Source organism: Oncorhynchus kisutch, linkage group LG17 (assembly GCF_002021735.2).
Source record: "Oncorhynchus kisutch isolate 150728-3 linkage group LG17, Okis_V2, whole genome shotgun sequence".
Classification (NCBI taxonomy): Eukaryota; Metazoa; Chordata; class Actinopteri; order Salmoniformes; family Salmonidae; genus Oncorhynchus; species Oncorhynchus kisutch.
Window position 1 is genome coordinate 72981246 of NC_034190.2, and position 138086 is coordinate 73119331.

Here is a 138086-nt window from a genome sequence, read left to right on the forward strand (position 1 = left end):
GTCTCCGCTTGCGACAGGGGATACACGTGACTCCTGGAAGCGCAGCATCTGCCAGGAGATGTATCGCACAATCCCCCCGTCGATGAGGTGTTAATTGAGTCGCCATCTTTTTACAGAAGGTGAGAGCCAAATCAGCATATTCTGGGGGGGATGTGCACGACAGAGACCTGGTCTGGACTTTCCACTGTGGTAGCACCAACGGCAACCCCTACACACCTCCCTGAGCACTCTCGCGACCACCCCGTGAGAGCCCTCTGTTGCCAGGAAATAGTGGGATTATGCAGAGCCAACCAAGGAAGGCCTAGTACCACAGGAAACACAGGAGAGTCAATGAGGAAGAGGCTGATTCTCTCCTCATGATCCCCCTGCATAACCATGGCTAAGGAGATGGTGGCCTCCCTGATTAGCCCGAACCCTAATGGTCGACTATCCAGAGCGTGTACCGGGAAGGTTCTAACTACAGGAAAGATGGGGATCCCTAAACTAATGGCTAACGCTCTGTCAATATATTTCCCAGCTGCACCTGAATCGACGAGCGCCGTATGCTGGGAATGTGGAGAAAACTCAGGGAAACAAACAGGCACAAACAGTTGATCATCAGAGGACTCTGGATGAGTGTGGTGCGAACTCACCTGGGGTGACGCCAGAGTGCCCTGCCTGTTGCCTCGACTCCCAGAGGAACCAACACAGCACCGACCGGCAGTGTGTCCTCTGTGGCCACAGATGGGGCACATGATGGCTCCTCCTCCAGTCTCCCTATGAGCAGCCCCTCCTACCTCCATGCGCACCGGAGCTGGGGTGCTGGAAGATGGCACCAACAGAGCCCCCTCTGGACATCCACGGGTGACCAGCAGGTTATCCAACCCGATGGACAAATCCACCAGTTGGTCAAAGGAGATGGTAGAATCCCTACAGGTCAGCTCACGTCGGACATCCTCTCGTAGGCTGCATCGATAGTGGTCAATGAGGGCCCTGTCTTTCCAGCCTGCTCCGGTCGGCCAAGGTCCGGAATTCCAGGGCGAATTCCTGGGCGCTCCTCATCCCCTGCCTCAAATGGAAGAGCCTTTCTCCGCCACTCTACCTTCGGGTGGATGGTCGAAGACAGCCCGGAAGCGACGAGTGAACTCCTCGAAGTGGTCCAACGCCGTATCTCCCTCTTGCCACACGGTGTTTGCCCACTCCAGCGCTCCTCCCGTGAGACAGGAGACGAGGGCAGCCACTCTCTCCCTTCCCGAGGGAGCTGGGTGCACAGTGGCCAGTTAGAGGTCCAGTTGTAACAGGAATCCCTGGCACTGTGCTGCCATCCCATCATACTCCCTGAGAAGGGAGAGACACATCCCACTGGAATTCTCTCCGGACGGGACAGGTGGAGGCAACCCTGGTTGTGCTGGTCGAGGCGTCTCCCCGTCTCACCCAGCGGTCCATGGTTTGAACAACGCAATCTATCATGGCACCAAGTTGACTTAACATTGCCGAATGTTCCTGGACACGCTCCTTGACTCCTCTAACCCGGGTACCTGCTCCTGCTGACTCCATAGTTCGGTGTGTAATTCTGTCATGGGTGTGTACGGGAGGCGAAGTCCGGTGCAGGAGCGCAGAGTGTAGTGAAAAGGTGCACTTTAATTCCGTACTACAAAATACAGCACATAAAAACAATAACGTGCCAAAAACACGGAACATGGCAAAAGTAATGCACCCGACAATAATCCACAACACAAACAAACAATTACACACAAAGACATGATGGGCTAAATACATATACATTGATTAGGGAATGAAAACCAGGTGTGTATGGGACAAGACAAAACAAATGGACATGAAAAAATGGAGTGGCAATGGCTAGAAAGCTGGTGACAGTGATCAAGGAGAGGAGCCGACTTCAGCGGGAGTCATGACAACCAAGCCATGAAGTCGAAAGAATTGTCTGTAGAGCTCAGAGACAGGATTGTGTTGGGGCACAGATCTGGGGAAGGGTACCAAAAAATGTCTGCAGCATTGAAGGTCCCCAAGAACACAGTGGCCTCCATCATTCTTAAATGGAAGAAGTTTAGAATCACCAAAACTCTTCCTAGAGCTGGCCGCCTGGTCAGACTGAGCAATCGGGGGAGAAGGGCCTTTGTTAGGGAGATGACCAAGATCCCCATGGTAACTCTGACAAAGTTCCAGAGTTCCTCTGTGGAGATGGGAGAACCTTCCAGAAGGACAACTATCTCTGCAGCACTCCACCAATCAGGCCAGATGGAAGCCTCATGACAGCCTACATGGAGTTTGCCAAAAGGCACCTAAATGACTCTCAGACTATGAGAAACAAGATTCTCTGGTCTGATGAAACCAATATTGAACTCTTTGGCCTGAATGCCATGCAACATGTCTGGAGGAAACCTGGCACCATCCATATGGTGAAACACGGTGGTGGCAGCATCATGCTTTGGGGATGTTTTCAGCGGCAGGGACTGGGAGACTAGTCAGGATCGAGGGAAAGATTAACGGAGCAAGGTACAGAGAGATCCTTGATGAAAACATGCTCCAGAGCGCTCAAGGCATCAGACTGGGGCGAAGGTTCACCTTCCAACAGGACAGCGACCCTAAGCACACAGCCAAGACAACGCAGGAGTGGCTTCAGAACAAGTCTCTGAATGTCCTTGAGTGGCCCAGCCAGAGCCTGGACTTGAACCGGATGAAACATATTTGGAGAGACTTGAGACAGTGCAGCGGCGAGACTGTGCAGCGGCGCTCCCCATCCAACCTGACAGAACTTGAGAGGATCTGCAGAGAAGAATGGGAGAAACTCCCCAAATACAGGTGTGCCACGCTTGTAACATCATACCCAGATGACTGGAGGCTGTAATCGCTGCCAAGGGTGTTTCAACAAAGTACTGAGTAAAGGGTCGGAATACTTATGTAAATGTAATATTTCAGTTTAATTTATTTTATACATTTGCAATAAAAAAATTGTTTTAACTGTTTTGTCGTTATAGGGTATGCTATGCAAAATGTAATCCATTTTAGAATAAGGCTGGAATGTGCAAAAAGTAAACGGGTCTGATACTTTCCAAATGCACTGTACTACACTATATATACACAAATATCTGGACACCTCTTCAAATTAGTGGATTTTACTATTTCAGCCACACCCGACAGGTGTATAAAATCGAGCACACAGCCATGCAATCTCCATAGACAAACATTGGCAGTAGAATGGCCTTACTGAAGAGCTCAGGGTGCCACCTTTCCAACAAGTCAATTCATCATATTTCTGTAACTGTATGTGCTGTTACTGTGAAGTGGAAACATCTACGAGCAACAACGGCTCAGCGGTGAAGTGGTAGGCCACACAAGCTCAAAGAATGGGACCACCGAGTGCTGAAGCATGTAGCACGTAAAAATTGTCTCTCCTCTGTTGCAACACTCACTACCGAGTTCCAAACTGCCTCTGGAAGCAGCATCAGCACAATAACTGTTCGTTGGGAGATTCATGAAATGGGTTTCCATGGTCGAGCAGCCACACACAAGTCTAAGATCACCATGCACAATGGCAAGCATTGGCAGGAGTGGTGTAAAGCTCGCCGCTATTGGATCTTGAAGCAGTGGAAACTCGTAATCTGGAGTGATGAATCATGTTTCACCATCTGGCAGTCCGACGTACAAATGTAGGTTCCGCGAATACCAGGAGAACTCTACCTACCCCAATGCATAATGCCAACTGTAAAGTTTGGTGGAGGAGGAATCATCAGCTAGAGATGTGTTTCATGATTCAGGCTAGGTCTCTTTGTTCCAGTGAAGGGAAATCTTAACGCTACAACATACAATGACAATCTAGATGATTCTGTGCTTCCACAGATTTTGGGAAGGACCTTTCCTGTTTCAGCAGTTTGGGGGAGGCCCTTTCCTGTTTCAGCATGACAATGCGAGGTCTATACAGAAATGGTTTGTTGAGATTGGTGTGGACGAACTTGACGACCTGCTCAGAGCCCTGACCTCAACCCCATTGAACACCACTGGGATGAATTGTTATCAGTCACGCTGTGGTGGTGTTGAAAGTCCTGTGTGGGTCAGTTGGTAGAGAATGTTGCTTGCTACACCAGGATTGTGGGTTTGATTGGATTGGCAGGGTCTTCTAAGCGTCTATCTGGGGAGTTCTAAGGGCATGAAGGAGGACAAGGAGGGTACACTAAGATAAATGGAGAAAATTATGATTGTTCCCATTGATGGCCTAACATTTTCTGAGACTGGGAACTGTATTTAACCAGGTAGGCTAGTTGACAACAAGTTCTCATTTGCAACTGCGACCTGGCAAAGATAAAGCAAAGCAGTTCGACAAATACAACAACACAGAGTTACACATGGAATTAACAAGCATACAATCAATAATACAGTAAAAAAAATCTATATACAGCATGTGCAAATGAGGTAGGATAAGAGAGGTAAGGCAATAAATAGGCCATGGTGGCAAAGTAATTACAATAAAGCAATTAAACACTGGAATGGTAGGATGTGCAGAAGATGAATGTGCAAGTATAGATATTGGGGTGCAAAGGAGCAAGATAAATAAATACAGTATGGGGATGAGGTAGATTGGATGGGCTATTTACAGATGAGCTATGTACAGGTGCAGTGATCTGTGAGCTGCTCTGACAGCTGGTGCTTAAAGCTAGTGAGGGAGGTAAGTGTCTCCAGCTTCAGAGATTTTTGCAGTTCTTTCCAGTCATTGGCAGCAGAAGGAGAGGCAGCCAAAGGAAGAATTGGCTTTGGGGGTGACCAGTGAGATATACCTGCTGGAGCGTGTGCTACGGGTGGGTGCTGCTATGGTGACCAGTGAGCTGAGATAAGGCGGGGCTTTACCTAGCAGAGACTTGTAGATAACCTGGAGCCAGTGGGTTTGGCGATGAGTATGAAGCGAGGGATAGCCAACGAGAGCATACAGGTCGCAGTGGTGGGTAGTATATGGGGCTTTGGTGACAAAACGGATGGCACTGTGATAGACTGCATCCAATTTTGGTGAGTAGAGTGTTGGAGGCTAATTTGTAAATGACATCACCGAAGTCGAGGATCTTTGGGATGGTCAGTTTTACGAGGGTATGTTTAGCAGCATGAGTGAAGGATTAAAAATATTGCATGAAGGGTTTTCATCAAAGTAAGAGTCACAGGAGAGATAAAATGGTTTTCGTTAACATTTCATAATCATAAAATAAAATATTTGGTCAAATTATACATTTTGTGTATGGTTCCCTAGAAAGACGGGTGGCTCATCTTACCCCTTTGGCTCAACTTACCCCACTCTCTCCTTATACATTATACTGTACGAACAATGTAAAGTAGTAGTATTGTGTGGATTAAAGTAAATGACGTTTGGATATGGTGGACAATGTTGAAGGCTAGCAAAGCAATTATAGCCCTGGAGATATTTATTGTGCCAATGTATTCAGAATTTATTAAATCCACCCACTTGCATCATAGAAGGGCCTTTTTTCGATTCCGCAATTCATAAGCATAAGGTTTGCTCCAGGCGTTGATTCTTGCCTGCATAAAAAAAGTGATTTGAAAAGAGAGGAGAGAGAGAGAGACATAGCGAGAAAGAGAGAGAGAGCAAGTGAGCCAGAGAGAGGGGAAGAGAGAGTGAGTGACAGACAGACAGAGCTCAGTATCTCTGTGGTCAAAAATCCATTTCACATAACGTGTGGAGAAACAGAGAAAATGGTCTATAGAGAAACCAGTCTATAGTAGAGTTTGAAAAAAAATCTCTCTGCTCATACCAAGTAGACAGGATTATTAAATAATGACAGAGAATACAAAACTAATCAAAGTAACCAACAGTATGATAAATAAGATATATGATTTGCTTAATTCAACCTCGGTGTGAGTTTTATATTTAACAGACCGAGATTCTGTTTTAAATGCCAAATATTTCATTAATAAGAGATTGGAAAAATTTAGACTCAGTTTCGGTCATTTGATCTAAACTGAACATGAATGTGTCTAGCTTAAAAATAATTTAAGACAATGTATTTAGGGTCCTCCTGAGTGGCGCAGCGGTCTAAGGCACTGCATTACAGTGCTAGAGGCATTAATACAGGGTCCATTCGCGGGTCCGTAATACAATTGGCCCAGCATCGTCCCACTTAAGGGAGGGTTTGGCCGGAGGGGCTTTATTTGGCTCATCGTGCTCTAGTGACTCCTTGTGGCGGGCCGGGTGCCTGCGGGCTGACCCCGGTTGCCAGTTGAACAGTGTTTCCTCCTACACATTGGTGCAGCTGGCTTCCAGGTTAAGCTGCCGGGTGTTAAGGCGGGTCATGTTTCGGAGGACGCATGACTCCACCTTTGCCTCTCCCAAGCCCGTTGGGGAGTTGCAGCGATGAGACAAGATTGAACTTGGGGAGAAAAAGGGGGTCAAATATTAAATAAAAAATGTATGATGCATTTAAGCTTCGTATAGTTAATAAACTATAATGTACTTGTGTTTACACAGACTTCTCTGAAACCTTTTACTCATTACCAAACCAATGACCTCTGAAAGCTAACAGAAACGTCAATGTTGATTCAAAGTGTGACCAGAAAATGTCACCAAATAAGGATCACTTAGGATCAACTTCATATTTGTCACATTACGATGGCCTGAATGGCACAATTCCAGGATCTCAGTAATAGCCTTCATTAGACACATGAAGTATGTTGCTCACTATATTTCACAAGCAATTTCAGTCACATTCTCAAGGTACTGTTGGAAATCTGCTTCATTCGTGTTGCATTTCAAAGCCACAGTCAATCCTATATTTCTCAGACCCTTGAAATGTTCTGGTAGTGCTTTCCAAAGACAGTTTGAGTCAGTTTCTCGAGGCACAGTTGGAAATGCATGAGCACTGCAGACAGAGGGAATCACAGCCCAGGCCAGTGACTCACAAGCAATCTGGAGAGAACATGCCCTGTGGCAAAGCTGCGATAGATAGCATGGCATAGCGCCTGCACAGAGAGGCACATCGAGAGAGGGCCAGACCTCACCCGATCTGGTGGAAAGAGAAAAATGTATCTGGCTCTGTGTTGTTTCATCTCTTTCTCCGAGATCCCTGGGAAATACAAATCTCCCTTAAGGAGGTGTTTAAAGGCACAGCAGAGTTCTAAAACACAACAACTACAAGGGTTCTCCTGTGACTGGAGACACCTGTTACTACTGGCCCTAGAGAGTAAACAAAACTGGAGAATATAAGGGTTTTGTCTATCGTATCTTTGCCATCCATGTCTTTGGGCTAAGAAGAGGAGAGGATTTTTTAAGATAATTTATTTGAGAATTTTGACCGTTGGAGCATGAAGAATAAATAACTAATTGTTCTGCAATTTAGAGTGGAACACATGTTTACTGTCTTTGGGCAAAGAAGAGGAGAGGATTTGAAGAATGCCTCAATAACTTATATTCTTGATTTTTATCAGTATAATATCCTTGGAGCATCAATAAATTAGTAATTTTCATGAAAGATTTACTGGATATTTAGGATTTTAGAAGCAGATGGGATATGGTTTGTTGAAACTAAAATAGTCTATTTCTTATACTTTTGTGGTATTCCATAAAGACATAGAATGCTCTTGGGAGTCACTGCAGTGTTATAGAGCTTACCAGCTTGTCATCCTAAAAACCAGGAATGAGTTCGTTCAATCATTCCTATGGGGAAATTAATGGAGTTTTGGGATAAATGCAGAAAATAAGGTCTGAGGTTAACACAGGCTAAGGAGATCGTATACGTTTTGTTCTATGAGATATCAGTCAGTTAACATGGACTTTATGAATTATGAGGTCTTTATGTTCTTTATGTGCTCATTGTGATTACATAAATGCTTAAAAATTCACAAAAAGTGATGTTAATCTTCATCAGCTATCTCACAGAACAAAACCTATAAGATATCCTAAGCATGTGTTTACCACAGGACATATTTTCAGCGTTTATTAGGAAATTAAAAATAAAAACATTCTAAGCTTTGTCCACGAACCATGGCGGAGTTAGTGCCTACAAAAAGATGCTATTACTATTGCTCTCTATTGACCATCACAACAGTGGCCTTGTTCAAGCTGGTTTTGTTCAAGCTGTTGAGTCGATTCAAGATGCTGATCATTGTGACCTAAGTGTCTCTCCTCATCTTACACATATCCTTCTATGAGTAATGCTGGTTCCCTCTGTTCTTTAGAAACAACTAGTGGCAAACCAAACACAGATTCCTCCAATTGGATACCAAGCAGGCTAAATGTTACAGTGATGCTTTGCCAGAGAGGAATAGGCAAATGTCAATGTACTCCATAATCTTTGGCTTCGCTTGGGGTGGTTCACTCTAATGTGACAGGCGGGAAACAGAGAGAAGGCCAACAGTAACTGTAATCATTGGCTCAGAGGAACTGACAGTGCAGGTGCCTAATAACTATTCACTGACCGTGACGCACTCCGATCCATCCATTTTTAGAACCCCTAGGATCCTTCCTCACCCAGTGATTGGTGGCTGAAGACGCCTGCGCTCTGACATTAATTTGTCACAATTTGCGACTTGCTAACCTGCCTCTCCTTAATCACAATCATTTATTTAATTAGTTTGGACATAAGCCACAAGGCCCTCAGAGCCACTGATGAAGTTAATAGTTTTAATGTGTGGTTGGTCTTATGGCTGCACACTGAAACTTCTAAAAATTGAAATCCAATTTTGTTTTCTTAGTGGTATTTTGGTTGTTATGGCGTTGCCAAGGAAAGTCTGTCAGGAATCAGAGAAATACTATTAGAATATTTATTGTAATCATTATAATCATAGGCATAAGAAAACATTCAAACTGGAGATTTTTTGTCATGTTTTTTTTTTTACAGCTACAAAATGTATTGTGTTGTGGGATTGGTAGTTACGGTATTTCACACATGACGGAAATTGAAGTGTTACAAAAGGCAAATTTATATAAAAACGTCCCCTTTTCAGGACCCTGTCTTTCAAAGATAATTCGTAAAATCCAAATAACTTCACAGACCTTCATTGTAAAGGGTTTAAACACTGTTTCCCATGCTTGTTCAATGAACCATAAAAACATTATGAACATGCACCTGTGGACGGTTGATAAGACACTAACAGCTTACACATGGTAGGCAATTAAGGTCACAGTTATGTAAACTGAGGACACTAAAGAGGCCTTTCTACTGACTCTGAAAAACACAAAAAGTAAGATGCCCAGGGTACCTGCTCATCTGTGTGAACGTGCCTTAAGCATGCTGCAAGGAGGCATGAGAACTGCAGATGTGGCCATGGCAATAAATTGCAATGACTGTAAATTGCAATGTCCGAACTGTGAGACACCTAAGACAGCACTACAGGGAGACAGGACAGACAGACAGGAATGTTAGTGTTCTGCCATGGCCATGGTCGGATCTCAATCTCATTGAGCACGTCTTGGACCTGTTGGTTCGGAGGGCAAGGGCTATTCCCCCCAGAAATGTCCGGGAACTTGCAGGTGCCTTGGTGGGAGAGTGGGGTAACATCTCACAGCAAGAACTGGCAAATCTGGTGCAGTCCATGAGGAGGAGATGCACTTCAGTACTTAATCCAGCTGGTGGCCACACCAGATGCTGACTGTTACTTTTGATTTTGACCCCCCCTTTGTTCAGGGACACATTATTCCATTTCTGTTAGTCACATGTTTTTTTAATGTTTTTATTTCACCTTTATTTAACCAGGTAGGCTAGTTGAGAACACCTTTATTTAACCAGGTAGGCTAGTTGAGAACACCTTTATTTAACCAGGTAGGCTAGTTGAGAACACCTTTATTTAACCAGGTAGGCTAGTTGAGAACACCTTTATTTAACCAGGTAGGCTAGTTGAGAACACCTTTATTTAACCAGGTAGGCTAGTTGAGAACACCTTTATTTAACCAGGTAGGCTAGTTGAGAACACCTTTATTTAACCAGGTAGGCTAGTTGAGAACACCTTTATTTAACCAGGTAGGCCAGTTGAGAACACCTTTATTTAACCAGGTAGGCTAGTTGAGAACACCTTTATTTAACCAGGTAGGCTAGTTGAGAACACCTTTATTTAACCAGGTAGGCTAGTTGAGAACACCTTTATTTAACCAGGTAGGCTAGTTGAGAACAAGTTCTCATTTGCAACTGTGACCTGGCAAAGATAAAGCAAAGCAGTTCGACACATACAACAACACAGAGTTACACATGGAACCAACAAACATACAATCAATAATACAGTAGAAAACTATATACAGCATGTGCAAATGAGGTAGGATAAGAGAGGTAAGGCAATAAATAGGCCATGGTGGCGAAGTAATTACAATATAACAATTAAACATGGGAATGGTAGGATGTGCAGAAGATGAATGTGCAAGTATAGATACTGGGGTACAAATGTCTGTGGAACATGTTCAGTTTATGTCTCAGTTGCTGAGTTTAGTTGTAGAAAGTGTAGCTGTATAAAGCAGAGGTGATTGTACTGTTAAAAAGTGTTCAGTACATACATAGTTTTGGCCTTAGATACCACATGCAATCAATCCAGCCCTAAATTATCTCGCTAACATATAGTCTGGAAAAATAAAAACAACTTCGGAAAAACAAAAAGCAACATATTGTTCTCAGTTTGAGCAACTGTTACACAACGGATATTTGCTGTCAGAACATGGCTAGATTATTATCAATTAATCTAGACAAGTAATCTTGTTTAAAGATGTGTAAACTGCATCTTCATGTAACAGGGGTCAACAGTGTGGGTGTCGTGCTGCACCATTCTATTGTAATAATCCATTTGCTGTGACCAACCCGGGGAGAGGGGGTAACAGGGTGGGGGTTACCTCTGTTCTACTTCCTCGACAGCTTAAAGGCCAGCCATCAAGAACAACAATGCAGTCAGAACCATTGTGGCAGGAATGTCCATATTAGGAAGAGTCGATAGTAACAGTCTTGGCAGATAAGAAATCCATTTTTGTAAGCAGGAAGTCACCCCGCTGTGTATGATGATGTCATATTGCTATCTGCGTTTGTGTATCTGTGTGTGTGTGTGTGTCTATTGTCTATAAGTGTTGTTATGCAAAGCTCCTGAAATAGAAGCAGTTTTCTAGAAGATCTTGATTCCCATCACAACAGAACCACCTCACCTTTGGCTCTGAATGTGTATTCACTTGTGTTTTGGTTCCAAGTAAATATTTCATTTCAACCCAGTGTTTTTCATGGCTACATGACTCCACTACATGATACATGGTTCCCCTCTGGCTGAATTGAACAAAGTGTGTGTGTGGTGACACGTAACAACAATTATTCACATTGACATACTTCACAATGACACCCCCTACATAATCAGAAGCCAGGATCATTTCAGCTTTTGTCAATCAAGCATCAACATCACAGTGAAATCATGTTGTTGCCTAAAATCCTGAGTCAGAACTTTTGATGCGCAAAACCCAAGACATTTTATATGTTGATTAGACAAAGCTTTTATGTGCATTAATGGGAAATCAGCCACAATCAGTAACTGTTTCAAACATCCTGAATCGACCACTAAATGCAATAGTTTTTTTTGTTTTTGAGGCTTTTGCTCTGCTGTGACAATAATCTCTCCATTAGGGGCATAATGAGAAAGGACAGTAGGCTAAATCAATGATTTATTCATGTTTGTAGTGTTCGATGTTTCCCATAATTGTCACAACACCCTGTACATTTGGTGCCATGTATGTTGTGGTATAGTGATATACATTATGTCCACTTATACCGTGGGATTTTTGAAATCTTGTTTCCGATGGGCTTGAAGGGCATTCTAGAGCATGCATGATTTCCCTATAATGCCCAGCAATATTCAAAGGCTATGAAGTTCATTTTTACATGTTCTATGTTTAAGCTGATTTTGAAAGTAGAATTGAAAACATTATTGGCATTGTTGAATTTAATTTTCATAACAGCAAGCTACTGTAGGAGAATTGATGGTTTGGTTCGCTAAGCTAGCAAGTCTGTTTGATTACCAAGGCTGTAGCTATCTGATACATTTCCTAGCTACTGCAGTGGATGGTGAACACATTTTTACCGGGAAATTAACACATTTCTAGTGGCAAATGTGTTAAATTATAGCCGTAGTATAAGCGGGATAATCAACTCAGGGTTCTATGCGTTCTTTGGAAAATAATGCAACTCCATGGAAGCTTGGTGCCACTCCGCTTAGGCTATGGTGCCACTCCGCTTAGGCTATGCATTGTGACTAACAACTTCCACAACGTACTTTATTTTCCTTAGAACGCATAGCTCCTCATTGATTATCCCTTACATGATTGTAAAATAATGCTTTTAAAAGTAACAAAAATATATTACAGCTATGAAATTAACTCATCACTTCTTTGAATGAACTTATAAGTTAAATTGCAGGATACATATAGAATGTCAATTAGAAATCCTAACTATCAAGTACAATTTTCCCCCAATAAATAGCCCCATATGTCTAGTCTATATAACTTTAGCCAGTTAGCAATCACTAATCATAGGTCAGGGTGCCTTGTAAGAATCAGAATATTAGCCTCCCGGGTGGCGCAGTGGTTAAGGGTGCTGTACTGCAGCACCAGCTGTGCCACCAGAAGCCTGGGTTCGTGCCCATGCTCTGTCATAACCGGCCACGACCGGGAGGTCCGTGGGGCTGACACACAATTTGCCTAGTGTTTTCCGGGTTAGGGAGGGTTTGGCCGGTAGGGATATCCTTGTCTCATCGCGCACCAGCGACTCCTGTGGCGGGCCAGGCGCACTGCGCGCTAACCAAGGTTGCCAGGTGCACAATGTTTCCTCTGACACATTGGTGTGGCTGGCTTCCAGGTTGGATGCACTGTGTTAAGAAGCTTGGTTGGGTTGTGTATCCGAGGACGCATGACATTCAACCTTTGTCTCTCCCGAGCCCGTATGGGAGTTGTAGCGATGAGACAAGATAGTAGCTACTAAACAATTGGATACCACGAAATTGGGGAGAAAAAGGGGGTAAAATTAAAAAAAAAGAAAAAAAAAGAATAATCAGAATATTGGGTTTTGCCTGAGTATCTCATGGTAAGCTGTAGACCACACTATTTACCAAGAGAGTTTTCAGTATTAAAGCTGATCCAGCTCCTAAATATAAATATACTGTATATACACATATTTGTTTACCAAAAAAATACCGTTTTCATCTATATTGTTCGTAGCTGTCTATTTAAAACCAAAAACCAATGATGGCACTAAGACTGCACTGAAGGAGCTGAAAAGGCCATAAGCAAACAAGAAAATGCTCATCCAGAGGCGGCGCTCCTTGTGGCAGGGGACTTTAATTCAGGGAAACTTAAATCTGCTTTACCTCATTTCTACCATCATGTTACATGTGCAACAAGTGGGAAAAAAACTCTAGACCACCTTTACTCCAGACCAATAGACACATACAAAGCTCCCCCTTGCCCTCCATGGCAAATCTGAACATAACTCTATCCTCCTGATTCCTGCTTATAAGCAAAAACTAAAGCAGGAAGTACCAGTGACTCGCTCAAGATGGAAGTGGTCAGATGATGAATTACTAAGCTACAGGACTGTTTTGGTAGCACAGACTGGAATATGTTCTGGGATTCTTCCGATGGCATTGAGGAGTACACCACATCAGTCACTGGCTTCAAAAATTAGTGCATCGATGACGTGGTCCACATAGTGAAAGTACGTACAGTGGGGAGAACAAGTATTTGATACACTGCCGATTTTGCAGGTTTTCCTACTTACAAAGCATGTAGAGGTCTGTAATTTTTATCGTAGGTACACTTCAACAGTGAGAGACGGAATCTAAAACAAAAATCCAGAAAATCACATTGTATGATTTTTAAGTAATTAATTAGATTTTATTGCATAACATAAATATTTGATACATCAGAAAAGCTGAACTTAATATTTGGTACAGAAATCTTTGTTTGCAATTACAGAGATCATACGTTTCCTGTAGTTCTTGACCAGGTTTGCACACACTACAGCAGGGATTTTGGCCCACTCCTCCATACAGACCTTCTCCAGATCCTTCAGGTTTCGGGGCTGTCGCTGGGCAATACGGACTTTCAGCTCCCTCCAAAGATTTTCTATTGGGTTCAGGTCTGGAGACTGGCTAGGCCACTCCAGGACCTTGAGATGCTTCTTACGGAGCCACTCCTTAGTTGCCCTGGCTGTGTGTTTCGGCTCGTTGTCATGCTGGAAGACCCAGCCACGACCCATCTTCAATGCTCTTACTGAGGGAAGGAGGTTGTTGGCCAAGATCTCGCGATACATGGCCCCATCCATCCTCCCCTCAATACGGTGCAGTCGTCCTGTCCCATTTGCAGAAAAGCATCCCCAAAGAATGAGGTTTCCACCTCCATGCTTCACGGTTGGGATGGTGTTCTTGGGGTTGTACTCATCCTTCTTCTTCCTCCAAACATGGCGAGTGGTTTAGACCAAAAAGCTCTATTTTTCTCTCATCAGACCACATGACCTTCTCCCATTCCTCCTCTGGATCATCCAGATGGTCATTGGCAAACTTCAGACAGGCCTGGACATGCGCTGGCTTGAGCAGGGGGACCTTGCGTGCGCTGCAGGATTTTAATCCATGACGGTGTAGTGTGTTACTAATGGTTTTCTTTGAGACTGTGGTCCCAGCTCTCTTCAGGTCATTGACCAGGTCCTGCCGTGTAGTTCTGGGCTGATCCCTCACCTTCCTCATGATCATTGATGCCCCACGAGGTGAGAACTTGCATGGAGCCCCAGACCGAGGGTGATTGACCGTCATCTTGAACTACTTCCATTTTCGAATAATTGCGCCAACAGTTGTTGCCTTCTCACCAAGCTGCTTGCCTATTGTCCTGTAGCCCATCCCAGCCTTGTGCAGGTCTACAATTTTATCATTGATGTCCTTACACAGCGCTCTGGTCTTGGCCATTGTGGAGAGGTTGGAGTCTGTTTGATTGAGTGTGTGGACAGGTGTCTTTTATACAGGTATCGAGTTCAAACAGGTGCAGTTAAGACAGGTAATGAATGGAGAACAGGAGGGCTTCTTAAAGAAAATCTAACAGGTCTGTGAGAGCCGGAATTCTTACTGGTTGGTAGGTGATCAAATGCTTATGTCATGCAATAAAATGAAAATTAATTACTTAAAAATCATACCATGTGATTTTCTGGATATTTGTTTTAGATTCCGTCTCTCACAGTTGAAGTGTACCTATGATAAAAATTACAGACCCCTACATGCTTTGTAAGTAGGAAAATCTGCAAAATCGGCAGTGTATTAAATACTTGTTCTCCCCACTGTACATACTCCAACCAGAAGCCATGGATTAGAGACAACATTCGCACTGAGCTAAAGGGTAGAGCTGCCACTTTTGAAGGAGCTTATAATAAATCCTGCTATGCCCTCCGATCAACCATCAAACAGGCAAAGCGTCAATACAGGACTAAGATTGAATCCTACTACACCGGCTCTGACACTCGTTGGATGTGGCAGGGCTTGCAAACTATTACGATTACAAAGGGAAGCACAGCCACGAGCTGCCCAGTGACATGACCCTACCAAATGAGCTAAATTACTTCTATGCAGACTTCCAGTCAAGCGACACTGAAGCACGCATGAGAGCACCAGCTGTTCCCGGACAACTGTGTGATCACGCTCTCCATAGACGATGTGAGTAAGACCTTTAAACAGGTCAACATTCACAAGGCCGCAGGGCCAGACGGATTACCAGGACATGTACTCCGAGCATGCGCTTGCCCAACTGGCAAGTGTCTTCACTGACATTTTCAACCTGTTTCTGACCGAGTCTGTAATACCAACATGTTTAAAGCAGACCACCATTGTCCCTGTGCCCAAGAACACCAAGGTAACCTGTCTAAATTACTTCTGACCTGTAGCTCTCACATCTGTAGTCATGAAGTGCTTTAAAAGGCCGGTCGTGGCTCACATCAACACCATTATCCGAGAAACCCTAGACCCACTCCAATTTGCATACTGCCCCAACAGATCTAAGGATGACGCAATCTCTATTGCACTCCACACTGCCCTTTCCCATCTGGACAAAAAGGAACACCTACGTGAGAATGCTATTCATTGACTACAGCTCAGCGTTCAACACCATAGTGCCCTCAAAGCTCATCACTAAGCTAAGGACCCTGGGACTAAACACCTCCTTCTGCAACTGGATCCTGGACTTCCTGAAGGGCGACTCCTAGGTGGTAAGGGGAGGTAACAACACATCTGCCACGCTGATCCTCAACACGGGGCCCCTCAGGGGTGCATGCTCAGTCCCATCCCGTACTCTCTGTTCACCCATGACTGCATGGTCAAGAACAACTCCAACACCATCAGTAAGTTTGCCAACAACACAACAGTGACTGATCACCGACAACGATGAGACAGCTTAATGGGAGGAGGTCAGAGACCTGGCAGTGTGATGCTAGGATAACAGCCTCTCCCTCAAAATGATCAAGACAAAGGAGATTATTGTGAACTACAGGAAAAGGAGGGCCAAGCATGCCCCCAATCTCATCGATGTGGCTGTTGTGGAGTAGGTTGAGAGCTTCAATTTGCTTGGACTCTACATCACCAACGAACTGTTATGGTCTAAACACACAAAAACAGTCAGGTAGAGGGCACAACAACACCTATTCCCCCTATGGAGACTGAAAAGATTTGGCATGGTTCCTCAGAGCCTCAAAATGTTCTCACCGCCTGGTATGGCAACAGCTCGGGCCTCCGACCGTAAGGCACTACAGAGGGTAATGCGTACTGCCCAGTACATCACTGGGGCCAAGCTTCCTGCCATCCAGGACCTCTATAACTGGCGGTATCAAAGGAAGGCCCTAAAAATTGTCAAAGATTCCAGCCACCCTAGTCATAGACTGTTCTCTCTGCTACCACATGACAAGCGGTACAAAGCACAAAGTCCAGGTCCAAAAGGCTTATAACAGCTTCTACCCCAAAGCCATAAGACTCCTGAACAGCGAACCAAATGGCTAACCCCACTTTTTACACTGCTGCTACTCTCTGTTTATTATCTATGCATAGTCACTTTACCTATACCTACATGTACATATTACTTCAAATACCTTGACTAACCTGTGCTCCGGCACATTGAATCTGTACCGGTAGCCCCTGTATATAGCCTCGCTATTTTTATTTTATTGTTGTTCTTGTAACCGCCGTTAAAAGAACTGGGCCAATGTGCAGCGTGGTAAGAGTACATTTTCTCTTTTATTCGAAATGACGCCGACAAAACAATAAACAATACAAAATAAACTGTGAAGCTTAAGGCTATGTGCCATCAAACCAAGTGAATTAATTAAATTAATTACAGCGGTTTTTGGACTCATTCAGCAGTTTTTACCTGATTAAGGACAATACCAATACAATACAAGCCCTCTCCTGTACTCCCTGTTCACCCACGACTGGGTGGCAGAAGTAATGTTAGGAAAAAGTAACTCCCCTAAAGTTTCAATTCCGTCATCCCAGGCACGTGTTCTTCAGACAGAGGTTGAGGTTCAACTTCAGGTGATATTATCTCAGAAAAAGTGGCACGATAACTTGTGGGGGAGGGGTGGAGGAGGACGTGGAGAAAATGTCCTAAGTTTGATGTACTGTATGACATTAAGCTTCAAGCAAATACAAAAGACAGACTACTGCATTTGGGGCCCCGGGCCACTGACGAAAGAGGCTAACTATGCCAAAAGAATGTTGGGGGCTTATACTCTTAAAGGGATAGTTCAAATAACAAAATGACATATTGGTTTCCTTACCATGTAAGCAGTCTGTTGATAATGTATGACAACAATCCATGCTTTGGTTAAGTTTACCTGGCAGTGGCTGGCAAGTCATAGAACCGATGTTAGCATTTTTCGTGCATCATATTCAAATGATCTATAAGTGACTTTGTTGAGCTTAACAATACATTTTAGATTCTTTAGAACAATTTGGACATGATGCTCAAAAAATGCTTATGTCAGTTCCATGACTTGAATGGGATTTGTGCCACAAAATGGGATGGGATTTATCATATGGAAACCGTGCCAGGTAAACTAAACCAAAGCATGCATTATTGTCATACCATGTCCATAAACTGGTTACATGGTAAGGAAGCTAATGTAATTTTGTCATTTGTGTGAACTATCCCTTTAATGCAAGGGTCAAGAAATGTTTACATTCTAAAAGGCCATATTTCCCTCAAGAACCATAGGTTCTAACAAGGTTCTAACAACCTTTTAAGAGTATTTTTAAGAGTGTATAGTACATGATTTTTTGTGTTTGTCCTTTCCCTCCCGAAGGTAAAGGCGTGTCCGTGAGAGGTTGACCACAGGAATGTGAGCTGCGGTGGGAGTGCACATGGAGGTTCTGTGCCTGTATAGGTAAAGATGACTCTGCTGGCAGGCGACGGCTCAGACTACGACTACAGCGCTCTGAGCTGTGCCTCCGATGCCTCCCTCCTCCTCCCTCAACCCCCGCCCCTGTCAGAGCAAGAGGCCCTCAAGGGGGCCTACTACAAACGGGCCCAACTCCTACCTGAGGACCCAGACCACCACCTCACCAACTCCACCTCGCTCTCCGCTGCCCGTAAACTCCATGCCATTATCAATGTCGGCGGGCTGCGTTATCAATTACCCTGGACCACCTTGGAGGACTTCCCCCTGTCCCGACTGGGCCAGCTGCGCCTCTGCAGCAGCTTTGACGAGATCATGTGCGTCTGCGACGATTATGACATTGCCAGCAACGAGTACTTCTTTGATCGTTCGCCCTGCGCCTTCCGCACCATCCTGACCTTCCTGCGGGCCGGGAAGCTGCGATCCCTCAGGGAGATGTGTGCCCTCTCCTTCAGGGAGGAGCTGCTCTACTGGGGGGTCCCTGAGGAGAACCTAGAGTGGTGTTGCCGTCGCCGCCTCATCCAGCGGGTGGAGGAGTGTGACGAGCTGGAGCGGGCAGCCCAGGAGGATGAGGAGGAGGAGCTGATGATGGACACCGAAAGCGGGCACCGCAGAGGCAGCGCCGCCCGGGCTACGGAGACCCGGATGGGACATTATATGAACAAGCTGAGAGACATGGTGGAGAGGCCTCACTCAGGCCTGCCAGGGAAGATCTTTGCCTGTTTGTCGGTGTTGTTTGTCACCATCACGGCTGTCAACCTGTCCATCAGCACCATGCCGGCCATGAGAGAGGAGGAGGAGCAGGTAGGTGGACATCATGAGGACTAGGAAGCGTCAGCACAGGGCAACAGGACATACACTCTCACCATGGATATTACATAGTTATTACATATGGACATAATAATTACACCATACGTATTACATAATTACTAACATAGCCATTACATCAACACAGAATTATATTCCCCGACCCTTGATAACAAAGCCTGCACTTTGAAATTGTAAATAACTTTTTTTATATCAAAGCTCAAAGAGCATTTGGCAAGTAAAATGAATAATTGATTATGTGTGTGGGCATCAGACCACTCTTCTAATTTGCAAAGAAAACATTTGGAAAAGTCTCGTTCTAATCTAATTTAGGTGCTCATTATCATGGCTGACTTCAATCACTGCGGTAATTAACTTTTTCTGGCCTCAGTAGCCAGATAAAAAGAAAATAAATAGAAAATTGGAGTCACACACACACACATACACACACCCGCACACACACACTGCACTTCACTGGTTTCAAGCAATTAATTTGTCTTCAGCCTCAGTTACCTGTATGTAACCATTATGGAACATATTTTTGTACCCAGAAGGTAATTCATTACCCCAGAGGGGAATTACTTTATATGGGGCTCCAAAGGCTGGTACATGAGCAGTGCATTCCAAAATTGTATCCCTGATATATTATATTGTTACACAGTTAGAATTAATTGAAGAGGAGAATGTTGTTTTCTAAAAGCTGTTCTTTCTGAAAAAAAGCTTATTGTACATACTGTGTAGATATCATACACTGGTATAAGTCATTTCCGACTGTGTGGGAGTGTTTCATAATAATACTGTGTGCTTTCTTCTGAAATAGAATCAACTCAAAGGCCATTTTATATTATATTGTATGTGTTTTGAATTGGTTAACAATTGAATATCAATTGAAACATCTTCACGAAAACAATTTATTAGAAACAACCTCCCAAATAATTCTTAACCATCGGGCTTGGAGAGGATTTTCTGGTGCTAACTACATTCAGGAGTTTTATCAGGTTTTTGGTTCAGTACATTGCATTCTCATCTTTTATGTAGCTTAATAAAGCAACACCTACACTCACAACACCTCACTCTGAACAGAACCATCTGAGCAGTGAACAGAGAAGGTGCAATCTTGGAGTTTAACATGAAAAGATTGGCAACAAGCTGTGACTAGAAAATAAATGGTCTGCTATAAATAGAGTCTGTTTTTGATGCCCTGCAGTCTACAATTTGACATTTGAGGAATACAAATTGGTATACCACAATAATGTCCCTTAGATTTTAGGCAGCATAATAGCTCCCTCTAGTGTCTAACTACATCATTGTAACAACAAAAGGTCCAAAATGAGTTCAGAACAAAAGCCTACACACCCTGTGGACTTATAGGACAAATGGTGAAGAATACTGTTGTATATGCTAAATGCATAATATTAGATGTATGTACAGGTGCTAACCAGTGTCTCCTGTGCCTCTTAGGGCAAGTGCTCCCAGATGTGCTACAACATCTTCATAGTGGAGACGGTGTGTGTGGGCTGGTTCTCCCTTGAGTTCACCCTGCGCTTCATCCAGGACCGGGACAAACTTGCCTTCCTGAGACGCCCTCTGAACCTCATAGACGTGGTGGCAATCCTGCCCTACTACATCACCCTAGTAGTGGACAGCTACCAGGGGGAGAAGAAGCTGGGCTCGGGCAGCAGTTACCTTGACAAGGTGGGTCTGGTGCTCCGGATCCTCCGTGCCCTGAGGATTCTGTACGTGATGCGGCTGGCCCGCCACTCATTGGGCCTGCAGACTCTGGGGCTTACTGCACGGCGCTGCACGCGGGAGTTCGGATTACTCCTCCTCTTCCTCTGCGTGGCCATTGCCCTCTTCTCCCCGCTGCTCTACCTCATTGAGAACGAGATGGCTACGACCCACGAGTTCAGCAGTATCCCCGCCACCTACTGGTGGGCCGTCATTACCATGACGACAGTGGGCTACGGGGACATGGTTCCGAGGAGCATCCCGGGTCAGGTGGTGGCTCTGAGCAGTATCCTGAGCGGGATTCTTCTCATGGCGTTCCCAGTCACCTCCATCTTCCATACATTCTCCCGGTCCTATGTGGAGCTGAAGCAGGAGCAGCAGAGGCTACTGCAAAGACGGACACACTTCCTGTTACGCAGGAGGATAGGCGGGCTGGGAAGTAACATGTCGCTGGAGAGTGACTACCCCAGCTGTGGTTCCTCTGGGGCCAGGGACAACTGAGTAGGAGGAGGAGGAGGAGGAGGAGGAGGAGGAGGAGGAGGAGGGATGATTAAAGGGCACAGCACACAAAGAAAATGAGAGAAAATAGGTGTTAGAACTTGGCAACTTCATCTGTGAACAGGGAACCAAATGACTGAGGAGGATGAGAGAAGAGATCAAGGACGCAAAGCACAGACTATAGACAAAGAGACTATTGACAGAGAGACAAACTGAGAGTGATAATATAAGGGTTAAGTAAGATTACCTGGCAATGCTCTGCTTCCATTTTTTGAGTTTATTATTCTTCAATGGATGACGTCATCTCTGCCTACAGCATTATGATTTAACAGATGCCAGAAATGTTCCCAGAAATCAGAAGATCTGTACAATAGCAGAAAGAAGATTATAATAATCCATTTTAGATGATTGACATAACAGTACATCATATTCCATAAAGTAATTTATCAAAAATAACATGGACGTACAGTATAGGCTACATATAATATGTGATCGATTTCTTATTCATTTTTGTGTCTCAATTGTAAAGTGTGAGTCCATAACCATATTTCTTAAGAGTTACATGTGTTGGAGGTGTATTGGTGCTCAGCACTGGGTTGCAATTTTATGTATAAAACAATGAAGGAATATGTATCTGTACGTAGTTATTATGTGCTCCGTCTCTCACAAATGTATTTCTAAAACATAGTAATTGTGTGTAAAAAAAATGATACGTTTGTTTTATTTTTTGCTATTGATTGTTAAATGTATTGAACTTATTTTTCTCTTTAAAGTTTATCTGAACTTAATCTGATCTGCCTCATGATTGCTTGGACTTATTTGTAATTTACTGACTTTTCTGCTATTTCCTAACCATTTATATGTCTATTTTCAAAACACAGCGAATTAAATCAAATCAAATCTAATTTGTCACATGTGCTTAATACAACAGCTGTAGACTTTACCATGAAATGCTTACCTACGAGCCCTTTAAGAACAATGCATTATTAAAAATTAAGAAACATTTTCTTAATGAAAAAATAAAATAGTAACACAATAAAATAACAATAACGAGGCTTTATAAAAGGAGTACTGGGTCAATGTTCAGGGGGTATGAGGTCGTTGAGGAAATTGAGATCATATGTACGTGTAGGTAACAGTTAAAGTGTCTAGGCAATCAGAATAGATAATAATAGGTAGCAGCAGCGTATATGTAGAGGGTGAAAGTGTGTCTATGTGTGTGTATGTGTATGTGTGTGTTGGTGTGTCAGTGTAGTATGTGTTAGTGTGTCGGTAGGGTCCAGTGAGTATGCATAGAGCCAATGCAAGAGAGGAAGTGCAAAACAAAGGGAATCAATGCAAATACACCGGGTAGCCACTTGATTAACTGTTCAGAAGTCGCATGGCTTGGGGGTAGAAGCTGTTCAGGAGCCATTTGATCTCAGACTTTGCGTTCTGGTACTGCTTGCAGTGTGGTAGCAGACAGAACAGTCTATGACTTTGGTAGCTGGAGTATTTGGCAATTTTTTGGGGCCTTCCTCTGACACCGCCTGGTATAGAGGTCCTGGATGGCAGGGAGCTCGGCCCCAGTGATGAACTGGCCATACCCACTATCCTCTGTAGCGCCTTATGGTCAGATGCCAAGCAGTTGCCATACCAAGCGGTGATGCAGCCAGTCAAGATGCTCTCAAATGGTGCAGCTGTAGAACTTTTTGAGGATCTGAGGGCCCATGGCAAATCTTTTCACTTCCTTAGGTCCTTAGTGATGTGGACACCGAGGACCTTGAAGCTCTCGACCCGCTCCACTATAGCCTTGTCTATGTGAATGGGAGGCATGCTCGGCCCTCAGTTTCCTGTAGTCCACGATCAGCTCCTTTGTCTTGCTGACGTTGAGAGAAAGGTTGTTGTCCTGGCACCACACTGCCAGGTCTCTGACCTACTCCCTATAGGTTGTCTCATCTTCGTCGCTTCCAGACAAACTAAACACCTTCTTTGCCCGCTTTTAGGATAATACAGTGCCACCGTCGTGGCTTGCTAACAAAGACAGCCCCCCCCCCCCCCCCCCTCCTTCACCGTGAGTAAAACATTTGAACTTGTTAACCCTCGCAAAGCTGCTGGCCCAGACGGCATCCCAAGCCGTGTCCTCAGAGCATGCGCAGACCACCTTTGCTGGTGTGTTTACAGACATATTTAACTCCCTATCCCAGTCTGTTGTCCCCACATGCTTCAAGATGGCTACCATTGTTCCTGTACTCAAGAAGGTAAAGATAACTGAACTAAATTACTACCGCCCCGTAGCACTCACTTCTGTTATCATGAAATGCTTTGAGAGGCTAGTCAAGGATCATATCACCACCACCTTATCGGCCACCCTAGACCCACTTCAGTTTGCATACTGCCCCAACAGGTCCACAGACCCTATCCCACCTGGACAAAAATAATACCTATGTAAGAATGCTGTTCATTGACTACAGCTCAGCATTCAACACCATAGTGCCCTCCAAGCTCATCATCAAGCTGCAGGCCCCGGGTCTCAACCCCGCCCTATGCAACTGGGTCCTTTCTAGACTTTCTGACCGGCCACCTCCAGGTGGCGAAGGTAGTAAACAACATCTCTACTTCGCTGACTGTCAACACTGGGGCCCCATAAGGGTGTGTGCTCAGCCCTCTCCTGTAATCCTTGTTCACCCACGACTGTGTGGCCATGCATGCCTCCAACTCAAATCATTAAGTTTGCAGACGACACAACAGTAGTGGGCTTGATCACCAACAATGACAAGATAGCCTACATGGACGAGGTGAGGGCACTCGGAGTGTGGTGTGAGGAAAACAACCTCTCACTCAACATCAACAAAGGAGATGATCATGGACTTCAGGAAACAGCAGAGGGAGAAGGTGTTTTCTCTCAACCCCCTTATCCACATCGAAGGGACAGCAGTGGAGAAGGTGGAAAATGTTAAGTTCCTGGGCGTACACATCACAGACAAACAGAAATGGTCCACCCACACAGACAGTGTGGTGAAGGCGGAACAGCACCTCTTCAACCTCAGGAGGCTGAAGACATGTGGCTTGTCATCCAAAACCCTGACAAACTTTTACAAATGCACAATCGAGAGCATCCTGTCGGGCTGTGTCACAGCTTGGTACGGCAACTGAACCGCCCTCAACCACAAGGCTCTCCAGAGTGTGGTGCGGTCTGCACAACGCATCACCAGGGACAAACTACCTGCCCTCCATGACACCTACAGCACCCAATGTCACAGGAGGCCAAAAAGATCATCAAGGACAACAACCTACAGCACCCAAGGCCAAAAATATAATCAAGGACAACAACCACCCGAGCCACTGCCTGTTCACACCGCTAACATCCAGAAGGCGAGGTCAGTACAGGTGCATCAAAGATTCAACCGAGATTTCAACCGAGAGATTGAAAAACAGCTTCTATTTCAAGGCCATCAGACTACTAAACAGCAATCACTAACTCAAAGAGGTTGCTGCCCACATTGAGCCCCAATCACTGGACACTTTAATAAATTGATCACTAGTCTCTTTAAACAATGGCACTTTAAATAATGACACTTTAATAATGTTTACATATCTTACATTACTCATATCACATGTATATACTGGATTTTATACCATCTATTACACCTTGCCTATGCCGCTCAGCCATCGCTCATCCATATACTTATATGTACATATTCTCATTCACCCCTTTAAATTTGTGTGTATTAGGTAGTTGTTGGGGAATTGTTTGATTACTTGTTAGATATGACTGCACTGTCGGAACTAGAAGAACAAGCATTCCGCTACACTCGCAATAACATCTGCTAACCATGTGTATGTGACCAATAAAAATTGATTTGATTTGAGAAGCACAAGGAATCTGTTGTAGGTGTCTTTTTTGATGTGGTGAAGGCGTATGATATGATGTGGAAGGAGGGATTGTTAATCAAGCTTGATATTATGAGGGTAGGAGGAAGAACAGACAAATGATTTCCTGTTTGGAAGGTGAGGGTGGAGATGTCTCTATCAGGCAGCTACCTGGTGGATAACGATACACCGCAAGGGAATGTGATTAGTCCTCTGTTGTCCATCAATGATTTTTACTCTCAGGTACGGCTGGATATTGGGAGGTCGTTATTTGCAGATGATGGGGCCTTATGGAAGAGGGGAAGAAATGTACCAGACATAGTCAGGAAGATTCAGGAAGCAATTGATGAAGTAGAGAGGTGGGCATTAATGTGGGGATTCAGGTCCTCTATAGTGAAAACTCAGACTGTGCTTACCAGGAGGACGGTGGGAGATGAGGAATGCATGAGGTTATATGGGAGAAATTTGGAGATGGTTGGCCTTCAGGTGCCTTGGGGTATACTTGACACTGACTGACCTGGCCACATCACATTTTTAAGAAAGTGCAAAATGTGATGCGCTGTCTGATAGGGAAGGAGTAGGGGGCTGGGCGTTCCTCATTGAGGAACATGTATGTTGCATTGATTCGATCTGTAATAGACTATGCCAGTATTGCCTATGGTTCAGGCAGCAAGGACCTCATTGGAAAGGCTAGATGTTATACAGGGGCAAGGACTCAGAATATGTACTGTAGCATTTCGGACATCCCCAGTGTCTGCACTACAGGTGGAGATAGGGGATATGCCATTGCAGATAAGGAGACAGCAGCTGGCAATTTTTACCTTTATTTAACCAGGCAAGTCAGTTAAGAACACATTCTTATTTTCAATGACGGCCTGGGAACAGTGGGTTAACTGCCTGTTCAGGGGCAGAACGACAGATTTGTACCTTGTCAGCTCGGGGGTTTGAACTCACAACCTTCCGGTTACTAGTCCAATGCTATAACCACTAGGCAAAGAGCTGGATACTCTCTCTCATAATTAGGGATTCAAATGATTGCCGCAATCAGACTGGTTCCGACTGCTGCCCTGATTCTCAGGCAATCCCCGTCTTGGTCTAGCCCGCCCCTCCGGTTGAATGGGATCCCTCCACATCAGTTCGATTATTGGGTCAACCTACAGGGACATGGGGTGTCTCATCCTGCGAAAGGGATTTTACAGGCGTGCTGGGAACATGAGTTAAAGACAGAACACAAGCTTTGGGTATGTGGGTAATACCCAGAGGAAGGAGATGGGACTGTATGGAATGGAGTTTACTCCAATGGTAGCTATTCCTGTATATGCACCATGGCTACTCCTGCCTCCAGTAGTTGATCTAGAAGTGTTGAAGAGACTACAAAAAGATAGGGAGGGTGTTGATCTATCTAATTTGTTTAAGAGACATCTGAATACGGTCTATCAGAATTTTGTGGCCATTTTCACAGATGGTTCAAAGATCCAAGGACAGGACATAATACTGGGTCAGCATTTATAGTGTAGGAATGTGGGATGGCAGTCAGAAAACGTTACAGATCATCTGGCTGTATATATACAAATGAGCTGATGGCCATACTGTTGGCCTTGCAGTGGATGGAGGAAGTCAAGCCAGACAGAGTAGTTATTTGCTCTGATTCATGTGCAGTGTTGATGAGCCTCCAGTCCTTTAGATCACGTAGCAGACAAGACCTGCTTTATGAGGTGCTACAAACCCATGGCTGGATTAGAAAGATGGGTATACAGATAAGATTTACTTGAATCCCAGCCCATGTGGGGTTGGAGGGGAACGAGGCAGTTGATGTACTGACTAAACAAGCACTTAGTAGTGGGGATGTTGATGTTGTAGTTTCAATGATCAAGTCAGAGGCAAAACGCCTGATATGGACCTGGCATGATGACTCCTTGCCATCCAGTCCACTTGGCTGCTCCAGTTTCAACTGTTCTGCCTACGGCTATGAAATCCTGACCTGTTCACCGGACGTGCTACCTGTCCCAGACCTATTATTGGACCATGCTGGTCATTTATGAACATTTGAACATCTTGGCCATGTTCTGTTATAGTCTCCACCCGGCACAGCCAGAAGAGGACTGGCCACCCCTCATAGCCTGGTTCCTCTCTAGGTTTCTTCCTAGGTTTTGGCCTTTCTAGGGAGTTTTTCCTAGCCAACGTGCTTCAACACCTGCATTGCTTGCTGTTTGGGGTTTTAGGCTGGGTTTCTGTACAGAACTTTGAGATATCAGCTGATGTGCGAAGGGCTATATAAATAAATGTGATTTGATTGGATTTGATATAGTATTTAGAGAGAAGAGGATACTGGAAATTAAAGTATATTGAGAAGTATGGCATTAGATAGTCTCAAATATGTTGTTATCTTTTTTCAAGAGCAACAGGCCTGACAGGTAGGATTTAGTTTCTCCCTGTCTCTGGTCCACACTCCAGTACAGCACAGTAGGTGGCAGTAATTCACCATAACGTTAGATGCCAACCACCGATAATCCCCACAGAAGAAGATGCATAACGTTTGGTAGGGAAAGGAAGTCCAGTTGTGGGAAGTGTGAGAGGTTGAAACTGGGCGGATATAATCTTCTCATCGCAATAAATGTTTCTGTTCCCAAAACTAGAATCTGATATGAACACAGCGCACTAAGTTTTATACACTTAACGCTTTGCCGAAGACCAAAACGTCATAAAATGTCGTCATAATATATGCACTAACTGTTTCGAATGGGAAGCATGCGGACGTCTTTACCCCATCCTCCCCTCCTCCTTTTCACTGTCAATGTTTTGGTCCTGTATTATCTTTGCTTGTGTGTGTGATAGGCCTACTACCCGCAGCAGTGAACGCAGTAGCCTAGATATTTTTGTACCACAAAATAAAGTCAAATCTATCCTTTGATTTCAAGGCAGTTAGCAAATAGCTGGATACTCTCTCTCATAATTAGGGATTCAAATGATTGCCGCAATCAGACTGGTTCCGACTGCTGCCCTGATTCTCAGGCAATCCCCGTCTTGGTCTAGCCCGCCCCTCCGGTTGAATGGGATCCCTCCGCATCAGTTCGACCATCGGTTCTCTGCTGTGAACGTCGTCTGAAATCGGTTATAATTTTGGGGTTTACTTCGATGACGGAGTCTGTGACATTTTGCCGTTTATTCGATGAACTATTGCCCATCTGGTAAATAAACAAGCATCGGCAATACACTGGTTGGTACTCGTCAGGGTAAGTGACTTGTTATTTTTGTATATGATGAAACCAATGATTGAACATAAACAATGTATCCTGGCCGTCAAGTTGCATTGAAATCAAATACGTTCTAAACTCAACATTGCCGCAATGCTTCTAATAAAGCTGATGTGAAATAGCTCGCTGGATCAGGGTGTTCGGGAGCGTCTTTCTAATCCAATAATTAATGTCTTAATGAAAGTAGGCTAATTGTTGCCTAACATTTTACGTAGTTAATTATTAAGTACCTAGTTTTATGATTGGGACAAAGCTATGGAACTCCATTGACCATCACATTATTGGCTCTTCAAGTAGCTACATTCATGCCAAGATATGTCAATCAGCAATACACTAGTGTGTGAGAAAGAAAGAGAGAGAGATGTAATAAAGTGTAGCTATATAGGCCATAGAGCTCTCACCAGCTCTCTGCCGGTGACTATAGCCTACTTCTAAACTATGGGCTGTCATGCTCAGGATTAGTGTTCTCATACTCAAGATGAGTCAACAAGCCAAATATTGACTCTTGCTGAAGCATAACATGTCTCATTTCAGTTGTTGAACATATACGTTTTTTCCTTATTGAGAATGGCTATGACTAAGGACAAAAAAATGGTTTCAGTGTTGACTTTTGGAAGTGGTATACACTTGATGAAGTAATGGGATCGCCTTGCCCCATGGCAATTGTATTTATTCAAAACAGAGTTGCCATAATCCTAAAACATACACATTACACAGTATGCATTCACTTTGTTTCCACCCCCATTGAGTGTTGTCTTGTACCTTTTGATCTATCTGAAGTCTAGATCATGTGTGAACAAACAAAGGAAAAATCTCCACTGGAATTGTCTCTCTGGGAATTCACTGAGTTCATTTTAAAATCACAAAGAATGTAACATTTCCCAAGGAATTATATTTTTGTTTAGAATGTGCCATTGAATTGGCCAGTACATTGTAAACTGTGGATGATTAGATGAATTGAAGGACACATCCTTAATTGAATATGAACTATGTCTCAGTTTCTGTAATGATGATAATATGTATCTGTTTCTGCATTATTTAGGAATTCTGTTGTTCGGCAAGAGCATTCTGAACCTATTAGTCTCTGTATAGGCTAGCCTAGTCACACAATTTCATTTAAATGTGTTTATTTTGTACTAAAACAATGGGAGAATTCCATATGATTTTGCTGCTTTCTTGGCAGCCATCCTCTCTCTCTCTCTGCAGGTCTTTTCAGATGGCCTGTCAGTCATAAGTGTTTCATCAACATGCCTAACTGAATCTTCCCTGGTTGATGTAGGCACCATTGATAAAGGAAATGTCCCTTGGAATCCTTCGAAAGAATGTCCCTCAGTGAAACCTCTGGAACTTTGTTGGCTCCAACGAGATCACTGCAAAGTGGCAGAATGTCCTGTTAGTTGGTGGATTGACCCCTTTGTTCCCCCTATATACTGAAGCATTCTTTTTGACAGAGTAGTACACTACACTGGGCCTGGCGGGAGTCAATGACTCGCTTGTTTCCAAAGCCTGGCGTCCAAGCCTTTGAGAATGATCTGCCTATGCAACAATTGTGACTGGCTCTGTTAAAATGTCTTTGTGCACTTAATGGAAAGGGCATTTCGAGGGGCCTTGAGGAGTGACTATTACTATGAATAAAGTTTTGACCCTTTATTGTTACCTTGAATTTGTGAGTTAACCTTATTTAGCTGTAGGAGGCAAACAAGGCAAATACAATGAAAACCGAACAGGCTAGTTTGCCTGCAAATATAATTTCAACCGAGTTGTCCCGGTTTCCTTCAGGTCAGATGAGGATAAATTAGCGTAAAGTTCTAACAACTTAATTGGCTATAATATCATGAGTCGGGGGCTGGTTCTTGGGCCTGAGGAATAGGATTGTAGTGATGCACAAATGGCGGGATGGTGAAAAGAAAAACCCAGACACAAGCGTAGACACGTGCTGTGTTGGTCCAAGTAGAACAGCACTATGTTCCCTGATGGCTTATTGAGGAGTTCTTAACAAAGAAAACACTTATCTGATGCCAACAATGCCTAGAACATGCTCACTTCAATTTGGCCTTTGGATTTATAATTCAGTTACAGCACTCACTGCGGTTGTATTGGTACTTTGGGCGGCTGACGTGAGGATTGCGACAGCCTCCCACTGAACTCATTGAATTTTTCATGTGACAGACGTACTCACCAAACTTATGTTGCTCTGTCTGGCCCAGTTTTAGTACTAATTAGTGCCCAGTGATTTTCATGGGCAGCCATTTTAATGGTGGGGGGAGGGGGAAATGCCACCTGTTCTCTTTCTCTGTTGAAATGGGCTTTGTTTGGGGTAGTTAATCATAAATGGTGGAAGAGGACTTATTTTTCAAGAGAGCCCTGGCCACGTTCTAACCCATCTTCAGGGCGTGGATGTGTGCATGTAAAAGGGAACCAGACTTATGACCTGAAGTGTACAGTATTACCAAATTTCACTTCCAGGTTACAGTCAGCTGTGAACAGCCTGCAGGACGTCACATGAGTTACGTCAGAAGAATTGCTTAAGGGTAACTCCATATGTAAAAGTCAAACCAATGTTAAATCGATATTTTTTAAGTGTTCAGCTTAGAAACGACTGTATATGATAATAAGCAGTCACTCACCCAGCCCTCTCTGCATGCAGCGATCTGATAGCAGTCACTCACCCAGCACTCTTTGCAAGACACAGTTGATGTTGGAAGTTTACATACACTTATGTTGGAGTCATTAAAACTCGTTTTTCAACCACTCCACAAATTTATTTTTTGGCAAGTCGGTTAGGACATCTATTTTATGCATGACACAAATAATTTCTCCAACAATTGTTTACAGACAGATTATTTCACTTATAATTCACTGTATCACAATTCCAGTGGGTCAGAAGTTTACATACACTAAGTTGACTGTGCCTTTAAACAGCTTGGAAAATTCCAGAAAAGGATGTCATGGCTTTAGAAGATTCTAATAGGCTAATTGACATCATTTGAGTCAATTGGAGGTGTACCTGTGAATGTATTTCAAGGCCTACCTTCAAACTCAGTGCCTCTTTGCTTGACATCATGGGAAAATCAAAAGAAATTGTAGACCTCCACAAGTCTGGTTCATCCTTGGGAGAAATTTCCAAAACGCCTGAAGGTACCACATTCATCTGTACAAACAATAGTACTCAAGTATAAACACCATGGGACCACGCAGCCGTCATACCTCTCATGAAGGAGACGCGTTTTGTCTCCTAGAGATGAACGTACTTTGGTGCGAAAAGTGCAAATCAATCCCAGAACAACAGCAAAGGACCTTGTGAAGATGCTGGAGGAAACCGGTACAAAAGTATCTTTATCCACAGTAAAACGAGTCCTATATCAACATAACCTGAAAGGACACTCAGCAAGGAAGAAGGCACTGCTCCAAAACCGCCATAAAAAAGCCAGACTACGGTTTGCAACTGCACGTGGGGACAAAGATTGTACTTTTTGGAGAAATGTCCTCTGGTCTGATGAAACAAAAATAGAACTGTTTGGCCATAATGACCATTGTTATGTTTGGAAGAAAAAGGGGGAGGTTTGCAAGCCGAAGAACACCCTCCCAACTGTGAAGAATGGGGGTGGCAGCATCATGTTGTGGGTGTGCTTTGCTGCAGGATAGACTGGTGCACTTCACAAAATAGATGCCATCATGAGGTAGGAAAATTATGTGGATATATTGAAGCAACATCTCAAGACTTCTGTCAGGAAGTTAAAGCTTGGTCGCAAATGGGTCTTCCAAATGGACAATGACCCCACACATACTTCCAAAGTTGTGGCAAAATGGCTTAAGGACAACAAAGTCAAGGTATTGGACTGGCTATCACAAAGCCCTAACCTCAATCCTATAGAACATTTGTGGGCAGAACTGAAAAAGCTTGTGCGAGCAAGGAGGCATACAAACCTGACTCAGTTAGCTCTGTCAGGGGGAATGGGCCAAAATTCACCCAACTTATTGTGGGAAGCTTATGCAAGGTTACCCGAAAGGTTTTACCCAAGTTAAACAATTGAAAGGGAATGCTACCACTAATACTAATTGAGTGTATGTAAACTTCTGACCCACTTGTAATGTGATGAAATAAATTAATGCTGAAATCAATCATTCTCTCTACTATTATTCTGACATTTCACATTCATAAAATAAAGTGGTGATCCTAACTGACCTAAAACAGGGAATGTTTACTAGGATTAATTGTCAGGAATTGTGAAAAACTGAGTTTAAATGTATTTGGCTACGGTATGTAAGCCTCTGACTTCAACTGTATCTGAAGCCCTGTGGCTGGAGACATTTGAATGGAGTATCTGATTGTGGTTCATTGAGTGGAACAGAACAGAGGAGGGACTGTCCTCTCATTCCTCCCAGGGTTCCAGGCTACTGATGCTAGTCACTTCCTGTTCTGTCCTAGAGTACTCTGTGAACAGTGTGCCCGGGCCCATACATCTAATCTCAATCCCTCCACTGTTGCTTGGGAGTAGAGACGGGAGGGTTATCAGTCGAAAGGTCTTATTTGGATTTTCTTCTCACTCCCACCAGTTCTCTTCACAAGAAAAGGCTCCTTTTCATTCAGAGAGATGTCTCTCTGTGTCTATGCAGTCACAGCTGGGCCACTAAGTCAAGTTATATGACTGCATGACTGCTTGCTGATTGCTTCCTCAGGGCTAAGGCTGACTTGAAAAAGAGACTCCTATCTCAATGGGACTCGCCTGGTTAAATAAAGGATTAATGAACGTTGATATTTATACTCAACCCTCTTTGAGATGCTGGACCAGCCTTTATCTTTGTTCCTCTCAGGGTCCCCTGCCTGAAAATCACTATATTGAAATGGGTTTTATGTAAATGTTGTATTGACAAAATGACCCCCTCAAGTTGGACTTGCTGGCCTTTTCCCTGCAGATGTAATCTAATTGAAGGCACAACACACACCTGCAGATGTAATCTAATTGAAGGCACAACACACACTTTTTGTGTGTACTGATCTGAAGTACCATGTCATTATGAGTACAAGAGGATGTAGGTAGATTACACGATCTCATATCCTTTCATTTTCAAGGGAATGGAAATTCCCACAATTCACCTTTCTGGATTGAGAGTGTGGCTTTAGTGTCTCTTGGAACAAAAGACAGATGAGGACTGTGATTCCTGTGAGGACTATGAGTTGAGAACAACCACTACAAGGCTACAGCAGGTCAGGGAGAACAAGGTAAATGGGAATTTTGTGTGTAGGAGGTCTAGGAATTTAATCAGTAATGCTTGAAGAGTAGCCTCTTTTTTTAAATGTATTTTTTATTTAACTAGGCAAGTCTGTGAAGAACACATTTGTATTTACAATGATGGCCTGGAACAGTAGGTTAACAACATTTTTTTCCTTGTCAGCTTGGGGATTCGATCTAGCAACCTTTCGGTTACTAGCCCAACGCTCTAACCACCTGCCGCCCCTATCCATCCTAAACTAAAAACCTTTTCTTTTTTTGTTAAGATTATTATTATTTATTTTTTTAAATTTAAATAGGATTTTTTTACCCCTTTTTCTCCCCAATTTCGTGGTGTCCAATTGTTGTAGTAGCTACTATCTCGTCTCATCGCTACAACTCCCGTACGGGCTCGGGAGAGACGAAGGTTGAAAGTCATGCGTCCTCCGATATACAACCCAACCTAGCCGCACTACTTCTTAACACAGTGCGCATCCAACCCGGAAGCCAGCCAATGTGTCGGAGGAAAGACCGTGCACCTGGCAACCTTGGTTAGCGCGCACTGTGCCCAGCCCGCCACAGGAGTCGCTGGTGCGCGATGAGACAAGGACATCCCTACCGACCAAGCCCTCCCTAACCCGGACGACGCTAGGCCAATTGTGCGTCGCCCCATGGACCTCCCGGTTACGACAGAGCCTGGGCGCAAACCCAGAGTCTCTGATGGCACAGCTGGCGCTGCAGTACAGCGCACTTAACCACTGCACCACCCGGGAGGCCTTAAAAACCTTTTCCACTCCTCATAGTCCTCACATGGCGGTCAGGCAGGAGCAGTTTTCCTGAGCGGTGGCCATAGTCCCCCCTGATGCTTATCTGTGTGAGTGTGAGAGACGCTCCCTGGGGTCCTCTTCTTCCTCATCAGTCTTGTCGAGGGTGCAACCTAAGGTGGGTGAAGAAATTCTGCATGCCGCCCTGGGTCCTCTCCAAATACTTCCGCTACACCATCGAGAGCATCACGGCCTGGTACGGGATTTGCTCCATCCACAACCGCAAGGCCTCTCTCATCTTTTTAAGTGGGAGAACTTGCACAATTGGTGGCTGACTAAATACTTTTTTTGCCCCACTGTAAAAATATCTTGGAATTTTAATTGATGACGGCCAATTGGTATTTTTAAAACACTGATGAATGATCTTGAGACTGATTCCCTGACCTGTCAATGTTTTTGATTTTGTTATACTCTTGTGAATTTTGGGGTTTTACTAGATTACTTGTAGTTTTTCATGTTGTTTGTCTGTAACTTTGTAATGACTTAGGGAGCACTATCTTGGCCAGGACGCTCTTGAAAAATAGATTTTAAATCTCAATGAGCCCTTCCTGGTTAAATAAAAATACAATTTCAAACAATTTCAAACATTTTACTGAGTTACAGTTCATATAAGGACATAAATTAATTAGGCCCTAATCTATGGATTTCACATGACTGGGCAGGTGTGCAGCCATGGGTGGGCCTGGGAGGGCATAGGCCAACCCACTTGGCAGCCAGGCCCACCCACTGAGGAGCCAGGCCCAGCAAATCAGAACAAGTTTTACCCCACTAAAGGGCTTTATTACAGACAGAAATAATCCTCAGCACCCCCCCCCCAGACGGTCCCCGAAGTGAAGAGGGAAGAGGCTGGATGTGGCAGTCCTGGAAGTACTGTAAAATTCTCGAAAACAACGTTGGAGGTGGTAGAGACATTAACAATAAATTATCTGGCAATAGCTCTGGTGGACATTCCTGCAAGTCAGGAAAGGGGAATACCTAGTCAGTTGTACACCTGAATGCATTCAACTGAAATGTGTCTTCTCATTTAACCCAAGTTAGCATGCCAATTGCACGCTCCCTCAACTTGAGACATCTGTGGAATTGTGTTCTGTGACAACTGCACATTTTAAAGTGGCCTTTTATTATCCCCAGCACAAGGTGCACCTGTGTGAAGATCATGCTGTTTAATCAGATTCTTGATATGCCACATCTGTCAGGTGGAAGGATTATATTGCAAAGGAGAAATGCTGACTATCAGGGATGAAAACAAATTTGTGCACAACATTTGAGAGAAATAAGCATTTTTGTGCGTATGAAACATTTCTGGGATCTTTTATTTCAGTTCATGAAACATGAGACCAAAACTTTACATGTTGCGTTTACATTTTTGTTCCGTTTATCTTCATATTCTTATCTGTTATTTCTTATTGGATTTTCGAGAAGGAACCTGCAAGGTAATCATTTCGTTGGATCATGCGTATCCTGTACATTCGACTAATAAAACTTGAAATGTAAATTGTGTGAACTGAGCAGCAGCAGCCACGCCCTGTGGACTGGAAGCTATACAGCTACTGCTACAGCTGCATGTTATGTCCTGTGAGGAGGGATCACATGCCTGGGGTGTATTAGTTAGTGCACACTGTAGCAAAACATTTTACAATGAAAAACAACCAAGCGTTTCTTATTGAGTAAGACCAGGTAGTTCCTCCCTGTTTATCTGTTTCCTTCCATTTAGTGCCTAATGAACACAACCCTGCTGTCCTCTAAGCAAATTAAGTTTACTCTGGTCTTCACCTATGAATGGATGAAATCGGTTCATTGATGGGGCCCTCGCCCTAAAATCTGTTATGAAAATGCTAGCCTCAGCCGACTACCCAACAACCGGATGTTCCGGTTTTCAGGGGAAATGAAAAGAGAGCCTGTGACACGACTTCCGCTTTTGGATGTTAACAAAGCCAACACTCTTAACTCCTCCTCCACATTTACTGGATTGGTGCAGAAGAGAACCTACCCAGACAGTTTAAATTATTTTTTCTTCTTGTAAAGACCAGAATTTTTACGCTTGTCACGTTAGGTTATGGAAATACTAACCAAGGCGTGGATGAGACCTGTTATATTTTAATGATCATGCGTGACGATCACATTTGTTTCATGTAGGGAGGGCCTCAGCTGATGTTTTATTGTCACCTTGTTTATCTACCACTGGCTCTGCAGGAGAAGCATTCCAATCTGTTGCAGTTACTGGCAAGAGAATAGGTCAGGGCTCTCCAACCATGTTCCTGGAGAGACTACCTTACCGTCCTGTAGGTTTTGACTCCAAACCTAATCTAGCGCACCTGATTCTAATAATTAGACATGTATAGCTTAATCTTGGTGCAAATCTATAATGAATGTTTGTGCTTTTGTAGAAAGGTAATTTATGTTTTTCTGAGCTTCTATTCTGCTTAAGGATAGTTCTTGTCTCACTGAGGAAGAGCTCTTGGCAGCCTCAAAAAGAAGGAAACTTTTAATATTTTCAGACAAGTGACGAACCACACACTGTCGCCTGATTCAGTCAATTCTAAATCCAAACATCCACTAGCCTGAGGAAATCTGTTGATGAGAACAACAATCAATCTTATTTTGGTTTAGTACTGCTTATTGGTTTCAGGAATGGAAACACTAAAGTTTTTCCTACTCTAAGATGTTGTGAAATGTCCCTGGCTGACTGTGCGGGATGTTAGGATGTTCTGTGATTGATTGTGGCCTGTGGCATCATGAACGTCTATCCACGTCCTGGGTGTAGGGTGCCTCTACCTGCTCTCAGAACATTCCTCGTATGGTGTGTGAGATGGAGTGGTGTCAGGACTTGTCTCATTCTTCACTCTGCATTCCACAGACGTGACTGGGGCTCACACTGATATCACCAACCTGAGTGTACAGACACCTGGGAGTACACATACAGACATGTACATGCAGTGTTCCCCTAGGAGTTTTTCCAAAAGCAGTAGCAAAGTTATGAGCGTGTGTGGGGCGTGGACAATGGGGCCATCTTCTTGGCCACAGAGACAAAATGGTGCTGTTTTAATGCACATGTTCTGCAATTCTACACATTTTGCCATGGGGCTTAGAGAAAATGTGCAATTTTAAAGATAATTTCCTGCAATTCTTCATATCAGTGACAAAATCAATGTGGGACCCATCCCATTCCATTTTTTTTTATTTTTGATTCTGCCTGACTGCCTAGTTTTTATGTTGGTGATTGTTAGTTCTCAAAGATGGTCTTATTTAAAAAAATATATATACTCCATTAATTTTCTATATACTGTATATGATTTTAGATGTTTAAGCTTGCACTGAAAACGTTATTTATTTGTTTATCTTATGGAGTGGTGGCAACGATTTAGCAGGGCAGCCCGCTACTGCTAAAGGAATATAGGGGAAACGTGTGTGTGTGTGTGTGTGTGTGTGTGTGTGTGTGGTGTGTGTGTGTGTGTGTGTGTGTGTGCACACCTCTTTAATACACACACCTGCTTGTCTCATTCCACATACCTGTAATGGAGACTAATATTTGAACTTATGTTTACACACACATGATTATGTTTAGAGTTGCTGTGAACTGCCATTTTACATTCATATGGTTTCCTGCTGGGGCCTCAGATTTCAGAGGAACATGGCGTTTTCTTAAATGGTAACAGTACTAGGCACTTTTGCCTAAATCAGAAGTTAAACAGTCAAAGCCCAGAGTTGGTGAAGCATGCAGCACTCCAGTCTCGGTGGATGCTAGATGCTTAGAAGTTCCCTCTTTTTAAAATAAGATTAAGAAGAAGGGTCATTGAGGGGCTAGGTTATACTTCAAAGCATCTCGGTGCAGGTTTTTACACAGAGATTTTGACTGGTTCTCTTCTTTATTGTCCTAGTTTCTGCCTGTGACCTTTTATGTTGCATAGTGATATCATTTTAATCTGATCTGACCGTGTTCAGAATGTGAACAAACAAAACTATAGGGATGAAAACATGTCGGCTTTCAATTCAATTTTAACCCAGTGAGTCCCACTGGTGTGATTTAGGACTTCAAACACCTTTTTAAACATGGTTTGTTTCAGCTACAGACTTCTGGGTTGTACCATTTCTTCTGTATCCATTGGTACCATTCGTCTGTGTGATTAATGGAGGCTGAGCTAGAGCAGTGTTTTTGAGACAAGGGCAAGATCCCGAAGGGACGGGTCTTTTTTTACACGTATGTAGAGTCAAAGTGTTAGGTGAATAGTTTGTAGCTCAAACCAATGAAAGGCTGAGACTCACAAACACGCACATGTAACATGTTTTTCTCTATGATGCTCACAAGCTACATGAGTCATTTGAAGGTGAGGGGATGTTCTACATACGTGTAGATCATAGGAAATCCCAAGACATAGTGTCTATAATACTGTAATAAGCTCACACAGTTTCTGTCACAAACTCCAAACTCCACACAGTTGGATAATTGGATATTAATTTCCCACTGAGAAAACAATTTGTTTTTTTACAGCATTCATATAAATTCACTTATCAGATTTTTGCTTTGGCTGACCTAATTGTTTTCATTGACATTTGCCAACAAAACTCCTGAAAGCAACTATTTATGTCAAATTGTTTTGTGTTCAGCCCTGGTTGTCCTGAAAAGAAAACGGTAAACCACTTCATTGTGAGACTGGATCAATAAAAGTCAGATAAATTAAAATGAAGAGGATCTGTGTGTTTTCCCAATACTTAGGATTGACTAGTTCAATAACATTTTGGAAACTGGGAAAGAGAGAATGTTTTTTGTCATGTGCCATCATAGGTCGTGGAAGGAATTGGATTATTTTATTTCCATTTGGAAATCTCCTGAATGGATTGGAGAGAGTGACAAGGAATGGGGAAAAGCTAAACCCTTAGAGGATTATATTTTTCTTCTGTCGCTCTTGTTCTCTATCTACTTGTCCCTCAAACACATGACCATATTTAGATGAAGGGAAAGAGCTGGGAAGGAGATGTGATCGTTTGGTGGTAATGGCAGAAGAACATAGGGTACCAAAACACTACACAGACTTCCATTAAGACTTCCAAGTGTAATGACGTTCTTCGTTTGTTGAAAGAGAGGACCGAAATGCAGCGTGGTGGTTACTCATGTCTTTAATGAATGAAATGACGATACATGAAATAACTGAATAAATACAAAAAACAACAAACGGAACGTGAAACTTATTACAGCCTATCTGGTGAACACTACACAGAGACAGGAACAATCACCCACGAAATACAAAGTGAAACTCAGGCTACCTAAATACGGTTCCCAATCAGAGACAACGTGAATCACCTGACTCCTGATTGAGAACCGCCTCAGGCAGCCAAGCCTATACAACACCCCTAATCAGCCGCGATCCCAAATACTACAAACCCCAATACGAAATACAATAACATAAACCCCTGTCACACCCTGGCCTGACCAAAATATATAACGAAAACACAAAACACTATGACCAAGGCGTGACACCAAGATTCAAGTGTGAAGCTATGGCAAAGCAGATTTCAACAATATATCAACCATTGTATTGTTAGTCTAAATATACCACAGTGGAACAATATGGTGCTTCTTATGGTCTCTATAGAACATAATACAGACGCAAAGGTCACTGCAGTGCAGTCACATTGCTGAGGCCCAGATGCTTAAAGAGACAGTTCAGTTATACATTTTGATGAACCATCCCTTTAACCTCTCTATTTCAAAAATACTTTACGGTGAAAGCAAACCATGTGATTATCTGAGAACAGCGCCCAGCAGACAAATCATTACAAACAGTTAGCAGCCAAGAAGAGGAGTAACAAAAGTCAGAAATAGTGATAATGTATCACTTACCTTTTGATGATCTTCATATGGTTGCACTCCGAAGACTCCATGTTACACAATAAATGTTTGTTTTGTTCGATAATGTCCCTGTTTATGTTCAAAAACCTCTTTTGTTGGTGCGTTTTAGTTTAGTAATCCATTGGAACAAAGCGCGGTCACAACAGACAGACGAAAAATCTAAAAAGTACCATAAAAGTTTGTAGAAACATGTCAAACGATGTTTAAAATAAAATCCTCAGGTTGTTTTTGTCATACATAATTGATCATATTTCAACCGGACAATAGCTTCTTCAATAGAAAAGGAGAAACAAAGGCGCGCTCCCGGTCACACGCTGGACTCGTCTGGAAATTTCCACTGTCCTCTCATTGAAAGTGCTGTATCTCACTCATTTTTCAGAGTAAATGCCTGAAGCAATGCCTAAAGACTGGCCACATGTAGGTGAAGCCATATGACCTAGTTCACGAGCCCTAAGTCTTTGTATGATAGGCTTTCAATGGAAAAACAGCCTTTCAAAATAATAGCACTTCCTGGATGGATTTTCCTCGGGTTTTCGCCTGCCATATCAGTTCTGTTATACTCAGACATTATTTTAATAGTTTTGCAAACTTTAGAGTTTTCTATCCAAATCTACCAATTATATGCATATCCTAGCTTCTGGACCTGAGTAGCAGGCAGTTTACTTTCATCCAAAATTCCGAATGCTGCCCCCTACCCTAGTGACGTCCTTTACTTTCAGGCAGGAGAAAGTTCCTTCAGTCTCAGTCTCAGGCTTTCAGTCTTTTATATTTATCTGAAGATATATGGCCAAGATAGCAGCCATGAATCCTGAAGCCAGGAAACCGAACACGCTTTTGTATTAACACGGTTCACAAGATAACTGTAACCTAACCAACTGCTCTTTATATCTGTCATTTCTCATATATAGGAATGGCACAACTGCTCTTATAACGGCTACTTCGAAGCTGTCATTTAACACAACAAGATGATGAACTGCTGTCACACCTGCCCAGTGTCTCCCTTACTGTTAAACAGTAGCCTCTGCAAACTGTAATCTATTTTTAAGGCTTCACTGCTGCTCTGAAGCTGTCCACATAAGTTGTTTTTGTTTGTTACCTTTTTATTAGTTCAGCAGTGATTATCACTTTTGGCACCCTTGGATTTATCTCTTTCATAGTCTAAACAGTTTACGTATAATCAGAAATGGAAAGAGTTATATTTAGCAAATCCACATCTCGAACTTGTGTAAACTAACCAAGTTGAAGCTGAGGAAAGGATCTGAATTCTCCATGTCTGTCTCTTAAGAGCCTCTTATAAGCCACTAGGAATGGGACAGCACAGTCTGGGTTGGGATGGGATAGGTTTAGGCCTATGGCTCAGTCAGTCAAAGTTGCGTGGGAAACGGTGCTGTTTAACATGTGATTTGACATGCCCACTGGGTCTAATCTGTGGATGATTCACACACACTAGAGGTCAACCGATTGTGATTTTTCAATGCCAATACCGATTATTGGAGGACCCCAAAAAAAATTATGACAATTACAACAATATTGAATGAACACTTGTTTTAACTTAATATATTGCCTCAAATAAATAATGAAACCTGTTCAATTTGGTTTAAATAATGCAAAAACAAAGTGTTGGAGAAGAAAGGAAAAGTGCAATATGTGCCATGTAAAAAAGCTAACGTTTAAGTTCCTTGCTCAGAACATGACAACATATGAAAGCTGGTGGTTCCTTTTAACATGAGTCTTCAATATCCCCAGTTAAGCAGTTTTAGGTTGTAGTTATTATAGGAATATAGGACTATTTCTCTCTATACCATTTGTATTTCCTATACCTTTGACTATTGGATGTTCTTATAGGCACTTTAGTATTGCCAGTGTAACAGTATAGCTTCCGTCCCTCTCCTCGCTCCTCCTTGGGCTCGAACCAGCAACACAACGACAATTGGCGTGCGCTAACTAGCTAGCCATTTCACTTCGGTTACACAAGCCTCATCTCGGGAGTTGATAGGCTTGAAGTCATAAACAGCGCAATGCTTGACGCACAACGAAGAGCTGCTGGCAAAACATACAAAAGTGCTGTTTGAATGAATGCGTACGAGCCTGCTGCTGCCTACCATCGCTCAGTCAGACTGCTCTATCAAATATCAAATCATAGACTTAATTATAACACCATAATACACACACAAATACGAGCCTTTGGTCATTAATATGGTCGAATCCGGAAACTATCATTTCGAAAACAAAACGAACCCTTCCATATTTTATCGAACGGGTGGCATCCCTAAGTCTAAATATTGCTGTTACATTGCACAACCTTCAATGTTATGTCATAATTATGTAAAAATCTGGCAAATTAATTACGGTCTTTGTTAGGAAGAAATGCTCTTCACACAGTTTGCAACGAGCCAGGTTGCCCAAACTGCTGCATATACCCTGACTCTGTTGCACAGAACGCAAGAGACGTGACACAATTTCCCTAGATAATATTGCCTGCCAACATTAACTTCTTTTAACGGAATATGCAGGTTTAAAAATATATACTTGTGTATTGATTTTAAGAAAGGCATTGATGTTAATGGTTAAGTACATTGGTGCAACGACAGTGCTTTTTTCGCGAATACACTTGTTAAATCATCACCCATTTTACGAAGTAGCCTGTGATTCGATGATGAATTAACAGGCACTGCATTGATATTTGCAACGCAGGACAAGCTAGTTAAACTAGTAATATCATCAACCATGTGTAGTTAACTAGTGGTTATGTTAAGATTGATTGTTTTTTATAAGATAAGTTTAATGCTAGCTAGCAACTTACCTTGGCTCCTTGCTGTACTCGCGTAACAGGTGGTCAGCCTGCCACGCAGTCTCCTCCTGGAGTGCAATGTAATCGGCCGTAATCGGCATCCAAAAACCGATTATGAAAACTTGAAATCGGCCCTAATTAATCAGCCATGCTGATTAATCGGGCCAACCTCTAGTCCTATAATGGGTAACTTGACTGAGTAATCTGTCTGTGCCCTTGAGCAAGGCACTTAACCCTAAATGCTCCTGTAAATCGCTCTGCATAAGTGTCTGCTAAATGACTAAAATAAAAAAGTAAATTATTAAAGAAAGCAAAAGTAGGGAAAGATGAAAATTGTGAGAAATATCTAACTTTTTTGTTGCTTGATGTGAAGTTAACTTTGAGACTTCAACATTCACTTCTGTTTTGGTTCATTCAGCACTCTCTCCCTCCCTCCCAGACGCTCCTCCCTCCATGACGTCACAGGAACTGTCCTCTAAACAAATCCCCTCCTAATACAAAATGGCCTAGATATTTTTGAGTTGAGCCTCAATTCCAAAAGGATTTCATACGTGTTGCAGTGAGATTCTGCACCGGGCATAACAGGCCTTTAGAAAAACCATGGACCTGGGAACCCTGCCAGACCAGTGGCTCGTTTGTTGATTTTCAAGTCGTAAATATGTAACCTGCCTGTGGAGGGAGAGGGTTTTAAGACCAATTAGCCTCAGCCTTTTTTGAGGGCAGTGTGACTTTTTTATGGTAACACTGAATGGATGTTTTGTTTTGAAAACAGTTAGTAATATGAACTTAGATTGGGTAAAGTAGAAGTATCAGTGCTGCTGACACACACACACACACACACACTTGAACAGTGGAAGGGATCAGGACTCACAGGCTCTGATCCTATTAAGAACCACAGTACAGTAGTCTCTTAAAAGTGAAAATGAAAAAAGGATAAAGGCTGTGTTTTTCTCTTTAGAAGCTTGCTACCGTTTTCTGCACGTTTCTCTGACAAATAAGTGTGAGAGTACAAGTGCATCAGAGCCGTTGCTTGTGGAATGCGAGGAATCATCTCCATGGCAACGGCTGGTGTGTTCTGTGTGGAGAGGTAAATATTGGCTCCACTAACTCCCCATTCTGACCTGGTGTCTCTCAGTGATTGGAGAGCAGAGGAGGGTCTCTTTCTGGGCTGACAGCCCTGCTGTCCTCAGTTCAACACTCACTAGCAGCCAGTGTACTCCTCTCCCTGTTGGTGGAGGTTTACCTTTGGCCCTTCCAAACATGGGAGAGCTATTTGGCTTTGAGTGTTCCTGGTTTGACTTGATACACACACACTATCACATGAAAAGAGTTTGAACACAACAAGCTTGAGAGTGTTAAATGGTGTGTGTGGATGGACTACACAGAAATAATAATTAGCCTATTAATGGTTTACTGGATAGGACGTGTGCATAGTGGAGGTAGGCTAGGTCCTGTTACCGAGGTGTAGGTTGGCTGAATCAAATAGAGGAGGGATGTGTTAAACACTGCGTGACATTTAACCATTTCAAATCAAATAAAAATTGTCACGTGCTTCGTAGAGTAACAGTGCAATGCTTACTTACGGGCCCTTCCCAACAATGCAAAGAGGGGAAAAAATGAGAAATAGTAGAAAAAATCTTAATTTGTGGGGAAAATAAACGAAAAACCCACATTCTGTAACTGAACTTTGTTAAGGGCTATGAACCAGAGCAGCTCTCTGTCTGAGCAGGATAAGCACGACTTAAGTTACTTAATGAATTCTCTGACTGAGTCCAAGCTCTGGAGTCTGTAGGGGAGATTTACTGTCGGGTGCCTGCCCGTATTTAGCACACTGCAGCAGATGGATTTGTCTAGGCAGGATGATATATGTGCTCGGCTGCAGTCGCTGCCTGCAGTGAGTATTCAGACCCCTCAACTTTTTTCCAATTTTGTTAGGTTATTCTAAAATGGATTAAATTGGTATTTTTCCTCATCAATATACACACAATGCCTCATAATGGTTTTGAGAAATGTTTGATACTTAATAAAAAATAGAAATTACATTTACATAAGTATTCAGACCCTTTACTCAATGCTTTGTTGAAGCACCTTTGGCAGTGATTATAGCCTTGTCTTCTTTGGTATGACGCTACAAGCTTGGCACACCTGTATTTGGAGAGTTTCTCCCATTCTTCCCTGCAAATCCTCTCGAGCTCTGTCAGGTTGGATGGGGAGTGCTGCTGCACAGCTATTTTCAGGTCTCCCCAGAGATGTTCGATCGGGGCTGTGTCCGGGCTCTGACTGGGCCACTCAAGGACATTCAGAGACTTGTCCCGAAGCCACTCCTGCATTGTCTTGGCTGTGTGCTTAGGGACGTTCACCCCAGTCTGAGGTCCTGAGTGCGCTGGAGCAGGTTTTCATCAAGGATTTCTCTGTACTTTTCATCTTTGCATCGATGCTTAGTAGTCTCCCAGTCCCTGCCATTGAAAAAAAACATGCTTCACCGTAGGGATGGTTCCAGGTTTCCTCCAGACGTGATGCTTGGCATTCAGGCCAAAGAGTTGAGACTTGGTTTCATCAGACCACAGAATCTTGTTTCTCATAGTCTGAGAGCCTTTAGGTGCCTTTTGGCAAACTCCAAGTGGGCTGTCATTTGCCTTTTTACTGAGGAGTGGCTTCCGCCTGGCCACTCTATCATAAAGGCCTGGTTGGTGGAGTGCTGCAGAGATGGAAGGTTATCCCAGCTCCACAGAGGAGCTCTGTCAGACCATTGGGTTCTTGGTCACCTCCCTGACCAAGGCCCTTCTCCCCTGAATGCTCAGTTTGGCTGGACGTTCAGCTGTGGAAAGAGTCTTGGTGGTTCCAAACTTCTTCCATTTAAGAATGATGGAGGCCACTGTGTTCTTGAGGACCTTCAATGCTGCAGAAATGTTTTGGTACCCTTCCCCAGATCTGTGCCTCAAGACAATCCTGTCTCTGACAATTCCTTCGACCTCATTGCTTGGTTTTTGCTCTGACATGCACTGTCAACTGTGGGACCTTATATAGACAGGTGTGTGTCTTTCCAGATCATCATGTCCAGTCAATTAAAACATCTCAAGGATGATCAATGGAAACGGGATGTACCTCAGCTCACTTTTGGGTCTCATAGCGAAATGTACTTATGTAATTAAGGTATTTCTGTTCTTTATGTTTAATACATTTGCAAAAAAAACTACAATCTGTTTTTACTTTGTCATTATGGGGTATTGTGTGTAGATTGAGTTTTTTATTTATTTATTTAATCCATTTTAGAATAAGACTGAAAAGTAACAAAATGTAGAAAAAGTCAAGGGGTCTGAATCCGGTCCTTTAAATATATTGTAACCAATGTTGTTCAGTTACATCTAGTCCTGACTCCCCAGATGGAACTTCATCACGGTATATCCAAATGCAATTACGGAATTGATGTTGATAATCTGGGGAGAACAAGCGGCTGGATTAGGGCTGCAATCGGTGGGCAGTGACGCAGGGAGGGCCAAGGCCAAAGCCTCCCACTTTTCCTGCTTTCCCTGGAGTAATTACATAGAGAGCATTAAGATGAAGGAATACTTCTAAGGCCTGATTTGAGGGCTGGGTCTGAAAACATCAAATCTGTCACGCCTTGGTCATTGTGTTTTGTGTTTTCGTTATATATTTGGTCAGGCCAGGGTGTGACAGGGGTTTATGTTATTGTATTTCGTATTTGGGTTTGGAGTATTTGGGATCGCGGCTGATTAGGGGTGTTGTATAGGCTTGGCTGCCTGAGGCGGTTCTCAATCAGCAGTCAGGTGATTCTCGTTGCCTCTGATTGGGAACCGTATTTAGGTAGCCTGAGTTTCGCTTTGTCTTTCGTGGGTGATTGTTCCTGTCTCTGTGTAGTGTTCACCAGATAGGCTGTAATTAGGTTTCACGTTCCGTTTGTTGTTTTTGTATTTATTTAGTTATTTCATGTATCGCCGTTTTCTTTATTAAAGATCATGATTAACCACCACGCTGCATTTCGGTCCGACTCTCTCTCAACAAACGAAGAACGCCGTTACAGAATCACCCACCACACACGGACCGAGCGGCGTGGTTACAGGCAGCGACCGCAGGAAAAGCGAAAGGAGGAATGGACATGGGAGGACGTTATGGACAGCAATGGCATGGAGTATACGACGTGGGAAGAAATCGACAGGTGGGCGGCCGACCCAGAGAGAGTGCAGGAGCCCGCATGGGATTCGCTGGAGCAGTGCGAAGAAGGCTATAGGCGAATGGAGTCGAAAAGGAAAACACGGCGGCGCAGAGCGAAACCCGAAAGTCACCCCAAAAAATGTATTGGGGGGGGGGCTCAGAGGGAGAGTGGATGAGTCAGGTGTCAGACCTGAGCCAACTCTCCCTGTTTATCGTGAGGAGCCAAGGAGGAGACCAGAACCAGAGCCGGTGTTAGAGGTGAGCGAAGCAGAGACTGTGAAGGAGTTAATGGGGAAAGTGGAGTGGAGAGTAATGAGGGAGTTGCTAGCTTGGTGCTATAGATATCATATTCGTCCGACGGATCGTGTCGGGGATTTGATGGCACCTGAGTTAGCGCTCCATACTCGTCCTGAGGTGCGTGTTAGTCGGCTGGTGAAGTTGGTGCCAGCCTCACGCACCAGGCCTCCTGTGCACATCCCTAGCCTTGCACATCCTGTGCCACCTCCACACACCAGTCCTCCGGTAGCAGCTCCCCGCACCAGGCTTCCTGTGCGTGTCCTCGCTCCAGTATCACCAGTGCCCGCACCACGCATCAGGCCTACAGTGCGCCTCGCCTCTCCTGCTCTGTCGGAGTCTCCCGCCTGTTCAGCACAGCCAGAGCCTTCCTTCCCTCCTGCGCTGTCGGAGTCTCCCGCCTGTTCAGCGCAGCCAGCATTTTCCTCCTCTCCTGCGCTGTCGGAGTCTCCTGTCTGTTCAGCGCAGCCAGCGTTTTCCTCCTCTCCTGCGCTGTCGGAGTCTCCCGCCTGTTCAGCGCTATCAGAGCCTTTCTTCTCTACAGCGCTGCCGGAGCCTCCTGCCTGTTTGAAGCAGCCTGAGCTGCCAGTCTGCAGGGTGCTGTCAGCCTGCATGGAGCAGTCAGAGCTGTCAGTCTGCATGAAGCAGCCAGAGCTGCCAGTCTGCAAGGAGCTGCCAGTCTGCAAGGAGCTGTCAGTCTGCAAGGAGCTGTCAGCCTGCATGGAGCAGTCAGAGCTGTCAGTCTGCAAGGAGCTGCCAGTCTGCAAGGAGCTGTCAGCCTGCATGGAGCAGTCAGAGCTGTCAGCCTGCATGGAGCAGTCAGAGCTGTCAGTCTGCAAGGAGCTGCCAGTCTGCAAGGAGCTGTCAGCCTGCATGGAGCAGTCAGAGCTGTCAGTCTGCAAGGAGCTGCCAGTCTGCAAGGAGCTGTCAGCCTGCATGGAGCAGTCAGAGCTGTCAGCCTGCATGGAGCAGTCAGAGCTGCCAGTCTGCAAGGAGCTGCCAGTCTGCAAGGAGCTGCCAGTCTGCAAGGAGCTGCCAGTCTGCAGGGAGCTGTCAGTCTGCAGGGAGCTGTCAGTCTGCAAGGAGCTGCCAGTCTGCAAGGAGCTGCCAGTCTGCAAGGAGCTGTCAGCCTGCATGGAGCAGTCAGAGCTGTCAGTCTGCAAGGAGCTGTCAGTCTGCAAGGAGCGGTCAGTCTGCAAGGAGCTGTCAGCCTGCATGGAGCAGTCAGAGCTGTCAGTCTGCAAGGAGCTGTCAGTCTGCAAGGAGCTGTCAGTCTGCAAGGAGCTGTCAGTCTGCAAGGAGCTGTCAGCCTGCATGGAGCAGTCAGAGCTGTCAGTCTGCATAGAGCAGCTAGATCCGCCAGTCAACCAGAATCTTCCAGATCTGCTAGTCAACCTGAATCTTCCAGATCCGCCAGCCAGCCAGGATCTACCGGAGCCTACTACCTACCTGAGCTTCATCTCAGTACTGGGCTTCCTCTCAGTACTGGGCTGCCCCTCAGTTCCGTGCTGCCCCTCAGTCCCGAGCTGCCTCAGTCCCGAGCTGCCCCTCAGTCCCGAGCTGCCCCTCAGTCCCGAGCTGCCCCTCAGTCCCGAGCTGCCCCTCAGTCCCGAGATGCCCCTCAGTCACGAGCTGCTCCTCAGTTCTGTGGGGTTCTGGGTGAGGACTATTAGGCCATGGTCGGCGGCGAGGGTGGATTATCCCAGGACGCGAAGGGGAGGAACTAGGACATTAATGAAGTGGGGTCCACGTCCCGAGCCGGAGCCGCCACCAAGGACAGACGCCCACCCGGACCCTCCCTATGGTTTTGAGGTGCGTCCGGGAGTCCGCACCTTGGGTGGGGGGGGGGGGGGGGGGGGTTCTGTCACGCCTTGGTCATTGTGTTTGGTGTTTTCGTTATATATTTGGTCAGGCCAGGGTGTGACAGGGGTTTATGTTATTGTATTTCGTATTGGGGTTTGGAGTATTTGGGATCGCGGCTGATTAGGGGTGTTGTATAGGCTTGGCTGCCTGAGGCGGTTCTCAATCAGCAGTCAGGTGATTCTCGTTGCCTCTGATTGGGAACCGTATTTAGGTAGCCTGAGTTTCGCTTTGTCTTTCGTGGGTGATTGTTCCTGTCTCTGTGTAGTGTTCACCAGATAGGCTGTAATTAGGTTTCACGTTCCGTTTGTTGTTTTTGTATTTATTTAGTTATTTCATGTATCGCCGTTTTCTTTATTAAAGATCATGATTAACCACCACGCTGCATTTCGGTCCGACTCTCTCTCAACAAACGAAGAACGCCGTTACAAAATCCTTGTTTCCTCTGTCCTTGTTTTCAATTCCTCTCAAAGTGCTTTGGACGAGGTCAATGGTTCCTCCCTCGGACCTCATCCAATTAACTTTGAGCATGCAATGGAGGAAACAAGGACTGGAGAAAGCAAGGATTTTATGGTTAGTAAACTTTTCTGACACAGCCCCACTGGGGTATTCTACGACGCTAGTTAGATTTACTTAGGATTCTATAAAGCTAGCCACTTTCATGTCAACTGTTATCCCGAGTTGAGTTGAACTCAGAGGAGTTAGTTCACCAAAGTTAGCTTGCTATCTCGTGTCATAGTACACCCCTCAGGTTTAATGCAGCCTAGTCTTTGTTCACTTGATGCCCTCCCCCTAAGTTTACGTCATTTAGCAGATGCTCTTATCAAGAGCGACTTACAGGCAAAATTAGGGTTAAGTGCCTTGCTCAAGGGCACATCGGCAAATGTTTCACCTGGTCTGCTCGGGGATTCAAACCAGAAACCTTCTGGTTACTGGCCCAACACTCTTAACCGCTAGTCTACCTGCTCCCCCTCAAATCTTCTTCTCTAGAAGTTGATGTGTACCTTCCGCCTAAATAAGAACATTGAGCAATGACATGAAACCTAACCCTCCTAACCTCAGTTTTTGATGTCTTTCTCTGAATTTGATTCTTTAGCATGCCTGTTGAGTATACCTGTGGCTCAGACTGGTCTCCAGCTGATAACGATAGTAGTAGCCTGGGATGCAGGTCACATGTTATGTAACAGGACAGAGTCATTCTGTATGTTGATTTGTTGTCTAGAACCTGTGTGGTTAGATGTACTATAAGTTGCACGCTAAGAGAAGGAAGAAGCACATCTAGAGTACATGTTTGTGTTTCCTGGCCTGATCCTAAAAGCCTCAGTACAGACTGCAGAGCTGTCCAGGGCTCCGATGCATACAGCATATTAAAACAATGTTTGATGTCTGACTCATGCAAATGCAATATAAATGTGATGGCTATCTCGCCAACCTGTTGTTCTGTCACAGGTGTGATGGGAGGACTCTACTACGGTAGGAAGGCTAGTGGATAGGATGGGGCTTTAATGTCAAACCTCACCACTGATGTCAGACTGACTGTCACAGCAAGGCCACAATGACAGCTTTGGGGGGGGGGGGCTCTCTTTGAAGTTCTGTCTCTATTTTCCCACAGGTGATTCTCCTTTCACTGGAATGAGAGTGCAATACTATGTAAATATTGGCTTAAACATTCTCACTTACTGTCAACAGCCTATCATCATTTTAGTTGGTTATAAGGGTTCAATCTTAGCCTGAACAAATAGAATCAAGTCTGTATGTTGTTTTATTACTTTCATAATATAAGAATATGTCATGCTATTTTCTCCAAAGCGACTTACAAATGTGCATACAAATTCATTTGGGTGTTCCCAGCGAGAATCAAGCCCACAACCCTGGTGTTACACAGGACCACTATTCATGAGTAAATGAAGACTGCTTGATGATCAAAAAGGGGATTCAGGTTTATTTTACAGAAACATTAACTGAATTCATCAGGGAAATGTTGTGTTATTGAATTAATAGGAAATGTTCAGACAAAGAAGTGATTTAATGCACCGTCTTAAATAGATGAATGACACAATAGCCTTTGAATTGTCTGTTTCACTTTCTTATTCAGAGATTAACTTTGTTATCCTTTCAGAAGAAACATAAAAATGAGAGTGGGAAAAAAATGGAATATACAAAAGACAACCTGGCAGCTAAATTAAAAGATGATTCCCCCGTTCAGCCAAAGCCCATGAGACTTGAAGGATTTTGTATCCGTTGCTGGTTTCTTGTGCATAATTAAGCAAATCCATCACCCCCCCCCCCCCCATGCCTTGTTGCCAGAGGGATTTTGCTGGGTTTATTTCTGCCTTGTAGTGGGTGGAGCAGGTGCTGAGTGCTTAGTTACCTCAGGCTTATTAGACCCAATGAGGCACAGACTAGACCTCACTGGTTTATCACACAGAAAGGCAGAATCTGGGTGGTATAGTTCTCCCTCTCTCACCCTTTGTTGTCTCGCTGCCTCTCTCTCTCTCTCTCTCTCTCTCGCTGTGTCTCTCTCACACGCACGCGCACGCTCTCTCTGTGTGTTTCTGCCTCTCGCTCTGTCTCTCTCGCCATCTCTCGCTCTGTGTATGTCTCGCTATCTCTCTCTCGCTCTCTCTCCCTTTTTTTCCTTTTCCCGCCCAAACATGGTGGTCACTTCATGACTTTAATGATCCATTTCCATATTTCCCAGTGGCTGTCATCCGTGGAGAGGCGGTGTGTGAAGAGAAGATTTTGGTCGACCTCGTTCCGTAGCAAGCACAGTGTCTTGCGCATTAGCACAGTGCAGCCTGATTCAAACCATACACTAGGGCCGAGCCAGCACAGTGCAGCCTGATTCAAACCATACAGTATGGCCGAGCCAGCACAGTGCAGCCTGATTCAAACCATACAGTAGGGCCGACCCAGCACAGTGCAGCCTGATTCAAATCATACAGTAGGGCTGACCCAGCACAGTGCAGCCTGATTCAAACCATACAGTAGGGCCGAGCCAGCACAGTGCAGCCTGATTCAAACCATACAGTAGGGACGAGCCAGCACAGTGCAGCCTGATTCAAACCATACAGTAGGGCCGAGCCAGCACAGTGCAGCCTGATTCAAACCATACAGTAGGGCCGACCCAGCACAGTGTGGTTCGGGAAGGATGTATATGATGTGAATCAGGCATGTTTGATTGCAGGGTTTGCTGTGAGTGTGAGCTGACAATAGACTTGTTTGTTTGACCAGTAGTGTAATCGAGGATGGGTGGAATGCCCCAGAGCCAAGACTTAGACTTTACTCAGCTGTCTGAGACATGGGTAGATTTGGTCAGATCTGACAAACAAGCTTTGTTGGAGTTTTGTTTTGGAGTATTGTGATAGAACACCACTGGCTAGATATTAATGGGATGAAATTCTGTTTTATTTTACGGGAAAATAGGGAGAAAAAAATGTCATCACATGGTATTTTAAGCAGCTATTCATATTGGTATAGTCTAAAGCGGATTTGGTATTAAGAAACAACATGGTTTCAGAATATTCACAAGCTGTAATGTATATTTAAGCAATAAGGCACGAGGAGGTGTGGTAATGGCCAATATACCATGGCTAAGGGCTGTTCTTATGCACAATGCAACGCTAGTGCCTGGATACAGCCCTTAGCCGTGGTATATTGGTCATATTCCACAAACCTCTGAGGTGTCTAAATGCTATTATAAACTGGTTACCAACTTAATTAGAACAGTAAAAATATATGTTCTGTCATACCTGTGGTATACGGTCTGATATACCTCAGCTGTCAGACAATCAGGACTCAAACCACCCAGTTTGTAATGCTGAATAAATACCTGCGACATATCGTTCAAATAACAACTCCATCATAAAAGTGCCAGTTGTGTGAAATATGGAGGGTTTATTTGATGGAGTGAGATGGAGAGGAAATGTGTTATTAACTGTGCAACCATTCTAGTGGATGAGACACACAAAAGACCAAGACCAGCTTGCTGTGCCACCCGTCCTCTTTGTGTCTGCCTGAGTGTGCTCTCTAACCTGACCAGACTGTTAGCTACTTTACAGTAGAACTATCCTGTTGTACAGACATACCCTTGGGGGACATATCGACCGCCTCTCTATCCTCTATAACCCCTCTCTCTACCCACCAGCCCCCCTTCTCTCTCAACAACTAGCCCCCGCCCACACCCTGACACCGGCTGGACTAGAAATGTAATGAGCCCCGCTGGTTCAGCTTTTCTCCCTCATAAAGTGTCTGTGTGGGTGTTTGTGTGTGAGAAAGACTGAGGATGGGCTGCTGCTGTAGTGTACATCTGATCCATAGGAATCTCCACAGCTGTTTGATAAGCAGCAAGAGGCTGGGGGCCTCCGTCTCCAATCTCCGGGAGCCTCCATCTCCAATCTCCTGGCTGCTTTCCAGGTGTGTGTGTGTCCACCAACAGACGTGAAGCATGGATGGGTCTCACAAATTGAGAGATGGGTGTTATTCTTTGTGTGCCATACATTTTTCCAGCATGTCTTCAGTACATTGCAACTCTCTGAGAAGCTGTCGCAGCCTTGCTGTCTTACGCTTCGAACACACCAACAGCATCATTGCATTTTGGTACACCAGAATTACATTAATTTCCAATGAAACGCTGCATTTGCCTTGCAGCATTGCATTGCAGATGCAGTGCGTTCTGTATGGTGCATACGTTGGATTTATCGAACGTATGCGTCAAAATGTATGTGTAGACTGCTTGACCGAAATGTTAGCAGAAAGTGAATGTTGAACTTTTGTTGCGTACATATGATGATGCTTCGTACTATTTTGCGCATTGATGCTATCGGTGTGTTCGAAGCGTTAGCCTAGCCTTGTTGTCTCAGCCTTGCTGTCTCAGCCTTGCTGTCGCTGTCTCAGCCTTGCTGTCTCTGTCTCAGCCTTACTGTCACTGTCTCAGCCTTGCTGTCTCTGTCTCAGCCTTGCTTTCTTGCTTTAGCTTAGCAGGCTTCCAGTAAGACATATGTCAGTCTGTTGAATGAGACCAGTACCACACTAACTGACTGACTCCATAGTTAGATCCACAAAATGGTGGCAGGGTGACCTAGTGGTTAGAGCGTTGGACTAGTAACCGGAAGGTTGCAAGTTCAAATCCCCAAGCTGACAAGGTACAAATCTGTCGTTCTGCCCCTGACAGGCAGTTAACCCACTGTTCCTAGTTTGTCATTGAAAATAAGAATTTGTTCTTAACTAACTTGCCTAGATAAATAAAGGTAAAATAAAAAATTTGTGCGGTTTAGTCCGTTTCTGCTGTAAATAAAAAATAAAAAAAGTTTATTACGGTGACCCCCGCGGTCATTTGGCTAACCAATAACCTTCATTTGAAATTCCATGACTCACAGCCCTTGGCTGTAGTCTCATTAGTATGAATAGTACTAGTAATGAATATCACTAGGAGTGGCAGGTAGCCTAGTGGTTAGAGCTTTGGGCCAGGTTGCAAGATTGAATCCCCAAGCTGACAAGGTAAACATCTGTCGTTCGGCCCCTGAACAAGGCAGTTAACCCACTGTTCCTAGGCCGTCATTGTAAATGAATTTGTTCTTAACTGACTTGCCTAGTTAAATAAAGGCCCTGGTAACAGGGCTCATTAGCCCACCTACTGCTACCATAACCATAGAGATGTCTGTTCTAGGTCAAAGAAATAGCTGACCCCCCCCAGACAAGCAAAAGCAACACAAAAAACGCTACCAGTAATTACCTTATTACTAGTCAACATGACACTTTCTAGTTTAGGTGACTACTGCTAGGACTTTGAAAAAAAACATCCCTGGCCCTGCCTCCTCTCCAAATTAGTATCTATCTGTAGCAAACCCCTACTGCTAGGCCTATATCCATCCATGACAGTAGTGGAGGGTTGGGTCCCTAAATGATCCTGGTGTAATGATTTTGTGTGATTAGAGAAGACTGAAATGCTTCATGTGTTTATAACTGGAGTCTCTAAGAATACAGGCAGGACACTGAGGAGGAGTAGAGAGCAAGAGTCTTCAAGTGATCTTAGCACCTTACTTTGGGAAACTTCTGTATTTTGGCAATAACTAACTACTTCCCCAGAGTTAGATGAATTAGTGGATAACATTTTTATGTCTCTGCGTGGAGTTTGAAGGAAGTTGCAAGCAGATACCCAGGGACTTCCAGTCATTGCACTAACGCTAGTTAGTATTAGCTTGAAAAGCTGCCTCTAACTTCCTTCATACTGGATACAGAGACATAAATATGGTATCTACGAGTTCATCTAACTGGGTATTTTTCCCGAAATCCTGATGTATCCCTTTAATTGTGTGTTAAATAGTGTAAACACTCCTCAGTTGTCATTGGTATACTCTTGTCATTGAGAACATCTACTTTATTAATCCAGGTTATTCTCATTGAGAACATCTTTATCTCAAGAGAACTGTTCTGTGTACAGCTGCTACAGTACATATGCGCACTGATTCAGCAACGTGTAAATATTTATGCTCAATTGAACTCTTGCCTTTTATGTTTATGAGCCCATATATAGCCGCATGGCCGGATGGACTTAGTCACCTCGGGCAACATGATCACATCATTCATCTGGAGCAAATAAGCTTGAGCGATGACACGGCACCAGGTCACACTATTCACTGGGTGGTAGGAGGGTGTGAATAAGGGGTTAGGTTGGGTGTCGTACTGTACAACCAGCCCTTTGATCTGACTGGGAGGGAGTCCATTGATCCTGACTCATTAATAAGCTATCGAGGACTGCACCCTGTACCATCGACTAGTGTTGGAGTGCCATTGCAAAACCACGATGGCGGAGAACAATGAGTGCTCTGCCACTGAATACTGAAGGCCACACAGTGGCACAACGCTATGATGACAGCCATGATGGCCTACACAGCCATGTCCATATATACAGTGCCTTGGGAAAGTATTCAGACCCCTTGACTTTTTCCCACGTTTTGTTAGGTTACAGCTTATTCTAAAATGGATTAAATAAAAATAAAAATCCTCAAATCTACATAATGAAAAGAAATACCCCATAATGACAAGAAAAAAAAACGATACCTTATTCAGACCCTTTGCTATGAGACTTGAAATTCATCTCAGGTGCATCCTGCTTTTATTGATCATCCTTGAGATGTTTCTACAACTTGGAGTCCACCTGTGGTAAATTCAAATGATTGGACATAATTTGGAAAGGCGCACACACATGTCTATATATGGTCCCACAGTTGACAGTGCATGTCAGAGCAAAAACCAAGCAATGAGGTCGAAGGAATTGTCCATAGAGCTCAGAGATAGGATTGTGTCGAGGCACAGATCTGGGGTTTGTCAAAAGGCACCTACAGACTCTGACCATTCTCTGGTCTGATGAAACCAAGTCTCAACTCTTTGGCCTGAATGCCAAGCCTCATGTCTGGAGGAAACCTGGCACCATCCCTACAGTGAACCATGGTGGTAGCAGCATCATGCTGTGTGGGCGGGAACGATTTGATCAATTTTAGTATAAGGCTGTAACCTAACAAAATGTGGGAAAAGTCAAGGTCTGAATACTTCCCGAAGGCACTGTACTTTAGTAGCTGAGTTTTTGCTCACCTAGCATGCTCTTGACCATTGTCATTTCTGTAACACCATGTCATTCATTTCATTTTCAATCATATCTCTTTGGGGGGAAGAAACATCTCTGTTTGCTGTGGTGGCAGGGGGTGGATGGTGGGGGTGGAGCGTGGGGACAGGGGGAGGGTGGGGGACAGGTAGATGGTGTGGGACAGGTATATGGAGGATGAGGGTGGGACAGGTATATGGGGGTGGGACAGGACAGGTATATGGAGGATGGGAAGGGGACAGGTGGGTGGAGGTTGGGGGTGGGACAGGTATATGCAGGATGGGACATGTGTATGGACGATTGGGGTGGGACAGGTAAATGGACGATTGGGGTGGGACAGGTAAATGGACGATTGGGGTGGGACAGGTGGTTTGGAGGATGGGGGTGGGACAGGTATATGGAGGATGGGGGTGGGACAGGTGTATGGGGGTGGGACAGGTGTATGGGGGTGGGACAGGTGACTGGAGGATGGGGGTGGGACAGGAGGGTGGAGGATGGGAGTGGGACAGGAGAGTGGAGGATGGGAGTGGGACAGGTATATGGAGGATGGGACATGAGGATGGGGTGGGACAGGTAAATGGAGGATTGGGGTGGGACAGGTAGCTGGGGGTGGGACAGGTATAAGGATGATGGGGGTGAGACAGGAGGGTGGAGGATGGGAGTGGGACAGGAGGGTGGAGGATGGGAGTGGGACAGGAGGGTGGAGGATGGGAGTGGGACAGGAGGGTGGAGGATGGGAGTGGGACTGGAGGGTGGAGGATGGGAGTGGGACAGGAGGGTGGAGGATGGGAGTGGGACAGGAGGGTGGAGGATGGGAGTGGGGCAGGGTCTCAGCCATGGATTCCTATGTGGTAGCTAAGGAGTGGCAGCTACAAGCCCATCCTTAGGGAAGCTTAGGTTTAGCATGTATTATTACTGCACATGATACTGTATTGCTCTGATTAGAACATAGCAACTGTATGACTTCACATGTACTTCAGTTTCCACTCTTGGCCCTGCCCTCGGCTAAGCTGCCTAGGAGGGGAGGCCTAGTGTGAGAGGGTAGTTTGCAAAAAATACTGTAGCTATTCTAAGCCTAGCGAACTGTGTTCTATTTCAATAGACACTTTTAGTATATATTTTTTTATTGACTTGCAGAAGCTCATTCGTCTGTCTGTTTGTCTTATAGGTCTAGGCCATGGGGGGAACCAAAAGCAAGCCCAAAGACGTCAGCTTGGGAGGAGGGGCTGGTAGCCTCAACTTCAGCCCTGCCCAGCACACCCTCACATCCAATCGGAACCCTGCAGTGGACGGGACACGCCAGCCCACTCAGGCCCTGACCAATACCCCGGAGCTGGCCCTGTTTGGGGGTGCAGAGTCCACCAGTAGCGTCACGTCTCCTAACAGAGGGACACTTGCAGGTAAGGCACTAGGGCCCAGATACCCCACTAATAACCTAGTATGGCATAGAAATACATTATTAATTTCATTAAAGGAATGATGATTAAATAAAACGTCTCAAGCTCCATTGGATGCCATATATTTGATGCTACTGACGAGTATATGCAAATCTTATTTAGTACAATTTGAAACACAGTTTACTCTGGGATATCTGAATTGTACATATGGTGTATTTTTAAACATGGTATTGCTATATCACCTAATATTTCATGACCCTCTCTCTTGAGATAAGTGTCTGTCTGCTCTCTCCCCCACAGGAGGAGTGACGACGTTCGTGGCGCTGTATGACTACGAGTCTCGCACTGCCTCTGATCTGTCTTTCAGGAAGGGCGAGCGGCTACAGATAGTAAACAACACGTGAGACAACACACACACTGGGATGAGGATAATGTCACACCTACATGGATAGACTCATATCAAATTGTATTTTTTACATGCGCTGAATACAACAGGTGTAGCCCTTTCCGTAAGATGCTTACATACAAGCCCTTAACCAACAATGCAGTTTAAGAAATAGAGTTATGCCGGTGTTTGGAGGATATATTGGAACCGTGCCAATATATATACTCCAAACACTAGCTTCAAGGGCATTATCACTTTTATACAACAGTTTACCAACATATTCAAATAATGATTGACATATTTTCATTAAAAGTGATAATTTATTCATACTATTTCATCCTTCAACAAGATATAGTCCCGACACATCTAGGGTTGCTACCCCAGTCGGCTGGTTGTTCTTCCTTCCATCCGTTCGGTTGACAGATACGTTAAGTCTTTTTGTTCTGTATCTGGACGCGACCCAGTTGTTTGTTCTAAATGTTCTATTGCCATACTGGCTGGCAACGTTCTTATCCCTTGCTTGCTAGCTAGCCAACTACGGCTAACTTACAGTCACGTCAAACAGTGCTATCAGAATAACAACAGTAGCTGCATTTGCAGCTATTTGTTTAGGCTGTTTTCTAGTGACATTTATTTGGAGACATCCATAACAATGAGCTAATGAGGTGTGATTTCACCTGGCATAGAAAATGTGCTCTCTTGTCAGGACATTGTTGTTGAGAGGAGCTAGCCAACAATACAGCAAACTGAAGCTGGAAAGACTGCAAACTTACTGCACTTCAAAACGCTGCCTGCATGTCTGTCTCATCACGTTCCTTACTATGCGACAGCTGGAGATCAAATTTGAATATTGAAACAATGTTGCAAATGTTGTAGAGACGGACAGCAAGGTTTATACAAGTCTAGGACAAAGAGTGCCAAGTCTAGGACAAAAAGGCTTCTCAACAGTTTTTACCCCCAAGCCATAAGACTCCTGAACAGGTAGTCAAATGGCTACCCGGACTATTTGCATTGTGAGCCCCCAAACCCCTCTTTTTACGCTGCTGCTACTCTCTATTAATCATATATGCATCGTCACTTTAACTATACATTCATGTACATACTACCTCAATTGGGCCAACCAACCAGTGCTCCCGCACATTGGCTAACCGGGCTATCTGCATTGTGTCCCACCACCCGCCAACCCCTCTTTTATGCTACTGCTATTCTCTGTTCATCATATATGCATAGTCACTTTAACCAGATCTACATGTACACACTACCTCAATCAGCCTGACTAACCGGTGTCTGTATGTAGACTCGCTACTTTTATAGCCTCGCTACTGTATATAGGCTGTCTTTTTACTGTTGTTTTATTTCTTATTGTTCACCTAATACCTTTTTTAGACTTGGTTAGAGCCTGTAAGTAAGCATTTCACTGTAAGGTGCACGTGACAAATAAACTTTGATCTGATTTAGTATAAAATAAATATGAGATAATGTCTAGATGCTTTTTATAGTGGAGATCAAGTTTTTAAATGGCCTGGCTGGGCTGATGAGACTGTGGATTGCGCAGTCAGATGGAACAGAGTAAATAGGCATTTTAACTTAATTTTAACGTTATAGATTTAGCAGGTGGTAACTTGTGGAATAGACACCGGCTGGAATGTCCTTTTAACCAATCAACATTCAGGATTCGATCCACCCATTGTATACACACACTGTACTCTGCATGACTGCTCTCTCACTGCGCTGGCTGGCTGTTCTGCCCCCAAACCGCGTGTCAGTCCCCCCTCTGTACAGCCTGTAACCATAGGAACAGACTCTCTTCATAAGGATCTGTTTTGTGTGAGCTGACAGGGTTTTGTTGTAGATGTACTTTTTTCTCATTCACAAAAGCACAGCTGTATGTCTCACTGGTGCTTCTACTTGGAGGCTGATATTTATTTTGTTGCAACTAGCCCCTTTTTTTGTTGTACCTTAGTTGAATGCACTGATTGCTTGATAAGAGTTTCTGCTTAATAACTAAAATGTACTTGTTCAAATTATGAAAATGACTGTTCATTCATTCTGATAATGTAACCCAATCATAGGGAGTCAGTCTGTGATGCGTCTCTGATCAATAGAAGTGCAGTGGACCATATTATTCTAGTGAGCCCCCAATACTGCAGCTATAACAAGTGTTGACCTAGAAGGCCTGAGCTGAGGACAATATAATGATAGTTTTGTTGTTGTTATTATAATAATAACAATAATATTCACCACTGAAGCTGATGCATCTTTACTCTTAGTGTTTTATATTATTTGTCATTTAGCAGACGCTCTTATCTATAGCGACTTACAGTAGTGAGCGCGTGCATTTTAATTCTTTTTCGTACTGGTCCCCTGTGGAAATCGAACAACCTTGGCGTTGTAAGCAACATGCTCTAGCAACTGAGCCACACAGGACCTACAGTGTTACCCAGGTCAAACACATAAAACTAGTGAACCCCCCCCCCCGAGATGATAAAAACATAGATAATGTTTCATTATTATTTCTTATTTATGACCCAAACCCATTGTCTGAAAGGTAACTGAAAGGTCGCTGGTTCGAAATTGGTTGACGTGCCCTTGAGCAAGGCACTTAACGCTAATTGCTCCTTAAAGTCACTCTGGATAAGAGCGTCTGCTAAATGACTAATGTAAAATGTTATGATTTCTGCACTTGATATGCATCATTAGGCTTTCTTGAAATTGATATTAGGTCTACACCACATTTTTGTGCTTCAAATCACCTCTTCTGTTCTCTGTTTTAAATATCGCTGCTTTTAATCTCTTCTGTCTATAAAATCAATGAAAACCCTGCTTTGATGTGAAAGCTTTAGACCAACTTCTGGTTTAATGGTGAGCTAGGCCTATAGCTTCCGTTGTAGTGTTGGGATGAGGGTGTGGTGGATAACTACTGTTGTAATGATTCTTCTGTTCTGTTCACTGTATCTCTACAAATCGACTTTGCTAACACGCTTTCTGTCTCTTTTTTTTTTTAACCCAACCCACCCCCTTCGCATCTCCTCTCTATCTCCCCAAACTATTTCTCCATTACATACCTTCATAATTGTATTTAGGAGAAAGTTGAACAGCAGGTTAGTGATGCTTATGTTGTCTTTGTGTGTCCTTCATGCAAATGTACTGTGTGTGTGTGTGTGTGTGTGTGTCCCGTTGTGAATGTACTATGTGTGTTTGTGTCTCAGTGTGTTCATGTCACTAACGCATCATAGTAGCTGGTTCACATGATGATAACTTCCCTGCATTTGGTTAATTGTGTCGCAGTGCACTTTGGTGTTTGAATCCCTTGTGGATCCATTCCATTAGTATTCCTAGTAGTTGTAGGGCTGATTTCCTAGGACCAGTCCTGGAAACAGCCCTGTAATCTATGGATATTGTAAATAATCTCCTCCTGTTGTTGAGTCTACTCATGAGGAATGTGTGTTCGTTTTTCTTTAGAATCACTCCATGTGAAGTAGAATCCCTCTGTGCAAAGTAGAACATCAGTGATATTCTGTTATCCTTGTCTCCACAGAGAAGGGGACTGGTGGCTGGCTCGATCTCTGACTACGGGAGAAAGTGGTTACATCCCCAGCAATTATGTGGCTCCCTCCGACTCCATCCAGGCAGAAGAGTAAATCTCTCCCTCTCTCTCTCTTATCTATTTATCCTTCCGGCCTTTTCTTCTCTCTCTATGTATTTAATTGAAAATGGAATGCACCTTGAAGGCGTACATACTGTACAAGCTGACATGCATAGACACACATTACAATAACACAAACAAACTGTGTAATGATTCCATTTCTTACCTTTATCCTACCAGTCATCTCAGATTGCCTATGGCTTCCAGGTAAGGGGCAGTAATCAGAATGCAATACTTATTTGATTGGGGCATGCACAGAAGGAGTTTACAAGTCACTTATTTTCAGAAACCAGCACGGGCGGTTCTCTCTCCCTCTATCTCACAAAGACACACCTTTTCCCCTCCTCTCAACCTGGTCCCCGTGTCTCGTGCTCTCTCCCCTCTCTTCCCTAGGTGGTATTTTGGGAAGATCACACGTCGCGATTCGGAGCGGCTCTTGTTGGGTCTGGAGAACAGGAAAGGAACGTTCTTAGTGAGAGAGAGCGAGACCACCAAAGGTGAGTGTCTAAGGCTAGCATCTCCAGTGGAAACACATCACAAAGCGTCTCTACTGACAATTAAGACCACACTGGAATGCCAGCCCATTGGCATTGTCCTTTTTCTTGGGATGAAGTGGTGTAGCTGTGTAAACATGTTCTTTTGAAGTAGCTGTTTGCAGCTTTTTTTATCAATAAAAAACTGATTTGTAAGATCAGAATAGAGATTGGGGAAGCACATCTTAATTTAAAATTGACAAAAATGAAAAAACAGTGCACTGTCTGATAAGACATTGTTCCTCACTGTTCTAGTTCTTGTGCCTTGCTGTGCTGTTTGCTAGACGAATGCTGTTTTAGACAGTGAAGCATTAGGGCAACTGGGGAAAGGTTAGATGTGATGCCTCTGATACTGCACTGCCATGGTAATATTACACACTCTCCATGGTCTGTGTGCGTGCGTGGCCAAGCTCAACCTAGAGAGGGAGGGTAAAAAGGGGAACGGGGGGGATACCCTGCTGGTAGCTGAGTGGGAGCAGTGGGGAGGCCTCTGTGACTGAGTGGGACAGAAGTAGGTCATTGTAGACCCAGGGGCGTGTTCAGCAGGGAAAAACAGAGGGGAACAAGTGTTCAGATAGAAATATGTTATGTAGAACAAACATGCCTCGCGATAACATGTAGAATAAGGAATCATGTTGGCTCTGTTCGAGAACCACAAGCCCTACCGCGTAGTTCAAACAGAGAGGGAAGGAGGGGAGAATTCCCAGGCTTTGAGTTCAATCATCAGGCTGGCTCACTGGGCTGGTGCTGCCCTCTGGTGAGAGACTGGCTACTGCTTAGTTTTTGTGGGACTTGTCACAAGGGAAAGGAACTTATCAACACAAAAGGACCCATTCAAACGACTCTTCCTTTGGAACTCAGGAAGACTAGAAGTCGCCTAAGGCATCAGCTAATGGAATGAAAAATAAAGGAGGAAGCAATATTTCCACTCCAAGGTTATCTTGCTTTCTTTACTGATTTCCTCTCTTATGTTCCCCTCCCCAGGTGCCTACTGTCTGTCAGTCTTGGACTATGACAACACTAAAGGGCTGAACGTGAAACATTACAAGATCAGGAAGCTGGACAGTGGAGGGTTCTACATCACCTCACGCACTCAGTTTAACAACCTACAGCAGCTTGTCGCACACTACCACAGTGAGTTATTCTTTCTAAATAAAAATAGAAAATGGAAACTCTACTGCTGTACATGTGTGAAGAACAACTAACAGTAACACTACCAGAAGATGATATTGAAGCTCACCATGTTTCCTTCCCTTCCTCTCAGAGCATGCAGACGGACTGTGCCACTGTCTGACAGAGGTGTGTCCCGTACTGAAGCCTCAGACCCAGGGCCTAGCACGCGATGCCTGGGAGATCCCCAGGGACTCCCTCCGCCTCGACCTCAAACTGGGACAGGGATGCTTCGGAGAGGTCTGGATGGGTAAGACGGTCTCTCTCCACTATCACTACTGTCTTTGGGATTTAATCAGCTACTGTAGGAATCAGTGTAATTCTCCTGATCTTCAGCCGACTCCCTAAACTGATCTGACAAAGCAGGGGGTATTGCCATGTAGAGGACCTCAAATGTAGAGTGCATTTATAGAGTGCATTTATCATTGCATCAAAATATTTTCCTTGGCAGTTGGCATTATTTAAAAAAACATGATCTGATGACAATTGGAACTTCAACAACATAACTGTGTAACCTTTGTCTGTGAAGGCACGTGGAATGGTACGACGCGGGTAGCAATCAAGACCCTGAAGACGGGTACCATGTCCCCCGAGGCCTTCCTCCAGGAGGCTCAGGTCATGAAGAAGCTGAGACATGAGAAGCTTGTCCAGCTCTATGCTGTGGTGTCTGAAGAACCCATCTATATTGTTACTGAGTACATGGGACAAGGGAGCTTATTGGACTTCCTGAAGGGAGACATGGGAAAGATGCTCCGCCTTCCTCAGCTGGTAGACATGGCCTCACAGGTAAGAGAGTTTAGATATGGAAAATACTGTCTAGTCAAATTATGTACCCCTTCTCTCTCACACACACAGACACACTGTCAATCAAAGCTAAACCTGTCTCCTCTTCAGATTGCCTCAGGGATGGCGTACGTAGAGAGGATGAACTACGTCCACAGAGACCTCAGGGCTGCCAACATCCTAGTGGGAGACAACATGGTGTGTAAAGTGGCTGATTTCGGCCTGGCCCGCCTCATAGAAGACAACGAGTACACCGCCAGGCAGGGTAAGACCACTAGAGGGTGTGGATTACCATCTCTCTCTTTCTATTGTCTCTCTCACCTCACTCTTAATCTTTCAGTTTCCAGACAAATTGGAATGCTGTCCTCAGATATTTCTGAGATGTCTCTAGTTTAATGTGTGTCTCTCTTTCTTGTTGCAGGAGCAAAGTTCCCCATCAAGTGGACAGCCCCTGAAGCTGCGCTGTATGGCCGCTTCACTATCAAGTCTGACGTCTGGTCGTTCGGGGTCTTGCTGACCGAGCTGGCCACTAAAGGCAGAGTACCATATCCAGGTAGCTACCATGACTCTTCTATAATGTCACTTAGTTAACAGATCCCATATTTAATTGAATTGCTTATCCCTCTCAGAGCACATTCCTTGACTTCTTGCCAAAGACGCACAGTGCTGGCAAGCAAGACTTCCTATGTGATGACACTGTTATCCTTTGAAACCATGAAGGTTGACTGAGTATCTTTGGGGTAATCATTCTGTGCCTGCGAGTGGTCCCTGTATATTGATGTTTGTGTTCTCTCTCTCCCTCCACCCTCTCTCTCTGTCTCCAACTCCCTCGCCCAGGCATGGTGAATCGGGAGGTGTTGGACCAGGTGGAGCGTGGTTACAGGATGCCCTGTCCAGCTGAGTGCCCTGAGTCCCTCCACGACCTCATGTTGACCTGCTGGAGGAAGGATGCCGAGGAGCGGCCCACCTTTGAGTACCTGCAGGGCTTCCTGGAAGACTACTTCACCTCCACTGAGCCCCAGTACCAGCCTGGAGAGAACCTGTAGTGCTGTAGCAGGGCTCAGGGTGGAAGAGAGGAACAGTGCTCTGGATACAACCACACTAACCTCTGAAGCTCTGACCTCTGTTGTGCACCTGGAACTGAACTACCAATGGCCACACACACACTCATTACTACCATTAGCATTATTCATTGTGATGATATCATGATTTAGTTATCTTATTGATATCCTTCTGATTTGAACAGGACAGTAGGAATCTACTGGTTAATTTTGAGTTGTGTTCATGCCTGTCAGTTACTGTATGCTCCTATTGACGTTGTGCGGTAACTCCAAACGCATCATCAGACATTTGACATGAGTAGCCACCTACTGTATGCACCACTTCAATGCATCTCTCTATAGCTACACCTTTGGAGGGCTAAATAATCGACTGACTTCTCATATTCCAATTGGTTCCTTTCTATAATGAGGATGTTTTCTTGTTGTGGTATGCTGGGCACTGTCTTCCAATCTATACCCACAGTCTGCTTGAGAAGTAACTCTGAGGGGTACTTTTTTCAGGATATCACTTACTGTATGTTGTGTTTTTGATTAATTTAGTTATCAAACCTGAATAACTGGAATATTTGACAATATTATCAGGTCACAGGCATTTCAGGTGAATATTTCTCCTCTACATTGTAGCCATTCTTGACTAAGCATTTATGGTACTACTGACAGTTTGAGAAGTTGGCCGAGGTGGGCGGCACTTCGACTTCGCAGAGACTTCTAGACATGGAACACCTCTTCAGGCACTCCTAAAGAAGAGGAGATGGGAATGATTTGTTTGTTTATTTGCATTCTCTATTTACAACTTTTCTAGAAGAAGACAAACGGCTACTGATGAACACAGTCTCCTCTCAGGACTGGGACCATGAATCCTGCTGCAATGTTTTTGTGCCAATGATCAAAACAACTATTTTCTACTCTCTTCTATTGTTTAAAGTGTATTTTTATTACTCTTGATTAACTTTTTATATCTACGAAGTTCAATAAGCGTTTTCCTGTAATTATATACTTCAATGATAATCGACTTATTTGTGAATCATGCTCAAACACTTGTGTACTGCATACCTAATAATACCATCCATTTTCCATCCAATATATAAGGAATGCATTTTAAGTCTTTGGTTGTTCAAACATTCAGATTAAAACCCAGTCAATGTTCTGCAATGGTTTTCAGTTATTTTCAGTAAAGGAGTAACTATAAGACCTTTCACAATATATTCTTTGAAAAGTGTTATCAGTGCAGCTGCTGGTCATTTTGGAGGTAATTCATGTGGTTTTGTTTTCATTGAATGATGGAGAGATTATTCTGAAAATATGAGGACTGAGGTTTCCAGTGGCTTGGGAAGCTGAATTGGCATTTTGAATATCCACGGTCATTGGAAAATTGTACATAAATATCCTCATTGCTAATATTTTTGTATATATCCTGTTGGTAATTTATTAATTTTTAAAGATACTTTTGGTTTGTCTTGTCTATTTTCAGCATCATTCTACCACTGGCCATCATGTCTATGGTACATCTTTTGGTGAAGAAAGTGGTGTATTTTCTTTATATAATTACATCCTTATTCGTTCCACTTTTATCTTTATACGTTGTGTTCATATTGTGTCCATCTATCTGTAAATCTAAGCTCTGTGGTACTCTGCAATCAAAAAAATAAACAATGACTCGTATTGAAAACAATCTCTTCATCTGGTCAGAATAAGAGAAGACCTTTTTATATAACCTATAAAGGTGTCTCTGATTATATTTTTGCTATCAAAAACTGTAGTCAAAACTCAATTGCTCAACTGCTATCAAAACTGAATCATACAGTTGGGGCCAAATATATTGGCACCCTTGCACTTTTCTTAACTTATTCCCTATTTCTTCCTAAATAAGTTTAAATTGAAAAAAAGATTCACAACTTGTTATTGGCTTTTCAACATTGCAGAACCCATTTCATTTTTGCTAACTTTTTTAAACAATTTTAATTTAGAAAATAAAGAAAAATGGTATTGACAAAATTGTCACCCAGCTCGTACTTGGTTGCACAGCCATTGCCAACAAAGGCTTCTTGTCATTTGCTTTATCTATCTACGGGCAATTTGGCCCACTCTTCAGCAGCAAACTGCTCTAATTCTTTAATGTTTGATGGGTGCCCTCCACCAACTGATGATTTCAGCTTTTGCAGTAGGTTATGGATGCGATTCAGATTTGGAATCTTGACTAACCACTCCAGGGCAGTCCAGCGTTTCTTCTTGGTGCTTTTTATCTGTGTTTGTTGTGGTTGTCATACTGGATGACCTACATCCCACAACATTTATCAGAGAGACAGTTTTTTGAACATTGCACTCCAAAACACCTTGATTTCATGATGTCTTGCACACTTTCAAGTCCCCCAGTACACAATCCCACAGTATGATTAAACCTTCCCATAAAATTGATATTAGGGATTTTTTTTTCTTTGAATGCTTAACTTGGTCATTGGTAAATATAGAAAGACCCCACTGCTGAAAGAGACAAAAGAAAGCCCTATTGAACTAAATTCACCTAAAAGAGCCTAAATCCTGGGGGAAATGTTCTGTGGACCAATGAAACAAAATCGGAGCTCTTTGGCACTAGAGATTATCCGTTTTTTTTTTCCACGTTCAACCCATTGTCCAAAAACTTGGTCTCCATTGAAAGTTCTGGGTCTTCCCAGCAGGACAATAACCCCAAACACCCACATCACAAAGAATCCAGGAATGGTTAAGAAGGGATGCTGAACTGTTCTGGAGTGGCCAGCGAAGAAGAGTCCATATCTGAAACATCAAAAACCTATGGCAAAATCTGAAAACAGCATTTGTTTGAGGGCACCCCTCAAATATTGAAGAATTACAGCAGTTTGCTGCTGAAAAGTGTGCCAAATTGCCAGTTGAAAGGTGCAGCAAGCTCATTGGTGGCTACAAGAAGTGTTTGTCTGCAGTTATATTGGCCAAAGGCTGTGCAACCAAGTACTAGCTATGGGTGACAATTTAGTCGATGCCATTTGTCTTTATTCAATTAAATTGTAAACTTAAGTTTACAAAAATAGAATTGGTTCTGCAATGTTGAGTTAGTGGTTACTAAATGTTTTATTTTTTTAAAAATGAGAAGAAATTGGGAATTATTTAAGAGAAGTGCAAGGGTGCCAATATATTTGGCCACAACTGTACATTTACATGTCGACATCTCCTATTTCTAAGGACATTGATGGGGAGGCTGGTTTGCGAACTGTTCCTCTGTTATTGTTACAACGAATGACAGTGTTTTTATAGAAGACATCTGATGTACTATGGTACAGCATAGTGTATATCTAACTGTGGATAGAAGACTTACATTATAAATGCAACCTTTTTTATTTAGGTAAGACCAACTCCTGGAGAATGCCAACATTTCATAAACCACTATAAATTCCTACACTGTTTTTCCTCAGACATGAATTATTAATCTTTTATAAGTATGCTATTATTAATATGACTTGTTATTTTATGTCCTGTGAACATATGGAGCAGCAGATTGACTAGGCTGTTGTCTTAATCCTAATGTAATCCCTGTTGTTCCATCATCTTGAAAAACCAAGGACATGTCTCCATTGGGTTCTTTGGGTCTTTCTCCTCAACCTATGCAGTTTTGGGATTTGTGATATTCCTGTGTATATTCTTTTTTACTGCATTCAGTGGAACATTTTAGAATTTCAGGCAATGTTTTTTCTGTTGTCTAAATAATACTGTACATTGTTTAAAATTCAAATGGCAATGTTGGAATAAAATGTTTAAATTGCCAACTGTAATCTGTCACATTGTAATTTGTTGAAAACGCAATAAATTATGGTTCTTATATTGATGGTAACCAGACAGAGAGTCAATTGATGCTTACCCATTGACAGGAAATGGTGTCTAGCTACACATAGAGATAAATAGTAATGGCGTATTTTTGTGGGCCCTAACTCTGCCATGGTTCGTTGGACAAAGCCTATGGGAAAATGAATGGAGTTTTTGGAGGGTTTTTAGATAAACTCAGAAAATAAGGTCTGTGGGAACACAGGCTTATGAGATTTTATACGTTTTGTTCTATGAGATCATTTTTTATCAGTTACCGTCCCTTTTTGTGAATTTGTAAGCATTTATGTAATTTTTAAAAAGCACATAAAGAACATAATACCTAAAGGTCATGATTGATTATCTCATAAAACAAAATATATAAGAGTCTATGTTAACCTCAGACCTTATTTTCATAGTTTATCCCAAAACCCTATTCTTTTCCCCACAGGAATGGCTGAACAAACCAGAGGTAACTCATTCCCAGTTGTTAGGACTACAAGCCGGCGAGCCCTATTCTCGCTATCCATAACAGACTGGATGCCAAATAGAACTTCAGACCTACAACTCGAGCCCATTAGGCTTTCGTTTCATTCTGAAGTGATGGCATCCTTTCAGTGAGCTTATACAGGGTGGAGGTAAAGGTGCAGTGACTGACTCACTGTCATCATATCCAAAACGTACTTTGAGCTAAATTGGTCTAATTGCATATCTTTGAGATACTAACCTGATATCATTTTTAGAGGTTTTGAACATAACATTCCTGATGTCATGTGCTGTAAACATTTTAAACAAATAATGTCAAATACATATTTTATGTTATTGAGTAGCCCAGGCTAGATATTATAGTAGGCTATTGTAGGCCTGTTTGTCACATCTTCATTCAATATACGATATGATAGAAAACAACATAAAAACAATGACGTGAACATTTTAGTGTTATATTACTTTAAGTGAAGCAATGCCCTGACATTGCATAATTGGCAGAAACGCACGGATAAGTTATCATAATGTCTGCTGGGCGCGCGTACAGCCGTAGGTGATCAAATGAACGATTTCGGTTTTTCACTTCCTGATTTCAATGGTATAACCAATGAACTGACAATACACGGACCGATTTCTTTCGGGAATTAACCTCCACTGAACAAAAACGGATTGAGCGAACAGAACACTAACTTCATGATTACGCTCTAGTTATACCTTTACTCGACAAGGTAATGTATTAATCTGTTTTTAAAATGTGTTAACATGTTGTGCTGAAGCATTTTATTCGAAAACTTACTGACTGAATTCAGGGATAGACACAACCGAGTCCAGCAATTTGAGGCGGCAGGTAGCCAAGTGGTTGTGCCAGTAACCGAAAGGTTGCTGGATCGAATCCCCGAGCAGACATGGTACAAATCTGTCGTTCTGCCCCTGAACAAGACAGTTAACCCACTGTTCCCCGGTAGGCCGCCATTGTAAATAATACTTTGTTCTTAACTGATTTGTTTAGTTAAATAAAGGTTCAATTAAACATTTCACAAAAAATTGTAATATTCCAGATACTGGGCCATTTTGAAATCGTAATCAGAATGTTCTGTTGGGGAGGATTGGCACACACCATATTATTCAGCAACACCATTAACTGTTATTTTTAATCTCTCTCTACCCCCCTCCCTGTCTCTCTTTACCCCCTCATCTCTCTCTCCCCTTCCTCTCGCTCTCTACTGCCCCCCCTCCCCTTCCTCTTGCTCTCTACTGCCCCCCCCCCCCTTCCTCTCGCTCTCTACCGCCCCCCCCTTCCTCTCGCTCTCTACCGCCCCCCCCTTCCTCTCGCTCCCTACCTCCCCCCCTTCCTCTCTGTCTTTCCCCCCCTTCCTCTCCCCCTCTTTCCCTTCCTTCTCTTTCCCTCCCTCTCCTTCCCCTTCTCTTTCCCTCCCTCCCTCCATCCCCCTTCTCTTTCCCTCCCTCCATCCCCCTCCCTCTCTTTCTTTCACTATCTCTCTTGAATTTATATTGTGGCTACTGTTCTGCTGTCCTGCCCCTTTACTGGTTCCAACTTTCGGCTGCTCTGTCATGTTACAGAGGCATCCAGCATCCTGACAATATACACAGCATTGGCAGAGCCTTTGTTCTCAGCTGACCTTGTGACAGGGTAAGTCAACAAACATTTTCCACTGTTGTTTTCTCAAAAGTATTGAACTAACTTGATCATTGCTCTGTCAGTCTACTTCATAAGGAAGATTATTCCTCACTCTTCAGGTTTTTTCTCTCTTGGCTATGTTCATATTTGTCATGCCAAGATGTGTTTCAGAAAGAACCTGAAAGTTCATTCCTGACTCTAAATGGTGTGTTTTTACCAGTCAGATTCTCTGTGTTTTACAGTGTAGCATTCTTACCCACATCACCACAATAGTTAAGAACAGGCAAGACCGGTCTGCTTGTTATCTTCCACCACAGTAGCCAACGCTGCATTGAGGATGTCATCCGTCTTTCAACAGTATGAACAAGTATACTACTGCTCTTCTCTCTTAAATGATATAATCCGGATATTGAGTATGAAGAAGAATTACATAGCTTTATCAAATCAAAATCAAGTCAAATTTTATTTGTCACACTGTATTTAGCAGATGTTATTGGGGTGTAGCAGAATGCTTGTGTCCCTGGTGCCAACTGTGCAGTAATATCTGTTAGAAATCTGCTGCGTGACCAATAAGAAGTACCAAAATATGACATCCAATAGAGGCTGAGTAACCAGTCATAAGAGACAGACACATGACTGAGAGAAGATGACATGACGATGAAAAGCTGGGGACAGTAGGATGGGATAGGATTACTGTTACTGTATTTGACACACTTTTGTATTTGTTTCCCTAAGGAGGTCCATTGAGAGAGGGACTTTAACCTAGACTTTTGTGCCCACATGCAAGCTGTTAATCATTGTTAATCAAGGAAGCATTAATTATTGTCTGAACACGACCATTTCCGTTTGTGTGTGTGTGTGCTTCTCTGGTAGTGCCAGCTGTATAGCATGTACCAGTTTGATGTACCAGTCACAACTGTTTTAATGCATGACTCTCCAAAGAGCTTTTTGGTTATGAATTTAATCATGACTGGGTAATGATGTTGGTCATGATTTGATTGTGGTTAGTCATCTCCAGTGCAGCAAGATCCTGAGTAAATAGATAGATGGCATTTCTTTCTGTGTGACTGTTGGTCACAATACTGAAGATGTGGATCTGACAGCTATAGGGTTTCAACTGTAAATTCTGCAGTTATTGCAGTGGAACTAATGGGTCATTTTTTTAATGCAAAATCTGACTTCAAAGTCTTTTGTCTCGACAGACAGCGATTTTTGATTATCCATGATATATTCTGATCAATTGTCTTGTTCTTGTGTCAGGAAATAATACACCTGACCATTACAACCGATCAAAGATTTTGACCAAATTCCTAGTTACTGCGTTTTGCCTTTTGCAGGGCAGTTAATTTACTCTATGCTAGATCAATGGATAACATCAAGCTGTCGACGAGCTGTCCTTTAGGTTTCAAACACGACACACAGCTACACAGCCAGACCAGTTACACATAGGTTGGCAGGAGTGGGACTGTTGTCGGATATATTGGCCAGTTAATTGCAAGTCATCTAAGCTGTGAACAGCAGTAATCATTTGATGGTGTAAAATGAGGCAGGGTTGAGGACAGGCCATGGTAGTTAGATTTAGCTCTATGACAGTGCAACTATATGAGGGGCAAAGAGAAAGCAGGAAAGACATGGTGCCCTGTTTCTAGCACCTAGCCAACAGCATTTTTGGTGTTGTTTCTCACATTATTTACTCAGAATGTTTTTTGCATTATTACCTACAGCCGAAAATAACATTTGGACATTAGATTGGCAGTCAATAGAAATTCTACCAGAAATTAGACTTCTCTGAATTGGATCCTGTGTTTGAGCTCCCTGAGGCAGTTCCATTCATCCCGGGAGCTGCACTAAAACCCTGATTCTGGAGAAGAGGAATAAGGAGCTCCTAGTCAGACTCGGGAGGCGTGCATACCATCCACTTCTGCCCAGCATATTACTCACTAACGTTCAGTCCCTGGACTATAAAGTACACATTCTCCAGGATAGGATCTCCTACCAGAGAGACATCAGGGACTGTAACATACTGTTTTACTGAATCATCTCTCTCCCCAGATATATTGTCTTGTCTATTCAGCCAGTGGGGTTCTTTATCCATTGTGCGGACAGGAAGAATGAACTCTCCTGGTGTATGTTTCATGATTACCTACTCATGGTGTGACTGTGGTAACGTACAGGAATTCAAATCCTTTTGTTCTCCCGATCTGGAATGCCTCACCATTAAATGCCGACCACATTACTTCCCCAGAAAATGTTCTTCGGTCGGCGTCACATCCGTGTATATTCCCGAGGTCTACAGGGGTGTGTACTATAACTATAACTATATATTTTTTTATACGAAGAAAATATTTACCAAATAAACTAAAGTATAAAAAAGAATATATATACACACATACATCCATATATACATCCATATATACATATATACATACAGTGCCTTGCGAAAGTATTCGGCCCCCTTGAACTTTGCGACCTTTTGCCACATTTCAGGCTTCAAACATAAAGATATAAAACTGTATTTTTTTGTGAAGAATCAACAACAAGTGGGACACAATCATGAAGTGGATCAACATTTAGTGGATATTTCAAACTTTTTTAACAAATCAAAAACTGCCCCCTTAAGTTAATACTTTGTAGCGCCACCTTTTGCTGCGATTACAGCTGTAAGTCGCTTGGGGTATGTCTCTATCTGTTTTGCACATCGAGAGACTGAAATTTTTTCCCATTCCTCCTTGCAAAACAGCTCGAGCTCAGTGAGGTTGGATGGAGAGCATTTGTGAACAGCAGTTTTCAGTTCTTTCCACAGATTCTCGATTGGATTCAGGTCTGGACTTTGACTTGGCCATTCTAACACCTGGATATGTTTATTTTTGAACCATTCCATTGTAGATTTTGCTTTATGTTTTGGATCATTGTCTTGTTGGAAGACAAATCTCCGTCCCAGTCTCAGGTCTTTTGCTGACTCCATCAGGTTTTCTTCCAGAATGGTCCTGTATTTGGCTCCATCCATCTTCCCATCAATTTTAACCATCTTCCCTGTCCCCGCTGAAGAAAAGCAGGCCCAAACCATGATGCTGCCACCACCATGTTTGACAGTGGGGATGGGTGATGAGCTGTGTTGCTTTTACGCCAAACATAACGTTTTGCATTGTTGCCAAAAAGTTCAATTTTGGTTGAGAGCACCAGAGCACCTTCTTCCACATGTTTGGTGTGTCTCCCAGGTGGCTTGTGGCAAACTTTAAATGACACTTTTTATGGATATCTTTAAGACATGGCTTTCTTCTTGCCACTCTTCCATAAAGGCCAGATTTGTGCAATATACGACTGATTGTTGTCCTATGGACAGAGTCTCCCACCTCAGCTGTAGATCTCTGCAGTTCATCCAGAGTGATCATGGGCCTCTTGGCTGCATCTCTGATCAGTCTTCTCCTTGTATGAGCTGAAAGTTTAGAGGGACGGCCAGGTCTTGGTAGATTTGCAGTGGTCTGATACTCCTTCCATTTCAATATTATCGCTTGCACAGTGCTCCTTGGGATGTTTAAAGCTTGGGAAATCTTTTTGTATCCAAATCCGGCTTTAAACTTCTTCACAACAGTATCTCGGACCTGCCTGGTGTGTTCCTTGTTCTTCATGATGCTCTCTGCGCTTTTAACGGCCTCTGAGACTATCACAGTGCAGGTGCATTTATACGGAGACTTGATTACACACAGGTGGATTGTATTTATCATCATTAGTCATTTAGGTCAACATTGGATCATTCAGAGATCCTCACTGAACTTCTGGAGAGAGTTTGCTGCACTGAAAGTAAAGGGGCCGAATAATTTTGCATGCCCAATTTTTCAGTTTTTGATTTGTTAAAAAAGTTTGAAATATCCAATAAATGTCGTTCCACTTCATGATTGTGTCCCACTTGTTTTTGATTCTTCACAAAAAAATACAGTTTTATATCTTTATGTTTGAAGCCTGAAATGTGGCAAAAGGTCGCAAAGTTCAAGGGGGCCGAATACTTTCGCAAGGCACTGTACGTACAGTGGGGCAAAAAAGTATTTAGTCAGCCACCAATTGTGCAAGTTCTCCCACTTAAAAAGATGAGAGAGGCCTGTAATTTTCAATTATAGGTACACTTCAACTATGACAGACAAAATTAGAATAAAAAAAATCCAGAAAATCACATTGTAGGATTTTTTATGAATTTATTTGCAAATGATGTTGGAAAATAAGTATTTGGTCAATAACAAAAGTTTATCTAAATACTTTGTTATATACCCTTTGTTGGTAATGACAGAGGTCAAACATTTTCTTTAAGTCTTCACAAGGTTTTCACACACTGTTGCTGGTATTTGGCCCATTCCTCCATGCAGATCTCCTCTAGAGCAGTGATGTTTTGGGTCTGTTGCTGGGCAACACGGACTTTCAACTCCTTCCAAAGATTTTCTATGGGGTTGAGATCTGGAGACTGGCTAGGCCACTCCAGGACCTTGAAATGCTTCTTACGAAGCCACTCCTTCGTTGCCCGGGCATTGTGTTTGGGATCATTGTCATGCTGAAAGACCCAGCCACATTTCATCTTCAATGCCCTTGCTGATGGAAGGAGGTTTTCACTCAAAATCTCACGATACATGGCCCCATTCATTCTTTCCTTTACACGGATCAGTCGTCCTGATCCCTTTGCAGAAAAACAGCCCCAAAGCATGATGTTTCCACCCCCATGCTTCACAGTAGGTATGGTGTTTTTTGGATGCAACTCAGCATTCTTTGTCCTCCAAACACGACGAGTTGAGTTTTTACCAAAAAGTTATATTTTGGTTTCATCTGACCATATGACATTCTCCCAATCTTCTTCTGGAGCATCCAAATGCTCTCTAGCAAACTTCAGACGGGCCTGGACATGTACTGTCTTAAGCAGGGGGACACGTCTGGCACTGCAGGATTTGAGTCCCTGGCGGCGTAGTGTGTTACTGATGGTAGGCTTTGTTACTTTGGTCCCGGCTCTCTGCAGGTCATTCACTAGGTCCCCCCCGTGTGGTTCTGGGATTTTTGCTCACCATTCTTGTGATCATTTTGACCCCACGGGGTGAGATCTTGCGTGGAGCCCCAGATCGAGGGAGATTATCAGTGGTCTTGTATGTCTTCCATTTCCTAATAATTGCTCCCACAGTTGATTTCCTCAAACCAAGCTGCTTACCTATTGCAGATTCAGTCTTCCCAGCCTGGTGCAAGTCTACAATTTTGTTTCTGGTGTCCTTTGACAGCTCTTTAGCTTGGCCATAGTGGAGTTTGGAGTGTGACTGTAAGGTTGTGGACAGGTGTCTTTTATACTGAAAACAAGTTCAAACTGGTGCCATTAATACATATAACGAGTGGAGGACAGAGGAGCCTCTTAAAGAAGAAGTTACAGGTCTGTGAGAGCCAGACATCTTGCTTGTTTGTAGGTGACCAAATACCTATTTTCCACCATAATTTGCAAATAATTTCATTAAAAATCCTACAATGTGATTTTCTGGAAATAAAATTCTCATTTTGTCTGTCATAGTTGAAGTGTACCTATGCTGAAAATTACAGGCCTCTCATCTTTAAGTGGGAGAACTTGCACAATTGGTGGCTGACTAAATACTTTTTTGCCCCACTATATGTATGTGTGTGTATATATATATATATATATATATATATATTCCTATTCCAGTGGGTCAGAAGTTTACATACACTACGTTGATATATCTTTTATATATATACACACACACACAGTGGGGAGAACAAGTATTTGATACACTGCATACACTACATTTGCAGGTTTTCCAACTTACAAAGCACGTAGAGGTCTGTAATCTTTTATCATAGATACACTCCAACTGTGAGAGACGGAATCTAAAACAAAAATCCAGAAAATCACATTGTATGATTTTTTAAAAAGTAATTAATTAGCATTTTATTGCATGACATAAGTATTTGATACATCAGAATAGCAGAACTTAATATTTGGTACAGAAACCTTTGTTTGCAATTACAGAGATCATACGTTTCCTGTAGTTCTTGACCAGGTTTGCACACACTGCAGCAGGGATTTTGGCCCACTCCACCATACAGACCTTCTCCAGCTCCTTCAGGTTGTGGGGCTGTCGCTGGGCAATACGGACTTTCAGCTCCCTCCAAAGATTTTCTATTGGGTTCAGGTTTGGAGACTGGCTAGGCCACTCCAGGACCTTGAGATGCTTCATACTGAGCCACTCCTTAGTTGCCCTGCCTGTGTGTTTCGGCTCGTTGTCATGCTGGAAGACCCAGCCACGACCCATCTTCAATGCTCTTACTGAGGGAAGGAGGTTGTTGGCCAAGATCTCGTGATACATGGCCCCATCCATCCTCCCCTCAATACGGTGCAGTCCTCCTGTCCCATTTGCAGAAAAGCATCCCCAAAGAATGATGTTTCCACCTCCATGCTTCACGGTTGGGATGGTGTTCTTGGGGTTGTACTCATCCTTCTTCTTCCTCCAAACACGGCGAGCGGAGTTTAGACCAAAAGGATCTATTTTTGTCTCATCAGAACATATGACCTTCTCCCATTCCTCCTCTGGATCATCCAGATGGTCATTGGCAAACTTCAGACGGACCTGGACATGCGCTGGCTTGAGCAGGGGGACCTTGCATGCGCTGCAGGATTTTAATCCATGACGGCATAGTGTGTTACTAATGGTTTCCTTTGACACTGTGGTCCCAGCTCTCTTCAGGTCATTGACCAGGTCCTGCCATGTGGTTCTGGGCTGATCCCTCACCTTCCTCATGATCATTGATGCCCCACGAGGTGAGATCTTCCATGGAGCCCCAGACCGAGGGTGATTGACCGTCATCTTGAACTTCTTCCATTTTCTAATAATTGCGCCAACAGTTGTTGCCTTTTCACCAAGCTACTTGCCTATAAGTCTACAATTTTATCCCTGATGTCCTTACACAGCTCCCTCGTCTTGGCCATTGTGGAGAGGTTGTAGTCTGTTTGATTGAGTGTGTGGACAGATGTCTTTTATACAGGTAATGAGTTCAAACAGGTGCAGTTAATACAGGTAATGAGTGGAGAACAGGAAGTTTTTCTTTTAAGAAGCCCAACAGGTCTGTGAGAGCTGGAATTCTTACTGGTTGGTAGGTGATCAAATACTTATGTATGCAAATTAATTACTTAAAAATCATGCAATGTGATTTTTGTTTTTGATTCCGTCTCTCACAGTTGAAGGGTACCTATGATAAAAAATTACAGACCTCTACATGCTTTGTAAGTAGGAAACACTGCCGATTTTTGCAGGTTATCAAATACTTGTTCTCCCCACTGTATATATAAAGTAACACACTAACATAACAATAACCAGGCTATATTCAGGGGGTACCGGTACCGAGTCAGTGTGCGGGGGTACATCTTAGTTGAGGTAATTTGTACATGTACAGTTGAAGTCTGAAGTTTACATACACTTAGGTTGGAGTCATTAAAACTCGTTTTTCAACCACTCCACACATTTCTTGTTAACAAACTATAATTTTAGCAAGTCGGTTAGGACATCTACTTTTGGCATGACACAAGTAATTTTTCCAACCATTGTTTACAGACAGATTATTTCACTTGTAATTCACTGTATCAAAATTCCAGTGGGTCAGAAGTTTACATACACTAAGTTGACTATGCCTTTAAACAGCTTGGAAAATTCCAGAAAATGATGTCATGGCTTAAGAAGCTTTTGATAGGCTAATTGACATCATTTGAGTCAATTGGAGGTATACCTGTGGATGTATTTCAAGACTAACCTTCAAACTCTGCCTCTTTGCTTGACATCATGGGAAAATCAAAATAAATCAGCCAAGACATCGGAAAACAATTGTAGGCCTCCACAAGTTTGGTTCATCCTTGGTAGCAATTTCCAAATGCCTGAAGGTACCACATTCATCTGTACAAATAATAGTACGCAAGTATAAACACCATGGGACCACGCAGCCGTCATACCGCTCAGGAAGGAAACGCGTTCTGTTTCCTAGAGATGAACGTACTTTGGTGCGAAAAGTGCAAATCAATCCCAGAACAACAGCAAAGGACCTTGTGAAGATGCTGGAGGAAACGGGTACAAAAGTATCTATATCCACAGTAAAACAAATCCTATATTGACATAACCTGAACGGCCGCTCAGCAAGGAAGAAGCCACTGCTCCGAAACCGCCATAAAAAAGCCAGACTACAGTTTGCAACTGCACATGGGGACAAAGATCATATTTTTTGGAGAAATGTCCTCTGGTCTGATGAAACAAAAATAGAACTGTTTGGCCATAATGACCATTGTATTGTTTGGAGGAAAAAGGGGGAGGCTTGCAAGCTGAAGAACATAATCCCAATCGTGAAGCACAGAGGTGGCAGCATCATGTTGTGGGGGTGCTTTGCTGCAGGAGGGACTGGTGCACTTCAAAATAGATGGCATCATGAGGCAGGGAAATTATGTGGATATATTGAAGAAACATCTCAAGACATCAGACAGGAAATTGAAACTTGGTCGCAAATGGGTCTTCCAAATGGACAATGACCCCAATCATGCTTCCAAAGTTGTGGCAAAATGGCTTAAGGACAGCAAAGTCAAGGTATTGGAGTGGTCATCACAAAGCCCTGACCTCAATCCTATAGATAATTTGTGGGCAGAACTGAAAAAGGAGGCCTACAAACCTGACTCAGTTACACCAGCTCTGTCAGGAGGAATGTGCCAAAATTCACCCAACTTATTCTGGGAAGCTTGTGGAAGGCCACCTGAAACGTTTGACCCAAGTTAAAAATGTAAGGGCAATGCTACCAAATACTAATTGAATGTATGTAAGGAAATCTGAGGAAAACGCTACCGAAACTCTATCAACACATCTCCTGTGCTACTCGCGCATTGAACACCCTGGGTCATTACTACTCCTTGTCCCGGGTTAGCTCTGAGAATAGTATCGACATACACTATATATACAAAGTATACGGACACCCCTTCAAATTAGTGGATTCGGCTATTTCAGCCACACCCTTTGTTGACAGGTGTATAAAATCGAGCACATAGTCATGCAATCTCCATACGTAAACATTGGCAGTGTAAATCCTTGCTGAGCAGCCACACACAAGCCTAAGATCACCATGCACAATGTCATGTAAATAAGGTTTTTTATTTGTAATAAATTTGCACATTTTCCAAAAAAACTGTTTTCACTTTGTCATTATTGGGTATTGTGTGTAGATTGCTGAGGAAAAAACCTTTTTTAAATCAATTTTAGAACAAGGCTGTGACATTAAAATTGATGAAATAATTTTGGTTATTAGGCCTTAACGAAACAAAATGCAGAAAAAGTCAAGGGGGCTGAATACTTTCCGATTGCACTGTAAATTCTAGACACTGATCATTCTGATGTTTCTCAATTTTTATTTTTTTGGATTTATATTACTGCATTGTTGGAGCTAGAAATACACACATTTCGCTGTACTTGCTACATCTGCAAATATGTGTATGCAACCAATACAATTTGATATGTAAAAGGCTACAGTATAGAGTTAGAGGGAGTTACTGTACAGAGAGGATGAGGATTTTCCACTCATAGAACTACACACATTTAGAGTAGAGCCTGTGATATTACCCCATTCTCTACATCCACAGAATTCACATGGACAATCTCAGTCCATTGAATGAATAGCTCTTGGTTTATGTTTGATTAACAGTAGCCTATATTTCTATCGCATATCTTTTTACAGCTCTCTGTGGTTTTAAAAAGCCCTTCACCCACTCTGACCAATAGGGTTTGTCTGTCTCAGGTGTGTAGCAGATGATGCTGAATGTCATGTCACAACCAGGAAGTTATAGTATGTGTAAATGTTATCTCATTGACATGTCAATGTTTTTACAGTATGTGATACTAAGTAAGAGCTTTTCAAATCTCTTGACATCCCTCTGCACAGAGCAAATGTGTTTTATTTCTAACCAGTTGTTTAAGTAGGGTGGATAGCTTCTGTATTTGTGTGTGTGTGTGGCCAGTGAGGCTGAGTTTATCACACATCTGATCAGTCTGATGTGGCTTTTGTCTCTGATCCCTCTGGCAGAGACACTGGACCACAGATACAGGAAGTGTTTATTTTAGAGGAGTATCCTCACAATTGAGAGAGAACACTTGGCCTGAGGCTGATTGGCACATGTCCTCCATTGTACTGTATATTTGTCCTCAAAGTGAATGTTGTGTTTTGTTCGTGGAGTGAAGAGGTCAGGCAAAACATCTAGAGTTTCAAAAATAAAATCAATTTGTCACATACACGTGGTTAGCAGATGTTACTGTGATTGTTACGAAATGCTTTTTATTCTAGTTCCGACAGTGCAGTAATATCTAACAATAATATCGAACAATTCCCCAACAACTACTTAATACACACAAATCTAAAGGGGTGAATGATAATATGTACATGTAAGAATATAGATGAGTGATGGCGAAGGTGCAATAGATGGTATAAAATACAGTATATACATGTAATGTAAGATATATGTAGACATTATTAAAGTGGCATTATTTAGAGTGCATATATAAAGTGACTAGTGATCAATTTATTGAAGTGGCCAGTTACTGGGTCTCAATGTAGGCAGCAGCCTCTCTGAGTTAGTGATTGCTGTTTAGCAATCTGATGCCCTTGAGATATAAGCAGTTTTTCAGTCTCTCGGTCCCAGTTTTGATGCACCTGTACTGACCTCGCCTTCTGGATGGTAGTGGTGTGAACTGGCAGTGGCTCAGGTGGTTGATGTCCTTTTTGGCCTTCCTGTGACATGGGATGCTGTAGGTGTCACAGAGGGCAGGTAGTTTGTACCCGGTGCAGACCGCACCACCCTCTGGAAAGCCTTGCGGTTGAGGGCGTGCTGTGATACAGCCCGACAGGATGCTCTCAATTGTGCATCTGTAAAGTTTCAGGGTTTTGGGTGAGAAGCCAAATTTCTTCAGCCTCCTGAGGTTGAAGAGGCGCTGTCCCTTCGATGTGAATAGGAGGGTTCTCCCTCTGCTCTTTCCTGAAGTCCACAATCATCTCCTTTGTTTTGTTGACGTTGAGTTCTACTTGTGAGGTTCAATCTCTCTTAGTTGTGTGAAATATATTGTCACTAAGTTCAAACACCCATCGTGGTATCATTCACAACCTTAGGGTGGTGTCATAAAGACCACAAATGTACTGTATACACAGAACACATGGTTGGGGAAGTTAGTGATGACGTGGACTCAGGTAACTTTGAAAACATCTAATTTCAGTGTTATATTTTCAGACAGAGGGAATTGTCACCAGTCGTTGTGTCTGTTATTTAGACCTCAGGACCACCTCCATACAGTGCTTTGCGAAAGTATTCGGCCCCCTTGAACTTTGCGACCTTTTGCCACATTTCAGGCTTCAAACATAAAGATATAAAACTGTATTTTTTTGTGAAGAATCAAAAACAAGTGGGACACAATCATGAAGTGGAACGACATTTATTGGATATTTCAAACTTTTTTAACAAATCAAAAACTGAAAAATTGGGCATGCAAAATTATTCAGCCCCTTTACTTTCAGTGCAGCAAACTCTCTCCAGAAGTTCAGTGAGGATCTCTGAATGATCCAATCTTGACCTAAATGACTAATGATGATAAATACAATCCACCTGTGTGTAATCAAGTCTCCGTATAAATGCACCTGCACTGTGATAGTCTCAGAGGCCGTTAAAAGCGCAGAGAGCATCATGAAGAACAAGGAACACACCAGGCAGGTCCGAGATACTGTTGTGAAGAAGTTTAAAGCCGGATTTGGATACAAAAAGATTTCCCAAGCTTTAAACATCCCAAGGAGCACTGTGCAAGCGATAATATTGAAATGGAAGGAGTATCAGACCACTGCAAATCTACCAAGACCTGGCCGTCCCTCTAAACTTTCAGCTCATACAAGGAGAAGACTGATCAGAGATGCAGCCAAGAGGCCCATGATCACTCTGGATGAACTGCAGAGATCTACAGCTGAGGTGGGAGACTCTGTCCATAGGACAACAATCAGTCGTATATTGCACAAATCTGGCCTTTATGGAAGAGTGGCAAGAAGAAAGCCATGTCTTAAAGATATCCATAAAAAGTGTCATTTAAAGTTTGCCACAAGCCACCTGGGAGACACACCAAACATGTGGAAGAAGGTGCTCTGGTCAGATGAAACCAAAATTGAACTTTTTGGCAACAATGCAAAACGTTATGTTTGGCGTAAAAGCAACACAGCTCATCACCCATCCCCACTGTCAAACATGGTGGTGGCAGCATCATGGTTTGGGCTTGCTTTTCTTCAGCGGGGACAGGGAAGATGGTTAAAATTGATGGGAAGATGGATGGAGCAAAATACAGGACCATTCTGGAAGAAAACCTGATGGAGTCAGCAAAAGACCTGAGACTGGGACGGAGATTTGTCTTCCAACAAGACAATGATCCAAAACATAAAGCAAAATCTACAATGGAATGGTTCAAAAATAAACATATCCAGGTGTTAGAATGGCCAAGTCAAAGTCCAGACCTGAATCCAATCGAGAATCTGTGGAAAGAACTGAAAACTGCTGTTCACAAATGCTCTCCATCCAACCTCACTGAGCTCGAGCTGTTTTGCAAGGAGGAATGGGAAAAAATTTCAGTCTCTCGATGTGCAAAACAGATAGAGACATACCCCAAGCGACTTACAGCTGTAATCGCAGCAAAAGGTGGCGCTACAAAGTATTAACTTAAGGGGGCAGTTTTTGATTTGTTAAAAAAGTTTGAAATATCCAATAAATGTTGTTCCACTTCATGATTGTGTCCCACTTGTTGTTGATTCTTCACAAAAAAATACAGTTTTATATCTTTATGTTTGAAGCCTGAAATGTGGCAAAAGGTCGCAAAGTTCAAGGGGGCCGAATACTTTCGCAAGGCACTGTATGTATATATGTATATATGTATGTATATATGGATGTATGTGTGTATATATATTATTTTTTATACTTTAGTTTATTTGGTAAATATTTTCTTCGTATAAAAAAATATATAGTTATAGTTATAGTACACACCCCTGTAGACCTCGGGAATATACATGGATGTGACGCTGACCGAAGAACATTTTCTGGGGAAGTAATGTGGTCGGCATTTAATGGTGAGGCATTCCAGATCGGGAGAACAAAAGGATTTGAATTCCTGTACGTTACCACAGTCACACCATGAGTAGGTAATCATGAAACATACACCAGGAGAGATTTGTCTTCCAACAAGACAATGATCCAAAACATAAAGCAAAATCTACAATGGAATGGTTCAAAAATAAACATGGCCATTCAAACACCTGGATAAGTCAACGTCCAGACCTGAATCCAATCAAGAATCTGTGGAAAGAACTGAAAACTGCTGTTCACAAATGCTCTCCATCCAACCTCACTGAGCTCGAGCTGTTTTGCAAGGAGGAATGGGAAAAAATGTCAGTCTCTCGATGTGCAAAACGGATAGAGACATACCCCAAGCGACTTACAGCTGAAATCGCAGCAAAAGGTGGCGCTACAAAGTATTAACTTAAGGGGGCTGAATAATTTTGCACACCCAATTTTACAGTTTTTGATTTGTTAAAAAAGTTTGAAATATCCAATAAATGTCGTTCCACTTCATGATTGTGTCCCACTTGTTGTTGATTCTTCACAAAAAAATAGTTTATATCTTTATGTTTGAAGCCTGAAATGTGGCAAAAGGTCGCAAAGTTCAAGGGGGCCGAATACTTTCGCAAGGCACTGTATATAACCTCAATGGCAATATTGCAGGACTAATCTTTCATTATATTAAGTGCTATAACTGAGCTCAGTTATTTTTTCTTCGGAGGACAACTTTATTACTATAACAAATATAATTTGTATAATATATTTGTTTTCACAGAAAATGAAAGATGACTACAATATACAGTATATTGTAGTTTGCTCATGGTGTTGGTATTTGCCTTCTCCACAGTAAACTCCAGAGATTCTGAGCCACGGCACCGGTGCGCCACACCATCTACTACCATGGCCAACCAGGACTCTACCAACCCGTCCCATGACTTGTTTGAGCAGTTTGTCCAAGCCCAGACCTGTAAGGAGGTGCAGCGTATTTTCTCAGAGCTTTGCCACCACCTACAGGTGGACCCCAGGGACTACCAGAGCTTCTACACCAAGCTCAAGGAGAGGCTCAACTACTGGAAGGCCAAGTCCCTCTGGGTCAAACTGGACAAGCGGGCCCAACACCAAGACTACCAGCAAGGCGAAGTCTGTGCCAAAAACAAGGCGTGTATTTATTTATTTATTCTTTTTAAGAGAAGAAGAGATACTCAAGAAGTTCTTTGAAGTAAAATGTTTGTACAAGGACGGTGGCTTCTACATCAGTGTTGTGGATCTACTTTGGCAGAGTACAGTCTGTCCTTTTAATACTATCAAGGTGCATTCATCCCTGCAGAGCTTAGTCTCTCCTTCCTCATTTCTTCCTCCTTTTTTATTTATCTTCTGTCTCTCTCTTCTCTCTCTTCTCTCTCTCTTCTCTCTCTCCTCTCTCCCCTCTCCTCAGTGCCTGGTGCTGGGTGCAGGGCCGTGCGGGCTCAGGACAGCCATAGAGCTGGCTCTGCTGGGGGCTCATGTGGTGGTACTAGAGAAGAGAGACTCTTTCTCCCGGAATAACGTGCTGCACCTGTGGCCCTACACCATCTCTGACCTGCGTGGGCTGGCTGCCAAGAAGTTCTACGGCAAATTCTGCACTGGGGTTCTGGATCACATCAGTATGTCCACCAGTACCATACTAGATCAACCTGATGTCTTGGTGTCATAATGCCAATCATATCTTTATTTATTACGTATGACTAAATCAAACCAGTCTCTTATCAGTTTGCTATGATGCTATTAAGGTTCTTGGACATAGTGTCTGAATATGTATTATCGTACATTGAATTGAAGAGGATTGTTTTAATTCCCTGTGGGACAATATCATACATACTTGTACGCGTCTGTATCTTTCAGGCATCCGTCAGCTCCAGCTGATACTGCTGAAAGTGTGTCTTCTCCTGGGGGTGGAAGTTCAAACAGGGGTGGAATTCAAAGGATTTGTGGAGCCCTCAGGAGCCACAGGTACATCTAGACCCCCCGTTCCCCCCGTGTATTAAACGAATACAATACAACATATTTCTGTGGTAGTAAAACCTTGTAGGGCCATTTTAAATATTTGTCCGGAGTGTCCACTGTGAGTGGAAATATACCTTAACTCTTTGCTCTTCCTGTCTCTCTCCCTCTGTCGTTGTATGTCTCCATCAGGCTGGATGGCAAAGCTGTTTCCTGACAATCACCCTGCTGGGAAGTTCCAGTTTGATGTCTTCATATCTGCAGGAGGAGGAAGCTTTGTCCCGTATGGTGAGGAGAGAGGACACACACTACTGTAGCTCCGATACAATGGATGTATTCAACAGAAACACTCAACTATATGAACCTGATGTCAGGCTGCATGTGCTTCTGTCTTTGTCCCCACTCCCCAGGCTTCAAGAGGAAGGAGCTGCGAGGGAAGCTGGCCATTGGCATCACGTGTAACTTCCTCAACCGTCACACTGCAGCCGAGACCCAGGTGGCAGAGATCAGCGGTGTGGCACGTATCTACAACCAGAAGTTCTTCCAGGACCTGCTCACAGAGACGGGTAGGATTCTATTCTATGCCCCGGGTTTGGGGCTACGAGTGCCAACACTTCTACTGGTGGTTGCTATGGTGTCAGCGACTGGGGATCGGAATAAAGAATACCATAGGGGCTAGGTGGGCATGGTGACAGATAAGGAGTGACAGTGCTGTCTTTTAATTGCTGTCCCTCTTCCTCTTTTTGTAAATTTCCTGTGTAATTTCCTGTGCTCCATTGCTGTTTCACTTGTCCTGTCATTGTCTTGTAACTAGTTTATTTCACTCATTCAGTCCCTCTTTATCCCCCTTCTCTCAATCACTCTCTCTCGGTCTCTCTCGCTCTCTCTCTCTGTGTGTGTGTCTGCTCTGTGTGTGTCTCTCTCTCGCTCTCTCTCTGTCTTTCTCTCTGTGTGTGTGTCTCTCTCTCTCTCTCTCCCTCCAGGTATTGATCTGGAGAACATAGTCTACTATAAAGATGACACCCACTACTTTGTCATGACTGCCAAGAAGAAGAGCCTGTTAAAGATGGGGGTCATTAAACAGGTGAGGAAGAAACGCATCCATTAGTACCAGCAGCAGCAGCTCCATACTAGGCCTCTAGAGGTCAGATAGCTAGCAACAATGACAAGAAGCTGCCATGTGGGGAATCCTAGTTGGCTCGTATCTTGTTATTGATACCGTGTCTTGTTTTGACTGATGTCACATCTATGCAAATATGGCTAGAATTCGCTAGTTAGCTAACCAACAACTGTAACAATGTATTTGAGAGACAACAAATACTCATTGTGCAAATGTATTTTAGACTAATTATAGTTTACATGTTGTCAACAATCTAAGCCAGCTCCGTCTGTTTTGTCCCATAGTTGCGCACGCGTCGGTTTTATTACTAAACCACCAACCCATCTATTTCTCTAGTCTATTATCCATCTCTGGCTCCTCTGACCTTTGCATCACAATATAGTCCCCCCCAGACAGGCTGGGGACCTTTCCTGCTGTAAGGGATTAGATGCTAATAAACACTTGTAATGGAATTGATGTCTGTGCAGCACAGGGTTAGCACTGAGTCTCCCCAGCCATGCTACAGTGTACCCGCTCACTCCCTCTTCTCACACTACAAGTCTGGAAGGACTAAGCTAGATCATTTTGTTTTGTCTTCAATGATTGAGCTCACACTGACTTTCCCCCCAAAAAATATTTCCTCTGTGTCCTCCTGTTCTGCTCAATGTTCTATTTCATGATATGCATATTGACATACCAGTAGAGTAATCATTCTATATACAGTATTTGCATGATTATGGGGGTTGTTTTTTTTGTAGTTCTTGTCACTGTTCCATTTTGTTTAAAAATCATATTGACATACCAGTAATCTATTTTTTCCAATTGATTCACTGTGTACTTCTACTTCACTACATTCCTATAGAAAAGTATGTACTTTTTACTCCATATATTTTCCCTGACACCCAAAAGTACTTGTTACATTTTGAATGCTTAGTAGGAGAGAACATGGTCCAATTCACACACTTATCAAGAGGACATCCCTGGTCATCCCTACTGCCTTTGATCTGGCGGACTCCGTAACACACATGCGTTGTTTGTAAGCAATGTCTGAGTGTTGGAGTGTCCCCCTGGCTATCAGTAAATGTAAAGAAAACGCAAACATTGTGCCTACTGGTTTGCTTAATATAAGCAATTAGAAATGATTCCTACTTTTACTTTTGATACTTAAGTATATTTAAAACCAAATACTTTGAGACTTTTACTCAAGTAGTATTTTACTGTGTGACTTTCTCTTTTACTTGAGTCATTTTCTATTAAGGTATCTTTTATTTCTACTCAAGTATGACAATTGGGTACTTTTTCCACCACTGATGTTGTTCCCTCTGTGACCACCATAGATATGAAACAGTTATATATCTCTACGGTGACCACCTCCAATATGTTCCCTCTGTGACCACCATAGATATGAAACAGTTGTATATCTCTACGGTGACCACCTCCAATGTGTTCCCTCTGTGACCACCATAGATATAAAACAGTTGTATATCTCTACGGTGACCACCTCCAATATGTTCCCTCTGCCTCCAGGACTTTAGTGATGCCGATAAGCTTCTGGCCCAGGTAAATGTGGACCAGGAGGCCTTGTTGCGTTACGCCTACGATGCTGCCCAGTTCTCCACGGGCCACTGCCTGCCCGACATGCAGTTTGCCCAGAACCACGCGGGCCAGCCTGATGTGGCCATGTTCGACTTCACTTGCATGCACCGAGCTGAGAACGCCTCTCTGGTCAGGGAGAGAAAGGGCAAGAAACTACTCATGGGCCTGGTGGGAGACTGCCTGGTAGAGGTGAGAGGTCATGTCAGTGTGTTGGAGGACTTGATTCACTTATGCGTACACATGCTCCGGCGTGTGTGTGTGTGCTTACAGTTGGAGTCGAAGTTTACATACACCTTACCCAAATATATTTAAACCCAGGTTTTCACAATTCTTGACATGTAATCCTAGTAAAACTTTCCTGTCTTAGGTCAGTTAGGATCACCACTTTATTTTAAGAATGGGAAATGTCAGAATAATAGTACAGAGAATGATTTATTTAAGCTTTCCAGTGGGTCAGAAGTATACATGCACTCAATTAGTATTTGGTAGCATTGCCTTTCAATTGTTTAACTTGGGTCAATGTTTCGGGTAGCCTTCCACAAGCTTCCCACAATAAGTTGGGTGAATTTTGGCCCATTCCTCCTTGCTCACACATGCTTTTTCAGTTCTGCCCACAAATGTTATATGAGATTGAGGTCAGGGCTTTGTGATGGCCAATCCAATACCTTGACTTTGTTGTCCTTAAGCCATTTTGCCACAACTTTGAAAGTATGATTGGGGTTATTGTCCATTTGGAAGACCCATTTGCGACCAAGCTTTAACTTCCTGACTGATGTCTTGTGGATATATTGAAGCAACATCTCATCATTTTTCTACCTAGTGATGCCATCTATTTTGTGAAGTGCACCAGTCTCTCCTGCAGCAATGCACCCCCATAACATGATGCTGCCAACCCAGTGTTTCACGGTTGGGATGGTGTTCTTCAGCTTGCAAGCGTTCCCCTTTTTCCTCCAAACAATACAATGGTCATTATGGCCAAACAGTTCTATTTTTGTTTCATCAGACCAGAGGACATTTCTCCAAAAAGTATGATCTTTGTCCCCATGTGCAGTTGCATACCGTAGTCTGGCTTTTTTATGGCGGTTTTGGAGCAGTGGCTTCTTCCTAGCTGAGCGACCTTTCGGGTTATGCTGATATAGGACTTGTTTTACTGTGGATATAGATACTTTTGTACCTGTTTCCTCCAACATCTTCACAAGGTCCTTTGCTGTTCTGGGATAGATTTGCACTTTTCGCACCAAGGTACGTTCATCTCAAGGAGACAGAATGCGACTCCTTCCTGAGCGGTATGACGGCTGCGTGGTCCCATGGTGTTTATACTTGCGTACGATTGTTTGTACAGATGAACGTGGTACCTTCAGGTGTTTAGAAATTGCTCCCAAGGATGATCCAGACGTTCTTTTTCTGAGGTCTTGGCTGATTTCTTTTGATTTTCCCATGATGTCAAGCAAAGAGACACTGAGCTTGAAGGTAGGCCTTAAAATACATCCACAGGTACACCTTAATTTGACAAATGATGTCAATTAGCCTATCAGAAGCTTCTAAAGCCATGACATAATTTTCTGGAAATTTCAAAGCTGTTTAAAACTTCTTAGGGCTGAAATCCCATTAACGGGATAGATATGACAACAGCTAGTGAAAGTGCAGGGCACCAAATTCAAAACATCAAAACATCTCATAATTAAAATTACTCAAACATGCATGTATTTTATACAATTTTAAAAGTTATCTTGTTGTTAATCCCACCATAGTGTCCGATTTCAAATATGCTTTTCAGCAAAAGCACCACAAACAATTGTTAGGTCACCACCAAACGACAATAAACACAGCCATTTTTCCAGCCAAATATAGCAGTCACAAAAAGCACAAAGAGATAAAATGAATCACTAATCTTTGATGATCTTCATCAGATGACACTCCTAGGACTTCATGTTACACAATACATGTATGTTTTGTTCGATAAAGTTCATATTTATCAAAATATGAGTTTACATTGGGTGTTACATTCACTAGTTCCAAAAACAGAGTGATTTTGCATAGCCACATCATTCAACAGAAACATACACATGGAATTATAGATATACCTCTCCTTAATGTAACCGCTGTGTCTGATTTTAAAAATAAAAAACTTTACGGAATAAGCAAACCATGCAATAATCTGAGACGGCACTCAGAAAAATAGTCACAATAGCCACCATGTTGGCGTCAACATAAACAAGAAATTACATGATAAATATTCCCTTACCTTCGATGATCTTCATCAGAAAGCACTCCAGGAATCCCAGGTCCACAATTTATTTATTTTTTGTTCGATAACGTCCGTTATTTTTGTCCAAATACCTTGTTTTGTTAGCGCGTTTGGTATACATATCCATACGCTCATTCTGGTCAGCGTTACGTCGGACAAAAACTTCAAAAAGTTATATTACAGGTCGAAGAAACATTTCAAACTAAGTACAGAATCAATCATTAGGATGTTTTTAACATATAGCTTCAATAAAGTTCCAACCGGAGTATTCCTTTGTGTCTTGATGAGCAATGGAATGCAAGTGGATACCATGAGGAATGTGTGTGATCAGAAAATGGCTGACTGCCAGTCACCTGATAGATTCTGCTCTCATTCAGTCCCACAACACAGTAGAAGTCTCATTCAAATTTCTATAGACGGTTGACATCTAGTGGAAGCCCTAGGAAGTGCAACATCATTAATATCTCAAGGGGATTTCAATGGGAACCTTGGTGAATACATACCAAGCTCAGATTTCTCACTTCCTGTTTTGATTTCTCCTCAGGATTTTGCCTGCCATATGAGTTCTGTTATATTCACAGACATCATTCAAACAGTTTTAGAAACTTTTGAGTGTTTTCTATCCAATACTAATAATAATATGCATATATTAGCAACTGAGACTGAGGAGCAGGCTGTTTACTTTGGGCAACTTATTCATCCAAGCTACTCAATACTGCCCCCCAGCCATAAGAAGTTAAAGGCACAGTCAATGTAGTGTATGTAAACTTCTGACCCACTGGAATTGTGATACAGTGAATTGTAAATTTAAATAATCTGTCTATAAACAATTGTTGGAAAAAATGTTTTGCACAAAGTAGATGTCCTAACCGACTTGGCAAAACTATAGTTTGTTAACAAGAAATTTGTGGAGTGGTTGAAAAATGAGTTTTAATGATTCCAACCTAAGTGTATGTTAACTTCCGACTGTACACTGAGTGTACAAAACATTAAGAACACCGGCTCTTTCCAAGACATAGACTTACCAGGTGAAAGCTATGATCCCTTATTGATGCCACTTATTAAATTCACTTCAATCAGTGTAGATGAAGGGTAGGAGACAGGTTAAAGAAGCCTTGAGACATGGATTGTTTATGTTTGACAAAATATTGAATTGTCTTTGAACGGAGTAGGTCCCGGGCACATCGGTTTGAGTGTGTCAAGAACTGCAACACTCCTGGGATTTTCATGCCCAACAATTTCTTGTGTGCATCAAGAATAGTGTACCACCCAAATTACATTCAGCCAACTTGACACAACTGTGGGAGGCATTGGAGTCAACATGGGCCAGTATTGCTGTGGAACGCTTTTGACACCTTGTAGAGTCCATGCTCCGACGAATTGAGGCTGTTCTGAGGGCAAAAGGGGGTGCAACTCAATATTAGGAAGGTGTTCCTAATGTTTTGTACACTTAGTGTACACCGTGCATTCGGAAAGTTTTCAGACCCTTGACTTTTTCCACATTTTGTTACATTACAGACTTATTCTAAAATGGATTAAATGTTTTTTTTTCCCCTCATCAATCTAATGACAAAGCAAAAATGTTTATTTTTTTTGAAATGTTAGCTTATTTAGAAATAAAAAAAACTGAAATCACAATACTTTGTTGAAGCACCTTTGGCAGCGATTACAGCCTCGAGTCTTCTTGGGTATGACGCTACAAGCTTGGCACACCTGTATTTGGGGAGTTTCTCCCATTCTTCTCTGCAGATCCTCTCAATCAGGTTAGATGGGGTGTGTCGCTGCACAGCTATTTTCAGTTCTCTCCAGAGATGTTCAAGTCCGGGCTCTGGCTGGGCCACTCAAGGGCATTTTAAAGACTTGTCCCGAAGCCACTCCTGCATTGTCTTGGCTGTGTGCTTGGGGTTGTTGTCCTGTTGGAAGGTGAACCATTGCCCCAGTCTGAGGTCCTGAGCGCTCAAGGATCTCTCTGTACTTTGCTCCGTTCATCTTTCCTTCGATGACTAGTCTCCCAAGACCTTCCGATGGAAAAACATCCCCACAGCATGATACTGCCACCACTATGCTTCACCGTGGAATGGTGCCAGGTTTCCTCCAGACGTGACACTTGGCAGACCAGAGAATCTTGTTTCCCATTGTCAGTCCTTTAAGTGCCTCTTGGCAAAATCCAAGCGGGCTGTCATGTGACTTTTACTGAGGAGTGGCTTCTGTCTGGCCACTACTATAAAGGCCTGATTGGTGGAGTGCTGCAGAGATATTTGTCATTCTGGAAGGTCCTCCCATCTCCACAGGCCAACTCTAGAACTCTGTCAGTGACCTTTTAGGTTCTTGGTCACCTCCCTGACCAAGTCCCTTCTCCCCCGATTGCTCTGTTTGGCCCGGCAGCCAGCTCTTGGAAGTGTTTTGGTGGTCCCAAACTTCTTCCATTTAAGAGTGATGGAGGCCACACAAAATATTTTGGTATCCTTCCCCATATCTGTGCCTCGACACAATCCTGTCTCTGAGATTTGCGGACAATTCCTTCCACCTCATGGTTGGTTTTTCACCTCATGGTTGGTCATCTAAGGCACCTTATATAGACAGGTGTGTACCTTTTTTCCTTTTTCATGTCCAATCAATTGAATTTACCGAAGGTGGACTCCAATCAAGTTGTAGAAACATCTCAAGGGATGATAAATGGAAACAGGATGCACCTGAGCTCACTTTCGTGTCTTATAGCAAAGGGTCTTATGTAAATAAGGTACTTTTGTTTTTTGACATTTTTAATAAATTTGCAAACATTTCTAAAAACCTGTTTTTGGTTCATCATTATGGGGCATTGTGTGTAGATTGATGAGGATTTGTATTTATTTAATCCATTTTAGAATAAAGCTGTAACATAACAAAGTGTAAAAGGTCAAGGGGTGTGAATACTGTATGTGTGTATACAGTATATAGACACAGAGCTCTGTTAAGAAACGGGTCACTAAATCAGCTTAATGCAGCAGCTTGTGGGTATTAAATCAGCCCAGAGTGTCATACCTTTATTTCCTTCCTTTTAAATCTGACAAGTTTATCATGTCAATTAATAATTCTAAAGTGTGTGTGTGTGTCTGTGTGTGTCCACAGCCGTTTTGGCCTCTGGGAACAGGTATTGCCCGTGGGTTCCTGGCTGCCTTCGACACAGCATGGATGGTTAGGAGCTGGGGCAAGGGAAGACCCCACATGGAAGTACTTGCTGAGCGGTAAAGAAGAGTTTTCCTATATGATCAATAACACCACCTTTTAAAAGCATGTGACCATCCCTCTTCACTGTATAGAAAGGACTACCCTGGCTGGGCATTTCAGAGAATTCTTCAACTAGTAATGCCACTCTAGCCTTGTAACTATATATCTTTGAACATCCATTAATACACAAGCAGCTGCTTGTAAAAGATCTTACTGTACAAACCCATCGGAATCTTCTGTTCCTTAGTTGCCGCTTCTTCAGTTCCATAGTGAGTTTCTATCTCTTAAAATGTCTTTCCCTCTGACTGAATAGAGAGAGTATCTACCAGCTCCTGTCTCAGACCACGCCAGAGAACACCAGTAAGAAATATAGCGCCTTCAGCATAGACCCGGCTACACGCTACCAGCACGTCAACCTCAACTCCGTCAAGGCCTTCCAGGTCAAAAACATAAATATAATCTATTCCTTCTATTTCTATAGTCAGTGCCGACACAAAGCTACACTCATGCCTGATTCACATTATTGGGCTGACCAGAAATGCACAGTGCTGGCTTGGACATTTCCTTTTTTCAGCGCGGTTCCAGCAACTATAGGGGATGAGTAACCAGGTCAGCTCAGTAAGGTTTGGGTTGGTACGAAAGGGTATGACAGCCTCACTGTATCAACGCTAGTAAAATAAATATACTGTATATTGTGCTGTGTAACATTGTAAACACGTTTTGAAATAGATCAATGCTGCTCCCCCATTTTGGTGGATATTTCCTATAGTATTCATGCATTGTCAGTAAACTGCTGTGTGTTTGTATTTTGTGGTGAGCCGAATGGCACTAGAGGAGTATTGTTCTAAAAGGCTTTAGAGTTTTCAGAAGCTACCAGATCAATTACACTGCATCAAACCAAACTCCAGCTTCTGCCTTTATGAAGCCTGCTGTGTTCTTAGCCTAGTCCCAGATCTGTTTGTGCTGTATAGCCAACTCCTATGCTTGTTGCTTGACAATGACCTTAGAAGTTGGCTTGACAGCACAAATGCATATGCTACCAGGCTACTATGTTCTGGCTTCAGTGTGAAGTTGATCTCAACTCTGTTTCTTGGTATTCCCTCTCTTTGCATGCATTATGAAGGTGAAACGTCTCTATGATGTGGAAGACCACCTTAATCCTGGGCGACCCATCAAGAAGCCGAAAGGCAATTGGTCTCACCTGCGACAAGGTCAGTCTGGCTTCACATTACTAAAGCAATAATGCATGAGGGGCAGGGGTGTGATTCATTTTGGTTTTGGCACGTCTGTGCTGTGCTGAGATCATGGGCACACAGAGACTACAACCCATTAATAAATCCATGTTAAAAAAAAAAAAATGGAAATGATGTATCCCGATCTTAGTTATATCTCTCAAATAGATATAGGTCAGACACTTCAGGACAAACTGCCCTTAGATTTTTTGTGTGTGTGTGGGTGTGTGCGTTTGTATGGGCTAATAGCAGTAAATCAAATAAAATTGTATTTGTCACGTTCTCCGAATACAACAGGTGTACCTCACCGTGAAATGCTTATTTACAAGCCCTTAACCAACAATGTAGTTCAAGAAAAATCAAAGAAAATCTTTACTAAATAAACAAAAGTAAAAATAGTTAAATAAAAAATAACGAGGCTATTTACAGGGGCACTGCAACCTGTCAGGATGCTCTCGATGGTGCAGCTGTATAACTTTTTGAGGATCTGGGGACCCATGCCAAATCTTTTCAGTCTCCCTGAGGGGGAAAATGTGTTGCCGTGCCCTCTTGTCAACTGTCTTGGTGTGTTTGGACCATGATAGTTTGTTGGTGATGTGAACACCAAAGAACTTGAAACTTGACCTACTCCACTTTAGCCCCATCGATGTTAATGGGGGCCTATTCGGCCTGCCTTTTCCTATAGTCCATGATCAGCTCCTTTGTCTTCCTCACATTGAGGGAGAGGTTGTTGTCATGGCACCACATTGCCAGGTCTCTCGTTGGCAGTGATCAGGCCTACCACTGTTGTGTCGTCAGCAAACTTAATGATGGCGTTGGAGTCGTGTTTGGCCACGCAGTCATGGGTGAACAGGGAGGGGACTAAGCACGCACCCCTGAGGGGCCCCAGTATTGAGGATCAGTGTGGCAGATGTGGCCCGTCAGGAAGTCCAGGATACGGTTGCAGAGGGAGGTGTTTAGTCCCATGGTACTTAGCTTAGTGATAACCTTTGTGGGCACTATGGTGTTGAACGCTGAGCTATAGTCAATGAACAACATTCTCACATAGGTGTTCCTTTGGGAAAGGGCAGTGTGGATTGAGATTGTGTCATCTGTTCGGGCGGTATGCAAATTGGAGTGGGTCTAGAGTTTCCGGGATGATGGTGTTGATGTGAGCCATGACCAGCCTTTCAAAGCACTTCATGGCTACCGATGTGAGTGGTACGGGGCAGGAATCATTTAGGCAGGTATCCTTTGCTTCCTTGGGCACAGGGACTATGGTGGTCTGCTTGAAACATGTAGGTATTACAGAGTCCGTCAGGGAGAGGTTGAAAATGTCAGGGAAGACACTTGCCAGTTGGTCCGAGCAGTATTTAAGTACACGCTCAGGTAATCCATCCCTAGCAAACACAGCTGATTAATCAAATTGCATTCTAAACTGAAGATCATGATTATGTGATTTATTTGAGTCAGGCATGTTAGGTGGGGCTTGGGCTAAACTGTGACACCAATCAGGCCCTCGAGGACTGGAATTACCCACCCCTGGCATAGCGGCCAAATAATTTTGTATGTATTTTTTTTGATAATTCAAGGGGTGTTAAAATTCCGAATTAAATAGAAATGGCTGAGACCTTTCTGTTGCATCCTTAGATGCCCAACTTGGAATGTAAACTGTCTGTGTATGAATCACAGAATTATTTCAATGCCTGCCTTGATGCAATGTCACTATGTTCCATCGTCCTAATGCAGTGTTCCTATGTGTGTTCATGGCCCAGATTCGGTTGGAGCGTTTGAGGTGCTTTTGAAGTGGTGCCAGCAGCACACTGCAGGGTACGACAGGGTGAACGTGAAAGATCTGAACCAGTCCTGGAGGTCTGGCCTGGCCCTGTGTGCCCTCATCAACACCTTCAGACCCCGTGTCATGTGAGTCTCTGGGCTTTACAAGGGGGGCAAGTCAACGTATCCACCACCTATGTAGCAAATGCACAAGTAGTACTACAGAAGGAAAAACTTACCCATAAGCCTAGTCAAATTTAATTGGTCTGAAGGACTTTTCCTGTTCAAGTTATTCATGATACGAACTGTCCAATAAGAAAACAAACTTCTGTGTTCTGTTACAAATAGTTTTGCTATTGTATGCCCTCCTGAACATGCCCTTGGTCAACATAGTAGCTATCCCTAATCTCTTCCTCCACAGTGACATGTCCTCTCTGGAGGAGTCTAATGCAGTCTACAATAACCAGCTGGCCTTCAACTTCCTGGAGAGAGAGCTGGGCATCCTTCCCATAATGTCAGCCAGGGAGATGTCTTTCAAGGGACAGATAGACAAGCTCTCCATGGTGCACTACCTCACACAGATCCACGATGCGTTCAATGAAAGGACACCTACTAAAGGTATGCATTAGGACAGTGGTTCCCAAACTTTAGCTGCGTACCCCCTCTAGCACCAGGGTCAGCGCACTCTCAAATGTTGTTTTTTGCCATCATTGTAAACCTGCCACACACACACACTATATGATACACTCATTCTTATGTTTAATAAATGTGAGTTTGTCACAACCCGGCTCGTGGGAAGTGACAAAGAGCTCTTATAGGACCAAGGCACAAATAATAATAATCAATCATTTTGCCCTTTATTTAACTTACATATAAAACCTTATTTGTTAATTGAAAATTGTGAATAACCCACCACAGGTTAATGAGAAGGGTGTGCTTAAAAGGATGCACATAACTCTTCAATGTTGGGTTGTATTGGAGAGAGTCTCAGTCTTAAATCATTCCCACACAGTCTATGCCTGTATTTAGTTTTCATGCTAGTGAGGGCTGAGAATCAACTCTCACATAGGTACGTAGTTGCAAAAGGCATCAGTGTCATAACAGCGCGATTTGCTAAGGCTGGATACTCTGAGCGCAGGCCAATCCAGAAATCTGGTTTTCACAGAAAGTTTTCACAGAGCCGCTTGTTGCAATTTCGATGAGTCTCTCTTGTTCAGATATTGATAAGTGGACTGGAGGCAGGGCATGAAAGATATAACGAATCCAGTTGTTTGTTTAATCTGTTTCGGGAAAGAACCTGCGTAATTGTGCACCCATCTCACTCAGGTGCTTCGCTCTATCACATTTGACATGGTCCGTAAGCTTGAGTTCATTTGCACACACAAAATCATAGAATGATGGAAAGACCTGTGTGTTGTCCTTGTTAATGCAGACAGAAAAGATCTCCAACTTCTTAATCATAGCCTCAAGTCTGTCCTGCACATTGAATATAGTTGTGGAGAGTCCATGTAATCCTAGATTCAGATCATTAAGGTGAGAAAAAACATCATCCAGATAGGCCAGTCGTGTGAAAAACTCATCATCATGCACGCTGTCAGGCGAGTGGAAATTATGGTCAATAAAGGTTAAGCTTGTCTCTTAATTTAAAAAAACGTGTCAATACTTTGCCACCTTGATAACCAGTGCACTTCTATATGTTGTAAAAGCTTTACATGGTCGCTGCCCATATCATTGCATAATGCAGAAAATACACGAGAGTTCAGGGGCCTTGCTTTAACAAAGTTAACCATTTTCACTGTAGTGTCCAAAACGTCTTTCAAGCTGTTAGGCATTCCCTTGGCAGCAAGAGCCTCTCTGTGGGTGCTGCAGTGTCCCCAAGTGGCATCGGGAGCAACTGCTTGCATGCACGTTACCACTCCACTATGTCTCTCTGTCATGGCTTTTGCGCCATCAGTACAGATACCAACATGAGCAGCAGCTGCGTTTGGCTGCATACAGACCGTTAGTGGAATTTCCACGAGAGAGTAACAGTTAATGTGATTGGATGTTCATTATTTGACTAGGCTACCTGTATTTGACATTGTGTTGTTATTTTGCTGAACACTAGATGGTTTAATTACATTTTTGGCAGTGAAATGAGGCTACTCAGGCGAGAGAAAAAAACCTCACCCAAATGTTTAGCCCCATTTGTTTTTTTTATAAAAAAGAAAACATTTTAATCACATTTTTATATTGCGTACCCCTGACGTAATTTGGCATACCCCCGACAATGCCCCAGTTTGGGAATACCTGCATTCGGTCAATGTTTGTCGTACATATTACGTAATAATCATTGTGATTGTTTGCTTGATCACTTGTAGCCTTGACTCCAGGAACAAGAATGTGGTGTTGGTCTGTTTTCACGAGACTACATTATGTATATTTTTATCATTTTCTGTTACTGTGAGATTGTTATCTTGTCATTGAGCATAGTTGTATTCATTACATGAAGATGTTTACTGGCATATTTGTAGTTGGCATTTCTTAAAACGCTGGACCAAGATTAATTGTATCAATAGCGTATTATTAGTGAAAGGAATTGAATCTGGTCCCAAGTCAGTTGTTCAGACAGTACACAGTTTATGTAACACCGTTTGTATAAGGGCTCAGGTGTTTTTCCCTCTGAAATGTGTTTGATGTTGATAAAATGGAGAGTGCTGTCATTGTCACTTTAAGAGCATTACCCAGCGTGCCTCTGGTTAGAGTAGCTGGGGCTGAGCTCATAACCAGCCCTGATTGGCTGCCGGGGTTGTGCCGCTCTCCTGTGCTCGGTGGGTAAGCCAGGCAGCAGCCAAAGCAAACAGCATCAGCCTCTGAGGAAATGGCTTATCAGGCTCGGGTGGGACTAGCCTCAGCCTCAGCCTCACCTAAAAGAGATCTAGCTACTATTCCTGTGAGGAGTACGGATTTTCCCAGGCTGTTTTTGCTGCCGGAGGTATTTCTGGTAAATACTAGCAGAGTGTGTAGGAGAGAGATTTTCAGTGGGGATCCAGCATTTGGAAGCAGGCTTGGAGAGCAGTTGCTCCACTTGGCTTTGTCTTGTCTCTGTGATGCTGGAGGTAGAGAATCACTATGTAAGGGGATCGGCTGGCTGGCTGACACACAGATGAGCATGTTTGTTGTTCCGCTAGAACAGAGCAGGAGGACACTAAAGCTTGTGTGTATTTCTCTCTGCTGCAGAACCTCAGAGCCTTCCCCTGAAGCCATCCAAGACCCTGTCTTTTCGGGCTGCTGTGGTCTTCCTCAACAACCTCAAGCACAACTCTCTGCAGCGACGCAAGGTAAGGTTCAGGCAAGCAGCTGCATGGTGTCACTGAGACCACTGTAGTTGGCTGTTTAGTGTTTATTTAATATCAGGGATCGACTGGATAAGAACATTTGTGCAAAACCAGTTGTCTTTTGGGTGAAAAGAGGAGTAGGCCAACCACGCTCCCTGCAGAGCCGCGAGGTGAGCTAAAACAAGCAGCTGCATGTTGTCGCTGAGACTACTGTAGCTAGATTATTTACTTAATATCAGAGTTTTCTATATGAGAACCTCAAATTCATATGCCCTGTTATTTTAGTTTGTTTCTTGTGATTATACTTTCATTGTACATTCAATTTTCACTAGTTACAGTATTTTTAATGATCATTTGATTGTTTAAGTTCTGTATTATAAATAAGACCATGCTGCATGAGGTTTACAATTTATTTTGTCCTTTTCCAAAATCAACTGTAATGGCAAAGATACTTTTCAAACATGCAAGATAATATCTAAAGCATTGGTCATTTTGAGGTTATTCAGTTACTGTAATTTAAACCATAAACGTGGTCACATGACTGTTTTCTCTTTTACACAGGAGAGACTGGCAAGCAAGAAAGACGGAAAGGGGACGATGGGAGAGGAAAAGGATGTGAGTAGTGTATCCTTATTATCAGAGGCTCACATACAGTACAGAACTAACCTTTCTCTTTTATTGATGGATGTATCTGCAGACTTCAGGACTACTCCAACTGCTATACTATAAATTGTTTCTGTGCTTTGTTCCTCTATTTGATTACTACTGGGATACAGAACCCAGAGACATGTACACAGAGTGAAGAGTTGTTGAGCCCATCAGATTTGTAATTTTGTATTTCTTTGGCCTTCAAAGAAATACTACTCCCTAATGTTGAACCATAAGCACACGTTTTTGTGCTATGTTATTGAACTACTGTAAAAATATTACCGTTGTTCTCAATTTCTTTCCCCCCAGCCTTTAGCTCCTCTCTCAGCCCCTAAGGTGAACCCTGACCCTGTGAACCTTGACCTTGAACCGAGCCTGATGCCAGGCATCAGTAGCAATGAGGAGTGTTACTTCTGTTGCCAGCGGGTCTATGTTCTGGAGAGGATCAGTACTGAGGGAAAGTTATTCCACCGTAGCTGCTTCACCTGCCATCAGTGCGGCACCACCCTTAGACTGGGCGGGTATACCTTCAACCAGCACACTGGTGAGTAGTGAGCACCGCTTGTACCACAGCCTATACTCGGGTACTCTTTTTCAGGGCAATAGGCTAGTGGGTAATCTGCAATTTTAGTAACAAATGTTATTTATAGTGTCCCAATGAGCCTTTTGAATCTTTTAGAAGCAGGATTTTTTACGAGATTCTATAAAATAACATCATGTTACTGTACAGTAGAGCATCATGTTACTGTACAGTAGAACATCATGTTACTGTACAGTAGAACATCATGTTACTGTACAGTAGAACATCATGTTACTGTACACGAGAACAGTAGAACAGCATGTTACTGTAAATTAGAACAATAGAGCATGTTACTGTACACTAGAACAATAGAACATGTTACTGTACAATATATCATGTTACTGTTCACTAGAACAATGTTACTGTACAATAGAACAATGTTACTGTACAATAGAACAATAGAACATCATGTTACTGTACACTAGAACAATAAAACAATGTTACTGTACAGTAGAACAGTAGAACATGTTACTGTAAATTAGAACAATAGAGCATGTTACTGTACACTAGAACAATAGAACATTTTACTGTACAATATATAATGTTACTGTTCACTAGAACAATGTTACTGTACAGTAGAACAATACAACATCAGCATGTTACTGTACAGTAGACCAGCATGTTACTGTACAGTATGACCAGCATGTTACTGTACAGTATGACCAGCATGTTACTGTACAGTATGATCAGCATGTTACTGTACAGTAGAACGTCATGTTACTGTACAATAGAACGTCATGTTACTGTACAGTAGAACGTCATGTTACTGTACAGTAGAACGTCATGTTACTGTACAGTAGAACGTCATGTTACTGTACAGTAGAACGTCATGTTACTGTACAGTAGAGCATGTTACTGTACAGTAGAGCATGTTACTGTACAGTAGAGCATGTTACTGTACAGTAGAACAGTAGAGCATCATGTTACTGTACAGTAGAACAGTAGAGCATCATGTTACTGTACAGTAGAACAGTAGAGCATCATGTTACTGTACAGTAGAACAGTAGAGCATCATGTCACTGTACAGTAGAGCATCATGTCACTGTACAGTAGAGCATCATGTTACTGTACAGTAGAGCATCATGTTACTGTACAGTAGAACATCATGTTACTGTACAGTAGAACAGTAGAGCATCATGTTACTGTACAGTAGAGCATCATGTTACTGTACAGTAGAACAGTAGAGCATCATGTTACTGTACAGTAGAACATCATGTTACTGTACAGTAGAACATCATGATATTGTACAAGTGGGACTTCCATGGTCATTATTTACTCAAGCATGGAAACTATTTTGTGTGAAATGTTATGTTAAATTTTGTCTGTTCGCAAAAAGGCTGCAAATGACTCCCTCTTTTGTCAATACAGAAACAGAATATAGCTATGTCTATTCCAAAAGCTGTAAGTTAAAACTTACATTTTCGGATGATAAATACAGCACAGTTTAATTTATTTATGCACCATATGAAAAATGAATGAAAGACACCCTTTTACATGTTTTATGGTCCATGTGAAAAGGGGAACAGGAGACAGGGTTATTAAGTAGCGTCTCTCTCTAACGTGCCAGATCCAGACTCTCTGAAAGCTGTTGTTTTCCTTCTCATGTGCCCGCAGGGAAGTTCTACTGTGAGCTGCACTCTGAACAACTAGAGATGGAGAACGGGGAACAATGCCCATCCGTTCAGGTGGGTCTCTGTTCTGAGTTTGAGCAGATGGTATGCAACAGAATGGTTTAATTTCCCATGTTGCCAGCTTGTGGCTTACTTGTCTATGCAGTACATTGCTTTTGACTCAAATGACTAGTTAATTTCACAGGACATTGTGCTTTAACCATTAATTTATAGAGGAATGTTTAATCACATAATACAATGCCAATGCTACAGTGCTTCTTCCATTCATTTAATGTTTTCCCTTCCAGGATACAATAGAAGATCACAATGAGAAGGAGAGAGGTGTGAATGGGATCTCCAGTGAAGAGCCCTCACCTTGTCCCTCTGAAGATGATGATGAAGAGTACTCTCTAGACTTGGGTCTTCCTAAACCAATGGCTCCTCAGGGTGAGGAACACCCCAGCAGCAAACAATCTAATCCTGTAGAGGAGCCCCATGTCCCACCAAATCCACCCATAGACGTTTACCTGAAGAAAGGGTTTAAGGCCAGTGAGGTGGAGGAAGAAAAGGAGGGGAAGGAGAGGGTTGAGGATCCCTCCTCATACCCCCCGACCCCTGTCCCAAAACCTCGTCTATCTTGTTCGGAAATCCCCAGCCCTCAGGCCTCCCCTCCTGTACCCAAACCACGCACCGTCCTCCCCACCCCAAAAAGGGACATGTCACCGGCCCATGTAGGGGACAAGGGGTCCCTCGAAGCAGCAGGAGAGAAAGGGACCCCCAAGGCAACCCCAGCCCCTGACTCCAGGGCGAAGCAGTCCCTGCGGAAGCTGCAGCTCACCGACAAGGAGAAGAACCAATTAGTCAATCTGAGCTTCAGCCTGGACTCTGACTCAGAGACACCTGGTTCTTCCTCCTGCTCCTCTTCAACAGTCACAGCAGGGGGTCCCAGCCCACCCAAACCTCCAGGTATTCCTCCTCCCCTTTTATTATTGCATTTGTTTGTTTTGATCTCTTCTACTGTGTTTTAACTGTAAGTGTTAGGGTTTTAAATGGGGAGGATGGAAAATACAGTGCATTCGGAAAGTGTTCAGACCCCTCCACTTTTTCCACATTTTGTTACGTTACAACCTTATTCGAACATGTATTAAATTGTTGTTTTTTTCTAATCAATCTAAACACAATGCACTGTAGTTACAAAGCAAAAACATTTTTTTTAAAACATTTTTGCAAATGTATAGAAAATAAAAATGGATCACATTTAAGTATTCAGACCCTTTTATTCAGTACTTTGTTGAAGCACCTTTGGCAGTGATTACAGCCTTGCGTTTTCACGGGTAAGACACTACAAGCTTGGCACACGCCTGTATTTGGGGAGTTCTTCTCTGCAGATCATCTCAAGCTCTGTTGGGTTGGACTAGCTCAGGTTGACTGCACAGCTATTTTCAGGTCTCTCCAGAGATGTTCAGGTTAAATCGGGTTAAAGTCCGGGCTCTGACTGGGCCAGTCAAGGAAATTCAGAGACTTGTCCCTAAGCCGCTCCTGCGTTGTCTTGGGTATGTGCTTAGGGTCGTTGTCCTATTGGAAGGGGAACATTCGCCTCAGTCTGAGGTCCTGAGCGCTCTGGAGCATGTTTTCATCAAGGATCTCTGTAGATTGCTCAGTCCCTGCTGCTAAAAAACATCCCCACAGCATGATGCTGCTACCTCCATGCTTCACCGTAGGTATGGTATTGGCCAGGTGCAGTGCCATGAGCAGTGCCTGGTTTCCTCCAGACATGTCGCTTGGTATTCAGGCCAAAGTGTTCAATCTTGGTTTCATCAGAACAGAGAATCTTGTTTCTCATGGTCTGAGAATCCTTAAAGTGCCTTTTGGTAAACTCTGAATACTTTCCGAATGCACTGTAACTCCTTTTGAGGTATGATGATAAGTTATGTTCAATATTACCACAGTTGGTAGCTTGAGGGTTAAATCGAGTTTGATTTGAGGTGCAGATTGCCAGGAGGAGGAGGGCTACTGGATTGGGGGCTCGAGGCCGGCGGGACACATCCGGGAGCTCAGGAACCGCCGCTGCTTCAGAAGGAAAGAGGAGCCTGAGGAGGGCCAGGGTCAACACGGCAGGGTCCGCTCCAAATTCTCCCCCTGGAACCTCTCCTCCCCTCGGCCGAGGAGGGACTACCGCTTCAGCGTCCTCAACAGACACCCAGGTAAAGCTCCCTGTAAAGTGGTGTGGTTGGACTGTCTCAGCTTTGCCACAGTATTTATCTATCTATTTAATCAATAGCATGTATTTGTATAGGCTTTGTACAGCAACAGTTGTCACAAAAGTGCTTTCCAGATACCTGACCTGGACCCTGAAAGAGCAACCAGCAGTTGTTGATTCCCATGTTCTTCATATCTGTCCTGAATGAATTTTTAATATCTCTATCTTCACAGAAGTACACTATCACCACAGTGTATCCGAAGATGGTGGTGCTGATGAGGATGATGATTATGATGAGATGGATATGTTTGGAGTAGATGGCATTGATTTATATGATGACAAGGTAAGGACTGGGACTTTTTTAGCTGGTATTTTAATTCCATCTATGGAATTTCATTATATATACAGTACCAGTCAAAAGTTTGGAGATACCTATTCATTCCAGGGTTTTTCTTAATTATTTACTATTTTCGACATTAATAATAGTGAAGACATCAAAACTATGAAATAACACATGGAATAATGTAGTAACCAAAAAGGTGTTAAACAAATCAAAATGTATTTTATATTTGAGATTCTCCAAAGTAGCTACCCTTTGCCTTGACGGCAGCTTTGCACACTTGGCATTCTCTCAACCAGCTTCATGAGGTTGTCACCTGGAATGCATTTCAATTAACAGGTGTGCCTTGTTAAGTTGTGGAATTTCTTTCCTTCTTAATGCATTTGAGACAATAATTTGTGTTGTGACAAGGTAGGGGTGGTATACAGAAGATGGCCCTATTTAGTAAAATAGCAATTTCATATTATGGCAAGAACAGCTCAAATAAGCGAAGAGAAACGACAGTCCACCGTTACTTTAAGACATGAAGGTCAGTAAATCAGAAAAATTTTCAAGAACTTTGAACATTTTTTGCAGTCGCAAAAACCATCAAGTGCTATGATGAAACTGGCTCTCATGTGGACCACCACAGGAAAGGAAGACCCAGCGTTACCCCTGTTGCAGAGGATACGTTAATTAGAGTTAACTGCACCTCAGATTGCAGGCCAAATAAATGCTTCACAGATTTCAAGTAACAGACACATCTCAACATCAACTGTTCAGAGGAGACTGCGTGAATCAAGCCTTTATGGTTGAATTGCTGCAAAGAAACCACTCCTAAAGGACACCAATAAGAAGAAGAGGCTTGCTTGAGCCAAGAAACACAAGCAATGGACATTAGACGAGTGGAAATCTTTCCTTTGGTCTGATGGGTCCACATTTTTTATTTTTTTTGTTCACAAGTGCTCAGCATATGTGGGAACTCCTTCAAGACTGTTGGAAAAGCATTCCAGGTGAAGCTGGTTGAGAGAATTCCAAGAGTGTGCAAAGCTTTTATCAAGGAAAAGGGTGGCTACTTTGAAGAATCTAAAATATATTTTGATTTGTTTAACACTTTTTTTAGTTACTACATGATTCCATATGTGTTATTTCATAGTTTTGATGTCTTCACTATTATTTTACAATGTAGAAAATAGTAAAAAATAAAGAAAAACCATTGAATGAGTAGGTGTGTCCAAACTTTTGACTGGTACTGTATAATCTTCTTCTTCTTCTTCTTCTTCTTCTTCTTCTTCTTCTTCTTCTTCTTCTTCTTCTTCTTCTTCTTCTTCTTCTTCTTCTTCTTCTTCTTCTTCTTCTTCTTCTTCTTCTTCTTCTTCTTCTTCTTCTTCTTCTTCTTCTTCTTCTTCTTCTTCTTCTTCTTCTTCTTCTTCTTCTTCTTCTTCTTCTTCTTCTTCTTCTTCTTCTTCTTCTTCTTCTTCTTCTTCTTCTTCTTCTTCTTCTTCTTCTTCTTCTTCTTCTTCTTCTTCTTCTTCTTCTTCTTCTTCTTCTTCTTCTTCTTCTTCTTCTTCTTCTTCTTCTTCTTCTTCTTCTTCTTCTTCTTCTTCTTCTTCTTCTTCTTCTTCTTCTTCTTCTTCTTCTTCTTCTTCTTCTTCTTCTTCTTCTTCTTCTTCTTCTTCTTCTTCTTCTTCTTCTTCTTCTTCTTCTTCTTCTTCTTCTTCTTCTTCTTCTTCTTCTTCTTCTTCTTCTTCTTCTTCTTCTTCTTCTTCTTCTTCTTCTTCTTCTTCTTCTTCTTCTCTTCTTCTTCTTCTTCTTCTTCTTCTTCTTCATCATAATAATATCTATACACACACACTCACCCTTACTCTACTGTTTCTAGTTCCAGATCGTCCCTTCAGACCCTGTGAAGGCTGAGAAGCTACAGCTGATGAAGATGAGGACTTTGGCACGTCGGGCCAAGACATCTGAGATGCAGCGCTTCCACAAAGCCCAGGTCAGTTCACAGTTCACCAAGTTATCTAATCAGCTCTGCTTTGGAATAGTTAAAGGGATACTGTGAGATTCTGGCAATTATGCCATTTTTCTACTTCGTCCTATGAACTCGTGGTGGATACAGTTTTCATGTCTCTGCGTGCAGCCATTGCGCTAACACTAGTTAGTATTGGCTTGTGAAACTACCTCTAACTTCCTTCATACTGCATGCAGAGACATCAAATGGCTACCCAGACTATTTTCATTGCCCCCCCTCTACGCTACTGCTACCTTTTGTTATTATCTATGCATAGTTTCTTTAATAACTCTACCTACATATTACCTCAACACCGTTGCCCCCGCACATTGACTCTGTACCGGTAACCACTGTATACAGCCTCGCTATTGTTATTTTAATGCTGCTCTTTAATTATTTGTTACTTTTATCTCTTACTTTTTTAGGTATTTTCTTAAAACTGCATTGTTGATTAAGGCTTGAAAGTAAGCATTAAGGTCTACACTTGTTGTATTCTGCACATGTGACAAATACATTTTTATTTGACATACAAATGGTATCCACGAGTTCATCTGACTCTGGGTAATTAAAAAGAAATGGCCAGAATCTCGCAGTATCCCTTTAACACTGGACGCAGTATATTGACGATTGCTGCTTATCCAATATTACCCATCTTCTGCTTGTACTCTCCAGTCTATCCAGAGGCGACTGGAGGAGATCGAGGTGACGTATAAAGAGCTGGAGGATGAAGGTGTGGTGCTGGAGCAGGTACTCAGAGGAGAGGAAGGTGGGAACCCAGACAGATCCATTTGCTTTAACTAACACAATGACCACTAACAATAACTAGGAAAATATTGAACTTAGCTTGCCCTGAACAACAGGGATTTGACTTTTCATCTTTGATCCTTTGATATTCTGATGGATGTAATTACACCGGTATTTGGTTAACTTTACTAAGCCAGCAATGTACAGATGGACTTTTTTAGTCTTTTGCTCTTCAGCAATCATATACAGTGCCTTCGAAAGTATTCAGACCCCTTGATTTTTCCACATTTTCTTACGTTACAGCCTGAAATTAAAATGGATTACATTTAGGTGTCACTGCATGTGTGGGGCACAGAGATGAGGTAGTCATTCAAAAATCATGCTAAACACTTATTGCACACAGTGTAAGTCAATGCAACCTATTATGTGACTTGTTAAGCACATTTGTACTCCTGAATTTATTTAGGCTTGCCATAACAAAGGGGTTTAATACTTGACTCAAGACATTTCAGCGTTTCATTTTTTGTTTATTTGTAAACATAATTCCACAGCAGAAAGGTGTAATACCCCTTAATGTCGAAGTGGAATTACGTTTACAAATTAATTCAAAATAAAACGCTGAAATGTCTTGAGTCAATAAGTATTAAACCCCTTTGTTATGGCAAGCCTAAATAAATTCAGGAGTAAAAATGTGCTTAACAAGTCACATCAGTTGCATGGACTCATTCCGTGTTCAGTAATAGTGGTTAACATGATTTTTCAATAATTACCTTTTCTCTGTACCACACACATACAATTATCTGTAAGGTCCCTCTATCGAGCAGTGAATTTTAAACACAGATTCAACCACAAAGACCAGAGAGGTTTTCCAATGCCTCGTAAAGAAGTGCACCTATTGGTAGATGAGTAAAAATAACAGCATTTCCCTTTGAACATGGTAAAGTTACAGTGCATTCGAAAGTTGTTGTTGTCCTTCTGGAAGCTCCTCCCATCTCCACAGAGGACCTCTGGAGCTCTGTCAGTGACAATCCGTTCTTGGTCACCTCCCTGACCAAGGCCCTTCTCCCCTGATTGCTCGGTTTGTCCGGGCAGCACTGTGTTCATGGGGACATTCAATGCTTCCCCAGATCTGTGCTTCAACACAATCCTGTCTTGGAGCTTTACAGATAATTTCTTCGATCTCATGGTTTGATTTTTGCATCCTCATTCATGCATCCTGTTTACAATAAGGTACTAAAGTAAAACTGCAAAACTGTGGCAAAGAAATGTCCTGAATACAAAGTGTTATGTTTGGGTCAAACACAACATATCTCTGAGTACCACTCTTCATATTTTCAACTATGGTGGTAGCTGCATCATGTTATGGGTATTCTTGTCATCGGCAAGGAATAGCAAGATGGCGCCGACAGAGATGGTCGCTTCGCGTTCTTAGGAATCTATGCAGTATTTAGTTTTTTTATGTATTATTTCTTACATTGTTACCCCAGGAAATCTTAAGTATTATTACATTCTGCCGGGAAGAACTATTGGATATAAGAGCAATGTCAACTTACCAACATTACGACCAGGAATAACCACCACCCAGGACAATGGATCTGATCCCAGTAGCTGACCCAAAACAACGGCGCCACAGAAGGGGCAGACGGAACGGTCTTGTGGTCAGGCTTCATAGACGGGCACATCGCTCACCGCTCCTGAGTATACTACTCGCCAATGTTCAGTCTCTTGATAACAAGGTAGACGAAATTCGAGCAAGGGTTGCCTTCCAGAGAGACATCAGAGGTTGTAACATTCTCTGTTTCACAGAAACATGGCTCACTCGGGATATGTTATCAGAGTCGGTACAGCCACCCGGTTTCTTCATGCATCGTGCCAACAGAAACAAACATCTCTCTGGTAAGAAGGGAGGGTTATATGCCTTGAGATTAACGACTCGTGGTGTAATCATAACAACATGCCGGAACTCAAGTCCTTTAGTTCACCTGACCTAGAATTTCTTACAATCAAATGCCGACCGCATTACCTACCAAGAGAATTCTCTTCGATTATAATCACAGCCGTGTATATCCCCCTCCCAAACAGATACCTCGACTGCCCTGAAATAACTAAATGGACTCTATGTAAACTGGAAACCATATATCCTGAGGCTGCATGTATTGTAGCTGGGGATTTTAACAAAGCTAATCTGAAAACAAGGCTCCCTAAATTCTATCAGCATATCGAATGACTCGAGCTAGCAGCATTATTGGTCATTGCTACTCTAACTTCCGCAACGCGGACCCTGTCCTCCTTTCGGACAAATCTGACCACGACATTTTGTTGTTCCCAGCCTATAGACAAAAACTTAAACAGAAACGCCCGTGTTCAGGTCTGTTCAATGCTGGTCCGACCAATCGGATTCCACGCTTCAAGATTGCTTCGATCACGTGGACTTTGATATGTTCCGGATAGTGAGCGAGTTTATTAGCAAGTGCATCGGTGAGTAAAACATTTAAATGTGTTCACCCTCACAAGGCTGCTGGCCCAGACGGCATCCCTAGCCGCGGCCTCCGAGCATGCGCAGACCAGCTGGCTGGTGTGTTTACGGACATATTCAATCAATCCTTATCCCAGTCTGCTGTGCCCACATGCTTCAAGAGGGTCACCATTGTTCCTGTCCCCCTGAAAGCTAAGGTAGCTGAGCTCAACGACTATCACCCCGTAGCACTCACTTCAGTCGTCATGAAGTGCTTTAAGAGACGAGGCAAGGATCATATCACCTCCACCCTACCTGATACCCTAGACCCACTCCAATTTGCCTCCCGCCCCAATAGGTCCACAGACCACAGACACTGCACACTGCCCTAACCCATCTGGACAAGAGGAATACCTATGTAAGAATGCTGTTCATTGACTACAGCTCAGCATTTAACACCATAGTACCCTCCAAACTCGTCATTAAGCTTGAGACCCTGGGTCTCGACCCTTTTCTGTGCAACTGGGTCCTGGACTTTCTGACGGGCCGCCCCCAGGTGGTAAGGGTAGGAAACAACATCTCCACCCCGCTGATCCTCAACACTGGGGCCCCACAAGGGTGCGTTCTCAGCCCTCTCCTGTACTCCCTGTTCACCCATGACTGCGTGGCCATGCACGCCTCCAACTCAATCATCAAGTTTGCAGACGACACTACAGTGGTAGGCTTGATTACCAACAACGACGAGACAGCCAACAGGGAGGAGGTGAGGGCCCTCGGAGTGTGGTGTCAGAAAAATAACCTCTCACTCAACGTCAACAAAGCAAAGGAGATGATCGTGGACTTCAGGAAACAGTAGAGGGAGCACCCCCCTATCCACATCGATGGGACAGTAGTGGAGGAGGTGGAAAGTTTTTAAGTTCCTTGGCATACACATCACGAACTAATTGAAATGGTCCACCCACACAGACGGCGTGGTGAGTTGCGCCTCTTCAACCTCAGGAGGCTGAAGACATTTGGCTTGTCACCGAAAACACTCACAAACTTTTACAGATGCACAATCGAGAACATCCTGTCGGGCTGTATTTTCTTTTTTTGCCTTTCATTCTAGACAAATGCACCTTTTCAGCAGGACAATAACATAAAACACAAGGCCAAATATACACTGGAGTTGCTTACCAAGACAATGAGTGGCCTAGTTACAGTTTTGACTTAATTCCTAGACAGCCATGTTCAAGTCAATCTATCAACAACCAATTGTTTTTAAGAATAATGTGCAACTATCGTACAATACAGGTGTGCAAATCTCTTAGAGAATTATCCAGGATGACTCACAGCTGTAATCGCTGCCAAACGTTGATTCTAGCATGTATTGGCTCAGGGGTGTGAATACTTATGTAAATGAGATATTTCTGTATTTCTTTTACAATAAATGAGCAAAAATGTCTAAACATGTTTAAAAAAAAAAAAAATACTACTAATAATATTTAATCCATTTTGTATTCAGGCTTAACACAAAAGTCAAAGGATATGAATACTTTCTGAAGACACTGTAATCCTCGTCTGTATTTTCACCAACAAATGGTGGAAAAGACTTTACATTCACCCTCTGTTTCCTCCCCAGACAGCTGTGGTTCTCCTGGGATGATCGACCAGTGGGTCCATCTGGTCCACCAGAAGAACACTCTGGTCTCTGAGGAGTCAGACCTTATGGTGGCGTGAGTATATAGCCCTGTTTTATTTTTTGTTTTTATTCATCACATTTCAATACATATTGAGTAATGCTTTGTTTTCTGTGTAGCACATAAGTTCCCAGCAAGCCAGTTGGGACACAGCAGCAGACGTCCCTCTCTCCACACTGTCACTATTGTTTACGCTGACCCTTATTCAACAGTTACTTCCTTGTTTTGGGGGTTTGATCACAACTTACTTTAAGGTTCCATTGACTGTAAACAGCCGGAAGCAGTCTTCTAGGTTGAGTCACCCTGTTGTTATCCAGCTGGTGTTTCCTTCTCTTGGCCCCTCAGGTCTCGACAGCTAGAGCTGGAGGACAAACAGAGCACGCTAGAGATGGAACTGAGACGATACGAGCTGGATGGTAAGTTACCCTACACAAACAGTTTATTTTCTTTATATTCATGATGTTCACTGTATTTCAATGTGAAACACAGACCGAAACGTTGCATTTGTGTCACTAACCATGTTTCCATCCAGCTTTTATGCGATTTAAAGTCATACAATATAAAATAAATCACAAGAGCTGTGATGGAAACATGAAATTTTATAAATGCAGACAGATAATTAGTTAATTCAACATGGTGGGATCTTTTTAGTGTAAAATGTGCTATGCGAGAAATGGCAGTGTAAACGCCTTTATGCGCAAATATTTATATAATAACCATTATATCGAAGTAAACTTGGAGTCACACGATGACATGGTGTGTGGTCCTCACACTATGACTCGGAAAACCATGCAGTTTAAATTAGGCTACAGATGAAATAATTGATGAAGAACTTCACAGTGGCTCCCGTGTGGCGCTGTGGTCTAAGGCACTGCATCTCACCAAGGTTGTATCACATCCGGCTGTGATTGGGAGTCCCATAGGGCGGCGCACAATAGGCCCAGCGTCATCCGGGTTTGTTCAGGGTAGGCCGTCATTGTAAATAAGATTTTGTTCTTAACTGACTTGCCTAGTTAAATAAAATAAAAAATAGTGGTGAAACTGCATGGTATGAGCTTGATGCCACTTTCCAATAAGTGTTAAGGGTCTTATTTTGGTGACATGATGATCGATGCTTGACTGCTGTTTTGACAGTCATAGTCCATAATCTCATCATGTCGTTTCCATATGTTTGATACCGTTCCATATATTCCATTCCAGCCATTACAATAAGCCTGTACTCCTATAGCTCCTCCCACCAGCCTCCACTGCCGCAGAGCCTACCTGCACTATCTGCCAGCTGTTGGCTAGAGCACATGTGCCATGACCAGAGTAGGCACATTTGCTATTTAACACACTGCTAGAGTAGAAAATATGATAGAAACACATTGAACTTTTGATTTTTATTCACTACATGAAAATGTACATTTTGTGTGCGCTACATCATCATGCACTGATTTTTATCTGTAACTAGTCAGGTTTTTTTAAATACACCACTAGTGGGAAAATGCACGTATTTTCTTTATGCGGATTTGAGAATATTTGCATGAAAGTCTGTCGCCAATTGGATGGAAACCTAGCTACTGAAAGCATTGTTGAAAGATCAATTATCGGGAGCAGCAAACAGTGTGCGGATAGACTTCTTTCTGTTCAGCTCCAGTTCAAAGTTTGTCATTTTCGTCCTGTCCGTGTCCACCCCAGATTCTGAGAAGTCTGTGGAGCAGCAGGCAGAAGAGGAGCGTGTGCTGCAGGATATGCTGGAGGTGGTGGACATGAGGAACTCTCTGGTGGCCTTCCTAGACGAGAAGAGACTACCAGAGACGGAGACTGATGAGCAACAGTCCACCTCGCTGCTAGAGGTCAAGAGACACCCTACAGCCTCAGCTGGGGCACAGGTGTACTGGGCGTGAGGGTGACTTGGACTGGGCGTGAGGGTGACACATACAGGTACACCCACTGTCACACACACACACGCATACACACACGAATACATGTGCAGTTACATACACACTTAAATATATTAGTAGAGACTTGCTGCTTACAGACACACCCATAATGTTGCATTTGCGAAGCCAAAGATGTATTGGTGAAGGTATTTCTCCACAAGTGTTGTGCTCAGTGTTGAGGTACAGTATACTGACCAGAGGCAATGACACAGACCCTGGCCTGGATAACTGGCTGTCCTTCCTGGCCTGTCCCCATGGGCAGTCCATCCGCAGTCAAGGCAGTCCTGCTCCAGCAGCAGCCCCAGGATAGAGAGACCACCACAGCCAGCTGAACTCACACCAACCTCACTGAGGACCTGCTGACAATACAAAGGACCCAAAGTCGCATGTTCTTAACACATTGTGGAGATATTATATTCTGTGGGTTGGACAGTATTGTTTCAAATGGATTCTGGATTCATGTTCATATATTTTGGTAAACCTAAATCAGCTAGTTCTGCTAAGCACAAAGGTAATGAGATTATCGCAATTCTACTTTTCTATAATGTAGTGACAAAATTAGATACAATACAAAAAAAATTGGGCCATAAAAAATGTGTTTTGAAATGTCCTTATTTTCCATGAAAACCTACATGAAATAAGTTGCAAAATGAACAGGAAATATAGTCACGGCGTTGACAAGGTTATAAATAATGATTTTTAATTGAAATAATAATTGTGTTCTTCAAACTTTGCTTTCGTTAAAGAATCCTCCATTTGCAGGAATTACAGCCTTTCAGACCTTTGGCAATCTAGTTGTCAATTTGTTGAGGTAATCTGAAGAGATTTCACCCCATGCTTCCTGAAGCACCTCCCACAAGTTGAATTGGCTTGATGGGCACTTCTTACGTACCATACGGTCAAGCTGCTCCCACAACAGCTCAATAGGGTTGAGATCCGGTGAATGTGCTGGCCACTCCATTATTGACAGAATACCAGCTGACTGCTTCTTCCGTAAATAGTTATTGCATAGTTTGGAGTTGTGCTTTTGGTCATTGTCCTGTTGTAGGAAGAAATTGGCTCCAATTAAGCGCCGTCCACAGGGTATGGCATGGTGCTGCAAAATGGGGTCATAGCCTTCCTTCTTCAAGATACCTTTTACCCTGTACAAATCTTCTACTTTACCACCACCAAAGCACCTCCAGACCATCACATTGCCTCCACCATGCTTGACAGATGGCGTCAAGCACTCCTCTAGCATCTTTTCATTTTTTCGTCGTCTCACGAATGTTCTTCTTTGTGATTCGAACACTTCAAACTTAGATTTGTCTGTCCATAACACTTTTTCCAATCTTCCTCTGTCCAGTGTCTGTGTTCTTTTTCCCATCTTAATCTTTTCTTTTTATTGGCCAGTCTGAGATATGGCTTTTTCTTTGCAACTCTGCCTAGAAGGCCAGTATCTCGCCTCTTCACTGTTGATGTTGAGAATGGTGTTTTGCAGGTACTATTTAATAAAGCTGCCAGTTGAGGACTTGTGAGGCATCTGTTTCTCAAACTAGACACTCTAATGTACTTGTCCTCTTGCTCAGTTGTGCACTGGGCCTCCCACTCCTTTTTCTATCCTGGTTAGAGCCCTTTTGCACTGTTCTGTGAAGGGAGTAGTACACCGCGTTGTACGAGATCTTCAGTTTCTTGGTCATTTCTCACATGGAATAGCCTTCATTTCTCAGAACAAGAATAGAGTGACAAGTTTCAGAAGAAAGTAGGTTTTTCCGGCCATTTTGAGCCTGTAATTGAACCCACAAATGCTGATGCTCCAGATTCTCAACTAGTCTGAAGAAGGACCGTTTTATTGCTTCTTTAATCAGAACAACAGTTTTAGTGTGTTTTCGGTGCTAAAATAATTGCGAAAGGGTTTTCTAATGATCAATTAGCCTTTTAAAATGATAAACTTTGATTAGCTAACAGAACTTGCCATTGGAAAACAGGAGTAATTGTTGCTGATAATGGGCCTCTATGCGCCAATGTAGATATTCCATTAAAGAATCTGCCGTTTCCAGCTACAATAGTAATTTACAACATTAACAATGTCTTCACTGTATTTCTGATCAATTTGATGTTATTTTAATGGACAAAAGTTATTTAAAGAACAAGGACATTTATTTCTAAGTGACCCCAAACGTCTAATGATGTTAAAGGGTCAGTGCAGTTGATGTGATTTTCCATTTTTTTTAAATGATATTTCCACACTGATGTCAAAATTACACACTGAAATAATGAAATGATAGTGCCCTTTTTGTGTAAGAGCTGTTTGAAAAACAGGTAGCGGTAGCTCTCAAGGAACAGGGTTGGTGAGCCCTTGTCTAGACGATGCTATCCACCAATCAGGGCTGTGTATGTAAATATATTTGCATCAAACATTTGTATCAACATGATCAGACTGAGTATATTAAAAAATATATATTATATTCGTAAAATAACACCATGATTTTATTAGACGTACAGTGATGATAAAAAAAAAATTAAGACTGCATGGGGGCTTTAAATATATGATATTAATGCTATTACTATTTTTTATACATTTTTCACTTTGTTAGCACTTTTCAGTGGCTCATGTTGTGGATTGCTTTGCATGTTACAGTGATAGTTAATGTTATTCTCCCGAGTGGCGCAGTTGTATTTTTTTTATTTCACCTTTATTTAACCAGGTAGGCTAGTTGAGAGCAAATTCTCATTTGCAACTGACCTGGCCAAGATAAAGCAAAGTGTTTCGACACATACAACAACACATGGAATAAACACACATACAATCAATAATACAGTAGAAAAAAATCTAGATACAGCATGTACAAATGAGGTAGGATAAGAGAGGTAAGGCAAAAAATAGGCCATGGTGACAAAGTAATTACAATATAACAGTGGTCTACGTCATTGCATCTCAGTGCTAGAGGTGTCACTATAGACACCCTGGTTCAAATCCAGGCTGTATCACAACCGGCTGTAATTGGGAGTCCCATAGGGCGGCGCACAATTGGCTCAGTGTCGTCTGGGTTTGGCTGATGTAGGCCGTCATTGTAAATTAGAATTTGTTCTTAACTGACTTGCCTAGTTAAATAAAAATAAATAAAATATTTTCAGGGGTTAATGGGTCTCTCTAGGAATCCATGTTGGATGGATTTTATATCACTTCGTGGATATGTGTGGTACTAAGACTAAATTCTGATCATTTTTCTAATCATTTGTTTTTTGACCAATCTTTTTTAGAGCTGATCTGATTGGTCAAAAGATCAGAATTTGTCTGCCTGTCTAAACGCAGCCTATGATAGTGTATCGGTGAAATACATTCTGAAGTGACCGGTATTTTTTGTTGTTGTTGACTATAACCATTAGCCATCATTTGTAATTTGCAAATCTCTGTAAATAAATATGTTATAAGTATGGCCAAGTTTAATATAGGGAAAACTGTTGAGTGAGACCCGGCCTTAGGCCTATGTATCTTATTGTGCTGCCAGGACAGTACTTTTGCAGAAATTCAAATAAAGATAATGCAGTTTCAGCTCCTTTTACTAAAGACTCTATTTAATCTGTATCGCTGAAGCGATACAGATTGTTTGATAGCAATGTAAAGCTAATTTCCGATTTAGTGGACATATGCAGTGTTTGCCGTGAATGCAGTATCCGCTAACGCGGGAACCTTTCCTTTGAATGTCAATCATGCTCTAATGCTGAACTTCCACAATACAGATTGAATAGACTAGAACCCTTAGTTATTAGATTATACGTACAGTATTGGAGTTGTTTGCTGAATAAGACATGTGTTGACTGTTTTTCCATCATGTTTCCATGTTTTGTTGCTGGTCCTAATGGTTACCACTAGAGAGTGGTAACCATTACATTGTGTGACAGTTTGTAGAGACGTGACTTCACAAATTGCCCATGAACTATAAATTCAGCGAGTGTTGGCTGTAATCTACAGTTTATTCTGATGGCACTGGCGTTGAATTGACTTTCAAGACATAATCTAGTATAAAGAAGTATTGTATTTTGTTTCACAGCAAATTGAACATGCTCAGTGATACCTGCTAGCAGTGCAAAACAACTATATCCAGCCTCTTGGACTGTTTTTAATAACCTGAATATAATACTGGAAGTAATAAAAGAGGTTATGCCACCTACTGAAGAGGTTATGTCACCTACTGAAGGAGCTGGTGCAGAGGTGAGCTCAAAGTGGACCAACTCACTTAGGCACACAACACGAGCACCCTGCAGAGAAATAGGCCTCTTATTAAAGTGTTATGCAAATGGCTCCACTCTCTGCAACCAAACGAAATGAAACGACCTGAAGCCTTAATGAGTTAGATGTTCAATTATTGTATAATCATGTGCCAGATTCACCAAGGATCCGTTTACACAGGCAACCCAATTCTGATCTTTTGCCCAATTATTGGCATAAGGTTGATCTGATTGATCAAAAGACAAATTATTGGAAAAAGATCCAAATTGGGTTGCCTGTGTAAACGGAGCCTAATTGATGCCAAACAAAACAAAATGTTTCTTTATTATTATAACCTTTATTACTAATTGTCTCTCTGCAAAATCATGTACATTTACCAAGGTGAATGTCCTACATGTACCTATTTCTTTAATCTCATGCAGGTTTTATTAGTATAAATATGAACCCTCATCCTCTATATTTATTATTCAGTAAAGGGAGAAGAGGATCATGAGATTAATTTGATGTTAACAGGAACCCTTGATTACAGTGCTTGCGTACAACACTTACAATATACATTACCTGGACAAAGTTACAAAGGGTCATCCCAAAGTTTTAACCTTGGGCTTTATGTATGAATGGGTGAGTATGGCAAGCTGGGCAAGTGCGTATGATGCCATCTGGGAAATCTGGGCGAGGGAGGATGCAAAACATTCCAAAGATGTTATGACAATTTCACAATATGAGGTCGACATAAAACTGACATTGTGAAAATTATGATGATTCCCGTTTTGTGTACGAGCTGTTTGAAAAAATGGCTGTAACTTCAGCCTGTTCTGGTGGGATGGAGTTCTTGACCCAGATCATGACATCACAATATGATCTGATTATAATAGACCAATGACTTTTCATCTACCAATCAGAACGGTGTATGTAAATATCTTCAAATGTGTTTCCTAACACCCACACGATAAGACTGAGCATTTGAATGGCCAAAATAGGCTCAGTGAAATAAATTAAAGAAAATATATGCTGGAGTTATTTTCATTAAATAAACACACAGTGATGATTTTAAAACAATTTAAAGACCGCATTGGGACTTTAAGCATAGTTTACTAGTACACTAGTGATGGTCATTTTTGAGTCAGTGTTATTAGGTACACATGAGCTCTAGAATGGACCTTTTGGTTTGATTGTCAGTGAGGTTGTACAACAGATTTATTTTAGGATGAACTGCTTCGCCAGGTCTTGGGTAACTTGATATGGCTTGAGTGTGAGCCCTTCAGCTGAGGTGAGCTCAGTACAGGATAATACTGTACCCTCATCATTATTATCATGTAACAACTCTTCAGTACTCATCTCTGCAACCAAGGTTAACCCTATATATAGATGGCCATGGTTGTATGAGGTCCAGCTTGGGAATTTAGCCAGGACACTGGAGTTAACGCCCCTACTCTTACAATAAGTTCCATGGGATCTTTAGTGACCACAGATAGTCAGGACACCCTTTTAACGTGCCATCCGAAAGAGGGCACCACTACACAGGGAAATATCCCCAATCACTTCCCTGGGGGAGTGGGATATTTTTTTAGACCAGAGAAAAGAGTGCCTCCTACTGGCCCTCCAACAGCATCTGGTCTCCCACCCAGGGAACAACCAGGATCAACCCTGCTTAGCTTCAGAGGCAAGCCATCAGCAGGATGCAGGGTGGTATGCTGCCAGAAAATACATACTTAGCTTCCAGTCAATGTCTCTATACCAATTTGAGAGTCTCATCTTTCAGATACAATTGGAACTGATTTGATAGCCCATAGCGTTTCAAAGTGTCTCTTTTCAATCATTACTAATTTTGGGTAAAAAACAAATTGTTGCTGCTTTTAGGGTTAAACCGTGTTCTGATGTTGAACAGGACCATTAAAGAAACAATGGTTAATATGTGTTATAATCATTGCATAGAAATGTGATGGCATGCCTTGTTGACCTTACATGACTAATTGATGCTGTGTTTGACATTGCTTCTCCTTTGTCATTGCCTAGTGCTATGACAAGTTATCAAATGATCAGTACCGGATAAGCCTATGAGAGATTAATGTACACTATAACCCTGTGAAGAGTCAAGGGCATGAAGGAGTCCTTCACATCTACTATATGCTGTTACAATCCAGTGTGGTCATTAACAATATGCATCCTGTTTCTTGAGTGCTGTGCTTGCATTGTGGTGTTGTGTGAGCACATAGGCTATCGCTAGCTGTAAAGCTTGATATATAATTTATAATTGTCAAATAATAATTACTGATATACAATGTCTGACAGTAATAATGTTTGCCAAATCAACATGCATTGGGCGCATGCATAAACCCATTGCAATTTGGCTGTGCAGTGCCATTTTCAGTATTCTGCATGTGTATGAAAAGTATAGATGAATGCATCAACAGTAAAATACTAAATATATATTTGCATGATGTCACCTTGATGAAAAGTAATAAATCCTAACACATTCCTATTTCAATTAATAGGCTACTGCACATCTGGTAATAAAAATGTATAGATCAAAGATACAATCTGTAATTGTAACAGCATGACCCTGCCACTTTGTTTGGTAAACTGATGGATGGAAAAGTAACCAATTTGACAAAAATGATCCCATTATTTGTTGTTCAACACCAGCACGACGTTAGAGAGACATGACGTAGTGTTGAGTACAGTCTGCACTTCTCTCTCAATAAATGAACAACCGTGAGATCTCGGCCCCTCCCCATTAAACGGGGATTTAACCGCGGGACCTCATCTAAGACCTGAAAAAGATTGTTATTTCCGCGGCTGCCGACACAGTGATCTGTCCAGTCTTCAACGTGTTTTTGGCAGGAGAGTCAGAGAATAGCTACCTACATCAACTACAGCAGCCTCACAGGAAAGTCCAAGAGAAATCCGCTATGCCCGTGTAAACTGCTTCTAGGGTATATATAGGCCTATCTCATTCATTCCAAAATTGGTCCATCAGTGCTTCTGAATTGAAGGGTTGTAGCCACGTCCTATGATATAGTTGCTTTTTTATATATATATACATTTAAAAAAAGGTAATTTCAGCAAGCAACTTTTTAGCCTAATTTCTAGGCTATTCTGTGCGTGGATGACATTCAGATTCTGAAAAAAGTCCATAACCCTACAACTATATTTAAATTATGTATATTATCTGTAAATCTATTTTTGAGGTTGTTTTACAATCAGAATCGTGTAAAATATAATTTTTAACTGGCTAATTCGATTGATTGCGCAGGGGATGCAGCAGCCAATTTGGTCCCTCCGGCGGCTTTGTGTTTAGAGCCGTAGGAAAAAAACACTGAGCCAGTTTTTAAACGTCTAACAATCTGAGAAATGTCTTTAAAGTTTAAACGAGCCTGAAGTGATGATCAATAGATTAAAACATATCTAAACGATGTTGTACGTCTTCTGAACTATGGATAGCAACACTTGAACACGGTATTCCGGAATGTATTTTCCTCTGGGGAAAATAGTATATTCTATTCAGTTGTGTCTAGCCTAGGCTATTGCACGTGTCTGAAGCTATCATCTATGCTATGATGTGGTATTCTTCTAAGCATTGTATGCTCTGCTCTGCACTTAGATCATTTGATCTGGATATGCACAATCATCTGGATTTACTCTATATGCACAATCATATATATATATACACACACACACTATATATATATATATATATATATATATGTCCCGCCTTGGTCTTAGTATTTTGTGTTTTATTTATTTCTTTGGTCAGGCCAGGGTGTGACATGGGTTTATTTTGTGGTGTGTTTTTGTATTGGGGTTTTAGTAGGTATTGGGATTGTGGTTGAGTAGGGTTGTCTAGCATAGTCTATGGCTGCCTGAGGCGGTTCTCAATCAGAGTCAGGTGATTCTCGTTGTCTCTGATTGGGAACCATATTTAGGTAGCCTGGGTTTCACTGTGTGTTTGTGGGTGATTGTTCCTGTCTCTGTGTTAGTTGTCACAAAATAGGCTGTATAGGTTTTCGCGTTACGTTTTGTATTTTGTTCGTTTGTTCTTCTTCATTAAAGAACATGAGTAACCACCACGCTGCATTTTGGTCCGTGGTGCGTAACTGGCTGTGGGGAAGTCAGGCGCAGGAGAGCAGAAATGGGTAACAACTGGTGCACTTTAATAATGCACAAAACAAGCTGTACCCAGAACAACAAAATACGGGTAAAATAACCCCTCGCAAAACCAGACATAAGTGCACATGCCCATACAACAAACAATCTCACACAAAGACATGGGGGGAACAGAGGGTTAAATACACGACAAGTAATGAGGGAATAGAAAGCAGGTGTGTGGGAAAACAAAACAAATAGAAAATGAAAGGTGGATCGGCGATGGCTAGAAGACCGGTGACGCCGAACGCCCCCCGGACAAGGAGAGGACCCGACTTCGGCGGAAGTCGTGACTATATATATATATATATATATATATATATATACACACACACACACACAGTGCCGTGAAATGGTATTTGCCCCCTTTCTAATTTTCTTTACTTTTACTTTTTTTTATACTGAATATTATCAGATCTTCATCTTTTGAAATTTTGGCCAGCAGCATACCACCCTGCTGGATGGGAGACCACTGCTGGCTTGCTTCTGAAGCTAAGCAGGGTTGGTCCTGGTCAGTTCCTGGATGGGAGACCAGATGCTGCTGGAAGTGGTGTTGGATGGCCAGTAGGAGGCACTCTTTCCTCTGGTCAAAAAAACAACAACAAATTATCCCAGGGCAGTGACAGGACACTGCCCTGTGTAGGGTGCCGTCTTTCAGATGGGACATTAAACGGGTGTCCTGACTCTGAGGTCATTAAAGATGCCATGGCACTTATCGTAAGAGTAGGGGTGTTAACCCCGGTGTCCTGGCTAAATTCTCAATCTGGCCCTCAAACCATCACGGTCACCTAATAATCCCCAGTTTACAATTGGCTCATTCACTCATTCATCCCCCTCCTCCCTGTAACTATTTTCCAGGTCGTTGCTGCAAATGAGAATGTGTTCTCAGTCAATTTACCTGGTAAAATAACAGATAAATAAAATCCAAAACCTAATATTACATAAAGGGAACCAGCAGCAATACAGGACTCTTTTTTTATAATCTGAAAACACATATATGTTATTTGCCCCTCTTATACTTTCCACCAAATCTCCCTCTTCAAAAATACTGCTTTAAAGCAGATAGATATTCCAATGTTATTAAAGTAGCTAGCTAATGCAATATTATTAAATCAGCTAGATAATCCAAGGTTAATAATCAGCTAGCTAATCCAATGTTATTAAAGCAGCCAGCTAATCAGATGTTATTAAATCAGCGAGCTAGTCCAATGTTATTAAATCAGTTTGCTAATCCAATGTTATTAAAGCAGCCAGCTAATCAGATGTTATTAAATTAGCTAGTTAGTCCAATGTTATTACATCAATTTGCTAATCCAATGTTATTAAATCCGACACTGTTGAAGTCGGAAGTTTACATACACTTAGGTTGGAGTCATTAAGACTCGTTTTTCAACCACTCCACATATTTCTTGTTAACAAACTATAGTTTTGTCAAGTTGGTTAGGACATTTACTTTGTGCATGACACAAGTAATTTTTCCAACAATTGTTTACAGACAGATTATTTGTATCACAATTCCAGTGGGTCAGAAGTTTACATACACTAAGTTGACTGTGCCTTTAAACAGCTTGGAAAATTCCAGAAAATGATGTCATGGCTTTAGAAGCTTCTGATAGGCTAATTGACATCCTTTGAGTCAATTGGAGGTGTAACTGTGGATGTATTTCAAGGTCGACCCTCAAACTGAGTGCCTTTTTTGCTTGACATCATGAGAAAATCAAAAGAAATCAGCCAAGACCTCAGAAAAAAAGTCTGGTTCATCCTTGGGAGCAATTTCCAAACGCCTGAATGTACCACGTTCATCTGTACAAACAATAGTACGCAAGTATAAACACCATGGGACCACGCAGCCGTCATACCGCTCAGGAAGGAGACGCGTTCTGTCTCCTAGAGATGAACGCACTTTGGTGTGAAAAGTGCAAATCAATCCCAGAACAACAGCAAAGGACCTTGTGAAGATGCTGGAGGAAACGGGTACCAAAGTATCTATATCCACAGTAAAATGAGTCCTATATCGACATAACCTGAAAGGCCGCTCAGCAAGGAAGCTCCAAAACCGCCATAAAAAAGACAGACTACGGTTTGCAACCGCACATCTGTACAAAGATCGTACTTTTTGGAGAAATGTCCTCTGTTCTGATGAAACAAAAATAGAACTGTTTGGTCATAATGACCATCGTTATGTTTGGAGGAAAAGGGGGAGGCTTGCAAGCCGAAGAACACCATCCCAACCGTGAAGCATGGGGGTGTCAGCATTGTACTGTGGTGGTGCTTTGCTGCAGGAGGGACTGGTGCACTTCACAAAATAGATAGCACCATGAGGAAGAAAAATTATGTGGATATATTGAAGCCAAATCTCAAGACATCAGTCAGGAAGTTAAAGCTTGGTCGCAAATGGGTCTTCCAAATGGACAATGACCCCAAGCATACTTCCAAAGTTGTGGCAAAATGGCTTATGGACAACAAAGTCAAGGCATTGGAGTGGCCATCACAAAGCCCTGACCTCAATCTTATAGAAAAGTTGTCGGCAGAATTGAAAAGGTGTGTGCGAACAAGGAGATCCACAAACCTGACTCAGTTACACCAGCTCTGTCAGGAGGAATGGGCCAAAATTCACCCAAGTTATTGTGGGAAGCTTGTGGAAGGCTACACAAAACGTTTGACCCCAGTTGGTGTACTTTTGTCCTTTCTTCTCATGTGGTATGGATGAAAAGGTCCCCACATGAGTGCTACATGCAGCGTGTTATCCCTCTTTCCCACCCCATTTCCCTCCTCTCCCAACCCCAAAATAGTTGACTTGGAGCACAGCTAGCGAGACAGACTTCCTATTCAGGCAAAAGAGCGTGGCACAGAACCCAGAAATATGGGTCAACGGTCCCCGAACAGTCTCCCAGTTTCTTCACAGTTACATACATGCCAGTTCAGAGCCACTACTAAAACAGGGTCTGTGTAGAGTTTGTGGAGCTCTCCTCTTACACGTAAGGGTTTTTCTGACAGCATAATTGCAGCCACATTATGCAACATTACCTCTAGGGAGTTTATCATTGCCAAGAACCAGTGAGAAGGGAAAGGTTGAATTTACTGTGCACATAGCATGAGAATAAAGAACATGAATGTGCATCTCAGGATTCCAGATAGCAATGTGTGACAATGCAATTTTACAGTGGACTTTATCCCTTCGGTCTGACTGGCAGTCACATTTTGAAGAATGTCAGTGGGTCTGGAGAGTGAAAAAGCCTTTTCTGTATTTTATGTTCTGTATTTTATTATCGCCATCAGTGCCCCAACACATGGCCCTCTGTGACGAGTGATAGGGAACAGACTATTTCACAACAGATCCAGACGACTGCCTTCCTCCTCTTGTCCTCCTTTTGGAAATCATGTCAAAGGGCATGGTTCTTCACACACATCCAACGTAACCTCATCGACTTATCATCAATGTCAATATATACACCCATTTATTGTGGACACCCATAGGCTAAGGCACTGACACAGGAGGTCTGAGGCATTAGGACTTACACAAAGCTATCTGTACAATTTTGTTTGATTAGGAATTAACCGAATACTGCAGCTGGGGCTTTCCAACCAATAAATGGGTAGCCACAGAGATAATTTGATTGATCTTTATGGGGGAGGTACTTAACATCAAATAATTCTCATTGGATACAAGTCAACCTCTCCTGATGGTGTTTAATGTACAAGACACTTGACACAAACCACCCAACCACACATGATGGTCAATGTTGAGAACTTGTTCTCAACTAGCCTACCTGGTTAAATAAAGGTGAAATAAAAAAATAAAAATGTTCAGCAACCAGACACTGGACACAAACCAATCAACCAAATGCACATGATGGTCAATGTTCAGCAACATGTGTGGTGTTAGTCTAAGCACCCTTTATTATTCATTGTGGAGTTGTCAATTCCAGAATATAAAAGAATAGTAGGCAATACAAGTTTCACTCTTAAGATGAACTATTTGCCTAGTTCAACTTTTGCAGGTAGATGAGACCCACAAAAGAGGGTCAGGACTTTCACCGTTGACATAATTTAACTTATTTATTTTTCTGATGGCATGTCAGTGTAGAACTAACAGGCCACACTCATAGCAGTGTTTAAAAGCAGCAAGATCAATGAGTTTCTGTAGTTGTATTACGTAGCATCATACACTGTCAAGCTGACACTCAGGGCTTAGTGATGACTGCTTTTCACGTGATAAGACTGCAGTAATACAGTAGCCTATTCAGCACTACTACACTTAATAAAGATGCAGTCCAGGATCTTAAGTACTTACAAATTCGTAACATATCATACAAATTGGAATTCATAGCATATCATATTTTGCAGGATGTAGCATATCATATGAAATGGATGACGAACTACACAATTGTGCACAATTTTCAGAGACCCCTTTTGCCTCGTGAGCGCTAGTTTCAAAACTACTAGCTGAAATTATACAAACCTCTAGAGCATCACTTTAACTTGTCCAACCACACCATTGCATCTATGTTGCATGACCCAAACACATGTGACTCACGTGATATTACTTGCACAATATATTTTGGCAAGATGGAGGTTTTCGATGACCTTGCCTTTGTACCCACTCCTGGCTGTTTCTAAAACATCACTGGACAAATGCCAATTGCACCAGACATTGAAGACATTGCCTCAAAGCAGTTGCCTCCACCACTGCACTTACTCTAAACACCCATCGTCATGAATATTCATCATTTGACACTATGTGGGAGTTGACATGGATCCCATTGTGTATAAAACCCAGCACATCTCATTGCATCTTCGTTTGTGGATGCTCGAACTAACACGAAATCTAAGGAAATCATTTAACAGGTTCCTATACAAGTAAGTATATTAAAATATTTTCTGCTCTTTTCTGTGGACTCTTCATTCAATCTAATTTATAATTATACAGTGACATCTACATGGTCAGAATATTATTTGAGATATTTTCACTGATATATTACTTAATGCATTATGATGATCATAAAAGGATCGGCGGTCAATACTAATCATTTAGCAAATGAGTTATTTGTTCTTTGCAGAGCCATTGAATAGCCTATTAATTATTAAATGTATTTTTTTTCTCCATAGACTCAACTTAAGACAATGGAGACTATGAACGAGATCATTCCTTTCGCTAAAGAGATCCTGAGCCAGAGGCCCAGTCGGGGCATGATGAAGGTGTACCTGCTGGGTTCTACCCTGGCATTGTTTGGAGTGGTCGGTGGGCTGGTGGAAACGGTCTGCATGCCATTTTGTGATCAGGAGCCATTAGACGAGGAAATGATCAAGCTGATCACAGAGGAGAAGAAGAGGCAAATGCTGGAGCCAGAGATAATCACTGACGAGCCTGATGTTGTGGATGAGTTGCAAACAGAGATTGATGCTAAGAAGCCACTGGAAGGTCGTCAGAGGAGGGCGTCTATCAGGTCACATGCCTGTTGAAGATGCACTGCAACTCCTTCTCATGTTGATTGAACTCTACACACACTAATGAAACCAACACTTAGAACACAAAATGTTGTGAAATAAGCTAAATCCACCTGGCAATCAAAAGGGATTGCACTTGGGGATTTTATCATGATAATTTGGCCATGTTTAGGGACACCTTGACGTATTAGCAATGAGAAAAGAAGAGACTTGATGGATGGATGGACCGATGCAACAACAGGCTACAGTTATGACTGGCTGCTGGGCAGCAGAAGCTTTATGACTGATTGAGAATTTGTATTTTCTTTTGGCGACCTAATAAACCTATTTTATGTTATCACTGGGTCATGATGTGTTTCATGTCAAACAGTGTTTTGAGTAACCTAAGGTAGCCTGCCCAATAATGTATATATATACCCTAGATGACTGACAGGGGGCTCTGTTTTAAGGCCACTGCGCAGGCATTTTTGTACTCCTCCACTAGTGTAAAAAGTTATAGAAATGCATTTATAAATGTCTACATTCATTTTTGCCAAGTATATTCTATTACAGACACCTTCATGCATACGTATTTGAATTGAACATAAATAAATATTATATAACATAGATTTTTTTAGAGGTCCAATATTACTGTTCCCACTACAAGAAAGAAATACATAAAAACATGTCATTCTGTCCTTGAAACATTTAATTTAAATATTGTAAAATTCCACCCATTCCATTGAAGGACTGCTCCTTCTGAGGTGTACCAATATGGAGGTCAGTGGCTTCAAAGCCTATCATTGGCCGATACATAGCATCAGCAATCCAATGTTTATATACTATAGGTTTCAGAGAGGACACACATTTTGAAAAGGGACATGAACGCTGAAGGAGGTGTAGTATATGGCCAATAAGAGGACTTTTCTTATGCACGACGCAAAGCAGATTGCCTGGACAGAGCCCTTAGTCGTGGTATATTGGCAATATGTCACAACCCCAGAGGTGCCTAAATGCTATTATAAAATGGTGACCAACGTAATTAGAGCAGTAAAAATACATGTTTTGTCATACTCGTGATACACCACGGCTGCCAGTCAACATTCAGGGCTAGAACCACACAGTTTATAATTGCTTTAAGACAGTTCATGCAGTAGGTGGCAGCAAATCTATTTTATACGCAGAAACTGCCTGTCCTGCCGGAAATGACGTCAATGTTGTTTTTCTGGCTGTACCTACATAGCTACAGTAACGTTAGCTAGATAATTTATTAGTTAGTCAGAAAGGCGTAACTTTGTGTAACTGTAGCTTTTTGATAGCAAATAATCACCATATACCGTGCAGATGGCAGACCCTGCGGTGATGGCGGGTGGATTCAGTGCTGTAGTAGGGGTAAATAAAATATTTTGTCATAGCTATGTAACGCCGTTAGCTAACTAGCAAATTAAGAGACGCTATAATTTGGGGGGGGGGGGGGGCTCATCAAATGAAAGCCATTCACTAGCTAACGTTACGTTGTAGGTGGCTGACTTGCTGTTTTATAATATATAAACTGGCGTTGACGTCAACAATGCTGACTAAACGTATAACTAGCTATTGTAGTTTGCTATCCCTGAGTGAAAGGGTTTTCTCACCCACCACATATGTTTGTTTTACAGCGTTCAGGGGGTGGTAAGGCGACGTCCAGTCCTGCAGAGAACTACCAGCTTGCCCGGCGTCGCACCCTCCAAGTGGTGGTGAGCTCGCTGCTGACAGAGTGTGGGTTTGAAAGCGCAGAGAAGGCGGCCGTGGAATCACTCACTGAGATGATCCAGAGCTGTATGCAACCATTGTTTTGTTGTTTGTTGTTATTGAAAATGTTATACATGTTTTCAGTTTGGGATTAAACTAAGAATAACCCTTTGCTGGCTTGAATTAAACAACAAGCCATGTCAAGTCACTAGGATTTTTAAGAAATATTCACACATGTCTGTATTACTGACCACTAATTGGTGTCTATTCCCTATGCTTTTTGAGACATATCTGAAGTGGGACGTTGTGCCAAGGCGTACTGTGAACACACAGCCAGAATCACGCCCACCCTTTCTGACACTGTGGTCACACTCATTGAAATGGGTGAGTTTAACTTCAGGAAAGATGCTAAAGAATTGCAGCTTGAAAATGAATTATTTATCTCTATTTAATCATCAAATTATCAAATTATCTCTCATGTTTCACCACAGGTTTCAATGTGAACACTTTGCCAGTGTATGCCAAGAGATCACAGAGGATGGTTATAACTGCCCGTGAGTATGTCTTTACTGTTAGTATGTCTTTACTGTTAGGAATCATTTGGTTGTGTTTTTGAAGTTCTTAGGTAACATTGGCCTCTCGAGTGGTGCATCGCTCTAAGGAACTTCAGTGCTAGAGCCGTCGCTACTGACCCTGGTTCGTTCCCAGGCTGTGTCACAACCGGCAGTGATTGGGATTCCCATAGGGTGGCACACAATTGGCCGAGCGTCTTCCGGGTTAGAGGAGGGTTTGGCCGAGGGGTAGGCCGTCATTGTTAGTAAGAATTTGTTGTTAACTGACTTGCCTAGTTGAATAAAAATACATTTAAAAAACATTAGAATACGATATGTAAAAAAAAAAAATATTCATGGAGTGCCATTGTTACAACTATGAAACAGAAAGCATATGTGTTGGAACACAGTAAGTTTATTTTTATAACGCCCAAAAAATACCCCAAACACCAGAACGCACAGTCAAAATACACGCGGTGAAAACATCAGTTGCTTAAACACCATTATAAGTGCCAAGTGGCCTTAAATAAATAGTGAAACTCGACACAAGCAATTATAATTATAATGAATGTCGATATGACAGCAGTCAAAAATAGTCAATTATTGTCAACTCGTGCTTATATTGTGTGCATTTCTATGCAATGGCAAAAGTTAGATTCCTAACATGGCGACGGAAGAAATGACACCAGTTTTACGGGCGCCCAACCAATTGTGCTATTATGTGATTCTTTTTTTTGCGTTATTTGTAACTTATTTCATACATAATGTTTCTGCAACCGTATCTTACGGCAAAATAGAGCTTCTGGGTATCAGGACAGTGATCACGCACACGACATTCTCCAAACACCCGACAGGACCGACATCCCCGTTATTTGCAACATGAAGCAACGCAGGTACAGAGGACAAAGAGCCGGATGCCTGGTCAGGACCCGGAGAAGGCGAGTGGGAAAGCTACCGTTACTGTCAATACTACTCACCAACGTGCAATCATTGGACAATAAATTAGACGAGGTACGATCACGAATATCCTATCAATGGGACATCAACAACTGTAACATCCTATGTTTCACGGAATCGTGGCTGAATGATGAAATGGATATTCAGCTGTGCATATTTGTAAACAACAGCTGGTGCACGAAATCTAAGGAATTCTCTAGATTTTGCTCACCTGAAGTAGAGTATATTGTGATAAATTGCAGGCCACACTACTTACCTAGAGATCTTTCAGCTATATTTTTCGTGGCTGTTTAGTTACCACCACAGACATGCTTGCACTAAGACAGCACTCGGTCAGCTGTATAAGGAAATAAGCAAACCACTCACCCCTAGTGGCCGGAGACTTTAATAGGTAGCAACACATCTGCCACCACCACCCACCCCTCTTTTCATCATATATGCATAGTCCTATCATATCTACACCATATCTACATGTAAATACTAACTCAATCAGCCTGACTAACCGGTGTCTGTATGTAGCCTCACTACTTTTATAGCCTCGCTACTGTTCTTTTTCACTTTTTTTAACTGTCGTTTTATTTCTTTACTTACCTATTGTTCACCTAATACCTTTTTTGCACTATTGGTTAGAGCCTGTAAGTAAGCATTGTTGTATTCAGTGCACGTGACAAATAAACTTTGATTTGATTTAGTTGTTATCCCTTGTCCTAACTGTTGACACAATTTTTGTAACTTTTGCTTGACATACCTTTTTTGTAATTTAGCAGACGCTCTTATCCAGAGCGACTTACACTAGTGAGTGCATACATTTTTGTAGTGGTCCCCCGTGGGAATTGAACCTACAACCCTGGCGTTGCAAGCGCCATACTCTACCACATGAGCTACACAGGACCTTTCTTTGGTTGTAGTGCGTAATCGTCTCCGTTTTTCTCTTTATTGTGTTCCAATAGTTTTGTCGTTCTTCAGCACCGTTGTAACAACAGCAGTGCTGGTGCTTTAAAAGTTAACTTTAAGAGGACTGAGATCAGTTATTTAAAGAAGACTGTGAACACCCTTGGACTAGAACACAAAACACAAGAACACTATAGAGCACTAGTGACTGGTCCTAGAATGAAAGTAATTGTGATGCCTAGTTGCCTACCTGACAATTTGTGTGTATTTTTCAGCTCCAGTAACGAATGCTCCTGTGATCCCGAAGGCCTTGATCGCTGGACAGAAACGCACTCATCCCTCCCACATACCCAGCCACTTTCCTGAGTTCCCTGATCCCCACACCTACATCAAAACTCCAGTGAGTTAACCACACTTCTTAGTTTTCCCAGCCACAAACATCTTAGTATTAATACGCTTTTACACTTTTTCCAGTAGTCTAGTGAAAAGATTTGAAAGATGAGTGAGTTTCCTCCCTGTTGTCTTTCTGTCGCAGACGTTTCGGGAGCCTGTGTCAGATTACCAGGTGGTGCGAGAGAAGGCAGCCTCTCAGAGGAGAGACGTGGAGCGAGCTCTCACACGCTTCATGGCCAAGACCGGAGAAACACAGAGCCTTTTCAAGGATGACATCACTGCCTTTCCTTGTGAGTGCGCGCTCGTCGTTGTGGTCACACGTGATTCTGTTTCTGTTATACGTTTCCCTTCATTCTTTCTCAATCTGTAAAAAAAGTTTTCAGTTCCCACTAATCTCATTTCTTACTACAGACAGTGTTATGGGCCTGTGTTTGCATTGGTAATATAACTTGTGCCTTTGTTATTGTGATTGCCAGTGATCGCAGCGCGGCCCAGCTCCATCCCGTATCTCAGTGCCCTACTGCCTTCAGAACTGGAGCTGCAGACTTTGGAGGAGACGGACTCCTCTGAACAGGATGACCAGACCGACAGCGAGAACACGCCAGGCAACAACCTCAATGTGAGTCGGGGACAAGGGCCAAGGGAAATATTTAACCCAGAGTTATATTATCTGCAGTTCAATGTGGTTACGCCTATACAGAATTAACCTATCATGAGGAAAACCAAGGAAAACCTGCTTTCCCTGACAGACTGCCCAGGTGAATCCAGGAAAAAGCTATGATCCCTTATTGATGTCACTTGTTAAAACCACTTCAGTCCGTGTAGATGAAGGGGAGGAGACTGGTTAAAGATGAAGGGGAGGAGACTGGTTAAAGATGAAGGGGAGGAGACTGGTTAAAGATGAAGGGGAGGAGACTGGTTAAAGATGAAGGGGAGGAGACTGGTTAAAGATGAAGGGGAGGAGACTGGTTAAAGATGAAGGGGAGAAGACTGGTTAAAGATGAAGGGGAGGAGACTGGTTAAAGATGAAGGGGAGGAGACTGGTTAAAGAATGATTTTTAAGCTTTGAGACATGGATTGTGTATGTATGCCATTCAGAGGGTGAATGGGCAAGATGTAAGTACCTTTGAATGGGGTGCTCAACAGTTTCCTGAGTGTATCGAGTGGTCCACCACCCAAAGGACATCCAGCCAACTTGTCACAACTGTGAGAAGCATTGTAGTCAACATTGGTCATTATCCCTGTGGAACGCTTTTGAAACCTCCAATGAATTAAAGCCGCTCTAAGGGCAAAAGGGGTGGGGGGCGCAACTCAATATTAGAAAGGTGTTCCTAATGTTTGGTATACACAATGTATATTCAACTGTAGCTGGTGTTGATTGCTACATCCTTATTGGGATGACACTGTTAGTATCCATCTCTAATATGGAGTCCATGGCAAGGCTAGTTGTAAATGAGTTTATATTTCTTAAATTATGTTCATTTTTCTCATCTATACCTTTATTAAAATGTAGGATGATCCTGGAGCTGATAAGGAGAATTCCATGCTGCCCCCTGGGGGTGTGGTTCCCTCAGTGAAGGCCAGTGAAGAAAACATGATTGACAATCCATACCTGAGGCCGGTCAAGAAACCCAAAGTGAGGAGGAAGAAGTGAACGTTTACTACACTTAGCTACTAATTCTGACTTCTATCTGTCAGACACAAAAAAGGGTCAATTGTAAGAAGCAGTCAACAGTTCTGTGCCTCTGTGAGAAGTGGACCCACGTGGACATCTGGATTAAGGGACTCTCACCTGAACTTTCTACAGGGCAAATACTGCTCAATATGACTTTCTTCACTAGTTACTTTCATGAGAAAACAAACATTTTGCTATTCATTTTTTTTCCAGATTTGTGGAGTGGTTCTGTCGTGAAAGAAAATGTAACATTTCCAAATTATGAGTTCAGTCATTAATAAATAATGAGTAGGAAATCAATGTTTTGATGACACATTTTAGCCAATCACCAAATACACATGAGGGCAAAAATCCGGAAACTTTATGGTCTACTTTGTATACCTGGAGAGAATGGTGAATATCTATATTAAAGCGGATATATAGAAACACTTTATTTATGCTTGTATCAGGTTGACCCCCTGCAGAGTCAGGAGTACAACAACTGTAGATATGTCCTTTGCTTGGCAAACTCCTTGTCACAAAGCAGCTATGTAAGACAAACATGCAATGGCATTAGATGTTATTGCTGAAGATACATTTACAAGAATCTCTGTATTACTTTGTATAGTAATGCAAAGTAAAATAACACACCTCTGTCCTCAAGGCTTTCCTCTTGAGTCTTGGGCAGTCTACCCCAGTCTGAGGAGCCAAAGTTCATAGGCTAAAACACCTTCCGGCTCTGAGTAGTATCATGAGCATATGCCCCGGGGCTGCATCAGAAAAAACAGCTGTTAGTGGTCAATCTATTTGAAGGTTGATACATGCAATGCATTTATACAATAGATAATCAGTGTTTTCCTATCATGGACAGTTTGGAGAGTGCCATTGCCAATAACCACACACTCACCCTGGGTTGGAGTCAGCTGTAACAGGCTTGGTCCTGAACCTATTTGTGGTGTAGTTGAAAGGGGTTCTTCCAAGAGGGTACTTTACACCAGGTTCTGTCCTGCTGATACTTCTGAGGGGAAGGAGTGATTATCTGGGTGGTGGGAAGAAAACACATTAACAGAGAAGTGTATTCAGAGACCTGAAGATGTACAGAAAGTAGAGGTTACAATCTGCATCACTCTCTGGTCTCTTCTGTACATCACACAGAATGGTAGCAACTTGATGGGACAATGACCAACATTAAATGCTTCACAATTCAAATGTATTTTGTATTATTTTAACTGGCAGTTTGAGTAGCTTCTGCAATGCATTAGGTATTACAATGCTGAAAACAAACAAATTGGTTTATTTGAAAACAACAGTATAACAGGTATAGTGGATAGAGGGTTGTTGAAAGAACATGACAGTATAGGATTGAGAAACTCACAACATGATTGTCATAGCAGCTGGGGCCAGGTGTGGGGCTCCCTGAAATGACAGGTCGTTGCAAAGCCGGTTAGGTGCACAGGTTTGAAATGGCTTCCTCTCTTGGTCGCTGCCTAATGCGACGCTTCGCAGGGGAGCTATAAATTAAGCGATAAGCTCCCAACATTTTTATTGATGCAAATAGATAATCACTGCGACATGCAATGTGGACTGATGCTAATAATTGTCCCTTCATCCTGCGCTGCCTTGTTTCTGTCTTATGTTTACCTTCTTATCGGGTAACAATGGTAACCAGGTGAATGGATGCACGTAAATTATGCAAATTCTTGGCTGGGAACTTCACGTTGACATGATTGGCTGCTCTGTTCTCCACGTTCATGAATGAGAATTAACTTGTGTTTATATTGCAATTTAATTATGTGACCATAATGCAATATTCCTGTATATAATGATAATCAAAAATGTTTTTTGGGGAGACAAACGGGCCACACTGTCCAAACATTAAGCAGGGTGTGGGATTTTAAGGATAGTGTAAGAGGCCAATACTTTACAAAAGTGCATTTGTCAAGTATTAAGTATTATTCTAAAATTGATAAAATAGTTTTCCTCATCAATCTACACACAATACCCCAAATAATGACAAAGCAAAAACAGATTTTTAGATTTTATTGAAGGAAAAAAATGGATACCTTATCTACGTAAGTGTTCATACCCTTTGCTATGAGATGTGAAATTGAGCTTAGGTGCATCCTGTTTCCATTGATCATCCTTGAGATTCTTCTGCAACTTGATTGGATTGTGTTGAAGCACAAATCTGGCGAAGGGTACCAAAACATTTCTGCTACATTTGAAGGTCCTCAAGAACAGTGACCTCCATCAATTCTTAAATGGAAGATGTTTGGAACCACCAAGACTTCCTGGAGCTGCCTGCCCAGGGACTGGGAGACTAGTCAGGATCGAGGGAAAGATGAATGGAGCAAAGTACATAGAGAGATCCTTGG

The 138086-nt window shown here is 42.6% G+C and overlaps 5 protein-coding genes across 10 annotated transcripts; all 5 read left to right on the forward strand.

Moving 5' to 3' along the window:
• The first annotated feature begins 18272 nt into the window (after positions 1-18272).
• Positions 18273-22186, forward strand: LOC109907059 (potassium voltage-gated channel subfamily G member 1-like). Its single transcript, XM_031794549.1, has 2 exons — positions 18273-19169; positions 20634-22186. Exons 1-2 carry the CDS (start codon positions 18360-18362, stop codon positions 21399-21401), a joined length of 1578 nt encoding a protein of 525 aa, XP_031650409.1. The 5' UTR covers positions 18273-18359; the 3' UTR covers positions 21402-22186.
• A 5859-nt stretch (positions 22187-28045) lies between these two features.
• LOC109908261 (proto-oncogene tyrosine-protein kinase Src) lies at positions 28046-69916 on the forward strand. 4 transcript variants are annotated; one of them, XM_020506854.2, is made up of 13 exons: positions 28046-28483; positions 58279-58510; positions 58808-58907; positions 61976-61993; positions 62431-62529; positions 62719-62745; positions 62932-63035; positions 64056-64205; positions 64336-64491; positions 64771-65027; positions 65136-65289; positions 65446-65577; positions 65862-69916. In XM_020506854.2, exons 2-13 carry the CDS (start codon positions 58288-58290, stop codon positions 66068-66070), a joined length of 1629 nt encoding a protein of 542 aa, XP_020362443.1. In that variant the 5' UTR covers positions 28046-28483; positions 58279-58287; the 3' UTR covers positions 66071-69916. The 4 variants fall into 4 exon arrangements, with proteins under 4 accessions (XP_020362443.1, XP_020362444.1, XP_031650410.1 ...); XM_020506855.2 differs by lacking the exon at positions 62719-62745 and having other exon boundaries at positions 28047-28483; XM_031794550.1 differs by lacking the exon at positions 61976-61993 and having other exon boundaries at positions 28047-28483.
• Positions 69917-70920: 1004 nt separating this feature from the next.
• On the forward strand, positions 70921-116639 carry LOC109908262 (F-actin-monooxygenase mical1). Of its 2 annotated transcripts, none has more exons than XM_020506857.2 (26): positions 70921-71109; positions 71963-72032; positions 85994-86304; positions 86582-86789; positions 87028-87135; positions 87319-87414; positions 87537-87692; positions 88110-88210; positions 89753-90010; positions 95178-95293; positions 95590-95716; positions 96400-96487; positions 98263-98410; positions 98685-98881; positions 101483-101583; positions 102142-102195; positions 102538-102772; positions 104423-104493; positions 104727-105384; positions 106404-106622; positions 106852-106961; positions 108817-108930; positions 109618-109711; positions 113766-113859; positions 114169-114239; positions 115504-116639. In XM_020506857.2, exons 3-26 carry the CDS (start codon positions 86047-86049, stop codon positions 115710-115712), a joined length of 3891 nt encoding a protein of 1296 aa, XP_020362446.1. In that variant the 5' UTR covers positions 70921-71109; positions 71963-72032; positions 85994-86046; the 3' UTR covers positions 115713-116639. The 2 variants fall into 2 exon arrangements, with proteins under 2 accessions (XP_020362446.1, XP_020362448.1); XM_020506859.2 differs by having other exon boundaries at positions 70922-71109; positions 106410-106622.
• A 12240-nt stretch (positions 116640-128879) lies between these two features.
• On the forward strand, positions 128880-129892 carry LOC109908587 (G0/G1 switch protein 2-like). The gene is made up of 2 exons (XM_020507254.2): positions 128880-128967; positions 129217-129892. The coding sequence occupies exon 2, from the start codon at positions 129232-129234 to the stop codon at positions 129568-129570; it is 339 nt and encodes a 112-aa protein (XP_020362843.1). The 5' UTR covers positions 128880-128967; positions 129217-129231; the 3' UTR covers positions 129571-129892.
• An 848-nt stretch (positions 129893-130740) lies between these two features.
• Positions 130741-136920, forward strand: LOC109908263 (transcription initiation factor TFIID subunit 8-like). Of its 2 annotated transcripts, none has more exons than XM_020506860.2 (8): positions 130741-130926; positions 131193-131352; positions 131551-131649; positions 131757-131819; positions 133940-134064; positions 134200-134347; positions 134534-134676; positions 135571-136920. In XM_020506860.2, the coding sequence occupies exons 1-8, from the start codon at positions 130879-130881 to the stop codon at positions 135709-135711; spliced, it is 927 nt and encodes a 308-aa protein (XP_020362449.1). In that variant the 5' UTR covers positions 130741-130878; the 3' UTR covers positions 135712-136920. The 2 variants fall into 2 exon arrangements, with proteins under 2 accessions (XP_020362449.1, XP_020362450.1); XM_020506861.2 differs by having other exon boundaries at positions 131563-131649.
• Positions 136921-138086: the final 1166 nt, after the last annotated feature.

Excerpts from the sequence above, each read along its gene's own strand:
- LOC109907059 (XM_031794549.1), top strand. The coding sequence starts at position 18,360 with ATGACTCTGCTGGCAGGCGACGGCTCAGACTACGACTACAGCGCTCTG. Across the intron at positions 19,170-20,633 it reads TGAGAGAGGAGGAGGAGCAG|GGCAAGTGCTCCCAGATGTG; the intron begins GTAGGTGGACAT and ends TGTGCCTCTTAG.
- LOC109908587 (XM_020507254.2), top strand. The coding sequence starts at position 129,232 with ATGGAGACTATGAACGAGATCATTCCTTTCGCTAAAGAGATCCTGAGC.
- LOC109908262 (XM_020506857.2), top strand. The coding sequence starts at position 86,047 with ATGGCCAACCAGGACTCTACCAACCCGTCCCATGACTTGTTTGAGCAG. Across the intron at positions 86,790-87,027 it reads TGGGGTTCTGGATCACATCA|GCATCCGTCAGCTCCAGCTG; the intron begins GTATGTCCACCA and ends TGTATCTTTCAG. Across the intron at positions 87,693-88,109 it reads GGACCTGCTCACAGAGACGG|GTATTGATCTGGAGAACATA; the intron begins GTAGGATTCTAT and ends CTCTCCCTCCAG.
- LOC109908263 (XM_020506860.2), top strand. The coding sequence starts at position 130,879 with ATGGCAGACCCTGCGGTGATGGCGGGTGGATTCAGTGCTGTAGTAGGG. Across the intron at positions 131,353-131,550 it reads CACTGAGATGATCCAGAGCT|ACATATCTGAAGTGGGACGT; the intron begins GTATGCAACCAT and ends ATGCTTTTTGAG. Across the intron at positions 131,820-133,939 it reads GAGGATGGTTATAACTGCCC|CTCCAGTAACGAATGCTCCT; the intron begins GTGAGTATGTCT and ends TGTATTTTTCAG.
- LOC109908261 (XM_020506854.2), top strand. The coding sequence starts at position 58,288 with ATGGGGGGAACCAAAAGCAAGCCCAAAGACGTCAGCTTGGGAGGAGGG. Across the intron at positions 64,206-64,335 it reads GCTTGTCGCACACTACCACA|AGCATGCAGACGGACTGTGC; the intron begins GTGAGTTATTCT and ends CCTTCCTCTCAG. Across the intron at positions 64,492-64,770 it reads CTTCGGAGAGGTCTGGATGG|GCACGTGGAATGGTACGACG; the intron begins GTAAGACGGTCT and ends TTGTCTGTGAAG.